This window comes from Leiobunum rupestre, chromosome 8, assembly GCF_980474605.1.
Source record: "Leiobunum rupestre chromosome 8, qqLeiRupe1.1.hap1, whole genome shotgun sequence".
Lineage (NCBI taxonomy): Eukaryota > Metazoa > Arthropoda > Arachnida > Opiliones > Sclerosomatidae > Leiobunum > Leiobunum rupestre.
Genome location: NC_143391.1, coordinates 4485564 through 4607459, shown reverse-complemented (window position 1 = coordinate 4607459; position 121896 = coordinate 4485564). Strand labels below are relative to the sequence as shown.

The 121896-nt window shown below is 37.3% G+C and overlaps 16 protein-coding genes and 1 pseudogene across 30 annotated transcripts; 5 read left to right on the top strand and 12 right to left on the bottom strand.

Moving 5' to 3' along the window:
* Window positions 1-12511: 12511 nt before the first annotated feature.
* LOC149932065 (ubiquitin carboxyl-terminal hydrolase 2 pseudogene) lies at window positions 12512-15983 on the bottom strand (annotated as a pseudogene). Of its 3 annotated transcripts, none has more exons than XR_016472759.1 (2): window positions 15729-15983; window positions 12512-14646 (listed from the first exon to the last, which is right to left on the bottom strand). The product of XR_016472759.1 is annotated as a ubiquitin carboxyl-terminal hydrolase 2 pseudogene, transcript variant X1 (transcript). The 3 variants fall into 3 exon arrangements; XR_016472761.1 differs by lacking the exon at window positions 15729-15983 and adding an exon at window positions 15655-15676; XR_016472760.1 differs by lacking the exon at window positions 15729-15983 and adding an exon at window positions 14737-15169.
* Window positions 15984-17718: 1735 nt separating this feature from the next.
* On the top strand, window positions 17719-20635 carry LOC149932064 (uncharacterized). The gene is made up of 6 exons (XM_090155147.1): window positions 17719-17760; window positions 19633-19895; window positions 19953-20133; window positions 20189-20318; window positions 20380-20476; window positions 20538-20635. The coding sequence occupies exons 1-6, from the start codon at window positions 17747-17749 to the stop codon at window positions 20558-20560; spliced, it is 708 nt and encodes a 235-aa protein (XP_090011273.1). The 5' UTR covers window positions 17719-17746; the 3' UTR covers window positions 20561-20635.
* LOC149932063 (uncharacterized) lies at window positions 20195-23328 on the bottom strand. Of its 2 annotated transcripts, none has more exons than XM_090155146.1 (11): window positions 23046-23328; window positions 22821-22949; window positions 22622-22717; window positions 22427-22554; window positions 22189-22300; window positions 21972-22108; window positions 21760-21906; window positions 21557-21703; window positions 21209-21504; window positions 20940-21151; window positions 20195-20870 (listed from the first exon to the last, which is right to left on the bottom strand). In XM_090155146.1, the coding sequence occupies exons 1-11, from the start codon at window positions 23077-23079 to the stop codon at window positions 20668-20670; spliced, it is 1641 nt and encodes a 546-aa protein (XP_090011272.1). In that variant the 5' UTR covers window positions 23080-23328; the 3' UTR covers window positions 20195-20667. The 2 variants fall into 2 exon arrangements, with proteins under 2 accessions (XP_090011272.1, XP_090011271.1); XM_090155145.1 differs by having other exon boundaries at window positions 22189-22369; window positions 23046-23320.
* A 61-nt stretch (window positions 23329-23389) lies between these two features.
* On the bottom strand, window positions 23390-24295 carry TfIIA-S (general transcription factor IIA subunit 2). Its single transcript, XM_090155148.1, has 4 exons — window positions 24087-24295; window positions 23864-23968; window positions 23622-23751; window positions 23390-23561 (listed from the first exon to the last, which is right to left on the bottom strand). Exons 1-4 carry the CDS (start codon window positions 24156-24158, stop codon window positions 23533-23535), a joined length of 336 nt encoding a protein of 111 aa, XP_090011274.1. The 5' UTR covers window positions 24159-24295; the 3' UTR covers window positions 23390-23532.
* Window positions 24296-25609: 1314 nt separating this feature from the next.
* Window positions 25610-26095, top strand: Ccdc56 (Coiled-coil domain containing 56). Its single transcript, XM_090155737.1, has 2 exons — window positions 25610-25877; window positions 25955-26095. The coding sequence occupies exons 1-2, from the start codon at window positions 25688-25690 to the stop codon at window positions 26020-26022; spliced, it is 258 nt and encodes an 85-aa protein (XP_090011863.1). The 5' UTR covers window positions 25610-25687; the 3' UTR covers window positions 26023-26095.
* Window positions 26091-29788, bottom strand: LOC149932060 (sterol O-acyltransferase 1-like). Its single transcript, XM_090155736.1, has 14 exons — window positions 29593-29788; window positions 29413-29534; window positions 29278-29340; window positions 29098-29205; window positions 28857-29008; window positions 28665-28792; window positions 28532-28607; window positions 28185-28287; window positions 27941-28126; window positions 27442-27529; window positions 27267-27365; window positions 26941-27073; window positions 26378-26517; window positions 26091-26227 (listed from the first exon to the last, which is right to left on the bottom strand). The coding sequence occupies exons 1-14, from the start codon at window positions 29647-29649 to the stop codon at window positions 26144-26146; spliced, it is 1539 nt and encodes a 512-aa protein (XP_090011862.1). The 5' UTR covers window positions 29650-29788; the 3' UTR covers window positions 26091-26143.
* Window positions 29789-30011: 223 nt separating this feature from the next.
* On the bottom strand, window positions 30012-33693 carry AGBE (1,4-alpha-glucan-branching enzyme). Its single transcript, XM_090155437.1, has 14 exons — window positions 33437-33693; window positions 33120-33289; window positions 32939-33054; window positions 32738-32866; window positions 32528-32672; window positions 32370-32460; window positions 32083-32292; window positions 31763-32006; window positions 31487-31696; window positions 31258-31429; window positions 31006-31190; window positions 30806-30936; window positions 30620-30737; window positions 30012-30547 (listed from the first exon to the last, which is right to left on the bottom strand). Exons 1-14 carry the CDS (start codon window positions 33532-33534, stop codon window positions 30500-30502), a joined length of 2067 nt encoding a protein of 688 aa, XP_090011563.1. The 5' UTR covers window positions 33535-33693; the 3' UTR covers window positions 30012-30499.
* Window positions 33694-36966: 3273 nt separating this feature from the next.
* LOC149932058 (sulfotransferase 1E1-like) lies at window positions 36967-38586 on the bottom strand. 5 transcript variants are annotated; one of them, XM_090156756.1, is made up of 6 exons: window positions 38398-38586; window positions 38047-38300; window positions 37768-37979; window positions 37491-37712; window positions 37249-37432; window positions 36967-37188 (listed from the first exon to the last, which is right to left on the bottom strand). In XM_090156756.1, the coding sequence occupies exons 1-6, from the start codon at window positions 38472-38474 to the stop codon at window positions 37061-37063; spliced, it is 1077 nt and encodes a 358-aa protein (XP_090012882.1). In that variant the 5' UTR covers window positions 38475-38586; the 3' UTR covers window positions 36967-37060. The 5 variants fall into 5 exon arrangements, with proteins under 5 accessions (XP_090012882.1, XP_090012883.1, XP_090012884.1 ...); XM_090156757.1 differs by having other exon boundaries at window positions 38047-38273; XM_090156758.1 differs by having other exon boundaries at window positions 38405-38474.
* Window positions 38587-38603: 17 nt separating this feature from the next.
* Dph3 (Diphthamide biosynthesis 3) lies at window positions 38604-43253 on the top strand. The gene is made up of 3 exons (XM_090156760.1): window positions 38604-38742; window positions 43009-43083; window positions 43148-43253. The coding sequence occupies exons 1-3, from the start codon at window positions 38635-38637 to the stop codon at window positions 43220-43222; spliced, it is 258 nt and encodes an 85-aa protein (XP_090012886.1). The 5' UTR covers window positions 38604-38634; the 3' UTR covers window positions 43223-43253.
* form3 (FH2 domain-containing protein formin 3) lies at window positions 43251-78388 on the bottom strand. 2 transcript variants are annotated; one of them, XM_090156753.1, is made up of 16 exons: window positions 77457-78388; window positions 77129-77310; window positions 61284-61399; window positions 60141-60300; window positions 53085-53272; window positions 51412-52424; window positions 51249-51351; window positions 50201-50286; window positions 50008-50108; window positions 48843-48913; window positions 48649-48756; window positions 48057-48127; window positions 47835-47958; window positions 47511-47675; window positions 47324-47423; window positions 43251-47231 (listed from the first exon to the last, which is right to left on the bottom strand). In XM_090156753.1, the coding sequence occupies exons 1-16, from the start codon at window positions 77834-77836 to the stop codon at window positions 43903-43905; spliced, it is 6297 nt and encodes a 2098-aa protein (XP_090012879.1). In that variant the 5' UTR covers window positions 77837-78388; the 3' UTR covers window positions 43251-43902. The 2 variants fall into 2 exon arrangements, with proteins under 2 accessions (XP_090012879.1, XP_090012880.1); XM_090156754.1 differs by having other exon boundaries at window positions 77129-77351; window positions 77457-77530.
* A 1100-nt stretch (window positions 78389-79488) lies between these two features.
* On the bottom strand, window positions 79489-81592 carry alpha-PheRS (phenylalanine--tRNA ligase alpha subunit). Of its 2 annotated transcripts, none has more exons than XM_090155142.1 (8): window positions 81406-81592; window positions 81158-81295; window positions 80872-81095; window positions 80592-80813; window positions 80322-80522; window positions 79980-80260; window positions 79712-79904; window positions 79489-79640 (listed from the first exon to the last, which is right to left on the bottom strand). In XM_090155142.1, exons 1-8 carry the CDS (start codon window positions 81541-81543, stop codon window positions 79535-79537), a joined length of 1503 nt encoding a protein of 500 aa, XP_090011268.1. In that variant the 5' UTR covers window positions 81544-81592; the 3' UTR covers window positions 79489-79534. The 2 variants fall into 2 exon arrangements, with proteins under 2 accessions (XP_090011268.1, XP_090011270.1); XM_090155144.1 differs by having other exon boundaries at window positions 81158-81336; window positions 81406-81528.
* A 1374-nt stretch (window positions 81593-82966) lies between these two features.
* Alg11 (ALG11 alpha-1,2-mannosyltransferase) lies at window positions 82967-84920 on the bottom strand. Of its 2 annotated transcripts, none has more exons than XM_090156421.1 (4): window positions 84824-84920; window positions 84401-84637; window positions 83381-84330; window positions 82967-83314 (listed from the first exon to the last, which is right to left on the bottom strand). In XM_090156421.1, exons 1-4 carry the CDS (start codon window positions 84832-84834, stop codon window positions 83046-83048), a joined length of 1467 nt encoding a protein of 488 aa, XP_090012547.1. In that variant the 5' UTR covers window positions 84835-84920; the 3' UTR covers window positions 82967-83045. The 2 variants fall into 2 exon arrangements, with proteins under 2 accessions (XP_090012547.1, XP_090012548.1); XM_090156422.1 differs by having other exon boundaries at window positions 84401-84692; window positions 84824-84865.
* A 1168-nt stretch (window positions 84921-86088) lies between these two features.
* On the bottom strand, window positions 86089-89520 carry SH3PX1 (sorting nexin 33-like protein SH3PX1). Of its 2 annotated transcripts, none has more exons than XM_090156543.1 (13): window positions 89406-89520; window positions 89028-89114; window positions 88722-88961; window positions 88527-88654; window positions 88059-88149; window positions 87874-87999; window positions 87691-87805; window positions 87386-87620; window positions 87200-87303; window positions 87060-87137; window positions 86927-87003; window positions 86562-86861; window positions 86089-86499 (listed from the first exon to the last, which is right to left on the bottom strand). In XM_090156543.1, exons 1-13 carry the CDS (start codon window positions 89421-89423, stop codon window positions 86443-86445), a joined length of 1656 nt encoding a protein of 551 aa, XP_090012669.1. In that variant the 5' UTR covers window positions 89424-89520; the 3' UTR covers window positions 86089-86442. The 2 variants fall into 2 exon arrangements, with proteins under 2 accessions (XP_090012669.1, XP_090012668.1); XM_090156542.1 differs by lacking the exon at window positions 89406-89520 and adding an exon at window positions 89186-89389.
* A 62-nt stretch (window positions 89521-89582) lies between these two features.
* On the bottom strand, window positions 89583-94543 carry Hsp110 (heat shock protein 70Cb). Its single transcript, XM_090156771.1, has 12 exons — window positions 94284-94543; window positions 93865-94063; window positions 93682-93804; window positions 93383-93610; window positions 93065-93309; window positions 92922-92998; window positions 92458-92850; window positions 91722-92257; window positions 91550-91657; window positions 90675-90836; window positions 90498-90617; window positions 89583-90423 (listed from the first exon to the last, which is right to left on the bottom strand). Exons 1-12 carry the CDS (start codon window positions 94388-94390, stop codon window positions 90238-90240), a joined length of 2484 nt encoding a protein of 827 aa, XP_090012897.1. The 5' UTR covers window positions 94391-94543; the 3' UTR covers window positions 89583-90237.
* Window positions 94544-94991: 448 nt separating this feature from the next.
* LOC149932051 (uncharacterized) lies at window positions 94992-98069 on the top strand. The gene is made up of 3 exons (XM_090156775.1): window positions 94992-95771; window positions 95976-97331; window positions 97391-98069. Exons 2-3 carry the CDS (start codon window positions 96105-96107, stop codon window positions 97688-97690), a joined length of 1527 nt encoding a protein of 508 aa, XP_090012901.1. The 5' UTR covers window positions 94992-95771; window positions 95976-96104; the 3' UTR covers window positions 97691-98069.
* Window positions 98070-98146: 77 nt separating this feature from the next.
* CysRS-m (cysteine--tRNA ligase-like protein, mitochondrial) lies at window positions 98147-101698 on the bottom strand. 3 transcript variants are annotated; one of them, XM_090156772.1, is made up of 11 exons: window positions 101660-101698; window positions 100430-100617; window positions 100201-100369; window positions 99959-100136; window positions 99691-99904; window positions 99497-99630; window positions 99311-99442; window positions 99103-99241; window positions 98819-99044; window positions 98336-98512; window positions 98147-98226 (listed from the first exon to the last, which is right to left on the bottom strand). In XM_090156772.1, the coding sequence occupies exons 2-11, from the start codon at window positions 100594-100596 to the stop codon at window positions 98182-98184; spliced, it is 1581 nt and encodes a 526-aa protein (XP_090012898.1). In that variant the 5' UTR covers window positions 100597-100617; window positions 101660-101698; the 3' UTR covers window positions 98147-98181. The 3 variants fall into 3 exon arrangements, with proteins under 3 accessions (XP_090012898.1, XP_090012899.1, XP_090012900.1); XM_090156773.1 differs by lacking the exon at window positions 101660-101698 and having other exon boundaries at window positions 100201-100376; window positions 100430-100560; XM_090156774.1 differs by lacking the exons at window positions 100201-100369; window positions 101660-101698 and having other exon boundaries at window positions 100430-100530.
* A 2087-nt stretch (window positions 101699-103785) lies between these two features.
* On the top strand, window positions 103786-105831 carry LOC149932049 (zinc finger MYM-type protein 1-like). The gene is made up of 3 exons (XM_090157080.1): window positions 103786-104682; window positions 104745-104823; window positions 104891-105831. Exons 1-3 carry the CDS (start codon window positions 103786-103788, stop codon window positions 105829-105831), a joined length of 1917 nt encoding a protein of 638 aa, XP_090013206.1.
* The last annotated feature ends 16065 nt before the right edge of the window (window positions 105832-121896 follow it).

Genomic DNA, 121896 nt, shown 5'->3' with positions numbered 1-121896 from the left:
TGGCAGCAATGTTCGGCAGGGGGACAAAACAGTCGGGGAGCATTTTATGGAAAGAAGTATTAATAAAGTGGTTTTTAACGAGTAGCTAACGACGTCTGGAAATTGTGTACAGTCAAATCTACAGGCTGGTACACCGATTAAACGTAGTGACCACCCCCTCGGTATTTAACAAGTAGACCACCCTTATTTCCGAGCCTAGTCGAGGCGTAAGATGGACGCGTTATAGCTTGTTTTTAAAGCCGCGTATTTTTATCGCTAGAGGCGCTTATCTCGTTGGGTTTGACGTCAATTCTACGTCACTGTAAACACATCTAACAGGTAAATATTATGGAAGGTAATTATAAACTTATGTTTATACTTGGCGCGTTACATTAGCGTACAAAGCGATGCGGGAAACCAGGAGACGAAGCCGCGGGGTTGATAGATCAGCTCGGGGCGCTCATCAGAATACGCGAGTTAATTTGAGTTTCCCCGCTCGGGGATGAGCGAGTGCCGAGGGTGTTATCTCTTCGGCGAGATCCTTAATTAGTTGACTTCGGGGGTTCCTGCAGGACGCGGCGAGCAACAATGATGAAGAGCCGATAAGCGGGCTTCACTCCATCTGCCAAGAAAGGGAAAAATTCTTTTCGAAAGTCTCGAGTGTCGGGTTACCCGTGGGTCCTTCCAAACTCATCCGTCTTTCAGATCTTTGTCGCAAATCGCTCGGGAAATGTCGCCGCCCGATTCTCGAAAGCGCGCTCAGATCAAACGCAATTTTGACATTATATCCCATACTCTCAGAATGTGATACATAATCTATAAGAAAATATGTTATAAAAATCCGCATTTACGCCCAATTTTACATAATTTAATTATGAGTGAAGCGAAATCTACTACTACACTAGAAATCCTTTTTATCCGTATGTTTGTGAGTGTAAGCTAGGAGCAACAAACACAGCACTACACGCAAGGAGAACGCAACCCGTCAAAAATCGTTCATTTTCACGAGTACAATTTTCATTGGTTAGACGCTTTAGCGCCTGCATCCGTCGGAAGGGGAAAATTCGGAAATTGCCTCCCCCCGCCCGTAAAACGTTCAGCGAAAAGGCTCGTCCAATGAAATTTGTACGCCACACTGCCTTAGCGTGTTTAAAGGCTAGCCGCGTTCTCCTTGTGTTTGTTGCTCCTAGATGAAAGGTACACCGTATCGTTTGAATTTGAGTAACTTCCCGCGCTAGTCTCTAGAATTTGATTGGTCGGATTTGCTATCCCGAGGACTGTACACTTGAAATTCGGGTCGAATTTTTCAATTGATACTGTGGCCCTTTAAATTAGCCAGGCCCATTAAGCCAATTTTTTTGAATGGACGCTCGCCGTCATGACGTTTTTTCCCTAGTTAAAAACCTAAAACCAACTCATACTTTAATACTAGGGTCATACTGGGGGTTATTATTGCTTTGGGTTGCGAGATCATTTTTGAGCTATGAAAATTTGGAACCTATGTTACGTTTAGACACACGTGACCCAATAGGCGTTCAATAGACGTCAGAGACATCTGGTGTGTTTTCCGTCGCAGTACGAGTCATCTAGAACAATTAAAAGCAGAACGGTTGGGGTCTAGCTGAAAAGGGTAAACGCTATCAGTGCCATTAGCACGTGACAGAATTGAAAAGGCGAACGCGGAAAAGTATTAAATTAAACAGATATACTTCGTCTTGGGTTGGCGGGATGAAAAAACAGGGGAGTTTATCGTTTTCAACAATCTCTAGCTGTTTCTCAAAGGCATCAACGTGGTGACGGGTGTCCGCGAGTCGGGACGTTTTCGGAGTCGACGAGCGCTGAGAGAAGAGACGTCAGCGCTCTTTCGATTCCGGGGATCATGATGGGCCGAGGCAGGCGCCTCGTTTGACGTTCGCCGATCTTCGCGTCCGATAATAAAGCCTATTAAAGAAGCCGACTAATGAAACTAAATATAACCAATCAACTCTCGGAGTAAATCAGCGCGAGTACAATAGCGTTTAGAGTTTTCCCCCGAGTTCCCACACCAAACACTGGTAACTAGATATCGATATTGTAAGTTCACGGAGGCTGGCTGCTTACCAATTTACAATCGTGTGAAATTGTTTCGCTTCATTACACTTTTTGAAAAGAATACAAGGACGGTCTTTATGACTCACCTAAAGACTTAACTTACCATGTTCCCGTCTATTTAAAGCTAATTGGTACGACCAGAAGAAAATAGGGGAAGTACGTATCTGTAGCTTTGAGCCATAGAAGTCGTCGTGTGACCCACGAAAATGCCTTTTTACGCATAATAAACCAAACTGAAAAAGTAGTTCCACTTTTGTTTTGATTCAACTCGGCTATAAACGACGAAAGCAAATACGCCTTAGCTCAATTAGCAGAGAATGAGAAGGACATTATGTTACAATTGTTCTATTTAAGAAAAATTGATTTTTTAAACGATGTATTCATCCGCGATTTCCCGCCAAACCGTTTTGGCGCGAAAATTCGTGAAAAGTGACGCCTTTCCAAAGCTGACTAGAAGCGTACTTCCCCCTATTTTCTTCTGGTACGACGCGTATAGGGAGTACAACCCTAGCGAAGAAGGGCAGTTTAGAAAGTAGTTGGAAATCCTGCATGGATATATTTACCAACGATAGAAATTATAATTTATACTACTTTCTAGACTGTCGTGCCAAGAAAGGGTGTTATAATTATCTCTTGCTAGGGAGATAAATTTTTATAAATAATTACGGGGGGGGGGGGTACAGAGGTACAATCTCTTCAAATTTGAAACGAACGCCAAAATGGTAGTAAAATATGTGAGATGAAAGCTATTCGTAAGTCCGGAACTGATTCGGAGTGAGCTATGACATCAACAAAACGTCCCGGACGGTTTAGAACTTGTTGTACGAATAGTCTGGAATTTTATCCTAAAATCCTGTAGTGACTGGTCTAAGAAACGAGAGCGCTTGATGGTACCCAGTTCCGTATTTTCGCCTAGGCCAACGTAGGCGGAGTAGACTGTCATATATTGATCAATAGACAAATATCCCTACGCTCCGCAGTGCCGTATTTCAGCGTAGGCCAACCGAGGCCATGGACTAGGGGCCCATTATTGGAAGGGGCCCTCCGGTGACCGTAATTACTGCATTCGAAGGCATAAATCTATAATATCAATCGTAATTTATATTGGAAAAATTCCTAGCTAAAAGATTTTGTTTTGAAATAACCCAAATTTCTGCCTGGCAGTGTACGGACGCAGTCTTAAATCGCAATGTTGCATAATTATCGCATATTTAGTGAACCATTGTTAAGAGCTTTTATTAAGTAATATAACCGTAGAGCTCAGACCAGGAGCGGATCCAGGCCATCAAGTAAGGAGGGGCGATCATGGGCATTCAAAAGTCGTCTGCTATTTCTTCACAAATTTAGTTGGCAGGTATTAAAGTAGATGGCGCTATCGTTTCTAAGCTCGAAGCCTATGTGGAGCGTGAAAATGTGACGTGGAGCTCTCATTTTCGTTTGCTTAAACGAAGTACTTTCTACAACTAGAAAGTCTAGTATACTCTAGTCTCTATAAAATTATTTCAATAACTTCAAAAATGGTTATGTTTTTTCAAGTATTCTAAGGGGGGGCGATCGCCCCCATCGCCCCCCGTATGGATCCGCCCCTGGCTCAGACTTCTACGTTGAATCAGGGAAATTCAGGCACAGCCTAGTTCCAGGGATAAGAGTAAATGCAGCGCGTGAAAAGGGGGCCCAGAGTGCTTATCTGCCTATGGGCCCAGGATCTCTATGTCCGGCCCAGATGGTACCTGCTCTCGAGCAGCTACTGCTTGAACCGAGCTTGAACAGTTCCGAAAGGTCCAAGAACTGGTTCCCGCGAGCGAATAGTTTGCGCGAGAACTCATCGAACAGTTCCGGACTGGCGAATAGTTTTCACCTATTATTTTTGATTTTTTTTTACGTTGAAGGGGGAGCTAAATCAATATTCAAACTGTACCCCCCTAATTAAAAACGTTCCTACGCGCCTGCTGATAGCTATGAGAGGAGTTACGCAAATTAAAAACAAATTGGTGGATCTTAAAAATTAATTTTTTGTGTGAAAATACGCCGTCATGTTAGGTTATAAAAGCAGGTAAATAAATACTCTTTTTAGAAACGTTTACTGGGCGCCGCCATTATCGTACAGACAACCAACGAGCCAGCCATCTACCGCAGAAATTTCATCCCCCCAAAACCGGTTTTTTCCTCACCCTCCCCGTAGACTGTAAGGTAATGGCGGTCGATTGGGAAGGCGCGTTTAAGAGTCTATATCTCACAATGTAAAAACAATTTTAAAATCCGTGAATTGTGCACGGACGTGACTAGTTTAGCGGCAGTTCCCAGCTTTCATTCCTTAAAAATCCTCTAGCAACTCAAAGTAATTTTTCAACCAAAAGGCCTTAGTAACCTAATTTAACCTAACCTTAACGTAAATGCTAGTTTTACATATACACAGGAAAAGAAACAGGATGATTTAATCAGCGGCAACAGGAATGCATACCTCTACTTGGAATGTTTATCGCGGCAGATTTTCGTCTCGATGTGGCTGACGGTTTTTTTGACGTCACTATGTTAACTTAACAAACAACTACAGGAGAGGGGAGCGCGCGAAAAGGGGTTTTTTTCTCCCGTAGGCGGGGTCAAAGCTGTCAGAGGGGCGCCCGCAGAAAGTTTTCAAAGGGGGGGGAGGGGCAATCTTCATACTTACAATTGTTAGTCAAAACGGGGAAGGAACTTCATAGTGCATTTATAGCTCATAAAAGGGGGGGGGGGAATTGCCCCGTTTCCCCCCCCCCCATGATTCCAAGTAGAGATATGGATTCCTGATGGCAATAAAACTGGGAGTGGGAACGGTTGCTACGTTTAGTCAGTGTGTCAGAATTTATTGCCCGGTGTACCTAGTAACAGAGACCATACCACCAGAGGTCTATCATCATAGTGCCCTACGCCAGCGTCCCACAGCCCAGACAGGTGACAAATCCAGCATGGGCAGTAGAACCCTACTACTGATGGTCGCACCTTAGACGCAAGCCACGCAACCCAGCAGAAGGTGCAGCAATGGGTGGACCAATCCCCACTTCGCGCAAGCAGTGGGAGTAAGAGTGGATGCTGTAGCAACTCCAGCCGACACCCTACCTACGTAGGTAACGAGTCATACCATTTGGAGAGAGCTCCTAAAGGGGAACGACGAGCACACAGCAGCCCAAGTAACCCGGCACAGCTGGCACCGGAGATCCCGGTGGACTGCAAAAGGCCGGGAAACAGGACCGCCGTGCCCTCATACGGAGGTCCGCCGCCCCACAGCAGGCTACCCAATCCGCCGAGGTGGCCAGTTTGCACGGACCCTCTCCGTTAGCCCGAGCCGAAGCTCAGTATCCAGCCCAAACCTGACCGAAGTCGGAGGTGGAGATAGGACCATTTGATCGGAACTAACATCTCCCAGTGCGCCACCAGTTATTGCACACTCCGACACCTTTAGGGCCGCTACGTTTAGTCAAATATAATATGATATAGAACTCCATACCCTAGATTGGATAATATTTCGCAAACGTCCGCCATTATCGGTGCGGAGAAACAGCGCTGCCAGGCAAAAAAAATGCCCATCCGGCCAAAAAGATAGCAGTGTTTTCAGATTCGTATTATTTTGTTTGAAAGTAAATTGATATTTGGCGGCGTAGTAACGATTATGACTGCATACGTAAAATCAAAAGTTTATGAAATCTACCTTAGAAGTAAGTATCCATCTGGTCTAACGATGTAAATTTTTAAAAATTACTCTACGTAGGGATATTTATTTATAAACTTTATTTTCCAGACAGTGGCGTAGTGAGGTTATTTGGCGCCCATTGCCAAACTCCAAAATTTGCGCCTCCCCCCCACCCCACCATAAAATTCCTTGTTTTTAAACGAAACCTAAAAATTATCAATAACCAAATAAATATTAATTTAATTGATATATTAAAAAAATTTCAAGTTTCCAATATCCGATTTAATACTTTAGGCGCCTCTTTGGCGCCCCCCTGACCGTCGGCGCCCGGGGCGTATGCCCCCCACACTACGCCTCTGTTTCCAGATACAATAGTTTTAGTAAGTTAGTACGTTATGTATTTAGCTCCGCACTATTTTTTGTTCCAAAAGTCTTTTGAACAATCTGCAGGAGCCTGTGAAGGCACATGTTTCAAACCACATGTAACATAATTTCTCATAAATATTCCTCTGTATAACATTTCCATATAAAAGAAATTCACTGAGACCTTGTACCACACGGAAAATACAATAAGGGGACCCAAATATGCCAAACTTCTTATAATCCTTGCGGTATTGACAGTGGCGTAGCTAGCATGGGTGACACCCGGGGCGGATATCATGACGTGCTACTTACTAGTCTCTAGTTGGTGTAAGTTTTATTTTTTTCACGGTGGGTGTGACCGCCAAATCACGCCCAAACGGGTGACACGTGGGGCGGACCGCCCCCCCCCCTAGCTACGCCACTAGGTATTGAAAAGGTTACCATGGAAACTAAATGAGGTGGCATGAGCTGGACTACAGATTTTTAAAGTTAGTATTATTCATTAACTTCCGTTGACCATCAGTAAAGTTGATGACGCGTTTTTCGCCACGGAGCTGGAAGTGACGTAATTTACGTCATATCCCGTGAAAAATTTTCATAAAAGACAATGCTTTTACCTTTGTTCAAACGAATAACATTACTACATTTGCAGTATTGTGATATATTATATACATGTATACAAACAGATGCCGAAGTTAAAGGGCAATAAAAGTGGCGCGGGGAAAACTACGAGGCACAAACAGCACCGTGACCATGAAGCCTTTGGCGTTGTATAGAAGCGCCACGGGCGGACTTTCTTTGAACTAGATCATGCCACATTTCCCCCCTTTTGCCAGTGTCACGGTGTGGCTTAAGCATATTGTGCTACTTATAATAAACATTCAGAGTGCCCTATATGTGAGCAGTTCATTGCAATTTATAGTGAAGTTATATATAAGTTCAACTGCTCCCAAATAGGGCACTCTGATGTTTATTAGTTTAACTGATATCGGCAGATTTCCGAGTAAACCCGGAGTTCCTACACAGTACTGATGAGCCCCAAAAGGGCGAAACCGGTCTACTGATAACAATCTGATCAATTTTATATATTTTGATCAAATTGACCAAAATTCATCAAAATATCATAAAATTCATTTCATTTGTAAATTTTGATCTATTTTTTTTGGTTTTGAAATTTTCAATTTTTTTGAAATTTTTCACAAGAAGTGCTCAGATTCCCATGTTATTTTCAATGGGAAAATATACATACTGTGTCGTCAAAAACATTTTCGGTTGCCATGGCAAAACTAATGCCCATTGCAATTTTTCCCTTGGTGAAATTTCATGTTACCATAAGGTCTACATACCCACCTAGTTTCAACAAAATCGGTGATAATCACCTCGGGTAGTCTCCTCGTTATATTTGCCCTTTCAAAAATCCGTCAAAATACAAACAAACCTTGAAAAACAGACAAGCCAAAAAGCTTATTTGTACTCGAGAGAAGGTTACGAGTTTTATACCAAAGTCACAGATGGGCCGATATTTTGTTCATAGGGAGTTTGGGACACGTACTATTTTCAAGGTAATTTTCAATCATCGCACGCGTGCTGGCGTGGAACGTCTATCTCCTCAGGGAAGGAACGCGGTTCGAGAAAGAATGCTATTATGGCATCTTCGGAGAACATAAACACCAGGAATAGAAACTAACGTGCGAAAGCTACGATCATAAGTGTGAAGTCATTAGGCCTAATACGAGATCTTTAGCCTTGGACTCGTCAACTCCTTTCCATAACATCTTGTCAGGCCCGTAGCCAGCGAGGGGGCCTGAAGGGGCCCGGCCCCCTCACACATAATTGGTGCCCCCTCAAAAAATCTGAGAGTGCCTCATCGTGCTCCCTCAAAAATTATCTGTGCCCACTTAAAAATATAACTGTGCCCCTAGAAAAATATCAAAGTAAGTAAACAAAATCAATAAAAAATATCTTATCCACATATTATATATAGTTAAGTTCAACTGTTAAAAACGCTCGGTTAAAAACTATATTATTTACTTTAGTGCATTTGGCTTTACTACATTAGTATCACTTGAAGTTGAAAGTTTTAGCTGTAGCAGTAATAATAATATAGCACGTAATCAAATACAAATATTGATTGGACTTTAAGGTTAATTTGCGTAGTACTGTAGTCCATATGCTATTGTACGGTGTCGCCGTTTATTCAGCTTTAACCATATTTTAGTCCGGCTATCGACTCGCATGAGATTAATCAAGTCATTAAAGTCCAGGTATGGATAAATTTGTGGTAAAAACACAAAGAAATAAAGAACGAACTAAAGAAATTGGCATTAAACTTCGATTTACGTTTTATATAAATTTAATTTATATCTATTTAAACCAATGTCAAACGCCAGTGTGGCTAGTGTTTCCCTTTAAGCTCTTTTTAAAGTAGTCTTAGTCTCATAGGTCTTTGGAAACAAATTGATTCCTAAGGGTGCCCCTTAGGAATTTCCCAAGCCCCCTCAACTGAAAAATCCTGGCTACGGGCCTGCATCTTGTAGAGGTTAACGGTAATAGTAAGTGTAGGGAGCTGTTGGCCCGCGTGGCATGAAGGGCTTCCCACCACCCTCCTACGCAATTTAGCCCGGTCACCTGAATTAAAGGCAATAAAAGTCGCTAGATGACTTGGGCCTAGGGTGGTGTATTGGGTATTAGCATTAGTTTATAATATTGTTACATAAGTCACTTATGTAACAATATTATACACTTGTGACGCGTCCGCTTGCTAACGCGTCACACGTAGCCTTTGACAGCGCCTCGCTAGAGGGAGAATTTCTTCTTATGATGACGTCCCTCCGTTACTAACTCTCAGTAAAATATTCCCCAAAGTGACAAACTTATGGAACAATATTATAGACTTATGGTCTATACCAGGAATCCATAACGCTACTTGGAATGAATAACGGCTTCGATTCCCCGCCGTTGTGGCGGAACATAGTAGGCGGAGCTTATAATCCTTTGTTTGTCACTGAATTTGACGTCATTTAAGGCGGTATAAGCGTTTTTAGCCCCTCCCACAATGTTCCGCCACAAAATACCACAGGGGATATGGGGAGATACTCATTCCAAGTAGCGTTATGGATTCCTGTCTATACTCATAGTGAGCCCGTACAGGGAGCCGTACCGAGGCGTAAAACCGACGCGTTATAATTTAAGTTGCGTATTTTTATCGCTAGGTGCGCTTATCTTTAGGGGTGGATATTAAAACAATAGACAAATTAATATTAACGAATAATTTTCCTGACCGAACCTTTTTTCGACACTGACCGTCTAGCCCAGCTCCAACGTGGACTTATACCCGAATAATCTTTGCTAATTGACATAATTATTGCGTTATGTTATTTATGCTATCAGCAATTTTTTCGACTAGCTGACACACTTTTGTAATCCAATTATAGTATTATGTGACGAAGAGGGTAACATATACGCAAGATGAAGTTGCTATTCCAATATTTCTCTATTTTTTCGGTTTCATCCTGTGGAATAAACCAAACGTATTAGTTTGCTTTTTCTGCTTATAAACGTGTGCGCGCATTTCTTCGACTTCAGCTTTACGCGTAGCTAATTCCTTCGGTACCAGCCCATTTCCATTTTCTGACCTTAATGACCGATTTCTTTCTCCCAGCGATAGCGAGAACTGGAGGGTGACACCCTGAATTCCACCCGCGAAATCCAAAACTACCCTCTTCTGCTCGACTAAAAACAGGAAACAATTACGATCACGAAGCGGCACATTTTCCGCACTGATCTAATGTTTCGGCGGCCGACGAAAACTTCAATTAGTTACGCGTCTCTTCCAAATTAGACTTACGGAGTAGGGTCTGTTATACGCCTAAAACGACTGGGAAAAATCTTTAGTTATATTTCGGTTGGCTGTGTCGCCACCTAATTACCGAATTATCGATAGTATGTCCCTAGCCTTAGCGTGAAATTTTGGGCTCCGCCGGGATCTAATAAAATCGAAAATTTTAATAAAACATAAATATACGTTAAATTTAATTTAAATAACAGCTTTAATGAGATTAATGACAACTCACTGTCTCAGTCTTTTGTACACGAGTGGCTAAAACACCGAACGTTATCGAACAATTTTTTAGGTATTTATCGTTTTTTGCAGTAAAAGCAGGCTACACGACATTACTATTTGGACAATGATGTTTGAACATTACTATTTGCCGGGAGTAGTGGCTCACTCCTGTAATCCCAGGCGTCCGGGAGGCAGAGTTTGTGGATGGTCGTGTGAGGACGACTACCAATTCCCCAACGGGTGGTCGGAATACTTCCGCCACGGGTGTCCCCACCCCTGTCCCCACGTATACCCCCGTTGGCGTGGCCGTTACACATATCTCGCCTGATTAATCAGATGGTGTTTCGCCGGGCTCGCGGTCTTCTCAGACTCAATCAGCCCTTTCTTCCTTGAATAAAAAAAAAACATTACTATTTGGCAGAAAAGTGGAATGTGCGTATATTTTTTTTATAGAATTTCTAATACTACAAAATAATAAGACTAATACTACCAAATAACAAGACTAATACTATCAAATAACAAGACTAATACTATCAAATAACAAGACTAATACTACAAAATAATAAGACTAATACTACCAAATTACAAGACTAATACTACCAAATAACAAGACTAATACTACAAAATAATAAGACTAATACTATCAAATAACAAGACTAATACTACAAAATAATAAGACTAATACTACCAAATAACAAGACTAATACTATCAAATAACAAGACTAATACTACAAAATAATAAGACTAATACTACCAAATTACAAGACTAAGACTACAAAATAACAAGACTAATACTAAAAAATATACGAAAGATAATACCAGATGTACGATTAATAAAATGAAACACAAACACAATACAAATAAAAACATTTTATCGACTCGAGCCCGGGCCCTGTATACCACTATTGCTACGCTACTGATAACGTCTAACTTGCCTGATCACATAGCTGTAAAATATTATTTGCTATTTCTCCAATCCCCACAGATTTAGTTTGAAAATACTAAGACAGAAGGCGCTGTATTTTCAAATTTAATTTTTCTGCCACTCATAGAGGTGACGCAAACTTTTAAGGAGGGTTGTAAGTTATAAAAAGTCATGCGACTTCTCTTTATGGCTACAGATTTAAGGAAAAACGAAATGTTTTGATAAAGTGGGATACCTGACGAGACAAAACTTATTTTAGCCTTGACTAAACAATTCATTTTAAATTGGTTATAATGGTGATAAACAAGCGGTTATATTTTTCGAAATCAATTGAGTACTTTTCCGAACTTGAAACCTAATGCCCAATGACATAAGAATTAATGTCAATAATTCCGCGAAACCTTTTCCTTGAAACCATCAATAGAAAGATTTTTCCTCATTGTCAAAACTCCTGTTTTCTCCTTCTACGGGAAACTCCTACTCTACGGTAAATTACTACTAAAACCTGCCAAAAGACCTCCATATGTGCTACTATTCGCTACGCCCCCTTTAATTCGCCATTGAAATCTAAATAAGTAGCGGCTGAAGCAGACGCTATTAGTTTTTCTTATCGTAAATTTGACTTTATAAATAATGATACTTGCATTTTAATATATTTTTGGCATCGTTTGCTTATAATATAAATAATGATACTTGCATTTTAATATATTTTTGGCATCGTTTGCTTATAATATAAATAATGATACTTGCATTTTAATATATTTTTGGCATCGTTTTTTCAACAAAAAAAAACCGTTCTTATGACTTTTTATTTTGTCTGTAGCAGACGCTAGATCATAGGCTCTACCTCGGAGAAGCTAGAACCGTGACGCCACCTAGACTAGTTTCGGTCGCGAATTGACTCTTACGAAGCGTCATAGGTGAAGCAGACGACATTCTAACAAGATTACCATGCATTATTTAATGGAATTTACTTCACAACAAAAATGTATGGTAACTCTTATTTTTCAGTGATATCTCACCAAATAATTAAAATTAACGACTTAATTTTCGTTTGTTCGAGAATAGTATCTGTTCCAAAATTGTTCCTCGCGAGCTTCTAGAACCCATCGCTTGGTATCAATAGGAAAAGTCTATTAGTGACTGTAATCCCCCTATTGAGATTAAAATATGAAATTTCTCGATAATTATTCGATAAGAGAGTTACTAATTCCATTACGTAAAGGGTATACGCCCATTAATTATACCTCAGACGAATATAAATATCCCACCTTTTGTCAATTAATCCCAACGGTAATCCTTTGCCTTTTAAACTGACAATCGAATAACAATAACCGATAACAATCTCTTATCGAATAGCCGAACACCCCGAAAAAACTCGCAAAATAAATTTAATAAAAACGAGTTGTGAAAATTTTAACAACGAACGAAATTTATTATTGCAGCCTTTTGTAAATTTTTCTCATTTTATGGAAATAGAGGGAGAATTAAACAAAACCTCAAATTTGGTTCCAAAAAATAATATCATACATAACGAGTAAAGAGATCATATTTAAATATTAACGACAAAAACTTAACGACTGGAATGAATTTTTTTTTCGTTTTAAAACTAAATAAAAAACCGTAATAACATAAAACAATGCCATTTCTTTTCAAACTCTTTGCCGTCAACTAATCAAATTTTCACCTGAATAATAGAATTTAGAAACGTCTACGATAATATTATGACATAAATGGCCTGTATATGGCTTATGGTAATAAAAATAATATAATCTCCCCAATTTATCCACAAATCCAATTTTTATCCTAGTAAATTTAATATTTTAAATAACACAACTAAAATAATAATAATAATAATAATAACGGTTAAATCCCACAAAAGATAGAGATGGTAAGAAAATGTGTTGACTGGTGTTTGTAGTATTTAGAAGAATGTCCTAGGGAAGAATGTTCATAATTTTGAGCTGCTGGGCAAAGACAGTTCGTAGAAGAGTATATAAGCGTGGGAAGATGGGATTTCGGACCTGTCCATCGAGTGAACGGCGGCGTCGTTGAACTCGTACCAGACGCCGCTGTAAGGATGGCGACACTTGGCCGTGTAATGTCCGGCACCCACGTATCCGGTATGGTCAACGACCGCGTACAAGTCGTAAAGGGGAGTGTCCGAGGAGCGGGAAACGGTCCCCCTGGAGCAGTAGCGAGACAAATCCAGGTCGGTGGCGGGGTAATCGATCGAAGTGTTGATCTTGCTGCCCAGGAGGCCGTGCGAGGAGAACCTCTTCAAGTGGAGAACGAGGACTTTGGGGAACCTCTGAATGGAGAACCTCTTGGAGCATTTCCTCTTGGTGTTGCACCGAACGCACCGAGGCCTCTCGGCTCCGTCCAGGAACTCCTCCTCCATGAAGACGTCGAGGCAATGGTAGATATTGGGTTCTCGACGGTCCGAGGGGAGGGGCAACGACAGGTCCCAAAAAGGGTCGAAGGTGACCGAGCTGTGACCGCAAACGGTACACGTCAGCGTACTCCGCAGTTGGCCCACGAAGAGATCGACGATGACGCTGTTCTCGAAAGCCAAATAACCTTTCCAAGCTGTCTCGGCTTGACTAGTTTCCGTGAAGACTGGGAATCCCGCGTCGCTATCCCGACGTGGTCGACCGCCGTTGGAAGAGGTGGTTGAGGCGACCGCCCCGCGGGAGGCGGCGTTGGCCCGGTTCACTTCGTCGTGCACCCCGAGAAGCAGATAACGCAAAAACTCCTGGGCGTCCTGTTGTACCGAGCCGTCGAAACGGGGCGAAAATCGACGAATTTGTTTCCGAAACTCCATGGAGTTGATGGCGCTTTTCGAAGCGTTGTCCCACAGGCTTTTGATCAAGGCTGCCAGGCTGTCGGTCAGTCCGGCGTGGCGGCCGTTGTTGCGGTCGCTCAAGAAAGTCTCCCCGAAGAAATATTCGGTCAGCAGGCGGGCGTGGCTCAGACACTGAATGGTGCAGTTGATGAAACAGAAATTGCCGAAATTGAGAAGACCCCTAGAGGTCGACGAAATGCGAGCGCAGCCCCCGCCCGACGAATAGTTCGACCTGCCACCTTTGGCCTCTAGACTGACCGGCCGCCAATATTCGTCGGAACCGGATCGACTCGATCGATAATGGGTGAGTAAAGAGTACTTGGACGAGCCCCCGGAGCCGCTGCTGTCGTAGGAACCGCTGGAGTAAGAGTCGAAAAAAGGGCCGTTATCGTCGTCCAAGTAGCTGCCATTACCGGCCCTCTTGGTGACTAGTTTGTAAGAGCCACCGCTGTCGCTGCTTCCCAGACTGGAGGACCTTTCCGGTTGGTGGTACCTTCCGGCGTTCTCCGAGGTGAACGTCATCGGCGCTGGAGGAGAAGAGTCCCTGCCATTGTAACGCTCGAAGTTATGGTACTTGAGTAATTTCGGGTAGAGATTCTGAGAATTGTCCGAATTGCCATTGCCCGAATTCAAGTCGTAACGATTTATGGAGTTCTTGGAGTGGATTTTCCTCCGTGTCGAAAACATTTTTTCGCGTCAGTGCGAGGAAAAACCTTAAACGACAGAAACATACAGTGGCTTTTAGAAATGACACTTCCCATATCACGATAGGTCGTGACGATTCGGTAAATAAAATAGCGTACGTAGTTTAAACGCTAAAACACATGTTCGGGCGAAAAAAGGTACAGTCTTTGAGCCCGTTATAAACAAACCGAAAGCCACGCGTCTAAAGGGCACGCCGCACGCGCACGCTAAACACGTTATCTACACCGAAAACTCCTCGAACGGTGACGAAATGTTTTACGATTCCGAATCGCGCGTCAGACTACAATCGTCTATAAAACTGTTTCCCACTTAACCGGTGACTTTGAAAACGTACGTGTCTAATAACATTTTTACTTCTTCGTTTTCCCTGAAGATCCGTAATTACGGACGAAGGTCCGCAACTTCTACCTGACTCTCCCGAGATACCGTTTCTATTTCTCCTTCTACGCTTACAATGTCGAAAAATATAAGCCTATTCTAGGCCTATACGGGCTATTTGCGGCATCTAGAGGGATTTACAAATATTGAGCACTGGCTTTTAAATATCAAATATTATTTCGAAAATACGAATCTGACTTTGAAATTTTGAAGTTACATTTTTACTATGATTTTTAGATTTTAGAAGAGATTTTCTGATTTCTAATTTGATTTGAAGATTTGTAAAGTCTTAATTCTATAGTGTACGGGATTTCGTCGTACGTTCCTCCCCCTCGAAGCAGACCGTGGCATTGATTTTTTCTAAATGAAACGGGAATGAACTAAAAAGAGCATTTTATTAGTAGGCCTAGTTCAACGGCTTTTCATTTACGAGTGCGAAGAAGAGTTTCACAAATCGTTCCGCAACAGTGATAACCTAAACCTAAATATATGACCTTGTACCGCTTAGCTTTGGAATTACCCAAAAATTCTTCTAGATTACGTCTGCCCCGAAGGTCTGCCGACAGTGCCGACGGGAAAAAGTAAACAGCGCGTTAGTTCTGTACTTCTGTTGGAACCGGGGCCTAGGCTTAGTACACCAACCCTACCGGCTTCGATTTACAGTCTCGTAAACGACAAAAGACATCCGAAATAACTCAAATATTTCACTCACCACCATTTGAATTTCAGACGCTGTTTGTCGGTGCGTTTTCTACTTGGTTTTAACATAAACAATACACGTGATAAAATATCGAACAATCGCGCACAGCCGTCCTTCGGAGCTCCGACGAAGGCTCTCGGTCTCCGAGATTAAAAATTTACTCTCCCTTCATTCCTTTCTCCCTCCCCTCTCGGAATAATTCGGTAATACAAGAATTATGGCGTCATAAGACTGGATGCGCATGATAAATCGAAAGTACCGCGAATTTTGAAGTTCATTTGACGTAATTTGCCGAAATGATTAAATTTGTATTTAGATTGGTACGTATTTTTTTAAAATTACGCAGACCGTCTCTGTAAATCCAAATGAAATTTTTTACGCCGAATGATAATACACTTTAAATAAGAACCCATTTAGCACCTTAAGAACCTTGAACCAAGGCAATGCTTATTCGCGACCGAAAACTATCGCTACGCCCCTTTGGTTCGTCATTAAAACACAGATAGGTAGCGGCTAAAGCAGACGCAATTAGCCTTTTCAGTTTACATAGAACCACTAGTGGCAAATGCAAGAAGCTCATAAACTGCTGGATTTTCGTCTGCTAAGCAGACGCTTTATTGAAAAATCGTCTGCTTAGCAGACGATAATCCAGCAGTTCATGGGCTTCTCGCATTTGCCACAAGGTGGCTCTATGTAAACTGAAAAGGCTAATTAGTATTTCTTCATCTTTACTCGTAAATTTTACTTTATAAATAATGATACTTGCATTTTGACATAATTTTTGCACAGTTTGCTTATATTTTGATAAGTTTATTTAAGAAAAAACGTACTTATGACTTTTTAATTTTTCTGTAGCAGACACTAGATAATAGGCTCTCTACCTCGGAGAAGCTAGCGCCGTTGCGCCACCTAGACTCGTTTCAGTCGCGAACACCAAACGCTAGATCATAGACGCTATTTCGGTGGTGCATGACGCCTCAGCGACACCTAGACTCGTTTTGGTGGCGAATACTTTTCAGAATGACCGCACCTTAAAATCTTCGTGTAGTCCCATCTGGAAATTATGAAACTAGAAAATTAGGGCATATTAGTATAGCCAAGAACGTATATATGTATAAGAACGTTGAACAAAAGGCATCGCTTGGGCCATGATTTAATAGGTTTCAGAATAACTCCGCCCTAAAATCCGAGTGCAGCGCGCACTTGAACTAGAAACGGTTTTAACCTTTAGTGCGCGCCGCACGCGGTTTTTTTGGCGGAGTTATTCTGTAACCGATTGAATCTTGGCACCAGGCGCCAATTTGAACGTTCAACGTTCTTATAAATATAAACGTTCTTGGTATAGCATATAGTTTACAAAACGGAGTCTAAGCCCGGTTTTATAGACCTCGTCAGAAAAGGTCGCGTCTTTAAAGATTTATTAAAAATAATGAAGAACATTTTTAAGAGCATCCACCGACTAGATGGCGCCACTAAGTACTAGGAAGGGTTATAAAACATCTTCAAGGACATTGCCAAGAAGTAATATTTCTGAGATGCAGGGACTGCATGTCACTGTTTATTGACGACTTGTTGAAATAATGGAAACCTTTCACCTGTATGGTATGCAAAAACACGACGTTCTGTTTACGGGTGAAAAGTTTTCATTACTACAACAAGCACTATATAAACAGTAACTTGCTGGCCCTGTCTCACGGAAATATTACTTCTTGGCGATTTCCTTGAAGAGGTTTTATTTAAGAGCCTATTGGGCAATGAATTAGATAGCCTTATATTTCGAAAAAGATAGGCCTATATTTTGAAATAGGTAGCCCTTTATTTTGAAAGAGATAGGCCTATATATCTGAAAAGGTAGGCTAATATTTCTAAGAATTTAGGCTTATATTTCTAAGAAGGTAGTTCTATATTTTCATTTAATTTGGTCCTGAATGGCTTGCCATAAAAAAATATATACCAGGCGTATCGAGGATTTAAAACTGGGTCATTCCATGAAACAATATTGTCGATTTGCAACCTCCCGATGGTGGTACATGCCGAATTTAGCGTAACTATTCAATGTTCTTTTTTATTAAATATAAACATGGCGTGATGGTAGGGAGTCATGCTGTAAAACAATTTTAAGGCGCAATCGTGACAAAGAGTATAAAAACTACGTAACCTAGAGATATAATGACGGTCGAAAGCAGTAAAGGAAGTTGTAGCAACCGGGGGGGAAGTCACTCAGGGAATTTGCACTTCAAATTTCGGTACCGCAGCGCCAATACGGCAGTTTTAAGTGGCAATCATTTTGATTTAGTTCAACATTCTTGAAAATTCCTTAAGGAATTGGTTACCTTTAGGACTTGGCAACGTTAGAGAACAAACGCCTTATTCTTCACTTTTTGAAAATAAACACCGAAACAACGAATCCACAAATTCTAACTAAAAAAATCACGAAACAGTAACCAATTACTGTCACTTTTTTGAATTGACAGATATTAGACAATTAAATATCCAAAATGCCAAATTTAGCACCTCCGCAACACCGTAACTGCCATTTTTCTCCGGTTTTATTATTTATTGTACTAAATACTGCCGTAGTGGCGCTGCGGTACCGAAATTTGAAGTGCAAATTCACTGAGTGCCTTCCCCCCCGGTTGCTACAACTTCCTTTACTGCTTTCGACCGTCATTATATCTCTAGGTTACGTAGTTTTTATACTCTTTGATCGTGATGCCATCGAGATAATTGTTTTATAACAAAATACTCCTTACTATCTCTTTAATATAAATAAAATGATTGTACGGCGGAATTCTACAAAATTATTTAAAATAAATATTTTTATTGAACTGAGACCATATGTAACATAATTACTCATAAGTATGCCACTAGCTCTATTTCTTCACTAACGGTTTGTTTCACAGATATTGCGTCATCTGTACCCTACGTAATATTTGATGTCATATTTGACGTCATCGAATCTCAAATGCCGATTATGCCGTCGAACAATTAGCTCTACGTCTGATAAACCGACGGCCATTTTTTTAAAAACAAACCGGTTTGAACAACCAAGGCTTAGGAGCTAAAATGAACTACAATATAGTGTTAAGTTCTGTTAATGTAATTAATTTGCAAATTAATAAAGTTCTCGGAGACTTACGTTCTAAAATAAATTTGCATTGTCAAATAAAAAGGTTTATTGGAAAAAATAGTTGAAATTCAGGTTGAGCTTTTCTGGCACATCTATAAAGTTGGAGACTTTGCAGATTCTTTTGAGCCTAGGCTAGGCCTAACTCTTCTAGGCTTGATATGGGTTTCAATAACGCTGGTGGAAATTGGAATATCCCACTTCGACGACTTGTTCCATTTTCGGAAAGCTATCACATATTGGTCATTTTCCCCAACCTTTTATTTTTCTAAATTACTCATAATTTAACTTCATCCGCACAAACCGAGCGAGTTTATAAATTTCAATATAGCTCCATTGGGCTGACTAAAATTCCGCCGCAAAAAATTCATTCTCAATTTAGAGGTTTTCCATTGGCTTAAATACATATGTTAGTAGCCAATAGTGTCACTCCCAAAATTACTAGGATGAATAAAAAGGTTAAATCTAACGTAGTCCACCATTTTACTGGTTCGTGGTGAAACAAACCGTTAGTGAAGATTTTTGAATGGAATAAAGGTACAGTGGCATACTTATGAGTAATTATGTTACATATGCTGAAACTATTTAACAAACCAACATCTCAGACCACTGACCCCAACGAAGAACGCGAATCACGACGATATGGATTTGGTCCGGCCCTTCTGCGTCGCTTTTTTAATTTCTGGCCTGCCCCTTAGTCTGCATTTCCCGCGCTAACTTTTAAAAAAAATTACGATTTAGATGGAGCCTACCCAATCTTAAAGTTATTAGTACCAAAACTTATTTTAGGATGAATTTGGGAAAAGAATCTAAAGACAGACGGAGATCTAGCATTTTAAATAGGAGGAGGAGCACCAATCAATCAGGCAGAAGTTTGAGAACAGGCGCTGTATTTGATTTTAACACAGGCCTTGGCACAAATCTCTTGAATGTTAACGATGGCCAGGAAAGGTTAATAAGTGTAAAGGGATACTGTTTTAAACACGCCTCAATCGAAGTCGCGGAAAAGTTTTCTAAGCAGAAAAATTTAAATTATCAGCTTGTGATTCGGGGTAAGGTGTTATGTTGAAAATACCTGCCCAACTGCTCTCATTGATTCAATTTTGCAGGAGATGAAGCCTGTAATGATTTTATAGATGCGTTAAAACAAAATTCCAGCCAAGATGAAGAGCTTAAACCAGAAAAACGATACGGCAAACTAGAGGCTTATACTAAAAGACTAAAAGATGAAAGAGAGAAATGGGATAAACTGCTTAACATTGAAAAATCCATATATCAACAACAAAAAAAGTAACTTAAATCATAAACTTGTTTTTTTTAAATTTTCAATGAAATTTTTTAATAGCCTCCTGGCACCTGACAAAAACAATTTTACCGAGGCAATATCAAATGAAGTAGAAGGATCGACATTTAATTTTAAACCTAAAGAACTAAATGAAACTATATTAGCTCAAATTACGGATGCAGAAAGTTTGGTACATTAACAAGTAAAAGTGTTTTCAGGTATTCAGACATCTAAATATCTTTTTTTTGCAGTCAAGCTTTTTGAAGCAGAGGTTAAAGCATATGGTAACTGCAAGAGACATGTTGAGGAAGAAGAATAATGAAAAATTAAGAGAATTACATTGCATAGGTAATACAGGATTAATACATTACATTATTAAAAGCTATTAACAATATCCACGTACTTTCAGCTTTTGCAAATGATGATTTGTAGCGTGTTATTTCGAAATGAATTGCTTTTAAATATGAATTTTGATTTTAACCATATAAATGTATATAGTTATATTTCTTACACTGATATACAAAATATTAACTTGTTTATTAATTAAAAAAATTATCTAAACATTTTAAATTAAAAATAGAAACGGTAAAATTTCTTTTTGGATCATCATTGGAATTAATCCAAATAGCATTTTGCAGTTTTCCTCTTTTAGTTCTCTTTTCTAGCCACAATTTCTTTGCCTCCTCTTTTTTATTGATTTTAATCAATAGCAGAATGTAGTTGTAAAATGAATCTATATTTTCTTGATATTTAAGATATTAAGTAAAAAAAGCTTCTGCATGGTCAAAGAGATAAACCAAACTCAACTTACCAGGCCAAGAAATCAGAGAGACTTGCAACAAATGCAAGGCATCAAAATTCAATCCTTGTTGGATTCTAAGAACAGCCAAATTAGAATATGCTTGCGATAATATTTGAAATAAAGCACTCAGGTCCTCTTGGCAAGATGATCCTTGGACTTTAATTTTCTTGGATAATATAATATTGTCTTCAGTTTTCAACAAACTCATGGCATTTTTAATTCTAAAAATAAAGGTGCCACATGAGCTAAAAATTTAATTTACACGCAACACACATTACTTTATCAAAATGTCTACCCCATCTTCATTCAGGCCCAACTTAATTAAAATCAAGGATTTTATTAAACCAGCGCAAATTCCTTGAAATGCATTCTCTGGGTCTTCTAAATAATTTGAATTTCCTCGCAGAAAAGACCTTAGTAAGCCAGGTCTAGATTCTTGCTTAGTTTCTGGGAATTTTCCGTTTATAATATCACAAATTTTTAAAGCCTCTGACAATAAATCTGCGTGGTAATAAACATACGCAGTTTCCAATTTAATTCTTGCAACACTTGGACATTTTATCAAATTCCAATTCTGAAATACAAAATGCTAAGATAATATTTTCTTGTAATAAATATTAATTTACTTTTGTTGTGAAATTCGAATGAAGCTTTTGGTAATATTTGGCAGACTGATCATAGAGTTTCAATTGTAATAAACGCAACGCCAGAATGTACTGAGCTTCCATTAAGGATACAGCAATATCATTATTTTCACACTTATTTTTTGAAGCCTAAAATTGTGAAATTGACTATAATTGAAATTGGTTTTATCTTTTTAAGTCAATACTTTTAATAAGAGCTTCAATGTTGATATTTCAGCTTCGTTTCTCGCTAAAGTACGGTACTGTAAGGAAATATTGTATAATGAAAGTATATTTTGGTTATTTTCCTCAAATGAACGTTGGAACCATAGAATTGCTAATGTTGGTTTTTCCTGCAATATATTTTGATGGATTTCAGTACATTGTTTTCAGTTGTCTAAAATACACACTTTCTGACCCATTTGGCTAAACTGCATCCAATAACGTTGTAATACTCGCTCCTTAAACTATTATTTATGTGATTGATATCTTGGACACTTTTTGTAAGTAAAGTCGTGGCTTCTTCGTAACTTTTTTTGTCGTACAGTAATTTACCTGACAGTATCGGTTTAAAAAGGATAAAAAACTACTTGTGGGAGTTGTATATTGAAAGGTACTTAAGAAAAGAACAATACCTTTTAAAAGCGTTACAGTAATCTTTTCAGAAAATTCCAGCCGAGGTAAAAAAGTGTCAATGATTGATATTTTTTCTAGCGCCTTATCAAAATGGCCCTGAGATCCTAAAATCTGTGCTTGTAGTGAGTAATAAAAAGTACCATTTGATGTCAATTTAAAGATGCACGCTGAATCTAAGCACTGGTAATGTTAAACTTTTAGATAAGTATTTCTCAACTGAAATTAAAATTTTCTTACTAAACACAGATTTCCAATTAGTGACAAAATTTGAAACGATTCTTTTGGTTGATTTTCTAAATGAAATATGTAGGCACAGTTGCCGCAGAGAATTGCGAATTTTGAGCATAGACCATTCCTTACAAACCCTAATTATAAGCAAATTAAAAAGAATTACCAATATTGCTATTTCTAATGAACCACGTAAATACTAACATTCACGTTTTTGCAATACTGAATTAACAAGTGATACGAGACAATGATAAGGTTCATTTACAATGGAAAAACTGCTATGAAACATAGTCTGAAAAACTGTTAAATACCAACATAACTAGGCGGAAAATAAAATTAGTTGCTGAGTCCTAGTTTCTGATCGTATTCTCCACAATCTATAAGTGTGTAAGAAAATAAATACCTCTTTTGAGAAACTTTGCTACATAGCTAAAAAGTATTGTTTGAAATTTTCTTTCTGCAATTATTTGAATTGACCATTTATATAAATCATCCAACTCATTTTCAATCCTTTCTAATGTAATGGGTAAAACTACGGAGCACAAAAAAAGTATGAAAAAAATATAAAATATTTATTGGTTAAGGCCGTAATGAAACTCGATATATTTTCTATACTAAATAAATTTACCGAGGCTCAATATAAGTTTATCCTCCACGTCCATTTATGAATAAAACTATACCGAAGTACGCGCCTACAATTTGGGACGCAAACTGAAACGCTGCTGCCATCTGGCAGGACTTTTTTTTTCTCTAGAGTTTGGGAAGGGGCTATGGCCAAAAGCCATACAGCCCACGGGCCCAATTGGTTAACATTAATAGTCAATAATTTGAGGGGGTATTTTCAGTTATAAAAGTTTTAAGTTTTTTTTTAAACAATTAAACTTACAATTAACTCCAAAGTTAAAGGTTATAATGCACCACTGAAGAAAAAGCTTTTTCTTCCATGAATGCATGTAGGAATAAAAAGACGAATTTAAATGATTACTTTCATTAAAGAAACAATTTACAAAATTTTGGTTCGCTTAAAAATGGAATTCGATCTGAATAACATTAAGGGGAAAGTCATATTTTTCACATAAATACAATAAAAAATACAAAATGACTTCAGACAGAAATTAATCTTTGTCGTCTTTGGGATTTGAGCCTAAAATTATAATTTAATTAGATCAATTTTGAGATCAACATATCAATGACTGAATCATACCTTTTCCATCACAAGCTACAATTTTCATTTTATCTACTTTAACCAATTCATGAACTTCTCTAAAATCAACATCACGAAGAACAAATGTCCAAACATTATCACAGAATCTATACGTATTCAAGTGTCCAGCCTAATAAATGAAAGTAAACTTATTAACATCTACCAAATGCAGATAAATCTAAAGTTTGTTAAGTTAAAATTCTGTAACAACATTAAAACTGAAAATTTGTATCTATACATACCTTAAATGTTAACCTAGTTTTTACTTTGTTAGCCAAAGCATTGTTAATGGATTTATCAAACTGAAGAAGAACTTTCAACGCAAGTTGCGGACTTATTTGGGATCCCTTCGAAAACAATGAAAACCTCGGTCAATTAAATTTATCACAGTTCAAAACTTCACTGATGGGCCCATGATGGGCCTAAACCTTGTACCTAAAAATTAAAAATGGCCAAAAAACTTACCAAAACTAATTCATCCAAACTTTCTTGCAATGTATGACCAAGGGTGGTGTTTCTATATAGTTGATAACTCATAATTTAACCTCTATACTTCAATAAAATATGATAAAACTATGCTCAAAATTAAAGATCGCCGATTCCGGCCGATCCGTTTCAGTAACAGCAGACGACACTTCGTAAGATGCCGTTAAAAGCTTCTCCCATAGAGATAGAAAATAAATAGAAGCTTAAGCCAGGGGGAAAAAGAGCTTCTTTCTGTTATGGATATTTCCCCAATTCTCCCCCTCCCAGAGTCCCCGTGCCATGCGTTATAGGGAAGAAGTACGTAGCGCCACTAAACCGTTCTGGAGGAACTAGAAATAGGCATGAGAAACTAACTACAGCTTTTGAAAGCCAAACTTTTTAGGCTCTTAGGAAGTTTCTTCAACTTGTAATAGGCTTTATTATCGTAAATAAAGTAAAAAAAATTGAATTTTGAAATATTACTTTTTTTTTACATACAATTTTGAATGAATTATAATAATTTAATGATAGTAATCATGTAAATTTAAATAAATCTGAAAATAGTTGAAGCTTTTGAAGTTACAAATTGGATTTTCCCTTGAGATTCAACAAAACCGGGAGAAAAGTATACAATTTTAAGGGTTTGGTCAGTTCGGAGACACTCGAGATTAATAATATACATCTAGCACCTACTGTTGCACGGAAACATTAAAACTCCCAAAAACATCTTCGGACGTCCAATATGAAATGTTCTATGGTCTCGACACTGTCGAGTTAGAAGTGTCATCCCCAGATAAAGAATATACAGAAGAAAATAGTTGCCCTAATAATTAGTATTCCGTGATTAATGTTATTTGTACTCAGTATGGATGGATTTTGAATCTACTGAAATGGACGAGATTGAAGATGATTCATCTTTAAAAAACTCTTCATGAAATGAGAAAACGAAAGCTTTTATTGAATTTAGACAAAAGATTTGGTCCAACTTCAATAGAACTGTTTAAATTTTAACACCAAACTGGATTGAAGAATAAAAACAGCAATACCCTCAGTTACTACGAAGCTTTGCCCTGACAGTTCATTGTTATTCTCCGAAAGCATACGATTTCTTGAGAAAACACCTTTGTTGGAAAGTCGCCATGGGATACTTGTAAATATAAGATTAGGAAAAATTAGCAGATACACAACGATAGTCAAAAGAAGCGGTTCGAAGAAAACTTACCACAATAATCCTTTTCCAAGAACAATTTTGTATGAATTGCCAATCTATCATAAATATATTATTACAATTGATAGTTGTATTTAATCTTGAAAATTAGAGGTAAATTTACGTTTTTTCTCTCGAAATATCGACGTTGTTTACATTCTGGTTGCCGTAAAGGGAGTTAAGTTTCATAGATGACCGTTTGTGGCGCCACGTATTTTCTTCCCTATAACGCATCGCTCGCGAAGGGGGATAGCAAAGCGGAACAAACCCTCAGTTTTCATTGGGCCTCTACTTATTTTATATCTCTATTTCTTCTCCTATAGAAATTACAGAGCCATCTAGGATCTGTGACCTATTGCGTCAGATTTTTACTACAGTTACTTCAGTAGCCGACATGGCGGCTTCCGATGATCGCATGCAAAAATTAGCATCTGAGAGCGATTTCAAAAAATTAGATCCAGCGCATCTCCATTATATGAAGAAAATAGAAAAGCTCAACTCCAAAAGAGTGCAAGACTTAAAGAAAACGAAATTCAGAAATGGATTAACTGGAGTTCTTCTTGGAGCTGCTGTCCTAGGAATCTGTATCCTTTTGGAAATAAGGCGCGATTTTCATTGCGTTTCAGTTTATAATTGCAAATTTCTTTAATTACTAACGTAGATGGATATTCCATTCTTGCAATAAAACAAGAAAAGTTCTTAGACGAATTAGATGATCCACCTAAATAAAATTCGGAGATAAGAGGATAGCATCATCCTCATGTACATATTTGTAGTTAATAAAATAATTGTGTTTATTAAATGAGTCATATTCAAATTAATTGAAATATAATGTTTGATACGTCTTTTATTAATTATTGACTATAAAAAAGGGTATATGTAAAACTTTACAAGTCCAAGAACGTGGCATGTTGAAATATCCATTTTGAAATCCCTGAAAGATCTCAAAGTCAGTTTTCAAAGCATTCGCAACTACTTCGTACTAAAAGTCAAAAATATTGTATGGAACTATTGGGGAAAGGAGGCTAGACAGCTTAAATTGTACAAAAACTGGAAAACCCTCCCAAAAAATGAGTTAACCTACCATGTTGGGACAATTCTTTCTGGAATACCATTCCATACTGTACAGAACGATTAAAATTCCCCATCCCTGGAATAGACTTAACCAGAGGAAAATATTCCATACGGACGACGTTTTTCTTCGAGTCAGGAACACCACAATTACTATGAAGTACACAAGATTTTTTTGTAAATACATAAGCATTATAATAACGTAAGTATGACGATAATCGATGTCTGTTAATGGAAGTAGGTAATCGAAAGTTTTGGAACAGCAAACTCGTAATCTTGGTTGTTCAGATTTAATAATTTACCATTATTTTTTCAAATTAAGCCTTGTTTTTACTTTTGTAAACTTTTAATTTTTAAATAGGCTTTAGCATTTCCTTCAGAAAGGCTTACTTGACAGTCCCGATGACTATTATCACTTTTAGAGAATTGTTTTCAGTCTGTTGTGATTTATATTGCTATTGGCGAAACAGACTATCATTAAAAACAAATGCGCTGTGGACTGGGATGTGTCATACTTTTTACTTGTAAAATTGATCAGCACTAAACCGACAACTTTAGTCACAAAACAATCCTCACCTCCAAAGAACAGGAACATAAAGAATAGAACTGGGTACAAATATTTCAATGTAAGCACCAAAATGTACTCGTGGATGATGGCGGAGAACAAAAAGACGCCCACCATGGCTGGTGTCTGCCGATAGCCCAACAACTGAGCCAAATAAAATGAATTATTAGTCATATCATGAATTTATTCATATGGCTGAATATGAATTATTAGTCATATCATGAATTTATTCATATGGTTGAATATGAATTATTAGTCATATCATGAATTTATTCATATGATTGAATATGAATAAATTCATGGTCATATTAAAGCCTCTTTTTATAAACCAATTTACCACATAAAGATCGCGGTAAATGTAGGAGTAAAGCCAGTCGTGGATCACCATGTTCCAGGTTCTGTAGTACTTTGCAAATGTGGTACAATTCCACCAATCCTGGTTATAAATTTGAAATTTATTTATTCCGGAACACTGGCTTGATTTTACTAATGATCAGGGTCAATAGACTTACCTTATAGAAAAGGCGGTCAGCGAAAGTCAACATCTCGGCGTAAGCATTCATCCAACAGTGTAACAGACCGTAAAACCCCGCGAACATACTTTCAAGACAAAATTTCACATATATTCAAAAGTTTATTTAATTATAATAGCGTTGTCCATTTGACTCTCCGAATTCGTCCCTGGACGAATTGATCTCACTCTGATTGAGAGATAAATATTTCGAGGATGAGAACGCTTTATTCCCGAATTGAAAAGGAATACGCAAAAAAAAATGATTCGAGCCCGTTGGAACACACAAAAATTGCTCCAAGCACGTTGGAATACGTAAAACATGATATGTTGATCTGTCAAAATCGGCAGATAGGTTTCCAGCGATATCAGAACGCTCGAGAGCAATAAATGGAAAACGAATTTATAAATCGAAGCAGATCTGAGCACGCAAATGGAACATGAAATTTTTATCGGAGCTCAAGAACAGTCAAATGGAAAAAGCTTTAAATTTAACCAACCTCAAGGCTCCGACCACGATGGCTCCAGACATGGTTAAAATGAAACTGGTTGGCGAGAAAGGTTCTTGACCGACATTATGAAATATTTCGACAACGAACCTCCGAAAGCAAATGAAAGTCAAAGTAATTGTGGAAAGGACTTGGATGAAACACCAAGCGACATATTCCCAACGAATTTTCTTTGTTCTGCAAAAGAGACAATCGTTTATCGCTTGTTATTATAATAAAACAGAAATCGTCTCACCGAGGATATTCGTCACGATAAACAATAGTTGGTACAAAGAGGAAATAAAGAAATTTATTGAACTCTGGACACGGGCATTGTTTATTATTCTTGTTGTCATCATCTGGAGAGTAAAAAATATGTCTATAAATTCTAGTTTCTACAGAATAGGCTCTTTTTGCTGCAGGAGTTGAGATTATTATATCAGCAATTGAGCTTAAAGGGAATATAACTTCCAATACATTCTTTACGGAAGACTCCATCAATTTTAGGAATTACTTTCTCGATGCCATACGGCATTGAAACCGTCTCGGGGCGTCAAAATTACTAAAAGCTGTATTCCCGCAAAACTCTTGATCAAAACGTACCTTTGTGAGGCTTGAATTTTAACACTCTAGGAACATTTTCTCGAACAAAAGCGTACACTTTCATAGCAATCCTTGTCTTTTAATATAAAACATTTAATTCTTTGTTTCGTTGGGTTTATAAAAAAACTCTTACTTGTTCGACAACGATGAAGAATGAGACAACAGGGCTTAAATCGGACTGCAACACTTTCAAAGCAGGCAGGTACGTTAACAACGAGAAGTACGTAATTAAAAGAATAGCGAAAAAATGATCGAAAAAGCCTAGAATTTACGATATAACCAATTATTACGAGACGAAAATTTGGGAAATGTTTAACGAGTTTACTTATTTTAGGTGATGGCATCCTTTGAATAGCCCAACAACGAAATAATGGGAAAAATATCATTATCGACGACAATTTCATAAACAACCAGATCGAGACCCAAATTCCAGCATCTTTTACAATCCATATTAAAAATTCGATATCTTCGTCGTATCTGAAAACATTATATAGCAGTTACCACACTACGTTCCTGTTGGCCATGTGATAGTTGTTACTTTGAATTTGGCGCTTTTTTCATATTACCTTTTGCTATCGGCAATGTAAAGTAAGGTTGCGTATGCCAGTAGAAGAATAAATAAAGCGGTGCAAATGTTATACGCGGAATCTATATGAGGAATGTTCCACAAATCTCTAATAAATAATATTATCTTATCAAAATTTAATAGTTTAAATTAAATTGCGGATATAGTAAAATATATTTACGTTAAAACGGAGTTTTGCGCAACGAAAACCTTAACTGGAAGTTCTTGTTTGAGTTTTGTACTCCTTTAAAATGAAAAAATAATTAGTTTGGACGGATATTTTTTGGAATAACAGGAAAAATCGGAATATACGTACTGAGTTCTAGGTTCAGAAATTGCGATTTTATCTTTAGGAACTTGGGAATTCGCTGTCAAAACGGACTTGAACGACGCGTCTAAAATCTTCTCCAAGTCGTTTAAAATATCTTTTTTCGATTCCTAAAATTTTGTCAAAGTTAAATTAATGTGTTAAAATTATATCATATATTTGGTTTACCAAAAGCTTTCGGCTGACATTGCTAAAAAGAGCCGCATTTTTTTCAGGAGTGTTCATTTTCTCTCTAACAGTGAGGATGAATCCAATTTATAACTGATAAACTCATCGGCGTTTACTCTTCAAAAAAACTCATCGGCTTTTAGACTCTTCAAAAAAGTATTAAATATTATAATTTTCGGGTATCAATTAGCTTGATTCGAATTAATGCTTGTAAAATTGTGTGCTAAACAAATGCTAAATTTTATTTACCAATCCATTGCTTAAGGAACTTTTGGGGGAAAATTTGACGCCCATTTGTAGACCAATTAAATTAAAGGGATAAGTTCTTATCACACTTAACCAGCTTATCTATCAAGGCCACAATATGATAAAAATATTCATCAATGAGGGATACTGAAAAATGAAGAAATTCCACAGAAAACGTTTCATAAATTTTATTATAAGAAAAACAAAAATGAAACAACTATAGCAACACTTTAATACATTTTCCTATATAAATTTTTAAGTAATATCGAACGTCTCTCAAAAGTTTTAGCTACCAGGTTTCACTGAGAACTGATTTTTTTAGGAAATGGAGGGGATTCTCAAAATTTCTCCAAAAATAAAAATATTTCTTGTCATTATTTACGTAAGTTTCAATTAAGGAATGTTAAATTAAAAATATTTTGTGTTAGAACTATGTATAAAGTAAATTAAAGGTAAAAGAAATGAACAAAAACGAGCCTTGGGCAAGATGTATTTGGCACCAGTAAAAACACAATAAGCTACAGGCTTTTTAAAAAAGCAAGATAAATCTATCTAGCGCTGTATTATTAATATGCCTTTTATTTTTTCCCTCATGATTTTATGGCACATTTAGTTATACAGGAGAGGGCATGTCTATGAGGAACGTTATAAACTTTTGTACTTATTCAGCGGGCGCTAAAACAAATGCCATTCTAGATGGAAGATAGACCTAAAAAGAAAATATATATCATATAAGAATTTTAACTAATTTAAGAAAAATGATTTTAGTAAAGAAACCTACCATCATCGAGTTGTGTCTACCAGCGTAAGGTTCGGGAAAAGTGAAAAACTCTGTATTTTTATCTATTCGTTTATGGCCACCAAATTCTTCACTATCAGAATTTAAAACTATTTTATATCTTAAAATTATTATTAAGGAATATATTTAAAAAGTCGAAACTACCAGTATATTCAATTAAAAGGATACTTTCCAGCATTTTGAACACCTATTTTGTAGTCAGGAAAACTCTTATTTGGATGAAAATTAAAGGCAAAAACCAAATTGGACCTCTCAAACACAATAACTTTGTCATCTTCGTGTTTCCAGCTTACGTAACCCTATACACAAAGGGTTATTGTAAATTGAACGAGTTTCTTAAGATAAACCTTTATGTATATAAAACTTACTTGAGGCGCAGCTAACCAGCCATATTTTTCTTCTAGATGGTTCATGGCTCCGTCAAAGTTGTTAAGAAACTTGTATTTGAGCAGATCATCTTTGATAAGACTCCATTGTCTCCTAGCATAGTGATAACTTTCGTTGTTACCAATTCGGGGGAAATCTAACCACTCAGGGTGGCCAAATTCGTTCCCTTTTTAATAAAAAAATGTATTAAATTTATGAATTACAATTTTTGAAATCAAATTAGTTGAATTTACCAATAAAATTGAGCCAGGCTTCACCACCCAAGCCGCAAGTTAATAGACGAATTATTTTGTGCAGAGAAATGCCCCTGTCAATAATGGCTGAAGGGTCAGAGAGTAACGACATATGTGTGTACATTTCTTTATCCATTAACCAAAATGCTAAGGTTTTATCTCCTACTAAAGCCTTTAAAAAATGCAAAATATGAAAACCAAATATTTATAATGATATCTCCAGGCATACTTGATCGTGGGACTCAGCATATGCAACCGTTTTTTCCATCCACCTTCTATTTGTCAATGTGTGAATGACATTGCCAATGTTCCAATCTTCGTCCCTACTTTCCTTAAGCAGCTCAATCCACTTATCAGGAAGTGCCATGCCTAATCGATAATCAAACCCTCCTCCTCCTTCATTCACTGGACGGCATAAAGCGGGCATCCCAGACACATCCTGCATCATTATAATTACAATTAACGCTTTTCATAATAAGAGTTCTAGATATTACAAACATCATACCTCTGCTATCGTGGTAATTTCAGGGTAAAGTTCGTGGAGCATATGATTGGCCAACATTAGATAGGCCAAAGATTCAATGTCTGTGTTGAAACCAAAATATTCATTGTAATCTCCACTGAATCCATGGCCGATACCATGAGTGAAATAAAGCATGGAAGTAACTCCGTCGAAACGAAACCCATCGAAACCATAAATGTCAATGTACCAACACAAATTTGATAACAAAAACCTTAAAACTTCGTACCTAAAAGAATAATTTGAAAAAAAAAATGTAGAAGTAGCTAAGAATGTTTTAAATATAACTAGGTTAAAATAATTACTGAGTAAAATCAAAGAGTCTACTGTCCCACAAGGAATGTTCTCCACGACCACCATCGTGAAAGAAGCAAGAATTTGTTCCATCAAACTGATTCAAACCATCGAGAACGTTTTTAGAGGCGTGACTGTGGACCACGTCTAGCAATACATAAAGTCCATTTGCATGGGCTGTGTCAATTAACTCTTTCAGCTCTTCTGGAGTTCCGAAACGACTAAAATTAATCCCGAATATCAGCTAAATTAGGCAATTCTGAGGCAAAAGATAGTAACTGAAGTAAAAGATTGAAACCTAGAGGCTGCAAAAAAACTGGTAACTTGATAGCCAAAACTTCCGTAATAGGCGTGTTCCATAATGGCCATGATTTGCAAAGTGTTGTACCCTGTAAGAGTAATAATTGTATTACGCTATTTTTTACATTCAACAAGAGCTTTTTTCAATTAAATTACCCTGCCTAACAATTCTTGGTATGACATTTTTGGCAAAGTCAGAATATGATGCAACTTTATATTCTTCAGAAGCAATACCAACATGACATTCGTAAATTCTTAAACTTTTTGGCCTGGCTGGTCGGTTGTGCCTGAACTTGTACCTCTAAGAATCACAACAATATATTAAACCAATAGTTATGTTCTTAAGTAATAAAGTAAAGAAATTACTTCATTGTCTGGTGGGTTCCAAAAAACTTGTTCATAAGCTACTCTTGCCTTTTCATCAGGTTTAACTACATAATTTGCCCAAGGACTTAGCCGGTCAATAATATCACCATCGTGCGTTAATACTCCAAGCTAAAATGCATTTAAAAAATACATTCAATTGCTTAAAATTTAGATGCAATTTGAATACAGGGAGGTGAAAACCTTAATTTTGCTGCCGTGAGGAATTGCGCATGAACCATCTTGATTTGGTGGAATATTTATTTCCCATTTCCCATACTCTAATTTCTTAAAAGGATGTGTCCTTTGTTCCCAGTTATCTGGAAGACAATCATAAGTTTCAATTACGAGAAAGGGTAGAAGGTGATAAATTGTCTGAGCTTACTAAAATCTCCTTTCAAATATAACCCTAAAGCACCGGGTGCCCATTCATGGCCGTATATACTATTGTCTTCGCGACAATGAATACCAAATGTTCGGTAACTACGACCAAATTTGTCTAAACCACCTTCGTTGGAGTTAATTTTATCCAGGAGCTGCTTAAAACTGCGATACCTTTAATAGAAAACAGCTTGTTGAAATATCAAAGACGCGCATTTTATCATTGGATTTGAAGGTTAAATTTTTCCAAGGCTAAATGTCACATCACCCAGCTTTGGTAAAATGGATTCATAAGCCTATGTTCTAATATTTAATATTTACCTGGATTTTATTTCTAATTCGTGACTTTGTAAATAAGGGTCGATCTTAAACAGTCTGTCGATGTCGGGAACTTCGTAGCTAGAATTACCGGGTGCCATGCTTAAAACTTTTTACCTAATAAAAAAATTTCACGACGGGACAGCCGCTGGACTATCGCGACAGTTTAATTTCCACGACTAGCACACGGGACAATCTGTTGGTTACACAATCTGAAGCGCCAATCAAAAACTCGCGAAAACAAGGGAGGAGAGGTCCGAGGAAGGTCTAGATAAAGCAGAGTTGCCAGATGTATAATCTCAATCGTCTTGAACTTTCTACGATAACACTTACTAGACCGACCGACCGACCGGTGGTACGATATGGCGGAATCGTATGCAAAAAGTTAGATCCTACAATAAAAAAAATTCGTGTAAAAAATTATGTTAATCTCCCCGTGGAACAAGAGTAAAACACTTTCTTTGTGATATGTTCCGCTTTAAATATTATTTTTTAATGGCTTAACCGATTTGTTTTTACGCCTGCAATGCTTTTTTTTTGGTTTACGATCCAAATCGGAGCTTGGTATCTGGCAACTTTGAGATGGAGGCTCTCCTTCGATCAAGGTCGTAATCAAGGTTCGCTTTTCTTAGATTTTTAATGATTGAAAATTATCATTTTTTTCTTACGTCTACTCGAAAAGATACTAGAATGCTACTCGATTTATCAAGAAAAGAAATTATTTGTTACATCGTTTAATAGAATGGAACTTAGTCAACACAGTACATAATGAACTATCATTTGATGTGTTTCTGGTTTTACTTTCAGTTCCTACTTCAGTGCTCCTTCGATGCATTTCTAAAATATAAAGCAGTTTTAGATTTCGAATTTTTAGTTAAGCATAGAAATATATATATTTGAAGTGGAACTATTGGTTTCTTTGAAGTATAGTAGTAGTCCTACTTCATTCTTTTTCAAAATGCTAAAAGGCTACTCGCTACTATTTAATTACAATTTGGCAGAGCTTTTAATTTTACCCCTCCTGAAGTTTCAGTTATTTTTTACACACTCTAATAACTATTTCTCAGAACCACTATTCAATGTCGTTCCTTTTTAATGACATTTATCTGGATCATCTCTACCGTTCAAACGCAGTCCCGTCATTTTAAACGAGTTAAGGGGGATTTTGCGACATTTCGGCACTCGCCTAACTATTTAGTGTGGCAACCTATCAATCTCCTTCCTTTTTCATAATACCAAATACTTATCTGTCTCCACTCTGTCAGCTCAAAAAATCGCGTAAACTTAAATTAATTAGGTGGGGATTTTGCGCCCCTTTTTTTTCTAACCCCTCCATGCTAAAGTACCATGTTGGCCACAGTACCATTGCCATAAATAAATGCCATTTTTTGGCTTTGAAATATGAATGACTGTACCTTCCTTCCGGGTTCGGACGCGCTGTCGATGACTCACCAGGTATCTCGAAAATTTCGGTTTGAGACAAAAATAATGTAAACTAACGCGTTTCGCTACCCTATTTCTAAAACCAGGTATGTAAAACAATTCAGTTTGGGTAATTTTCATTTAAATTTAAAAACGTACGACGATTCATGCAGTGGCGTAGCCAGGGGGGGCACAGGGGGCACATGCCCCCCCTCGAAACGTATGGTCGTACGTACAAATATTTTTATTTTTTTCCTTTTTTCCAATGGTGTGCCCCCCCCCCCCCTGAAACAAAATCGTGGCTACGCTACTGGATTCATGACGTATGAAATTTTCTCTTGATCACGATACCCATTGGGGCCCTCGTGGTCCATAAATTTTGGCCTTTGATTTCTCACAACCACTGAGGCAAGGAAGATCTTTATTGACTGAGGTGACAAATATCAACGATACGTCCATTAATGGGGTATGAAAAACTCTCTCAGACGTGATACCCGTTTGGGCCTTCGGGGGCCCGTAACTTTGAGCCCTTGATTTATCAGCGACAACTGAGGCCACAAATATAAACGATACGTCCAATAATGGGTGATTAAATTTTATCTCGATCGCGATACCCATTGGGGCCCTTAAATTTGTGAAATTAATTACATTTGGCTGATGTGAAACTACTACTATTACGGCTGGACTGACTTGTTAAAAATAAATTACGAATGAAAACATACTGCAACATTTTCCAACTTTTTTTGGTCGGCTGACGACATGGCTTTTGAACCCTGTAAAAAAATCGCAATACAAATAATAAGAGAAATGGCTCAAACTTTTGAAAGGCGTGAAAAACCTGCGTTTTGAGATACATTTAAAACTCTGTCAGGAACGTTATTTACCATCGCTTTTGTCTTTGCACCCATACATGTTTGCATTTTGCTGAAAACAGATTTATCCTTACACGCAGCTTGTCTAAATTTCTCGTCATTGTCCCCTCCTTTGGGTACAGTGTTTTTTCGACATTCCATGAAGGAACGTTTTATCTAAAAATACGAAATATCATCATGTTTTTCAACTGAAACTCTATAATAAACTTAATTACCATCGATGGCAAATTCTTTAAACAACTCATAATTTTTGTTCTGCCTTTTCCATTACTGGCTGAAACATTTCACAAATAAACCAATACTGCAATATTTGGTGTCTAAGGTCTCCGGCCCGAAAGGGTTGCCAGTGAACTATCCACTCCGGCTTAAACCACCCGGATTTACACGGATAAAGTCACTTCAAAATTCCGGATGTTTTTCAAACCTCAAAACAGTAGACCGTTTTCTCCCTTTTGGAGCTCCTCAGTCTGGTTAAGGATTTCTGCCCTTACTCGGGATTTGGAGTATATTAAATGTTATAAGAAAACTAGATAAATCCTAGTAAAGCCAGAATTCCTTCTCAGGACTGATGAGCAACTAAAGGGCGAAGTCTGTCTACCTTTGGATTTTTACAGAGAAATCGTCTATTAGGATATGAAAACAGTAGTTCGTGATATGATGTCACAGACTGTTTTGGTTGCTGATATATAAATATTAAAGAGCAAACTAGTTTGTTTAGATATTTCAATAATATGTTGAGATTAATGTCAAATGATATACTTATAACCATATTTATCCACTGGTCTAAAGATTTTATAAAAAATCCGGATTTTTTCCAACCCTGCTGGCTGACAACAAAAACAAAATACTGCAATATTTGAATTATCAACACTTACAACACATAACTTCTTCGATTCCCTTTCCATTGGTAGTTTCTAAATAAAGCCACAGGAAAATAAAAGCGAACAAAAAATTGAAGAAAATCTTCATTATTCCAAAATATTAAATGGTACAATATTTTGAAACCGTTTCGGTGCAAAGACTTTTGTAAAATAGTGACATTCTTTTTATAAAAAGCCACATACAGTTGTAATAGGTCAGAAAGTATATAATTTAACTTACAATAAAATGAAATTGTTAAAGTATAATAGGTACATCCGATAACACTTTAAGGAATCAGCTGCTTAAAAATATTAAAGCTTATAATTTTAGAGACGATCATGGTCTACACTTATTGGATATTTCACTAATTAGATATAATTATCTAAAAAACAATAGTAATTTTATTTGAACTAGAGACATTCAGCGTAGCTGAATAAACAATGGCTTAGTTTTGTATTTTAACATTGCAACATTATTTTTTCAAATCTTTATCAGAATAAATGAATTTAATTCCCGATGGCAGTAGTTTCCCTTCGATCCAATGATCCATATTAGAGTTCATCTCAGGACTAAAATAGTTTGTCCAGTCTCCAACAATTCCTACAATAATAATAAAATAAACTGAAAATAAACAAATTGTCCTACAGAGAATTTAGCTACCTTTTCTCATAAAAGGTTCTGCATTCTTTTTTCGTATCCCGAGATCTTCCCAATACTCATAGTTAACGCTACTATTTAAAGCCATTTTGCTAAAATGGCAATGACTAGCTATACTGGTTACATCTTCTTGTGATAAATGATAGCCCAAAAAGTTGGCAATTTTTGAAATTGAACCTGGTAAATCCTAAAGCAAAAACATATAATTAAATTTGCCAAAGAACTAAAATAATTATAAAATTTACCTTGTGTAGATCCTCATACATAACAATTAGAATATTCTCTTTCATTCTACGATCCCAAAATTGAAGAAAATGCTTGTCCAAGGGACCATAGGGGATTTTTTCATTCAAAAAGGAATTGAAAAAATCCTCAAATGTGCCAGAATAATTCGTTGCCGTTAAACTTGAAACGAAGTAATAGAATGATACTAAAGTATCTTTCGGATTCCTCATTACGTAGATAATCTGAAGAGTTACTATTTTAGAGTTGTGAATATTTTAGAAATTATGTTGATCTAACTTTGGGTGTCTTGCTTTCAATTTCCAAAGGTAAAAGGCTATATGGAAGGTGGCTCTTTATTAATCTTGGAGGCTCCATGCTTCGAACATGTTTTAGACCAGGATAAATAAACTCCAAATAAGGAAATCTAGTTTCTATTCCAATTTGCTTCGCTTTCTCAAAATCCAAGTTGGTAGTAATTAGATATACAATCTCTTGAACCCATGTTGTACCTAAAAAAAATAGCTAAAATATAAATCTACCATAATTTTCATAAATGTATATATTATGTTGCTTTACCAGTTTTAGGAAATGACACAACATAAACGTCATTTTCATTGACTTGAAAGTTTTCTATTTCTTTAATTTCTTTTATCACAAAATCGGGTAATATAAACTCTTTAAAACGATAAAACATATTGGGCTTAGCATAATGCTGGTCTAATTTAAGCAATTCACAGTCCTTAAATGTAGTTTCAAGCTGATTTTGCCTCCTTCTTTTCAAATACAATGCAGTTGCTAAGGTACTACCAAATAATACAGTGGAAAATAACCTTTTAAAACGTTTCACCGTTTTGAAATTTTGATTTGAGTGACATTGACGATACGAAAGGCTAATATAAGTTAACTTATTTAATAAGTTATATTTACCACAAACCTGCATATCTACAATTTCTACAAAACCGAGCAGACGGTAGTTCATCAATTAATGTAGCAGACGCTGGCATAGCCAACTTTGATAGTTATTTTGTGCCGCTTCCATAGAAATGTTTGGCAGTTTATCTTTGGGATTCAAAATGGCTTCTTAGTTTTTTAGGAAGGCAAGTTCTTCGTGTTTCTCGGCCTTGTAATCGATTTTAATGAGTGAGTAATCTTTAAATTTCCATCATGTCTGTTTATCACGACGAAGTCGAAATAGAAGATTTTGAATATGACGAGGAAACGGAAACTTATACCTATCCTTGCCCTTGTGGAGACAAATTTGTGATAACAAAAGTGAGTATTGGTCTAGGCCTTGTCATCAGGCATGTTGTACACTTTCAGTCGTCATGGAAATATTGCGCAATATGTTTTAACACAGTGGCGTATGGCACGCCATCCTGGTCAAAATTAAGTTGAAATATAGGGTGATGGTTTGGAAATATTGGGTGATGGTTTGGAAATATAGGGTGATTGTTTGTAAATATAAGGCGATCTTTTGGAAATATAGGGTGATCCTTTTTGAATATATAGGGTTATCTTTAGGAAATATAGGGTGATCTTTTGAAAATATAAGGTGCTCTTTTGAAAATATAGGGTGATCTTTTGAAAATATAAGGTGATGTTTTGGAAATATAAGGTGATCTTTTGGAAATATAGGGTGATGGTTTGGAAATATAGGGTGATGTTTTGGAAATATAGGGTGATCTTTTGAAAATATAAGGTGCTCTTTTGAAAATATAGGGAGATCTTTTGAAAATATAGGGTGATCTTTTGAAAATATAGGGTGATGGTTTGGAAATATAGGGTGATGGTTTGGAAATATAGGGCGATGGTTTGGAAATATAGGGCGATGGTTTGGAAATATAGGGTGATGTTTTGGAAATATAAGGTGAGACAATATTACAGCATTGATTTAAATGAGGAAATCTGAGCTTCCGGGTTCCCACTGACGTCACCATCCCCGGCATCGGCTGCTTATGCAAAGTGATTTTAAAATAGCGACGCTATCGCCATCTCTCGATTTTGCTTTAAAACTATTATTTGCAGTGCTACCGCTCACTTATCATGAAATCGGGGAATGCGACCCTCCTGGTGTTTCGAGAAAAGATAGGTCTATAATGGACGAGGGTCTATTTTTCCTAAAGATAACCCTATATATTCAAAAAGGATCACCCTATATTTCCAAAAGATCGCCTTATATTTACAAACAATCACCCTATATTTCCAAACCATCACCCTATATTTACAAACAATCACCCTATATTTACAAACAATCACCCTATATTTCCAAACCATCACCCTATATTTCCAAAAGATCGCCTTATATTTCCAAACCATCATCCTATATTTCCAAAAGATCACCTTATATTTCCAAAACATCACCCTATATTTCCAACCATCACCCTATATTTCAACTTAATTTTGACCAGGATGGCGTGCCATAGTGGCGACATCTATTGAAAAAGTACGAGTCGATCCGTTTACACAAAGTTCATTATCGTTATTTTGCCCCCCCCCCCCCCTCAGCAAGTACTTACAAACACCCGATACGCGCCAGACTGAAAATCGTAAGGACGTAAGCCTAAAATAAGTTTTATACTATTTGTGGTAAAAAAATTGATAATCTACCAGTTATTTTTCTATTTATAATTTATTAAATACTAATTAGAAATAAAAGGTAACGTTCTGAGTATCGATACTAGATGACGCCACGCGAGAGAGGAACGTACAAAGCTTTGGATAAATCAAGGATCCTAAATAACCTTATTTATGATCCTTGGATAAATATAGCCTACAGGAGTGGGGAATGGTTTGGGAGTCCGGTTTCATAATTGACTGCCATGGCACTGGAGTTCCGCTCAAAAAGAGGGGCCTAAGCGTCATCTCTGTGCAGCGGAGAGTAGAGACTATTACATTCTTATTTTTTAGCTTTTCTGATGCAACGGTACTTCCAACCTATTCCCATGTGTAATATAATTACTTATAAGTATGCCACTAGCTCTATTTCTTCACGAATGGTTTGTTCACAGATATTGCGTCATCCGTACCCTACGTAATATTTGACGTCATCGAATCTCAAATGCAGATTATACCGTCGTACAATTAGCTCTACACTTATAAATCGACGGCCATTATTTTAGTAAACAAATCTCTTTGAACAACCAAGGCTTAGGAGCTAAAATGAACAACAATATAGTGTCTTGGATTAATAATATTAATAATATTATTAATCCAAGATAGTGTCAAGTGCTGTTAATGCAAGTTTTTTCAAATTAATTAAGTTTTCCAAATGAAATTTGCATTGTCAAATAAAAAAAACAGGTTTATTGAAAAAAATTGTTGAAATTCAGGTTGAGCTTTTCTAGGGTATCTTTTGAGCTTTGGCCTAACTTTTCTAGGCTTGGTATTTGTTTTAATAACGCTGGTGGAATATTCCACTTCGGCGACTTGTTCCATTTTCGGAAAAGCACTGAACCGAACCGAACCGTATTGGTCATTTACCCCAACCTTTCTTTTTCTAAATTACTCATTATTTAACTTCATCCGCACAAACCGAGCGAGTTTATGAATTTCAATAAAGCTACATTGGGCCAAGGGGCTGACTAAAATTCCGACACCAAAAATTAGAGGTTTTCCATTGGCTTAAATACATATATCAAAAGTCAAAATTTAGGCTAGAGATTCCAACAGTAGACCGGTTTCGCCCTTTTGGGGCTCATCAGTACTGTGTAGGAACTCTGGCAATCCTCGGAAATCTGCCGATATCAGTAAAACCATATGTAACATAATTACTCATAAGTGTGCCAAAAAGAGCGTCTTCTCAATGAGACCTTGTTCACAGGATATGACGTAATTGACGTCACTTTCCAATCGATGACGGCTTTTTCGTCATCAAAACCAGGTCTGGCGGAGAGGGAAGGGAGTTAAACCGGTTTTGGGCGTAGTTCGTTCGTGATTTCTTTGGTGGCTGTGAAACAAGGTCTCATTGAAATTTTTAATACATAGATGTTATATAGAGGCATACTTATGAGTAATTATGTTACATATGGTAAAACTAATAAACATTCAGAGTGCCCTATATGTGAGCAGTCCATTGCAACTTATAGTGAAATTCTTCACCAATTAAAGGGAATATAACCTCAGGTATTTAGTGTGGAACACCAACGTTTACAGTTCTGGCCACTCTTGCCTTTGGCTTTGAAAGGGTTTGGCGCCACTGTACAAGGAAATTTTAAAAATTGAAGGGGTCTTCCGTAAAGATGGCTTTGCGGGTTATATTCCCTTTAATGCATGGCGGTCGCTATTCAGCAGACATCTTTTACGCTCGGGCTTCCGTTGAATTCCAACGTTAAGACATGTATATCATAAGTCAAAATTTCGTGAAGATTTTTGTATGGAATAAAGGTACATGTAATTATGTTACATATGCTATTCCCTATAGTCGCTTCAGTAAAACCCATTCGGTGAATCGCTAGGAACTATTAGTTCATAGAGTCTGGATGTGCAAGCTGCTATTTATATGGTCCTTGTAAAACGGCAAAAACTCCGCGAATGTGAACGTTGACGGGATAATTCGTGTTAGGCCTAACGAATAATTTTGGCGTCGAGATAAAATTGTTCGCCGAGATTTTTGCGTTGACGCTCTAATAGACCCATAACAAAAGAGGGGCCGCAGACGAGGCTTAAGTGAGACCTGTGGACGGAACATCCTGTTTGTGACGTTTTGAACCACGTGACCGCCATTGAAATATACAGGCGGAAGTAAGGAAACGGATGTTCCGTCCAAATGCAGAGTTGCCAGGTAAAAGTGTTAATTTTCGGCCCCCCAACTTTCAACATGGGTCTATTCGTGTCGCTTTTGCATTTAAAAAAATTAAAATTAAGGAAAATATTACGTTAACAAAGTGAATTACGAACCTAGTGGACTTGAGTATGGATTGTAGTTGGCTTTTGTGGCTAGCCAGTGAATCTGGTAACCGACCAACCAAAAACATTTCATACAGCAAAACACTTTTCGCCGCGTAGGGGGGTGGGGTGGGGTGGGGGGGAGTAAAAAATATAGTCTCATTAATAAATGACAATTCCTATTTCCTTTATATCTACACGATCAAGCTAGAGGACCTTCCAGGTAGACTCGTTCATCATGCAGGGGGGGGGGGGTAAGGGGGGCAATGCCCCTCCCTAGAATTTTGCTGTAAGGGGCAACTAATGTTATTGCCCCCTCCAACTTTTTCGTCGGTTGAAATCTTCAAAAGGCTCAAATTATCATTTTAAAATCATAAAAAACTTATAGAACCTCAACTGTGTTTAAATTAGTCTTTTCCCGCCAATTTACATAGTAGTAAAATGTACACGTGCATTCGGAGAAGCTACACTCCATTAAAAATTAAAAACCATTCTCCAGACCCCTTTTGGTTTTTCTTTGCCCCCTCCAACTTCTAGAACGTTCCTACGCCCTGTCGTTCATTCTCAGTAACATAAATACGTTCTTTACGTAACCAATTCTTTTGTGTCTGTAAAGTAATTTGAGTAATGCTGAAAAGCCACTTTCCTTTTCAGGAAGATTTAGAAAATGGGGAAGATGTTGCAACTTGTCCCAGTTGTTCCTTGATAATTAAAGTTATATATAATGAGGTAAGCTCATAATTTTCCGTAATTATAAATATCAACTGTGATTAATTTTTTTTTTAAATAATAGGAAGATTTTATAAAGAACGAAGATGTTTTGTCTGGAAGTAAAGAAACAAGTTCTGTTGTAACAATACCTAAATAATTTTATTGCCATATTAATAAATGTTAATATTAAAAACGTTTCATTTGGTTAGTTTTTTCACAGACTATATTAGAAATAGGCAACGCCTAAGATTGGCCCTGTATTTTGTTATAAAAATTGCATCTTGTTTTATTGTAAATCGAAAATATAAATTGCGCCTATATGGGAAATATGTATAGGCTTGACGTATTACACAAAAACAAAAGTTTAAAAAAAAGTCCGATAAATGTAAAAATCAAAAAGAAAACATTAAAACATATGAACATATGTTAGTAAAACTTTTAAAAACTATTAAAAAACGCTATATTTTGGCCCATTTTACACAAATATATATATATATATATATTTATTTAAAAAATTGGTCCCTTCAGTCAGGTAAGGTAATAACAACGTTACAAAATTGAAGTTGTAACAAGAAAAAGATTATTCAATGGCAAAAATTAAAATTGCGAATTTTTAAAAGAGAGAGGGGGGGGGGGGATATTCAGATTCAGAGAGGGTCGATTAGAGTAAACACACTCAATTTTTATGGCACAAATTGGGTTAAAATGCCCATTTCATGAAATAAAAATTCTACAATAAACCCGTTTGCGTGTTATTTGAAAACAAGCGCTTTCTAAAGAAGCCACGAATTTTGGTTCGTTTGAAACGAGCCTACGGTTACGCGTCCTCAAAGACAATTAAAAGCCGCCAACGCGCGGACTAATATTGGTGGATCTGGTTTTGGATGGATGATTGGTGATATTCATGGCTCGAACTCGTACTTTTTGAATTTCGTCCAAAGGCTTGTTGGGCGAAAGTTTGGCTGCCGAAGCGGAAGTGGCCCTCATGAATCCGAAGCCGGCCCCTCTACCATTGGCGTTATTGTTGGAGGAGGGGGTTTGCGTGGGCGCCATTTTAGCGGTGCCGAGGCTGTCGTTTCGCCTGACTGCGGGGTTGTTCAGAGGTCGGAGGGGTAATTTATTATTGGTATCGGCGGGGATATTTTTCCTAACCCTACTCGCCGAGTTATTTACGACTCCGTTGCCGCCGCTTTTCGGGCTGTTTTCCCTAGTTGGTAATCGGGAAATCGTCCTTGGAATGGGGGCGGAGCGAGAGCCCGCCGTAACTGATTTGGAGACGACGTTGAGATTGTTCGTCCTATTTTTGGCGACGGTCTCTTCGCCGTTCAAGTTGTTGGAGCCCCCGAAACCGTTCAATTTGACACCGGCGTCTCGGGATGGCGTCTCCCTCGGCTTGATGGATGATCGCGTCTTGTCGTTAACCCTCGTTTTCGGTTTAGGCCCTTCGTTACTTCCCGCGGACAAACTACTTTTAGAGCTTCTCAAACTGCTACGCGAAGCGGCCGACCCGCTGGATGCCGCGCGTCTCAGCGCGTTGCGTTCTTGTTGCTGTTGCCGATTTTTGGCCGAAGGCGAAGTAGAACGCGAATCGATTCTTTCCGGGATCGAAGATTTCCTGGCTCGAATGTTCCTGGTTATTGGCTCGGGAAATCCGTCCGAGTTCTCGTTTCCAGAACCCACGTTGTCGACGGTAGCGTTTTGGGGCGTTCGATTCGCCAAGTTCATTTTGCTCTGAACGGATTGAAGTTCTTTGGTTAAGGCGCTAGCCATCAGGGGTCGCCTTCTGGCAGACACCGGGCTCGGAATCATGGTAGTCGGTCTGCCGCGTACCACGCTGACGGACGCCCTGGCTGGTGACGCGCGAACGATTGTGGGAGTTTCGTCGACCGAATGACGTTTCCGGCTATTTCTGGCGTCAAAGCTAACGCCCTCCATGGGCTCTTCTTGGTCGTAAACAAGTCCGCCGTTTCGCGTACTCTGGGTGTCGTCCTCGTCTCTCGAGCGTTTCTTGAGACTGGGGGAAGACGCCGCGATTTTACCGCGGAAACTGTTTCTGCTCATAATGGGATCGACTAAAACCTTCGGAGCCAATTCGGCCTTGGGAATATCAGTCGTGTTGGGCGAATCGGTGGAATCACTGAGAACGGGGTCTAAGGGCATAGTTTCGTTGACCAAATTGTCCTCCGTGTCGTAATCCACTAAGATCTTGTCTTTGGTATCGGGGATATTTTTGACTGCCGATGTTTCTTGACCTTTGGTCGCCGATTTCAGATTTTCCGTCAAGGAATGAAGACGCTTGGCCAGTTTCGCCCTCAAGGAGGTTTTCTTCTTTATCTCGCCATCGGGTTGTTTCGCGCTTTCCGCCACATTCTCGGCGTTTTTGATGGACTTCCTCCTGCCGTCCGTTCGAGTATCTTTGACGGATTCGTCCGTCGATTTTTCATTCGTCATATCCGAAGCCTCTTCGCTGGAGTCCTCGGTGTTGGATACGTTCTTTCGGTTTCGCAGTCTGGTTGTTTTTCTGATGATGGAGAATCTATCGAAAGGCCCACCCTCCTCGCGTTTGTTATCCGTCACCGGAACGACCTTGGGCGGAGTCGGTGAAGGGCTGACGGGATTTTCGTCGTTGGATTTCAAATATTTATTGTACCTTAGCGAGCGATGGACCGATCTATCTATTTCGTGGACGGGAACCGGCGGATCACTCTCTTCGCAATAATCTTTGGAATTTCTCCTCTTGGGGGATCTGGAGGACCCATCCGTCTCCATCGCCACGCTCAAATTGGACACCTTCTCTTCGCTCATTTTGTCACGTTGATCCAAAGAAGAGGAATTTTTGTCCGTGACTGGCTTACAATCTGGTCTCGGTTTATTCTTCTCCGTGGCTTCAACTTCTTCCGTGAGTAGCTGCAAGTGATGGTTGGTGGCCTCGTCCGTGCTCCTCTCTTGCGACGAGCTTCCCACGCCGTTCGAATGGAAGGACGCGTCGCTGGCGTTGGATTTGGCGTCCAAGGAACTGACGCCGTTGCGTCGATTACGGGATCGTCTTCGCGAGTCTTCGTCCACCGATTCCGTGCTGTTGGCCACGTTCAAAGTGCTCTTCCTCCACCTGGATTTGTCTTTGATGACGGGAGTGGAAGACGTAGGCTGAGAAGAAGTTTCGGACAAGTTGCCCTCGAAGCTTTTCTGTTTGACGAGCGATATGTCCGATTCGGGTTTCGTGGGCTCCACGTTATTGACGTCCGATTCGTCCTGGCCAGAATTGGCCGTCACCCCCGGCTGATGATTATCGTTTACGGTGGTTGAATTGTTCCTGGATCGAATGAGGGATTCGTTCACTTCGTTGATGGGAGACGAATCGAACCCGTCCCGATTTCGATCGAGATAACGTCGCGAATTTCTCAACTCGCGCGAGACGCGTCGGCTCTGGTTTTCGTCCCTTTCGTTCTCGTTGAGCCACTCTTCAATTTGACGTCTCCATTGTTTGGGTTTACCCGGAACCGCCGACGAATCCGAGGTTTCCGTATTCGCGTTGTTCTTCTCCGCGTTAGTCGGCATCTTGTGGATTTCTTGATAGACGCACGGCGACGCCGACCGCTCCCTTTCGTACAGGCCCTCGTTACCCAACATCAGTTGATCGGGCGTTCTCCTTCGTCTGTTATTGCTGGACCGTCGCAACAGGGATCTCTCCAGAGAACCACCGTCCGCGCTGCTACTCCACGACCTCCGATCCCTGCCACCCGTATTTAGCTCCTGCATTTCGGCAGTTTGCTTCAAATAGTCGATCAGATTGTCGTCGTGGTCCTCGGAAGAGACGCGACTTCGGCGTTTCCTCAAACTGCCGTTAGGCGTCACGTCTGGCGATTCGAAATTGTCGACGTCGGCGTTGGCGGTGATGGAACCGATTCTGCGACGCACGACTCGCGGCGAATTGAAACTTCCGCTCAAAGAGGGTTCGTCTTCGGACGGAACGCTACTGTTCAAACTATTCATGCGAGACAGTTCGGGTCCGCTGTCCAAGGTGGTCTTCTTCACCTTTCGCACCCTGAAGCTGCCCCCCGCGCCGTCGCCTTGCAGCCTTTGAGGAAAACCGCTTCGAATGTCACCCAACAGCGCGTCGATAATATGGGTCTCGCTTTCGCTTCCAGAAACGGATGCGGGTCGTTCTGAAAAAGAAAATACTACAGTTTGTAACGAGAACAACCTCGAATCCAAAGCAGCGGTGAACTAGAGGTGTGTGGGGGGGGGGGGGGCTAACCTCCGGATCTTTTCCTAACGAGGGGCGAGAATCTGGGATCTTCCCTCTGTCTTCGCCTCTCTTCGGCTTTCATCTCTTGCTGGCGCCTTCGTTCGTTCTCCTGCGGTTTGGAAAAAACCCACCACGAATTATAGACCTATTTGGTACGCGTAGGCGTAATTGTAACGGTTATCGTTCGTAATATTACTTCGAGCGCTTGTCGAAATTTTTGGCAAAATCCGTGAAAAACACGAAAACTCTCTTCCAGTTTGAAAGTGGAGGCGTCTTCGCACAGAAACTCGGCCAAGTCGCGCCTTTCCTTCTCCAGAACGTTCAACTCCTTTTCGGTATCGATCAGTTGCGACTCGGCCATCTTTGCGTTCCATTCCAACGAAGATAAGACAACAAAATAGAGGTAAAAAGCGGTAAGATGCAAAGACTTAATTTAGCTACTCGAGATAAGGTTGATTGATGTGCTTAAAGAGTAGCGATTGTGTTTAAAGAGCGGGGGAGAGGAAGAAGGAGCTCTAACCTTCAGGAATTCACTCATTTGTAGTTGAATATCTTTGGAGCAAGCGTCGTTGACTTGCTTGGAAATCTTCGACACCCTCTGATTCAGACTAGTGAAATCCGATTTCAGATTCTCGATCGACAACCTTTTTAGGTCAAAGGAAAACCGAGAAAGAAAAATGATATCATAAACACATGGCCACATATGGAAAATCCCCGTCAAATCAAACAATTAATGCATTACTTGGACGCTTCTTCTAAACTCGGAAGTTCCTCCCAGAATTTGAGCAACTGCGGATATTTCATTTCCGCTTGCTAAAAGTTGTCGGGAAAGAAATTATTTAGATAATATTTATAACTCGATTCCCACAATAGGCCCTTCAATAAAACTGATTCAGCCAAGCACTAGGAAGTATAAGAACATAAAGTTACTCTTTACAGTCATGGTCCTTGCTTTTTACTATTAAAGAGGATCTAGAAATAAGGACTGGTTTTCAAAATAACCTAGCTAAAGCGGGAATCGACGCGAAAAAATGTGTTAGGCCTAACAATTTTTTTTTGCGTCGATGCGCGCCAATTTTTTTTATAATAGTAATTATCGAGCCAAATTGATTTGGTTTAAGTTAAGAAATATTTGGCTAGGCAATCTAATTTGGTAACCGACCAACTGAAAATATTTTTTGCCAAGAGCGAGGTTTTATTGAAAGGTCTACTACTATACACTTTTAACAATCTAACTTACATTGCCAAGTAAATTTGGCGCATCGTAATATAAGAAACTTAATTATGAGTTAAAACTAAGTGTGAATATATTAACGCAAGAAAGTATATCTTACCCAAGCGACGTAATGAATGAGATTGATTCCCGGTTTGTTGGCCCTTATGTCTGTTAATTTGAGCAGTGACATCATCTTGAAACCAGCCGCGTTACCCGCGTATCCACCCTAAATAGTTTTCGATTGGAAATGTCAATCATTATAGGGCCTTTCCAAAATTTACTCTGAAAAATACCCGGCCTATAAAAACTCACCGAATTCAGAAAGTTCCCAGCGACTAAAACCAAGTACATAATTTCGCGTAGTGACTCGCAAGCGCGGATTTCTATAACGATACAAATATTCAAAACCAAGTACATAATTTCGCGTAGTGACTCGCAAGCGCGGATTTCTATAACGATACAAATATTCATTCATTTTTGTATCACAAAGCACTATCATATTTAGCTTCTGAATGCGTTTAACCAAAAGTATATCATACGTTTCTAATGAGATAAGTATACATCTCTCTTTACTGCTAAAGTTTTTTTTTTCAAATTTGGAAATAAAAAATACTGTTCTTTTTATAAAATAACCTTGGCCATATTGTTGAAATGTTTCCTCTCCCACTAAAGAGCTTATGAACTCATTCTTAGGTATTGGCTGAACTATTCCAGGGCAACATTTCAACAAGTTGGGCAAGCGTAAAGACATTTTATAAAATCAACTATTAAGTTATAACACAAGTAAACATAATAAAAATTAGTATGACGCTTCTTATTGTTTCAATAGTAATTTTCTTATCGAACCGTTTTCCACACTAACACTCTCGCCCAACACCAACTATAATAATATTAATAATAATCAGCTTGGAACCACCTTAGGCCAAAGTCATCGATCGACTTTTAAAGCCATTAATTCAGGTGGCCAGGTTAAATTGCATATTAGGGTGGTGACAAGATCTTCATGTCACGCGAGCCAACAGCTCCCTACACTCACTAATACCGTTAACGTCAACAAGTATTCATGTAAGGATAAACCGAAGAATTCAGAGGAAAACCCATTTTACCAGTGGAGAGAAAACTTGCCAACTATACGCCGAAAGAGTTGTTTCGAGTTTTCACCCAGTGCCACAAGCTGGGATCAAACTCTTTTCCTCTTGCTGCGAGGATAAAGTTATAACCACTTCATAATTAGATACTATAAATCCGTGCTGAACTAATTCGTGATTGAGTGACAACTCACAATTTTTCAGTTTTGCTATAATTTTTGCTAATCGTCATACTTACGTTACTTATGGGGTTAACTAAAATTAGTTTCCAAAACAATTACTGATAAGTAAATAGCCCTACGGCGTAGTTTAAAATGTATACTTATGTACATTATTTACATATTATACACTTTCGTTTTACCGAAATAAAAACCAGAATAACAGCGCACCATTGACAGCCGCCATGATGGATTCAATAGCGGGTTCCAAGAACGCCATATTGGAAGAAAACTCTTCCTTCAGTAACATGGCTTCGATACGAAGCTTGTACCTGAAGCGGAAAATGAAATCGAAACCCCCAATTAAGTAAACAAAATGTATGCAAATCCGGGTAATTAAATACGCGCTATTATAAAAGCTCACTGAGATAATTGGACCAGTTGCAATATAAACTTTTCGGCATTTCCTAATCGGTACCTCTCTCCGTCGTACCCTCGCAGCAACTCCACCTACACGAAAAAGCCAAAATGACCAAATCAGTAATTCTTAACGTAATTATTTCGGTGCTACGCCAGATAAGCCTATTACGAAAAGTTTCGAGTTACGATCGTATATATCTCTAATGCCATTTGCGGATATCACTACCGAAGAATGGACTATGTTGAGTCGCTTTTAGCTCCGACAGTAAACTCCCTCCTCCTAAAAAAAACGAATCAACCCCGTATCTCATTGGTTCCTTCAAACTGACGTCTTCCCGAGCGATTGAAGGGGACGTTGGTGACGTATTTCATTTCCTCACACTCGTTCGACCACGATGACCGCGGATTGTCTCAAAACAGTCATTCTCCCTAGGTAGCGTTAAATTCATTCTTGGGGGTAATCACTTGGCCGCAGTCCCGTAACTAACGAGATTGGAAGCGCGGAAGGTCGTAAGAATGGGAAAACGTGTTTCAAAGACGTTGAAACAATTCGAAGAACGTGAGCGCCCGCGAAGGACCAATTTTCTATATGATATAGCGACCGATTTAATGATTAAGGCTAGATCCGCCACAGCGCGGCGGCTCGCGGGAAAAAAAATCTAATAAACACTGGTATCATTTTAAAAAACTGCCCATATTTCAGTGAGTCATAGTGAGAGGATAAAGTAAAGATTCGAGTGTGGGTAGAATTTATTCGGAGGCGCCGCGCGTGGGAATTTGACGAGGGAAGAGCGAAAAGTGAGCGAGAGGAGAGCCGCCAATGAAAGATGGAAAAGTTTGTTTTTGTAGGCGCTTATCTTAATAGATTGAAACCCCCCTCGCCCTCCGACCGCAACGCAAGATGCCTTCCATCAATATATTCGGGAGTTGGCGCTTTTATACCAAATTGTATACAACGAGTCTGACCTTAATTTCTAATTAGCGACCCCGTTTCGCGATAAATTAACGCTGACTCTCGCAGTTACGAATGAAATAAAACGCGAATAGCTTACTTCGTCGGCTTCCGGCAAGACGTTGAGGAGTCCGCGCAGTTTTTCCGCTCCGATTTCGTCGTGTAAGCCTTTGCGAAGTATTTCGATTATTTCGTCGTTCGTGCTGAAGAAGAGGATAGGATATGAGTTGGAGGTTTTGGGTTGTTCGATAACGCGCGCCTACCTTCGGAATTGCTTGAGGAAAATGTTGACGTTCAAACTTCGTTTCCCGTCCAAGAGATTCACCTCGACGTAGTCTTTCTTCTTGCGATCCAAACTGTCCGTTTTGCTCTCCTTTCGCGGAAGACGCGGAGAAGCTTGGCCGCTACCCGGAGGACCTCCGGTCACTTGACAGAACAGGCCTTCCATGGCGTCGAAATCCAAGTCGTTGGGGCTGCCGTCGTGAGCCTTGGCCACCAGCGACCAGATGTTGTTCTTACCCAGCACGCTCTGAACGGGGATTTTATTCCAATTGAGCGTTTTCATTTTGTTCTTAGGTCGAGGCGTCTCTTGTTGAGGTAGCAGAATGGTCGGTTGGGCCACCCGCGAGTGGCGAGGCAAAGAATTGAACGTTTCCGAACCCGACGTGAAACCGTCGGACATGGAGGAAGCCATGATCGTATGGCCCATGTTGTTGGGTATGTTTAGGAGGTTGGGAGGTAAGGGAGGTGGCGGAGGCCCGGCCATCATGGGTGGCGGTGGCGGGGGAGGGGGGAAATTGGACACGGGGGGCGGAGGCGGGGGCGGTATATTACAGGGAGGGGGTGGAGGCGGCGGCGGAGGTGGCGCGGCCGACATTTGGCTCGGTTGACTAGGTGAAGAAGTAAAATCGGGTTGAATTTCGCGGATGGCGGCACTCAGCGGGTTGCGCGAGGCCATCGAAGCCGCGGTGGACGGCGTCGTTAATTGACTAATGTCACCCGAGTTGAGGCGCACCACGGTCCTCCTCCTTTGACGGCCATCAGCGTCGGACGATTTGTGGCAAGAACATTGGCAAGGCTGTTGCGATCGCAGTTTGGCGGTTGACGAGCGCAAGAGGAGCTTCTTGGAGTCTTCTTTGGATTCTAAAAGCGTGGCTCGGTGAACCAGGGTCTCGGCCGTATCCCAAACGACGTCCGCCAAGGCCTTCGAACCATCGACTCGTAACAGATGCTGCAGAATGCTTAAGAAAGGGATCTCTCTCGGCGTGGTCGCGACCTACGAATCAGGAAGACGAATCTTTGATTTGCGGTTGCGAGCGAACGCTAAGTGACTCCTTGTCTCGGGGTGTATATTCACTTAGCAGAAAAGAAAACATCGAGAGCGAGCTCGGCTCTTAAGGAAATTGACGTCATCTGGATGTATACCAACGCGTGGCAAGATGGCACGTACGCGGAATGCCTTCTCTTATTATTTTTAGGAAATAAAAGTTGGTCGTAGTTGGGACGGGAGCGCCGTATGAGGTCCCAACAATTGGAGGAGCAGCCGTTTATGGCAACCCCGCTTAATTAAAACGAGAAACCCGTACCCAAAGCGGGAATCGAACCAATACATAAACATTAAAAGCTCGAACGATTTCCCTTTCCCGCTGCTATTCTCGCCTTCCCCGAATGACGAATTCCGGGGTTCCGTCGCGTTTCAACCGACACCGCAATCCTTCGGGCTAGTTTACACTAGGTGAGCGCGAGCTTCGACGCAAAATATCTCAGCTAGGCCTAATGCAATTTTTTCGCGTCGCGGCGTTTATAGCTTTAGTGAAAACAGCCTTAGGACCTATTTGGGGGGTAAAGTTTGCCGCGTGTACATTCCTTCGTCGTCAATGATTAACTACCAGGTAATTCTAGACGCGCGTATAAAAAGAAACGATTTATACGATACCTGTCTCAATATGGCGTAAAAGACGTCCAAGTGCGAATTCAAATCGACGCCGTCGGGTCCCGTTAACTGGGCCTCATCCGTGTACCTTTGCTCTTCGAAAACGTCCAACTGGACACTCAAGTCGGTGTCCGAGGAGTTGTTCTGAAGTTCGCGTCGTAACTGGCCTACTAGGTCCAGAAATTTCAAACCTGTCGTATAAAGGGAAAAGGTTAAACGCGAGATTTGTATTAGATTCATTAAATTAATTAATTCGAATCCACCTTTCATATTTCTGATTTGTTTTTTTTTTGGTTTGTGACGAATTAAAGGTACCTATCCTTTCAGGTACGAGAACCTGGGATAAATAAAGAATTCCCTCGCTGAACAGCGTGCGCAAAAAGGGGGCAAACGGTCGTGATTCCGAATTAAACAAAGAGATTATCAACCGTTGACGCGTAACAAGCGCAATCATTAAGAAAAAGCAACGACTATATAGGCTTAACACTTCGACTCTCGGAGGGATATATTCTAGAATTCCATAGATTAGACTCTACACAGACGGTCACAAATATATACCCAGCAAAATAATAAATTATATATAGTAGCTATGTGAGCCGCACTAAAAATATTTGCCACAATATTTCCGATAGCGACGTTGATTCTATAAAAAGTCTTCAAGGAAAACCGTCGTAACCTACACCGCTGCTTCGTAATATTCGAAATTTAATATATCCCCCAATTTTTTGATTTTCGGGGAAGGGGAATTTGTTAAAACTACGCCTAGATATTTTTTTCCGCCAAGGGCTAGCTATTACTTTCGGTAGCAAGGTAACGCGTTTACGATACAGACTCTACCCGACTATCCGCCTTTCGTCGAAGAGACAGTTGGTATTCAAAACCGGAAATGGAGGGAGGTAACGTGTAAGCTGGAATTTTGACAATATATCGATGTACCGGTATTTAAAAAAAATATATAGGTATATTGAATTAAGAACCAGGTTTTCGGGCTCGTGAACGGGTATATCTTTCCATCAATGGAGGAATATCATGAAAAACAGGAGAGATTGACATCTAACCTTACGGGCAAAAGAATTTTACTTAAAAATCAGATTCGCTTTTACACGTATTAATCGAGATTTGGTTTTCACTTGATTCGCCCGCCTACGCTATTAGGCAGTTTAAATAACGAGAGTTCGAACGTAAACGTGTAGGTTTTTATTATGCTTTGTGGAAGTTTACACGTTCGCGTTTAAAAACTCTCTTTTTATCATTGAATGAATTTTACGGATAAAATCTTTGAAAGGTAGTTTTCTATTGAAAGGTTTGTTGAATTAAGTTTCATTGACATTTAGCGGGGGAAGGCAGGGGGGCATAATTTATTAATTATAGCCGTTCAAACTAATCAAACATTTCACTTTTCGTTTTGAAATTGTTGCGAGTATTATAATAGTAAAAATTTGGGCGTAACTTGATAAGCAATTTGTCTTTATAATTACATACCCGAAAGGAAAAATATTTATCGATTTGTGATATTTTATTTTAAATGAACTATATTTAATACGAGTTTGAAAATTTTAATCGTGTAAACTTCTATATTACTATCTACCAAACTTTGTCGATTTTTAATTAAAATAAATTTAATTTTATACGAGTTTTAAATTTTTAATCGTGTAAACTTCTATATTACTATCTACCAAAGTTTGCCTATTTTTAAATTGAATTATATAATGCCAGAAGTTCATAATATATATATTGCGATAGAAGTATCCTTCCATTAAACTGAAACCTGAACCTTCGCAGGTTCGACGCGGATTCCTTTGGGCTCAAAATTTACTTCGCTTATGTAAAATTACAGAGCGTCAGGGCCGGACTTAGAGATCCTGGGCCCATAGGCAGATAAGGAGTCTGGGCCCCCTTTTCACGCGCTGCATTTACTCTTATCCCTGGAACTAGGCTGTGCCTGAATTTCCCTGATTCAGCGTAGAAGTCTGAGCTCTACGGATATTATTTAATAAAAGCTCTTAACAATCGCCGACTAAATATGCGATAATTACGCAACATTGCGATTTAAGGCTGCGTCCGTAAACTGCCAGGCAGAATTTTTGGTAATTTTAAAACAAAATCTTCTACCTACTAATTTCTGCAATATAAATTACGATTGATATTATAGATTTATGCCTTCGAATACAGTAATTACGGTCACCGGAGGGCCCCTAGGCCATGGCCTAGGTTAGCCTAGGCTGAAATACGGCACTGCAGAGCGTAGGGATATTTGCCTATTGATAAACCATATTTCAACGATGAAATGCTATTAAAAATCAATATATGACAGTCTTATACTCACAAGAAGAGTACCCGAGGTGTTTATTGCCGATTTTGTTCAAAGTCGGGCGTGATATGTAGACCTATATATGAGATATGAAATTTCCCAAAAGGAGACGTTGCACTACCCATTCGATTTGACATGGCAACCTAAATATTTTTGACCACTTAAAACAAAAATAAGATTTTTTCCTTATTTTACCCAAAAACTGTTACAATTTACCCAAACTTGATGAAATTTACGTAAATGTGGTCCAAATGATCCATTTCGTGATTTTCAAATTAAAAAAAAATCGTATGCTTTTTTAAATCAAGATTTTTGGTTTTAAGTGGTCAAAAACATTTACGGTTGCCATGGCAAATCGAATGGGTAGTGCAACGTCTCCTTTTGGGAAATTTCATATCTCATATAGGTCTACATTACGCCCGACTTTCAACGAAATCGGTGATAAACAGCTCGGGTACTCTCCTTGTCAGTTGCAGGCTAAAGTGTTCATTGCATTTTGACTTCTTTTTATAATAATTCAAAGACCACTTAACCGATTGTGATGTAATTTTCTGAACTTGCTACACTCTAAAAAAGATCATGCTTATACTGTGAAAATATGGACGCTGACATTCAAAATTGAAAAAAAGCGTTCAAAAGCCCTTTCTCTCCAATTGCTTTTTTTAATCCATTCAACCCTACCAAAGCATTCAAATTCGAACAAAAAAAAACAAGTTTGGCCATCGAGATGTGAAAATATACAATGCGCGCGCATACAATGAAATAAAATGTTTGCTCTTTTCCTCTCGAATCTTTAATTATTTATAGCTAAAATTTCGTGCAACCAACATTTTAAGAAAGGCAAAATATCTAGTACATTTGGCGTAAAGATTCTAGCACGAATTTTCGGTAAATCGGCGGCGGGAGTACCAAAATATCAATTTTTTTTAAGCGATTAAAGCTTATTGGGGGGTGCCAAAGTTTCACTCGCCCCGGGCGCAATTTTGGCTAGCTACGGCCCTGCCCAACGCCACTACCATTGGACTACCATCGGACATCCAATTTATGAATGACTCGATCGGGTCATATTTAATTAGATATAATTATCTCATTAGAATGACTACAGGCTATCAGCCTATCAAGGACCTGTTTTAATAGTCATTTATGAATTGGATGTCCGAGGCCTGGAGTAGTCCAATGGTATATAGCGGTAACCCAAAGATTGTAAGTTTGATTCCGAGTTGATTTTTCTCAGTCACTCTTTTTTTTTGTTATCATGCGCAGAAGTATTCTTTTGTTTAAAAGAAACTTCTATAATTAAAAAGATAGGTAGACGAATCTCCAATAATACCAATAAACACGTATTATGAAGCTAGATGTTTCAATCATTAGAAATATAGAGATAAATATATACGTCTGATAATACATTTATTCTAATAAGTATAAAGTAAATGACATATGCTATATGTATATGTTTATCTTTCTTAGAAAATGCTTGTACCTAAGCTATCGGAATTTCAAGTTGAATCACATGTGGTACTACTTTATCTTAAGGACCGTTTATCGGTTAAACGACTAATAGCATTCCGAGATAAAGTATAGTACCACCAAAAGTAATTGAACCTAAGTTATCAGACTGCTATACTCCCCATGTTGGAGGCGTTTTCCTTACGAAGTTACATTTGGACCTCGAATTTGAAATTTTGCACGCTCCTAGGCCGAAAAAAAAGGTTTTTGTTTTTATGAAACCATTTTTTATACATAGAAATACCTATACCCACAATTCCCAAGTGCCATTTATCGCGTCAAAAGACGGGGATGGAAATTACCTTTTATTTGACTCGATTTTCTCATCATTTTCATAAGGAAAACGCTTTCCGATTCTGAGCGCTATTTCCATAATCTCGAATCATTTACTTCTGGTACCACGCAATAACAATATAGCTTCTATAACGAACAATACAATATCGACTATTTCATCCCACTTGGGAGGTTTACTAGTAACAAAATAAATATTGCGTCTAAATTTAACTATTTCGATAAAATCAAATAACATTTAATTGTTAATTCAAAAATTTGGAAAGAATAAAATTAATTTAAAAAATAAATTACGTATCCTCTCATATATTAATTAGGATAATTAGCGGAAAATGTCGTAACGCAAATCTAATCGAAATGACGTGGCCGTTTCATTTGACCCGTAAATAGGCGTTTACCGATTCCGCGTAGCGCAATGGTGAAAACAAAATTAAACTAATTCGAATTCAGGTTTTAGTAGCTCAAAGTGGAGGAAGCCAGCGAATTAGAGAGTTTCGGAATGGGGAGCTTCGGGGGTCGCTCCTTTCCACGGACTGTATAATCGCGACGAATTAAATTCAATTAATCTAAAAGTAAAAGTACTTGTTTTTTTCGTTCTCTCGGCGTACCCTACCCTTTAATTACCGGCCTAATTACGTCACGAGAAGACAAAACGTTCTAGCGCCCGAATGTTGACTACCGTTCCCAGTTGTCCTTCTTCTGGGAGCTGCTGGGGTGCCGAAATACATCTTGGGTGGGCTGGCGATCCGCGAAACCATATACTCTTTTTGCCGATAAACTATTAATAAAGAGTATAAGAACATATCCCCGATGGCTCCGTTCGATTTCGTTTCTCGATTTCCAAATCCAGACGTGCCTCGCGGTTTTGCCAGCTTTTCTCCAAATTATATCTCTCCGCAGTTGGTTCCAGCAAGAATCTGTTAAGGTTCATAGAGAATATCTCGACAGCAACCCGTTTGCCTGGTGATCCCCGAGAAAAAAGACACGCCCCTCAGCCTTTCTCGGTGTAATCGTTCCTCCTTTCTCCCGGTAAGGGGGAAACAATCCGGTACGATCGCGGGCTCTTTCTCTATGTAGGCGGGGATTTGGTGCTGGGATTCGCGAGAACAGGGGCTACAGTCGCGACTACGTATTATCTGATAACCTCAACACATTCTTGGTTCCAATGAATTAGCCATCTCCCAAAAAAGCGGTTGTACCCAAACGCGCGGGACCACCTATTTAGAAACGGGGTAGTTAAGAGAAATATTTTAAGGTAATTAACTATATTAATTATCGGTGATTATTTATCCAAGTGCGCAAAACTGAAGACAATTTCGTGTTTGTCATTTTAATTCATTTTAGAGTAATTCAGGTGGCCAAGTTAAAAGTCTTTCGCAAATGTGTTCTCACGATTGGAGGGCTGGGGGAGGGTTGGAATTTTTGGAGGGAGGTTCAACTATACAGTGCCAAAAGGTGGAACTTTTACAACGAGATTTGGTCATTGGGTAACCGCTCTCCACCAATCCGTTTTACTTAAACTCAAATATTTGTACAAGGATATTTGTCATATCGATTTCGGAAGATATCATTTAAGATACGAAGATATTAGTACTAACACCAGTAACGTAATGCGCGTAAGTATGTAACAAAACGATTACGTAATTGGATATTTCGGAACCGGAAACTCGCCAAAACGTGTTCAGGTCTCAAATTAGAAAATAACTACCTTCAGAAAGTAAACGAGGGCTTTTATCAAATACTCAGCTAAGCTAATACCCAAGACACCACCATAGCGACTTGTAAAGTAAATTACCAGTGGCCGGTAGAAGGGTGGTGGCAAGCCCTTCATGCTACGCGAGCCAACAGCTTCATACACTTACTATTATCGTTAACTTCAGCAATTTTTTATGGAAAACGGAAACCGAAGAACTCCTTTAATCAGTTAGGATAGAACTTACAAAATTCCGAGTTTTCACCCATAGCAGTGCCACAAGCTGGGATCAAACCAGGGTCCTCTTGCTGCGAGGTGAGAGTGCTAATCACTTCGCCACCCCACTTACAGTCAAATTCGTGTTCCTGATTCGTTAATTAAACATTATTTGGCTATATAACCGCTATTTTTAACTTTAGGATAGGACTTGGCTGCTCACTAAAATAGGCTGATAGCGGAGATTTATCGGACATCAGCGGCGGCGATCGGAAAATATTTATGTGGGGGCCCGGGCCATTATTTTTTCATCCAAAAATGAATATACTTAAAACTGAAGCAAGAAAATGTACAGCTCTAAATTTCTATATATTTTTAAAAATGTTCTTTATAATATCTCATCCGGCATGGATTAAATTGATAATAAAAGTTAAGTCGATATCTTTAGAAAAATATCTGTGTACATGGCTAGATAATTAAGCCCTTCTTGGCCACATACTTAACGAAGGTATTTTAGGTAAAATAGGGTACACGACGGGGCGATTTTCTGTTTGGACGAATCTATCGAAATCTATTTTACGGTTATATCATCTTAATGCTACTCGCATCTGCAATCTCAAAATAGCTTCTGTCAAAAGACTGAATTCGGACCCAAATAAAGGCAGTGATATTATAAATTTTACCCTGGTTGCTATTTTCCCTCAATTTAATTTCTGTGGGGGCTCTGCCCTCGTTTGGATTTCCCTGTGGGGGCTCGAGCCCCAGAGCCCCCACGGGATCGCCGTCACTATCGGACATCGGTACCTGGTAGTTCTAAAGACTAATAACACATAAACTTATGATCATTGATGAAATATTCCATCGATAAATAAATTCGCGTCATACTTATGGTTTTATGTTACTTATGGTAGTAATAGAATACTTATGGCTACTTTTTTCAGATTTCCGGAATTTTTCCATTTATACATTTTGTTTTAAAAAGGTATAAAAAGTAAGGTTTATCTTGGAATGATAACGGAAGGTAAAAAGAATTGGTACAAACCGATGAATTCGTTCCTGATGCGGGATCTTTCTTTGGGTGACGGTGCTGAGATGATGATGCAGTTGACGAAGGCGACCAGGGCAGTTTGATATTCAACGTTCTTGGCCTGACGAACCTCGTCCACCACCAACTCGAAACGATATTTTTTCTCCTGTGATTCCTGGAAAAGCGACAAACACCGCAAATATAGTCTTCATCGAGATGCCACAAAAACCAATGCTAATTCCGTAAATAATAATAATTATCAGCTAAGCTAATACCCAAGGCACCACCAAAGGCCTAAGTCAACTAGCGACTTGTAAAGTCAATTACCGGTGGCCGGGTTAGAATGCGTATAGAGTAGTGGCAAGCCCATCATGCCACGCGAGCCAAAAGCTCTCTACATATTACCGTTAACCTCAGTGAGTAGTATATTATTGTCCTGGCGCATATTGAACCTTGATTGCGCAATAGCTCGGTGGAAATTTTTGTTAATTATCATTCTTATCGTTTTATGTTACTTAAGTTACTTCTAACATGTAAGAATAAAGAACGTTAAGACCAAGGATATATCTAACATTTTATACAAAAAAAAATATATAAATCTTGAAATAACTTTAAAAATTCCAAAATCTGCGCGAAGATTTGCCCTAATTTCCTAAAATCTGAAAATCAATCTAAATAACCGGAAATTAGCCCGAAAATCTTACTTCAAAATCTCAAAAACAGTTTCGTATTTCGGAAATCACCTTCAAGATTTAAAATCCCGTACACATAAAATGGTAAATATGAGCACGAAAACCTTACTTCAAAATCTCAAAATCAGTGTCGTATTTTCGAAATCACCTTCTGAACAAAATTCGCCGAAGTAATTCCTCAACTAAGACGCGTCATTACGTAACGATCCAGACCGTCCAGACGCGGCTCTAACTGAAACGGACATTCGAGTTGAAGAGTACCATCCGATAAATGGTGGCCATTGATACCCAATTTGGCGTTCGTTCAACTTTGACGTCGGCTCGGCAACACCCACAAGCCTACTATCCATCGCGTGTCTCCGCGTGATCGTAGGATAGCCAAAGACAACGTTTTTTTAACCCACTCCCGGAGACGCGGCTAAGCCTTTGACAGTAGCGGAAGCCTGAGTAAATCAAAGTGACGAACCTTGTAGTGTTCCAAAGCTTGCAATGCCCTCTTGTATCCTTCTTTGCTGTAGACGCAGAGAGCGGACAACAGCTCAAAAACTTGCTTCTTAACAGTCACGTTGGTCGTGTTTAACGCTTTGAACGGTAAATGGACAAAATCGAATTTAGAGAAAATTATTTCGTTATATATCCTATAAAGACTTTAAAATACGTTTCAAAGCTATAATTGAAAAAAAAAAACCGGGCCCCAACGTGGAAATGTAACTTGGAAAACGCCAATCGAACTAATTCCCAAGTTATTTCACTCCGATTTCTCGGCTTTACGTGAATCACGAAACGTGAAAATTCAATTAAAAGTATCGATAATTTACTCGGAACGGGAGGCCCCACGCGCGCTAAGGGATAATTCGGTACGAAAGACGCGAAACTGCAATTTGAATCCACGTGTATTACGACCGTTACCCGTAAGGAAATGTGGGGGAAGTGGGAAAAAGATTGAAAGAAATTACAGTAAAAATTACTCGGAAAACGTCTATGACAAAATTCCTCCGTCATCGAAGAAGTATATGTGGCCCTTCTAATGAAAATATCAGGCTCGCTCGGGGTCCTCACTTTTCCCGAGAAACGTAAAAAGCTCTTCCCCCCCCCCCCTAGCTTAAAATTACGGCCCCCGCATTTTCATTTCCCGCCTTCTTAGAGCCCAGCCTACCCCACTGCCCCCCCCCCCCTCTTCAGCCTTAATCTCAACTTACATAAGCAGAAAACCCTTTTTTCGTTCATCCTACTAACATTCTACAAACCATTAAAACGCTCTTGGTAAAGAACTAGAAAATTGGCTCGCGTTAGTATTTCCTAAATTGTTGAATTTTTGAATAAAAAAGTCGTTAACCGGTTGAAAATGAGCCTAAATTTGAGAGTGTGTGGTGGAGGGAGAGAATTATAAACTGCCTTAAAGAGAAAAAAACCTCCCAAATCACGCGTGAAATTCTAAATAACAATTCCAACGAAATTTACCTTAAAAACACGAGCAAATATTTCGTACAATAAAATTAAAAAGAGATGAAAATCATCTTGGGTGTTCGCGCGTCTTTTGGGGAAATTCGGTAGGCCTTGGCTAACTAATCAACGAACTTGTACAAAAATTTTACTCGACATTGCCGCTCGGGGAGATTCTCTTTGCCGACCAAAAATGTCGTAGCCAGAAATAATAAGTTAACAGAATTTTGGTGACGCCCAATTTTTAGCCGCTGAGGGTACCGAAAAGGGTACCCTCCTATTTTCTCACCCGTCGAGTTCTACACAGTTTAATTTATTCCGTCAATCGTACGCGCGGGGCGAACGAGTGTGAAAGGGGAGGCTTAGGAAGTTGACGAATAGCTTATAGGTATATCTAGTTGTAATTATAAGGTAGGGAACGCGACGAAAGCGAAATGACAAAACTGATATTTTTTGGTGAAAAGTTTCTCGATGGTAATTTCTGTCGTTTTCCGCCTCAATCTCATCGGGAACCTCGTCGCGTGTATCGGGATAAAGAGCGCGTACCCTTTCCGTCGCCTTACACTAAATCGTTACTTAACCTCGCGAATCAACAGCCTAGAGCGTTAACAATTTCTTTTTTCTAATTAAAATGGAAAAACGTATATTGATATATCGTGGGAGTTTTTTTTTAAACTTTTTTCTGAACTTAAGTCGTGTTCAAACAACGTCTTCGCGGTTAGGCCTTTGCAAATGTAATAAAATAAGTGAAAGGCTCAGATGGGAACGGAGTATCACTAAAAACATTGTAGGTATCGCTTGAGAGAGTTTCAAACCTACGAAAACACCCAAATCTAGAAGAGTTTTGCTTCGTAACTTTGGACAAAAACTTCCTTTTGTCGATTATTTGGGAAACTATTGAGAAATACGGCTTGTATTTTTAGAAGACTACTGGACTTTGAATATGAATGTATTTATTCTGGATTAAGAAGGTGGGCAAAGTGGGCAATTGCCCCCGGGCGCCATCCAAATAGGGGCGTCGAAGTAATCTTGTTATATCCATACCAAATCACGAAATCCAAAATATTTGGTTTGACTTGGGACTTAAACGGGCTGTCGCGTTTTGCAACCCCCTTATGTTCTGAGTTCATTTTTGGACACTCATTGAGGTATTACTTAATTCGTTGCTCCCAATCCCCTCATGCTTCTACACCATCCCTGTACACAGAAAATGCCACCCCGGCACCCCTACTGGACAACGAACCGTCTGCCATGATCTTATATGCAAATAGGCACTAAAGGGCGCCAGTCAATTACCTGAGTTTGAGAAGTATAAGTTCATGTGGCCAGTGTTTCATATTTTCATAGTTCTTAGTTAGTTCTATACGTTCTTGGTATGTATAAATACATAATGCCTTTGAGTTTTTTGTATAGCATAGCAGGCAAACAAATATTTGTTTGAATCTGCCAGGTTGACCATGTTCTTAAAACTTTAGTTATAAGTTACGTCACAAGATACGTACTTTGAATTCAAGCTGGTTATCAAAATCACCAAGTTGCTTTACATAAGTAAGTCGTTCGAATTGGTCCAATTTAAATCTGGTATTACTTAAAAACAGCAACCTACATTCTACAAACTACAATAACGACTCTAATTGGACCGAAAACTTTTAATTTGTCAATGTAAATTAACATACGAACTTGATTTAGAAATCGGTAAATTGGGACTTGGCAGCATGACGTCACGCCGTACCTTCGTCTATGGCCGCCATGCTGGTATACTTTTTTTACCAATTGGAAAAAACATTGGTGACGTGTTATCTACGTCATGCTGCCAAGCCCCATTGCGAGGTGGTTGTTACACAGTACACATCGGATTTTAGCAGAAACGAATGCAGGGCTGTTTTCCAAATTAAAACTACTGAAATTATTTTAAATTATAATTGAAATATTACAATTTCATGACATTTGAATAATGTTTTTAAACATTAGTCGATTTTAATTTTTTTTATCAGTCTACGTGTTTCGCTTGAAGGAAAAAAATCTCAATATCAAAATAAGAAATATCTATAAAAAGAAAATGAAAAATTCGGAGGAAAATGGGTTAAACTGAAATACGTTACGTAGAAATGGAAATTGAATATAAATTTAAATTATCACCCCGAAACCAACAGAAAAGGAGATTAACTCGAAATGATGAATAATCAATTGCCAGTTTTTTTTTTTCAGAATTGAGTTCAAATGAATGATTTGACTACATATCAGTCTTTGGTTAAAGCTTTATTGGTGATTGCCAAAGATTACCTAATTTGAATAAAAAACCTCGCAATTTACCCTCAAATTTAATCATTTACAAGTAGCAAAGAATATCCATTGGCCACCAAGAACAGGAAGAAGAACATTATGGTTCGCGGATGTCGGATTGAAGTTCCGGCAAAGAAAATCATAGGAACCGGATATTAGCAACCCAATACTACCCCGCCTTTAGAGACGAGAGACCAGCAGTTTACACTAGAAAGAGCCTTAGTTCCAACTAGGAACAACAAACATTATAGCAGTGGCGTAGCCAGGGGGGGGGCACAGGGGGCACACGCCCCCCCCCCCCGAAACGTATGGTCGTACGTACAAATATTTTTATTTTTTTACTTTTTTTTCAATGGTGTGCCCCCCCCCCGAAACCAAATCCTGGCTACGCTACTGCATTATAGCATAGCACCCCACAGCACAAGGAGAACGCAACCCGTCAGAAGTCGTGCATTTTCTTGTGTAAATTTTTCATTGGTTAGACGCTTTAGCGCCTGCTGCCGTCAGAAGGGGAAAATTTGGAAATTGTCTTCCCCCTGCCCGTAAAACGTTCAACTTAAAGGTTCGTCCAATGAAGTTTGTACACAACCATGGACACTGTATCTCGACACAACACTGCGTTAGCGTGTTTAAAGGCGAGCTGCGTTCTCCTTGTGTTTGTTGCTCCTAGGTTCCACTATACCCGTGTTGGAAATTCTTACAAAATCCTTCGCGGCAAAAAGCTGGGTGCGCCACTTGGACCAGTTATTCACGTTGTTTTTATCAAATTAGAAAAATTCATTTAACCGAGCAACGAATTACGAGTCGGGGTCAAGATTAGTTAGAAGCCCCCCCCCCACGTCGTAATTGTATAAGGGCATAGTTTAACCTTAAACGGTTATAGCGACAATTAGCGTTAATCGCGCGCCGATCAATTTAGATTTAATGGTTTTTACTACTATCCATTATCCGCCAGCTAGAAGCGAACCCATAGAGAATAACGAAGGACCCGAAAGCGAAAACAATTATCCAAATAACGATATTTTTATTGTAATATTATCCTCTATGGCCCTACCCGCGCCTATCTACGTCTATTAAGAAATGATCATAATCTCATATAGAGCCAGTTTGAAACGAAATATTTGAAGTATTTATAGAGATTCGAAGACGCACTTCGTGATTCCTTTTCCTAAAGAGCTCCTGAAGCGCCTTTAGCCACGGTTACACGACAGCCCGAACCCACTAACTAACTAACTAGTTCTTAACTGTCTTCTGTCGTCGTGGCAGCAAAACAGGCTACAAGTTCTAAAACGATTCCCGAGCGCTGGTTTGAGAAGAGATTCAGTGGGTACTTGCTTTTATCATAAACCAGGATACACGAAGAACGAAAAGTAATTGGACGAAACTAAAAATCTTCATTCGTTTCTGTCGAAATTTTAAAATTGTGCAAGTGGACAGTGAATTTCATTTTCTGTATGGTAACTCAAATAACCACACGTAGACAACGTGTTAGTTTACACCAATGGCATTTCGTATATCGTAATCCAAAACAAATTTACACAAATAATCGATTTATTTAAACGTTTCCGATCCAATTAAGAGTCGTTATTTTAGTGATCTGCATCTAAGACATTTAATTGAGTCATCGAAACAAAGGTAGTTTTAGGAAGACGGCCAACTTGTAGGATTATTCCCATAGATATTTGTTTACCTGCACTTGATGAGGCTAATGGTAATAGTTAGTTTAGGGAGCTGTTGGCTCACGTGGCATGAAGGGCTTGCCACCACCCTCCCATGCAACCCTCCCATGCAACCCGCGGCCACCTAAATTTAAAGTCGCTTGATGACTTGGGCTAATTATGATGACTAGCTAATTATTACTACTAAAAATGTTTTCACGATTAATTTAGTCTAGATGGCGGCCACGACTCAAAGGCAGCTAGAAATGATGGAGAAAAGATAAATTACACTAGACTTCAACTAGAGATGACGTCACGTGAAACCAGGGCCTACGTTATTTACAGCACTATGTAGTTAATCTCACTAATTAACTAATTACAATATTTTGAGATAGTGTAAAATCGATAAAATACGAAAATTCATTAAAATTCAAGTTAAATAAAATATAAACGGCTTCATTAATCATTATATTATTTTTTAGATTGTGCAAAATTGATAAAAGATGGAAATTCATAAAAATAAAGTAAAATAAATACCTGTTTCTATTTAATACTTTTTATTTATATAAAATATTAAAATCCGTTAAAATAAAACTTATTAAAACCTTAGTAACAAGTCCTAAGTAACATAATACCTAAGTGTGACCCTTCTAATGCTAATTGCATTTCGCCAATGACCACAAAAATCATTACGTACGTCTCTAGGAATTGTGAAATAAACGCGAATTGTTAATAGTCTATAGAACTACCTGTTTCCTGTTCCGAAAAATCAGACTACAACGTATGTAATTTTGTGGCATATATATATATATATATATATATATATATATATATATATATATTATGTTACTTATGGTAATATGGAAACTACATTTCTCGAGGTCAAAATTTTTTTTCATCTAAATTTGTGATTATTAATCGTCATTAAACACAAATATTTGATAAAATTATCATTAAAGGGAATATAACCTGCGAAGCAATCTTTATGAAAGACCCCTTACATTTTTTAAATTTCCCGGTACAGTGGCGCCAAACATTTTAAGAGCGGCCAGAGCGGCAAAAGTTGGTGCTCCGCACCAAATCCCTGAGGTTATATTCTCTTTAAAACGAAAACTGCAAAACTACTTATGAATTAATTTTCGCATAAACTGTGTAGAAAATAATTACCCGATTTATGTATAAACTGTGAAACGCAAAATATATATCCTATCAGCGCCATCTCTCAACGGGTTTCAATAACAAGTTTTTATGAAATAAAAACAAACACATTTAACGTTAATAATGTTATAATACACCAAATAGAGGTCGATTCTTATTCAACAAACGCCGTCCTTATTTTGACGTTCTCAAAGTTTATGACCATAATAAGAAATATACAAGTAACAAAAAGAAACACAGTTATCAAAATTCTCAAAGAAACAGAGGGGGAAGATACGGGGGGGGGGGAGGGGTATTACGTTCAAATAAAAAGAAAAGTGAAAGTGATTTCAAGTTTTAGGAAAGACAAAAAGCAATTGTTTCGAATCGTTTGTAGATTTGACTCTCCGATAAAAAAGGGTTTAAACGTTTTAATTCATTTCTGTAACGTTATGTGGCCCTAAAACCCTAAAAGAAATGTTTCGAGGGGGCATTCTTAAGCAACTCGAAGCTTAAGTGATAGTTTGGCTAAAGGCTATACTGGCATATTTAAATTGGGGTTTTAAGTCTCAGCTAACGCCTCTTGTATTTCTTATTTCTTGGTAAAAAAAAAGAACTTTATAACGCAATAATTCAAAGTTGGTGGAGGGGGGGGGGGTTGAAATGTGACTAATCTATAGGGTTACGGAGTGGATAAAATTGTCGACATTATTTTTCAAAGGGAAGGCCGCTTAGAAAAGATTCGGGTGACAATAAACGTTTCAAGATTGATTTTTCAATTTCTTATTTATTTAATTATCAACGAATTAAAGTGCAGAAAGAGAGAGTGAGTATAATAGCTAGCTTCGGGGATAAAAGAGTCTTGACACAATTTTTCGGAATATTTCTCTCCTTAAATACTAGTTCACAACGCCGTGAAAAACACGAATTTTCACCTTGTAATACTTGTGAATTTCATTTTTGAAGATTTCACAGCATTTGTGATTTACCGTATACGGTAAATATTAGACAACTTCAAAACGTCTAGGGATAAATTTGTTGCTGATTGTGGACGTAGCTTTGCTATGTCGCATCTACACTCAGCTTCAAGTTTTTGAACGAGTGGTTCATTCTTAAATAAATCCTGTTCAGCGTTTTGCCTAAAAGTAGTAATACAGAGAGCCAGAACATACTTGTAAAAGCATGATATTTCAAAGCGCGTGCTTTGAAATCGCGAGCAACTTCAAAATACAGTTTGGCCATTATTATATGGAAGAAGTTGGTAGTTTGGGGTAAAAGGTGTTCTTTTTTCGTCCCTAAGCGAGCGAATAGTTTTTGCCTAATATAATGTGGTTTCTTTTCGCCTGTTCTCGGACTAAAAGTGTACTCTTTTTACCCTAAAACGTTTTATTCGCCTGTTCCGGGGATGAGAATTACTCAGCCCCATAAACTATTTGCCTGTTCCGGAGTATTAGGGCTACTCTTTTTACTCCTCCTGAAAAGGAGGTGTAAAGGAGTAAATCGGATTTTGGTCGTCTGCTAACCAGAACCAGAATTTATCTGCTGAAAATGCCATCCATTTTGGAAGAACGTTTTTACTCCAACTCAAACTATTTGCCAGCACAGATACGGAGAAAAATGACGTCATAGCCTTACTCTTCTTACCCTACTCCAAAATCCCGGAACAAGCGAAAAGAAACCACCTAATTTCGAATGAAAGAGAGAATATGCGCGTTCGCTATCAATACCGTTGTAGCCTTACAAAAAAAACTAACATAAACACGTGCCTATTTTATTCAGTGGCTCACGCATGCGCGTAGGGGAGGAAAGAAAAAGAGAGCGTCATTTATTGAAGCGCCTATATTAACTCGGATAAATGTTTCGACAACATAACCACTAATAATGTGATAACAATAATGCATTCAAGTACCTTAAGAATATACGACAAGATTAGCTCACCACCTTCGCCTAATTCGTACCATACTTTATAGCGAAATTTCGTCTGCTTTTTAATCGCAAAACATATACATAGATGTGAGGGGTTCGACATCGCAAAATTTTACGTACGGGATTTTGAATCTCAAAGTTATTTCAGAAATCAGAAATTTATTTTGAGATTTCAGAGCACAATTTTCGTGTTGCTTTCGGGTTTTTTAGGATGATTTTGAGATTTTGGAACTGATTTTCGCCCACATTTCGGGATTTTGAAGTTGATTTCCAGATTTCCAAATTCATTTGTCTCTAGAGTGTCCGGGAATTATAAGAATGTCGGACCCCTCACGTAGATGGAAATTGTCTGCGTGAAAGTATGTAACTAAAAGTTCAACGAAATATGCGAGGAGGGGTTATCCACCTAATTCTGGCGGAACCCCAACTAATTTGATTCTTGACATAAACAAAGATGACCACGAATTCTCGGAACCCCTATAGTTGTGACCCTTCCACTGAACCCCAGGGTTCCGCGGTACACCTTTTAGGAACCGCTGGGTTAGAATCTCCCCAGTATCACGTTCATAGGTACCTCGGTATTAGGATTTCCAATTTAAATTAATACAAACTAATAGCGTTTTAAATTTGATTGCTCTCGAACGCTTTAGATCGCTCTGATCAACATTTTATGTTCCATTAGCGTGCTCGGATCTGCTCCGATGAAATTTCGAGTGTTCCATTTCCCGCTCTCGGGTGCTCTGAGATCGCCCAAAACCGATCTGCCGATTTCGACAGATCACCAGATCGAGATCGAGATCGGAGCAAATTTTTGCGTGTTCCTTTTAGTTTTTTTGGCAAAATGGCAGACCAAGATGCGAAAATTCCATTTACAAGCGGACGAAAAACAACAAAGCGCGGGAATATGTTCATGGAATGTTGCATTTATGGTTTTACTTGAGCTATCAAATGGAAAACGCTATTAAAGAACCGAAAACGGATTCCCCCCCCCCCTCGCGAGCTCGAGTGAACAGTCCGTAAGTTACGAAGTTGTTGTAACTCAACTTTCAAATTTTAGCAGAAACGAATGCAGACTTTTACAAAAACGGAAGTTCAGAGAGGATTTCAAATTTCAAGAGCAATGAGTATTACGAAATATTGTAGGTCACCCACGATATTTTTAAGGTAGGGGCTTAGCAATTTACCCTAAACTTACGAATAACTTAAACACGTCAAAACGCCAATAGCGCAATGTTAAAATATAGTGTTGAATTTGAATTGGTTATATAGGACCGGATCGACTAGCTACAGGAAATCGGGTCAGAAAAATTGCACCAAAATATTCGAACGTTAGTGAGGCCCTTTAAGAAATGTATTAAAATATTGTCAAGTAGAATTTAAGCAACGTATCACGTACGCGTTTGAGCTTCAACCTTTTAAAAATTTTCGCAATATTTTTTGAATTGTTAGTTCAAACATGACCCGAAATTTATTGACGTAACTTTGCATATACATGATTATTATATTTAATAATTTATTGATTTATTAACTTATTTACGAGACAAGCTTATATATATTAATAATAATCACAAACAATAATAACAATGCACCACCATAGGCCGAAGTCATCTAGCGACTTTTATTGCGTTTAATTAAGGCTTACTTTTCGTAGGAGGGTGGTAGAAAGCCCATTATACCACGCGAGCCAACAGCTCCATACACTAACTATTAACGTTAACCTCCACAAGTTTTTATGGGAAGCGGGAAACCGAAGAATTCGGAGTAAAACCCCTTTAAGTGGGGAAAACTCAACGCGGAAGGAATTGTTCCGAGTTTTCACCCAGTTAATCGCTTTATACGTGTACCTTCGAATATCGAATACATGTAGATATTCGTTTTTCCTGATCCAATAGTCGAATATTCGAAAATGACGGTAAAAAGTATTAACAAAAACAGTTCTTCGAACTGAAAAAACAGTTTAGAGTTCGTTATAGGTGCAACCTTAAAGGGACATATATTATTTTTATTGTTGATTAATATGTCAAACTCATTGAAAGTATTCAAAAATATTCCTGTGAACAACAGAATGACGTCATTCAGCTTTCAAATCATAGTCCACTGCTCCTCCAATTTTTAACACCAAATCTTTGATCCAATTTTGCCCACAAAGGTATCCATATTTATATTTATTTTCTTCCCTACACATTTAACATTAAAATTTAAAAATTTAATATTAATATAATGTATTATTTATTTATTTATTACAGTAATCTGCAACAAAAATAAAATAATAATAATAATAATACATTTTAAAATTTAATGTTAAATGTGTAGGGAAGAAAATAAATATAAATATGGATACCTTTGTGGGCAAAATTGGATCAAAAATTTTGTGTTAAAAATTCGGAGGAACAGTGGACGGTGATTTTAGATGCTTATAATAAATACTATAGAACCAATACTATAGAATAAATACTATAGAATAAATACTATAGAACCAATACTATGGAACCAATAGTATAGAATAAATACTATAGAATAAATACTATAGAACCAATACTATAGCATAAATACTATAGCATAAATACTATAGCATAAATACTATAGCATAAATACTATATCATAAATACTATAGCATAAATACTATAGAATAAATACTATAGAACCAATACTATAGAATAAATACTATAGAACCAATACTATAGAATAAATACTACATAATAAATACTACATAATGAATACTTTATAATAAATACTATATAATAAATAATGTATAATAAAGCGGTCCAAAGAGGAAACGCCGCCTCTGTTTTGAGCACCTTTCGGCCGGGTGCTTCTTTGGAAGACTGCCTTTTCAATTTGACTTACATTTTTCGGTTTTGTTTTATTTCTTTTTTTCTATTTGTAACTTTAGAAAAGTAATAATTTTTGTCGTATTTATTAAACCTTACAGAATATATAAATACTATATAATAAATAATATACAATAAATATTATATAATAAATATTATACAATAAATATTACATAATAAATATTATACAATAAATCTATATTATACATATTATACAATAAATATTACATAATAAATATTATACAATAAATCTATATTATACATATTATACAATAAATCTATATTATAAATATTATACAATAAATCTATATTATAAATATTATACAATAAATCTATATTATAAATATTATACAATAAATCTATATTATAAATATTATACAATAAATATATATTATAAATATTATACAATAAATCTATATTATAAATATTATACAATAAATCTATATTATAAATATTATACAATAAATCTATATTATAAATATTATACAATAAATCTATATTATAAATATTTTACAATAAATCTATATTATAAATATTTTACAATAAATCTATATTATAAATATTATACAATAAATCTATATAATAAATATTATACAATAAATCTATATTATAAATATTAAAAAATAAATATATATTATAAATATTATACAATAAATCTATATAATAAATATAATACAATAAATCTATATAATACATATTATACAATAAATCTATATAATAAATATTATACAATAAATTATGTATAATATGTATATATATAGACTATGTGGAAAAAGGCTCGGTATTTCTCGTATTATGAAATCTTTCCTTCCGAATATAACGAACAAAAGAAATTTAGATAAAAATGAAAAACAGTGAATTTACGGCTGATAGAGCATTGCTTTTCTTTACATAATCTTTGGATAAAACGGAAAACGTTCTTCCTCATTGACAAGAAACGCCATTGATAAAGATAATTTTAAGGTTCACCTATGCGCGTATATAATTCTAAACATTGGATGTTCCAGCTGGTAATACAGTCAAAGTAAGGAGGGAGGTCATCCGATGGTTGTACTTCGGTGTCAGCTAACCACCGCCTTTTAAAGGACGCGTATACTATCAATTTTCGTAGACTGCCGTTTTTGAAGTCGAAAAAACTTGGGAAGGAAAATTAATACTATATAGCAAAAAAAATGTCTAGTTTTATAGAAAGAACGGGCTTCAGTCTTAAAAAGGGTATTTAACCCAATTCGACTGGTTTTTCGATCGCAAGGTTTTTTGTTTTAAGTCATTTGAAGGAACCCTCTTGAACGAGCGGGAAACGTGGACGTCGATTTCTGAGCGTCGTCGGCAGATTGAAATTACAAACCGCACTCGATAATTTATTATGTTGAAAAAACCGTTCAGTTGGGTCGGCTATTTCATAGAAAATATGTAAAAGGAATAGCAAGTTAGGTTGGCTATTCCATAGAAAATATACAAAAGAAAAAACAGCTTTAGCTCAGACAACGTGCTTTAAAGGGAGTATAAACTATCATATTAATAGTGGATCAACGAATTTCAAATAATTTATTTTAAAAAAGCAGTTTAGTTTGGTCGGCTATTCCATTGAAGATTTGTAAGAGGAATAGCAACTCTAGCTCAGACAACGTGCTTTAAAGGGAGTTTAAACTATCATATTTATAGAGGATTAACAAATTTCATATAAATTATTATTAAAAAAACTCCAGTTCAGTTAGGTCGGCTATTTCTCAGAAAATATGCAAGAGGAATAGAAACTATAGCGCTTTAAAGGGAGTATAAACGACCATATGTATATCAACGAATTTCACACCATTTATTATTTAAAAAAAGCAGTTCAGTTAGGTCGGCTATTCGATAGAAGATATGCAAGAGGAATAGAAACTTTAGCTCAGACAACGTGCTTTAAAGGGAGTTTAAGCTATCATATTTATAGTGTATCAACAAATTTCACATAAATTATTATTTTAAAAAGCAGTTCAGTTAGGTCGGCTATTCGATAGAAGATATGCAAGAGGAATAGAAACTTTAGCTCAGACAACGTGCTTTAAAGGGAGTTTAAGCTATCATATTTATAGTGTATCAACAAATTTCACATAAATTATTATTTTAAAAAGCAGTTCAGTTAGGTCGGCTATTCAATAAAAGATATGCAAGAAGAATAGCAACTCTAGCTCAGACAACGTGCTTTAAAGGGAGTATAAATTATCATAAAAATTTAACACTTCTGCCACTAGTTTAAACGGAAGCTAGAGATGATTGGCGCTAGTTTCGTTTAAAAACCAGTTCTAGCACGTGTTAGCAGATGATTTTTTGATTTAATTCATACTCCCTTTAAAATGTATATCTGTGTTTTAAAGCTAAGGTTTTAATCAATTTTGCGCGTGAAAATATGTTTCAATAATCGAAGGCTTGAGTCATATTACCGGCTTTAAGTTCCCCGAGACGTTAAATCGGTGAAGGGTTTTCAATGGGAATTCTAGGGAGTATAAAAATTGACGGTAATTCAACGACATTCGTGTTTTTGATGATGGCATTTCTAGGGCTAGAAACTAGCAAAATTCTGACACAAGATTATGGAGCCATTGTAAAAATTCAAAATAAGTCGTGACATCGAGATAATCTTACGTATTTTAACTAATTGAAGACCATTTTAGATCTGGTACCAACCCATAAAAGCAAACAAGCGGGTTTTCTCCAAGCCATATAAAAATGTTGCCACCGCAGAGACATCAATACGTTAAAAAAGACAGAAAGGCCTATAATTACGAAAGACTAAGTCGTCGGTGGGGGGACCACTTTGTTCAAACATTCGAGACTCTAGTTTTTAAGGAACTACAAGATAATAGTTATTCGTGGCCATAAATTAAAAACGTTCGCCCTACACGCTAATGTATTAAGAAGGAAACAAAATAATTACTGAGGTGTCTCGCTCTACGTTTTTAATAACACGTTTCGAACTAAGAACTTCGAGAAGTAGATGATCAAACAACATTTTTTTAACTTCTAATTTTCGTATATTATTATACTCTTATATATCTCAGTCGAAAATCTCGGTATTATTGTCGGCTCCGACCTCGGGTAAGAACTTTTTGCGTCCTAAGTATAATAGTAGGTAGCTCCTTTTCTCCTCCTAATGACTTTGTTTCGACGATAAAAAAAATGTTTTACGGACACATAGACGAGTGAAATTTCAGAAAGTATAATATTCATCCGAGCAGCTCCGTTATACGCTGCAAAGAAGCGTGTGACGAATGTCAAAAGCGGAGATATATCCAAGGCTTAATCTAGAATTTAAATTACAGGGGGGCCAACAAATTACCAGTACACCCTGGAGGACAAAGTGGATATACGGCGGTAATTTGGGGGAACCGAATAAAATAGTAATAAAACAATCGTACACTTTCACCAGGCGACGAGTCTAAGAACGCGAAAATCCACTCTGAAATTCCCCCTTTTTACGTTCCAGTCAGACTTCTCGTCTAATTCTTAAAATATTCAAAACAAGCTAATTGTCACTTTAACAACGGTAATAAAATGGTCGACGCGCGCAAAAAAAAAACACTACACCTACATTTAATGAGTTTGTGTGGGCCACGGAAAAGAACCAGAAGAATTAATGATTGGAATACATTTTGTTCATCCAATTACTTTTATTTTCGCGTCGTGGTTATCATTGTTTAGGTTTCTAAAAGTTTGGCGTTTTCAAAAAAATAAACAGTACCCTTCAAAAATGTTACGCGGCGAATATTAGTAATTAGAGTGAATTGGTGTTATTAAAAGGACCTTCCAGTTTTTTAGGGTCATATAACTCTCGACGGAAACGTTGGAAAAACACGAATAAACCGTGTTTTCCAGGGTCGTCCCTCCATCGCCGTAAACAAGCGGAAATGATACGTACAAATTAGTCTAAAACTGGGAAATTATGTTAAACCGCGAAACTCATTAACACCCTCGTATATTTGGTAGTTTTGTTTCAAGAAAAAAAATTACTCCAGTGGCTTACTTCAACAGTGAAATAGATAAGTTACTATAGGTGGTTTTATTTGCCTGTTCTGGGTTTTTAGAGCAGGTTCAAAAGTGTAGCCCTATGACGTCATTTTACTCCAATTCTATCTTGACGAAAAAACGAGTTGGAGTAAGAAGGGAGTAGTTAGAGGTTAAAGGTTATATATTTGTTTTGTTTTTAAGATGGCGACCGGTGGTGAGATCATCAATCTAGGACTCATTTTTCTTATTTATTTAATAATAATAATAATCAGCTAGGTTAATACCCATGACACCACCTTAGGTCTAAGTCATCGAGCAACTTTTAAAGTCATTAAAAAGCATTTAACAATTGGATATTCGTTATTAAAAGCTTGCCACATGTGAAGATGTTCAAAACCCGTTATGTTTTCGTGAAACGAAATTAAAGCAGACGAATTTTCTATAAGCTAAATTACTCCCTCTACACCTCCTTTCGAGGAGGTGTAAAAAGTGTAAAGTTTGAGCTCTGGAACAAGCGAACAAAATTCGGGACAAGGTAAATCTTACCCCGAGAACAGGGGAATAAAACGTTTTAGGGTAAAAAGTTTGCACTTTTTGTCCTGGGACAGGCGAAAAAAAACCACCTTGTACAGTGTCTAGCTGATGTCTCTTCAGAACCCAACACCTATCTAGGACTAGGGTGATTATAGGCTTCGTGCGTAGTTTAAATTTTGGTTTAAATTGAATGTATGAAAGCTGTGTGCTCGTTCAAAATTATCTCCGCGCAACAGCTGAAAGTTCAACCGGAAAACCGAAATTCAAAGGCCGTCTGTTATTTCTTCACATATTTAGTTGACCGATTTTAAGGCAGATTGGCTGGCGCTATATTTCCTAAGCTCGAAGCCTATAAGCTGATTATTAATCTATGTGTAAACAATTAGTCCGTTAGTTCATGAGAAATCGTTTTTGCGCATGGATTTAACAATGCGACTGTGGGTAAGTCAACATAATTGGATTTTACCCCGAATTAGGTCTTAAAAATAAGAGAGAGGTAGAAGACTCACCGGCGGCCAATTTCAAGGTATATTCCCCGTTTTCCACGATGTGGTCTAATCCTATTCTGGAATCCATGACTGCGCGGACACAGTGGACGCATTCCAACTGCACTAGAGCGTCGGAGAAACGACCGTATCCTCTCTCGCACAACTTGGGCAAAGAATCCAAGAGTACCGTCAGCCCTCCATGTCTGTGTGGATGAACGGAGAAGGACGAGAATGACTAGGCTGACTAAAAAAGCGCGACTTACAGATAGATAGATAGAGAGAGAGAGAGAGAGAGAGAGAGAGACGGGGAAAAGGGGAATGGTGTGTTGTTGATACGAATAGAACGTACCGCAGGAAGGCGGCGATCCAGCCACCCTCGCGATCTTCTGGCTCTCCCCTGGAGGCCGCGAGTTTCCTTCGTAGGTCGTTGTAGGTTCTGACGGATGGTACTCGAAGAGCTCGCACAAACTCTTCAGCTTCGACGTCGGCCGAGCGCCGCTGTCCGCTTCTTCCGTGGAGGGGTGAGACTTTTTCCTCGTCGTTTCGCGTCGAATAACTTTCCCCTTCGCGTCGACTTTCGCTGGCACCGCCGTGGGTCCAACTGTTGAAACAGGCTCTCCTTATAAGGTCGGCCCAGTGTTTGGAATTGTGTGGGACGGGCGCGCTGCTGCTGCTGCTCGCGGACAACGACAACGACGACTCTTTGCCTCCTTCAGGCGCCAGAACCATATTAATAAGTCCTCTCTTTTTCCCAATTTGTAGCCTTGGCCCACCTTCGCGCTCTTCCGTAATATCTCTCGTCGGAAGAAAGCCCGCGCTTTTTTCCAAGTTCGTCTTCGAGATCCCCCCACACGCACCCGCAACCCCGGATTGCCACTGTCCGTCGTGGACCAACGATGACGAATCGTTATTATTACGGAAAATTGAGGGAATTAAAACGACTTGTTCTCCGCGCGAACACTCATTAACCAATTAGTTTGTTTTTAGAGAGACGTTCGCGGCGGGCTCGCGGGGATTTCTAAACGGCGTCTGTCGTACACACGACTGAATACGACTTTACTAAAGGCTCTTCAAGCTCTAAAAGGGGTTCTTTGAATTTTAACAAACTCATTCGGGCCGGAATTTCGCGCTAGTTTCTTAATTCGGCGTAATAGAAAACCGCTACAACCATTTTGATACGCGGTGACTATACTACATTTCGCGCCCGTACCAAAAGACGACTGGCGTATTTTTAAACGCGAGAGCCCTTCGCAACTTTTCAATAGGCCTAGAATAATGCCAATCTCTCCCGAACTAGTAATAAGTTGACTTGTCGGATGAGTTTTGAAGAGAGAGAAAAAGAAGGAAAGTTCCCTCCCAACTCCTCCTCGCCGCTTATAGGCGTACAACGAGGAACCACATGTGGAAATATCTTGGTTCTCTCTCCCTGCTTTCCAAAACACGGGGAAAAAAGAACAGATAAGGGCAGATTAGGAACTATTTTTTTTTGTATGTGTGTATATATACGAAAACATTTAAGCCAGAATTCGTCTAGGAAAAATGTAAGGCGCGATGAAATATTTGGGTCGACGCGTTTTTTTTTTGACGTGTGGTTCGAAAAGTAAAAGTTTAATATTCAAAATAAATGCGTTATTGCCCTAAAACAACGGCGAAAGTAAAACGATTTTTACCAGCCGATAAAATATGGGGAGCGTTAAAGACTTTATTTGCTTAATATGGAAAATAAATGTACGAGTAAGAATGATAAAAGGGAAAACAAATATTTGAAAACTCGTTTGGCGAGTTTTTTTTCTTAGGAGGAAGTTCTCTTCGTATGCCAAAATCATTTCGAAATTTGACAGAGGCAACGATTTGCCATTTATTGTCATTTAAAATTCGTAACCTCTACACCCCCTCCAAAACGAAAATTATCGCTTCCAGATTTATCCTTTTTAGTTTTAAAAATCAAAGATGTTAAATCTTTGTATGAAGCGCTCTTTATAACACTACTATGTTCAGAGGTTTTCGGGAAAAAGTGACTACTACCATACCACCATCTATTGACCGATTAATTATTTGTCTTTCGCAAATGCACTATTGCCATCTATTTTTCAGTCGCATCAGAAAAAACATGGGGGCTCCCCCTTACTTATTCCGGTATTTCACAGAGGCACTATCGCCATCTGTGAGCACACTTTATCTGGTTATGGTGAAATTATTGCGGAATGTCCGGAATCCAGACCAGAGATATAAGAAATGTATAGACCTTTATATACGTTTCCTATATCTATGATCCAGAGTTCCAGAGACACTGCATTTTTTTATATGAAATATTACTTCAGTTTTTAAACAATAATTTTTTTTAAATATATTGTAACTTTTCAAAGAAAGGATTCTACAAATTAATATTGCAATAACATTTTAATAATAAAATCTTTGAAATATAAATTATTTATTTAGCCTGCAAATAGGATTATCATAAACCATTTGCAAATTAACTTTGGGTCCCACTAAATCCCTTATATTATCAATTCCATATTTAATCATTGTCGGTCTGAAAAAAAAAAGTAAATGGTGTTCATAAAACAAATGATATTAAGAAAATAGGAATGACATGTTATTTACCTTTCTAAAGAAAGTCCCCAAGCAATTACAGATACTCCGTTTGGAAGGCCCATGGGCAAAAGCATTTCAGGTCGGAAAACACCAGAATTTCCAACTTCTACCCACTTTCTCAAACCAGAATGGTAGCTAAATATTTCCATACTAGGTTCCGTATACGGATTATAGGCAGGTTTGAATCTGATCTGTTCAATTCCTTGAATAGTAATTTTCGAAATTGAAGTTTTTATCACAAAAATGTAAGATTTATTGGGCAAAATATCTTTCATACCCATTTTCTCAAAAAACTGTTGTAACACGCCCATAAGATCTCCCAAAGTAAGTCCTATATCCGCAACGACACCTTCAATTTGATGAAATTCCGCCAAATGGGTTGCGTCTAAGCTTTCATTACGAAAAACTCTGTCGATACTGAAGTACTTAACGGGCTTGAATATTTTGGTTTCTTGATATTCCTGCCCTAATTTATAAAGCATTCGAGCACTGACAGCGGTTGTATGGGTCCTCAAAACATTCTTCATAGCCTCCTCAATTTTCCACTCGCACTTATAGCTTGAAAAGGTAAAAAAAATTTGAAATTATTGGCTAAATATTCAATTCTCATCCCATTTACCCCTGAGATCCAAAGCCACCAACTGAATGAACCATTTTGACCCTTTCTAAATAATCATTTGGGAATTCTCTGGCATTGGCTGGATCTAATAAGAAAAAAGTATCTTGCGCATCCCGAGCTGGATGTTGTTGTGGTTGAAAAAGGGCATCAAAATTCCAGAAAGAACTTTCAATATAATTATTGGTGGGCATTTCACTGAAACTATAATACCAAAAGTTTAGTTTAGGAACAAAACAACTGCCACAACAAAAACCTTTTAAGAAAACAAACCCCATTTCTAAGAAAATTCGCCTAAATTCCTCTCTAACTTTGAGTAGTGGATGCAAATGCCCACAGTCTGGAGGAACACCCAAGGCTTTGAAATTATAACTTTTAAATTGTTGGTTTTTCCAAGAACCACTGGCAATCATCTCCGGAGTTAGATCAGTTTCTGGCTTGGAAATTGAAGTGGAAAAAGAGGGTCCTTTACTTATTTGAAAACTTTTGATGGTTCTAAAGGGAATAATAAAACTTAAGACAATGGAAACAAGAATTCCACGATTTATATTACGTCTCTTGCAAGAGTTTCCTCTTTTTGAGGTCTTGCTTTTGACTTTCCAATAAGCCAGTTGATCCGGAAGAGTCTTTTAATAAAGCCTTAAGACTCTCTTGAACCTCATCAACTATGCTGTCTACCTTACGAAGTACTATTGGTGGAGTACTGGATTTATCTAACCGAATCCATCCAGAAGACATAGCCTTATTAAAACCCACTTTTGCATTTGGAACTATTTGCTAAATAAACAGGAAATTACATTGACCAAATGAAAACTGCACAATAAAAAGAGCTTCCAAACCATTAGTTCCTTTTGAGAGATGCCTGATGTTGGAACTGCGTTATAAACAGCGGCTTCATGGCTACCCTTTTCAGCAATTTCCCGGCCTTCTCCAGTTAATTCCCAACGTTTCACATTAATTTGTTCGGCTTCAACGACCTAGCAAAGGAGGCGTTTGTTTTCAATTTGATCCCCAACCCCTACGTTCTCATTTTCAGGTTTCAACAGCTAGCCAAGGCTTAAAAACAATTCAGAATCAGTAATCATACATCACCAAGAGCTTGGATACTCTTTAGCGCTCCAACTACTTTTTGATGATCCTCTCCTAATTCTTCGGCAAGCGATACCGAATTTACACTTTCATTAGTTTTACTTAAAATGTTCAACAGAGAATCTACTAAAGCCATTTTGACAGCTGCTGAAAACGTGCCGAGGTGCCGATTTCAACGTAGTACAGCGTTGCCAGTTCCGGAAACTCAAATTATCGTACCACAGCTAAAAAGTTATCGATCTCCGAAAAAATTATCGTTTGCCTGAAAACTGGCGGTAGATTTAAATTGTGTGAAATAGTGACGTTAAGCTTAGTTTTAAAAATCGCAGTTACTTTTGGTTTTCAGTCCATTAAAAAAACAAGTTGGCAAGCCAAAATATACCTCTCCTCGGAAGAGTTTTTAATTTTCTTGAAGCGTAGCTGTATCCGTGGTTCTGCGGTAAAACGCTCACCTGTCGTTCAAGAGGGCTCGGGTTCAAATCCAGGCCGATTAAAAAATTATACTACACCCAAGGACAAAAAGAGGGCGCTTTTGGAAAAACCTTTTCCCTGATTCTAAGAAACTGCGTATGCAGTGATTACCCTTTGCCCCGAAAATGCGAACGCGTTCGCAGGCCTGACAGACAGACCCACAGACAGACACGGTGGTTGTATAACCCCTCCTAGGGTACAAACAAAGAGTATAAAAACTACGTAACCTAGAGATATAATGACGGTCGAAAGCAGTAAAGGAAGTTGTAGCAACCGGGGGGGAAGGCACTCAGTGAATTTGCACTTCAAATTTCGGTACCGCAGCGCCACTACGGCAGTATTTAGTACAATAAATAATAAAACCGGAGAAAAATGGCAGTTACGGTGTTGCGGAGGTGCTAAATTTGGCATTTTGGATATTTAATTGTCTAATATCTGTCAATTCAAAAAAGTGACAGTAATTGGTTACTGTTTCGTGATTTTTTTAGTTAGAATTTGTGGATTCGTTGTTTCGGTGTTTATTTTCAAAAAGTGAAGAATAACGTTGCCAAGTCTTAAAGGTAACCAATTCCTTAAGGAATTTTCAAGAATGTTGAACTAAATCAAAATGATTGCCACTTAAAACTGCCGTATTGGCGCTGCGGTACCGAAATTTGAAGTGCAAATTCACTGAGTGACTTCCCCCCCGGTTGCTACAACTTCCTTTACTGCTTTCGACCGTCATTATATCTCTAGGTTACGTAGTTTTTATACTCTTTGGTACAAAGTCCCCTCGGAGAGGTAATTATCGTATATTATCGTACGTGTGAGCTGAATTATCGAAAAATGCGTACTATATAGGGGTACGCCTTATCGTACATCCCAAAAATTATCATACTTCTGGTAACGCTGACGTAGTATGAGGGGGGGGGTCGGAATAAAGGTTTACAAGTTTTTTGTGTATATATCGGGGGGGGGGGGGGAACTTCACAACAGGCGCGTAATTAAAAAACAACCTAAAGAAAAATAATTTTTTTTTTTACTCTACAGGGGAAAAAAGTGGGAGTTGCACAAATTTAAAATAAATATGAAATTTAAAACTTGAGACATAACTTTTAAATGATTTACTTCATAATAATTTTACATATATTAAAACATAAATATTCCTAAATTTAACTAATGAAGAAATCACAAAATCTTTTCGATAAATAAGAGAAATTTTTTAGAAAATTCTCCATCGGAAAATTTTTTAACAGATTGCCTTGCATTCTGTTTTACAGCCAAACATTTATCCAGAGACATTTGCCTTATACGATGAAGGGTATTGGTGTAGGAATCTACATCATCGGCTAAGTAACCCGTTTCTTTGCCCTTGTAATTGACCACAATGTCAAGCTTTGGACCTCCAGAATTATGTGCGAGTGTAAGTACTCCAGCAGCCATCATTTCAACAACACCTATAAAATAAAACACATGGTTTAAAATAACTGACTTTAGTGGGAGGAAATATAATGAAAATATACCAATTCCAAAATGCTCATTCCACATGGAATGAATTCCAACACTAGCTTGGGCCATTTCCTCTTTAAGCTCTTCAAATGGAATGTTAAGTTTAAACACAACATTTTCTTGTACGTTCAGTTCTTGGCACAGCTTCTTTAGAGAGTGAACGCGGTTGTCATCTTCCTCTGTTCGGCAACTTCCAATTAGAACCAAGAAGCTATTCTTCTTTATGTCTTCGGACCCACTCGATAAGAACTTGGCAAATGCTTGAATTTGAAGGGGATGATTCTTTTCCGGTCTGAACTGTGCCACGGAAATTACCTTCCAGTCTTTCTTAGTTTTTTTCTTTTCAGTTTCGTCATTTAATGGAATGGTGGAAAATTCCTCTATCCCACATGGAGGATATATGAGGTGCAATTTGCTAGATCCATCTAATTTCCACAATTTAAGGATGTGGTTTTTAGTCCAAGTTGAATTAACTGATACGATATCAGCAGACTTCCCAGCAAGACCATAAAGTAAGGCAAATATGTGATAATATATTAATTTTCCTCGAGTCAACAGTGGGCTTCTCGTGATGAAACTACGGTTGTTGTGAGTAGAGACTTTACTGGAAACTTTTTCCAACATGTCTGTGCTAATCGTTGGATAATGAACATAGCATCCAACTTTGCAACCACCCAAGATTTTGAACAAAGGTAAAGTGAACGCATATCCCATACTGTCAATATAGACATCAGGAACAAATTTAACTAAGGCTTCCAATCCCAAGACTAGTGATCCTAAACTTTGACCCAAAAGGGTGAAAAGTGGGTATATGTCTGCTTCTACCCATCTACGCCTTTTGAGAAAAACAAATTGAATTGGCTGAGTGATGTTGATATTAAATCTGGATTTGGCTCTAGATAATATCTCGTTAGGCGATAACTGTATGTCTCCAGTGTAGACCACGCAAAGGATATCAGGATATCTGACAATTATATTTCATGGAAAACAAGTTAATAACAAGTTTAAGTAAAACTGGTGATTCTGCTGCGTACTTTTCTTGCAAGGTCTTAATGGCCATCCACAAAACGCGTTCTCCTCCACCACAGGCATTACAATAAGGATGAAAAAAAGCGACGCTAAAGAGAAATTTATCACCAATGAACACTTCATTTTGTTGCTTTTTAAGAACTTTCTGTAGAAAAATCCTGGCCAGAAATAAAATGAAAAAGAAAGACAGGCACGCGTATGCCGCAAATTGTGTCACCAGTCCAATCATATTGCAAAGGAATCTGAAAAGAAGATCGATCAAGTCGGATAAACAAATTTAAGATTGACGGGCCAAGGCTACAAAATGAAAAATAATGTAATAAAATAATTATTTTTAAATAAATTTACAATAAATGTACAACATCCACAATGTAAATATTCTACCGAGAAAATTTGTCACATTTTTTAATTAAATTAACAATACTCACTCTATAAGCATTTTACTGATAAAACGTATCACATCTCAGCTTAAAATTCTATGTTTGACTCACAGAAAATATCTCTGGTATGTATGAATCAGCGTTGTCGCTTGCTAGATCGTGAAAATGAAATGTCCCAAACTATCGATTTCAGAAATAAATTATCGTACGCTTAAATATTGGCGGTAACTTTGAATTTTCGCGGAATATTAACGAAAACACTAATCAACGTAATAAACCTGTTTCCTCCTCAAAATGTTTGTCTTTTTTTGCTTCTTAGTAGGGATGCACCTATATCAAAGATAATTTAAACTCGTACCCTATATTCGAAATCACTCTCTCGCGCGTTGCCGATAGCGTTTACCCATTTCCCGCTGGAACTCAAAAAAAAATCGCTCCATGGTTTGCGCCTTACCGCAACCGATGGAGCCCGATTTTTCTGAGGTCACGTGCCGGAAAAGGGTAAACGCTTCGTAACAAAACCCCTCAATGGGAAAGCTCTCAGAATTCGAATCTAGGGTACGAGTTTAAAGGGAATATAACCTCAGGTATTTGGTGTGGAACACCAACGTTTGCAGCTCTGGCCGCTCTTGCCTTTGGCTTTAAAACTGTTTGGTGCCACTGTACAAGGAAAATTAGAAAATTGAAGGGGTGTTCCGTAAAGATTGCTTTGCGGGTTATATTCCCTTTAAATTATCTTTGCCTATATGGATACAGCCGATATACCGGCGCTATTATTGGACGATTTTAACAAAGTTATCTATCATAACAGTAGTGCATATGATAAAATCATTGAAAAAGAGGGCTCAGTCATACCATTTTATTATAATTTTTCGTGATACATATTTTCTATTACAAATCGAATATCGTTTTTTTAATTATAACTCCATGTCTAAAAAAGGTATGATCTCGCTTCTGAAGTCTGGCGTACGTGACATGGCCAATTAAATAAAATATTATCATTAGTTAGTTAATCGAGAATTTTCTTATTTTTAAATTTTTTCTTCTAGAAAAATAGGCCGATGTATCGGTGCATCCCTTCTTCTTAGTGTTTCATATATTTGTGCCTCTATTCCACAGTAATTCTTGTAAATTCTCGTATAGGCATTAAACTTGGTCCTAGTTATAAATTTATGATAATTGAAAAAAATTAAGATAATAAAAATAATTTAAATAAACTGTTTTGTTTAACTTAATGCGTGAATAGTCAGTAACTTCTCCCATATGCTTAGGCAATTTATTTATTGAAGCATTTTCTATTTCTCCTTTGTATATTTTATTTGTTAGTAAAGCAAAATATCTTTCACAATTTCAGTATCATTAATCAAAAATATACCGTTGGAAAAGCCAATAAATTTTCTCAATACACAGAGCTTAACAATTTTTTGATTAAAATTAGAAATCAATACACTTTAAAAGAGAAAAATTCTTTCAAGAATAAATAGGAAATATTTGTTATAGATTTTTTGAAAAAGAATAATACATTTTATCTATTTAAAAATAAAGGAATGCTGTAGTGTATTATTTTAGGAAGACGTATTATGTGTAGCATAACACGATGAAATATAATTTGTCTTTCATAATTTGTATAAATTCTATATAGACTAAATTTTCATAATGATGAGTTACTAATCCGTGGTAACAGAATCGTATTTAGCGAGAGCATCCTGTAGTTCACTGGCAATCTTAAAAAGTAATTTTTTTTATAAATTTTGTGAGTGATAAGAATGAAGTTGTTTCAAAATACCTTATTATAAAAATTAATTTGTCCCGTTAGGAAAACTTGCATAATGTATTTAAAGTCCCGCACTTGCTCATGTTGAAAGTGCGACATTTCCGCCAAAGTTGCGTAAGATACCACTTCCGTTCTTTGAGAAACAGCAGCAACTACCGATTCATTCGATACTTTTCCTTCCTCTCCTAATTTTTTATATTCTCTTTTTTTACTCAAGGCACCCTTATGGACGTGCAAAATATCTGGCCACGAGGCCAACATTCCTTTGTATTCGTGCATCATATCACACAAATGATCATAATCATTCTTAGGCTAAAAGCACATTAAAACAAATTTTGGACTTTTATTAAATATAATTTTCTGGTATGCATTTATACCTGTTCTTCGTAAAGTTTTCCTATTTTATCATATGTTTCTCCTGTACTTTTTACAGCTTCTTTTAATTCGGAATAATCTGAAATGTCAATTTCAATGTTAAAAAAGGAAAATGAAAAATAATCAGTATCATACGTTCTTTTTCCTCCAAATCAAAAGCAGCTCCTAAATCTTTAATAGCAAAAGCTACTTTTTCAAATTCTCTTTTATAAGCTATAAAATTAAATTAAAATTTATTTTTTTAAGCAAAAAATACAAATTTATGTTCTTCTTACGGCCTTGAAACTTTTTGGTCTGATCCAAACAAAGGGCATGAAGAGCTTTTACGCTTTCATCCATTTTAAGGGTGAATTTTCCAAAATTATCAGTTTGCCTCTCTCTAATAAAAAATAACGAATAGAAATAAAATTACGTGCAGAAATTTAAACTTAACAATTCTCAACTAATGGTCATCTCTTTACACAGTGCCGAGGTCCAAAGGCGCTTGTGGTGCTTTTATTGCGTGACAAAACGAGGCTCCCTGCAGTTCGTCTTTCTCTGCCCTACGTTTCCCCGCTTTCCACCTTTTTTCATCGTTGCACGTCAAGAAATGCATCCAAACATCACTTTTGGACAAAACCGGATGATTACATATTCTCGTCACCCACGATTGTAATTGAGTCATACGCCGAGTTATAAAATCTTCCTGGTAACGGCCTGTCATAAAAAGGTAAACGTATAGTTAGGTATTTAAAACCTTGAAAAAAATATTAAAAAGGAAAAATACCAGTGACTTGTTTCTCAGGTAATGGAGGAACTGGTATTAATGTAAATTTAGACTCTAAACGTTCGTGTAACCAATCAAAATGTTTGTACCTTCGACTTGTTTGGATGTTGTTGAACTAACACACATTAGGTAATATTAATTATTCAAAATTTACGTGAAATTTGTGCAATAAAGTTATATTACCGATGGTGTTATTTGATATGCAATATAGCTTTTAAGGCCTTTTAATTTAGATTCCTTTTTAGGAGACGCTATTTGACAAGTATAAGGATTACTACTTGGCTCCCAGATTATTTCTGAGCCAGTATCCTATTTCAAAAATCAATCGTCACATATTTAAGAACCAACCACCTGAATTTTTAATTTACCAGTATAGTAACAAAGCACTCAGAGGGTACGTTAATTTTTGTATTTCCTAAAATAAATGACTCTCCTCCAGATTTCACAAAAGTTGAAAACCTAGAAAAAAAATTCATTACTTTTCTATTGATATATGACAAAAAAGGTACTTAACAATGAGACCGCAAAAAATTATTTTATAAAGATACAATATTATAAACTAAGCCTGACTATTTAAAGTTTTTAAACCCAAATAATTAAAAGCATATTTAAGCATTTTTGATGCAAAACTGCAACCTAGGTAGAGATACTTTCGTGCGCTTCTGAAGGCTATTGTATTTTATACTAAAAATTGTGCAAATTGCAACCAAAATATAATTGTCTCAGACAAGTATACTATTTGACTTTCGTTTCAAATATCAAGGCATTTTTACTTAAATTAATGCAATTAATTGGACAAGGGTATTTAGTGCTCGCTCAGTTAAAAAGTAAAATACCTATTAAAATTTCTCCTAACAGGTGCCTTTCCTAAAGTGTCACTTTTGAAACCCTCATTTTTCATTGTTGTCGTATGCATGTCCGATACTTCCGCACCTCGGTAAGGTGCCACAGCACTCTGAGTGTCCTAAAGAAGTGGTTCAAAGTTTGTAATTAGTTAAGTAATTAATGAATAATTAAACAGAACTTCATACATGTCCACTATATGTAGAATCATTGTCGTCATCGTCCCAATCATCATCCCAGTCATTTCCTGCATCGTAGTTGGACGACGTTTGTCTTTGTGTTTCCGCTACGTAAGCATCTGGTAAAGGAGGTGGAGGCATCGATGGGGGAGGAGGGGATGTTGGGGTGTAAGGTTCCACATAACCAGCGGGAAAAAGTCCCACTTCTCCCCGACTGTTCACACCTTCCCACCATCCTTCTCCAACATCCTAAAATTTTAAATTTATCTGAATTAAATTGTATGAATGGTACAATAACAATCATAATAAACCAACCTGTCGTGTTACTCTTAATATTTCATTAGTGAATATACTTAATTCCCCTGAAGTTGGTTGCGCCTCAAAATCATACAAAACTTTAACCTGAAAATTGTTTTAAAATATTCACTTTAAATATTCAACGTAAAGAGCCACAATCACCCTAAGGACCCCACTTGATTATTTGTCATGCTCATAAATAAAATGCATTAAGCCTTGGACTATTCTTCTTTTTCAGTAAACTAGTATTAAGATAATGATGTTATAATTAGCAACGTTGCTAATTTATATTAGCAAAAATAAAAAGATAATTATTCGTATTTAACACAGGCTTAACACTAATTATGAAAATCCAAAACGCCTCTTCCCGTCTTCCGGGGGGAAAAGAACATTTACCTGAAATGTATCCGCCATTAGGTGAACAACATATTTAGCCAATGACGTTTTTGTCACATGTTCAGCAATAAACGTCCAACTTCGGGATTAACTTCTATTAAAAAGTTGGTAGTGGGGTAGCGTGACCGGTCTTTAAATCCCTAATTTTCGCCCCATTTCGCAATAATTAAAGATAAATTAAATGTCAACAATTTATTGTGAAAAGAAAATACGAAATAATTATTCCAAGGCGACAAAATAAATTAAAAGTTAAAAAAAATTAGAGCAATCAAATTTGTTAATTTATTTTGTTTAACTATTATCTTCTCCTTTAAACCAAAAATATCTTCCTTCAAAAGATATTTTACACAAATTTTCATTTTCTGTGTGGACTAAAAATTTTATCACGAAATTTTGACATTTTTTCTTTCAAAAATTAAATAAACGTGTAAAAACAAAACAAAAAATGCGCTTTGTAAGCACTGTTATGGTTACTCGTGTTTCCTAACATTGAAAAGAAAGTGCAGTCATTTTTTAGTAACTGTCTAGGTAGTCTTGAACTCAACAATACGCTGCTCTTTGATTTATATAATTTTCAACTTTGTCTTGACGGAATGCATTTGGTTAATGCTTTAATAACTGGACCTTTTTATACAATACCCATATAGGTTTTAGTTTTACACAGATTCTGAATTTTTTTGGTTATTAGGAATAATGTTAAGCATTTTTTATGTTAAACGCGAATAATTTTGCCATCCACTTTCAACTGTGTTTAGTTTGTAATTTTTTCTTTACCAATCACGAACTAAGTTAAAAAGCTTCGAAGACGGCAAAAAACTTAAGATTAAAACTTTTAATCAGTTTCCATCGTCTCTTGGGACTGACTTTGCGATTGACTTTCATTGTTCTTTGAAGGAGACTCATTGGTCTTATTTCCATCCTCACCACTACCTGCATCCGCTGTACCATTATTATCCGGAGGTAATTCTACTTTTGGTTTAGGTTTATTCAAAACCGATTTCACTGTTGATTCGAATAACTGGTAAAAAAGGCAAAATTGAGAAAATTAATAATAAGTTATAATAAAAAAAAATTCAAAATTCATTTATTTACCTCTTTCTCTTGTCGGATTTGGGACACCAAGACGGGAGGATTGTGATGTAAATTGCAGGAATTTAAAGCACCAACTTGCTTATCAAACCATTCTTGTTTCTCATCTAAGGCTTTACGAACCTATAAAAGAGAAATAACATTATTTCAGCCCATAATTGGAAAAATTTATAGGTGTACCTTTCCCATTTCAGGTTCCTCAATATGAATGTATTGTTCATCTTTTGAATTATATAATTGAACCGCTTTCCTAACTAACTGCAAAGAACGTCCAAATTCTTCAATTGCTAGTGGCCTTTCTTCAGATTCTCTCATTCTATCAACAATAGGTTGCCCAATTTTCTAAACAAAAGAGTAATTTTGGTGACAGGATCTAACTAATACGACACGATATCAGTTACCAATATTGAAATTTTACCAATTCATTAGAACTATCAAAAGGTTGATAATCAAGAGAAAAAACTGTATTGGTATTGGGCTGCGCGAGTACTCGATCATCATAGAGTACCCGACAAGTTCTTAGGTTGGGTACCCCAAATCGTAACTCTATTAAGAGAAATGCAATACTCGTTGATTGAGTGTCGAAAATTTACATACTCTGGTATTAGAATAAGCCGCCTTGCTGAATTCGTATAAATTTAGTAGTTTAAATGTTTTAATCCAGTTAATCAGTCAACTTATCTATGAATTGTTAAGTTATGAATTATCATATATCAAGTTTCAGTTATGAATAATCAAGTATACCATTATGGATAATTAAAAAAAATTACCCGAAAAAAAAAACTTGAGAGAGTACCCAAACGTTTTTCTCAACTACTCTAGTACTTGATTACCCGACTCAATACTCGTCGAAAAAAATTCAGATACTCGGTACCAGACTAGATTGGCTAAAACCACTACTCGCACAGCCCTATATTGGTATCAATTTGCCATAGCAGTAAGAAAACCAGTATAATTTAAACTCAAAATTGGGATCAGTATCACAAATCAGTTAAATTACAATATTAGCCATCATGTCTAAATTTCAATTCAAGTGTTAATTTTTCTCAACCCACTTTTAATTGAGAATGTTTTTCAAGGTAGACACTCTTAGATTGATCTTCTCCTTCATCATAGAGCCAATTTTCGGTGTCATTTAAGAGATTCATAAATGCTTCCTTATCCTTAAAATTGGAAATTAAACAATTAGCTCAATACTGATAATTTGTTTCATTTTAGGATACCTACAGCTTCCGAAACATATTTCTCAAGAGAATCACTCAGTTTATCTCTCATTTCGTATACATATTCTTCAACAGCGTTTTTGGCATCTGCCTTTTCCTTTTCCATACGATCTTGTTGAATCATATTTGCCTCAGCTTGAACAAAATTGTTCAGCTCGGTTTGGGAAAGCTGAGGCAAATCAGCTTCAATTGGCAACTTGATAGACTTCGTTTTAATTTTGTTTTTCTTTTGAGATGATTGGCTTTGGTCCTTATCCATTTCTTCATCGGCATTGTTGATTTCCCCATTCGGTTTCACATCGTCTTCCTTCGATTTTTTGGGTGAAGTCTGGTTTTTATTGTTGGGCTCAGTACCAGCTTGTTCCTGATCATCCATCGGTTCACTTCCTTGACTTTCATTTTGCTCGCTAGCTGTAACCTTTTCGTAAAGTGTAGCAGAGCTAACACCAAATATTCCATGAATATTGATGTGAACTTTGACCTCCACTTTAGAACTTTCACCCTCCGCAGTAGGAGTAACCTTTTGAACTAGGTAACTACCTGTAATTAAAATAAATTATCTTTTTCATTGCCCATTAAGTAAATTTTTCAAATATTATAATCACTACACATGGTATTAGATTTATTTCTTAGCAAATTAGATTATCCCTTAATAACCACGGAATGTCAGGATTCTACTCATTAGCAGCCAAAAATTCTTAACTATTTTAATTTAAGGTCTTTTAAATAAAAATACAAACCTAAGTGGTTGTTAAGAGGAAATGGAATGTTTGCATTATCCGAGTATTTTCCTTGAACAGTGAATGGTTCTGTTCTCATGAAAGTTAACTTCTTGTAAAATGGTATTTTGTGATATCTGGGGAAAACTTCCATTTCTCCATTTTCAGCTTTGTCTGCATTCCAAAGCAACTTGATGGGGTACGGTTGGATGTCGCTGATTTCGAAATCCCTAACTTTGAAAGCCGGAGAAAGCATGGCGCATTGCAAAGCACACCCGCGTGCTACGGCTTCGTCCAAGTTAAGAGTTGTACTTGGCTCTTTGCCAAAAACAGTCTGAATGAGTCGCTTTATGGCTGGAATCCGCGTTGATCCGCCGACTAATTCCACAGCTTCTATCTCCTCAAGTTTAAGCTCTAAAAAATATGATTATTTACGACTCTCAAGTACCAATATGAGATAAGATCAAATTTCTTTAAGATCTTACTAGCTTCTGTTAATATCTTCCTCATGGTATGTTCAACTTTTGATAGAAGGTTCTCGCACATTTTCTCAAAATCATCTCTAAATAAATGAGAAAGAAAAAGTTAAGAACCAAAGCCAACTAAATTTCTAAACAATTATTATTACCGGCACAATCTTCCAGCCACATCTTTATCTTCCATGAAGCACTCAATATTTAAGGGCAGTTTATTAGTGTTAGCACTCATTTGTTTTTTCAGTTTTTCAGACTCTGTCAATAATCTTATGACAGCCCGGCGATTATTCATCACATCAAGATTATACCTAGCACGGAAATCATCCGCAAAGTAACGAACTATAGCATTGTCAAAATCCCTTCCTCCAACATTGGCCTCCCAAACTGTTGCTAAAATCTGAAAATTAAAAAAGGTAATAATTTAAGCTCTGTAAAGGAAGTAATTTATAATACAATGTTGAATATAATACTTTTAATTTTCCTTTTGTGAAAGCGCAAGCAGTTATTTGCAAAGAAGAATGGCCCATATCCATGAAAACTATATTGCGTGGCTTCTCCTCAGGCAAATCTTGTTTATAAAAACCGTAAGACAGTGCAACTGCCGTTGGCTCGTTCATGAGCCTTAATACATCAAGTCCGGCAATTTGGGCTGATTCGAGTAAAGCTCTTCTCTCAGCATCAGTGAAGAAAGTTGGTACCTAAAATATATTGAATGGATAATTAGCTTTAGGCTTCAATTATGAAATTAAAATATTACTAAAATACCCACAGATATAACACAGTCAGTAACTTTAATTTTTAAATTAGATTCAGCTATTTCTTTTAACTTAGTCAGCAGCATAGCAGTGATCTGCTGTACGGAAAATGTTGTGTCTTCATTTAAATACCTTACCTGTAAAAAAGAAGTCTTAAGCATGCGGAACTTAAAACAAAGTTAAAAAATATTACATACTTTAATTCCTATGTTATCCCCGGGTAGTTCACAAACAGTGAAAGGTAAATAGGTTACTTCTTGCTGTACAGCTGGATCTCTGAACTTCCGACCAATTAACCGTTTGAATCCATATACTGTATTTTTCAAATTAGTAACTTGTTTGTTTTTTGCAGAAACACCCAAATCACGGGATCTGTCTCCAAAAGCTACATATGAACTGGAAAAAGTTAGTTTTAATTTTCAGTATTACAGATCTATCATGGTTCTAGCAAGCAAGAGGGAAGTTCCTAAAATGAATAAAACTATTTCCCTAATGTTCAGTAATAGGATATTTTTTTGATGCAGTCAAGAGACTAGAATCTTCTATTGGGGCCATTTGGATTGGGGTGGTGGTAGATAATGCCGAAGCCGCGTTTTCAAGCCTTGGCAATACTTACGGAGTAACTCTTTGACTGTATTCGTTCGCTAATGTTTCGATTCCTCCGGCTCTAGCAACCGCTATAAAACAATTTTCGTTACCAAAATCGAAACCGATAACGGACATTTTTCCTTTCTAATTATTATAGTACACGATAAAACAGTAAAATAGAATTTGGTTTCTAATGAACGACCACCACACAATAAAGGAACACCGAGTCACCGACAGACAACAGACAATCTCTCGGACCGCTAACGTGCTCGGGAAAGAAAGAGAAATTTCTAGAAAGTTCTTTAGCATAACACGCGCGTTTCATCATCACTTATTCTGAATTCTTATTGGTTAATATCCAATACCCCTCATTGATTGGTGATTAGTGGTCTGTCGTGTTGTTTCTTTTGACCATGCGCGGTTTTTTCAAATTTTTGTTTGCCTTTTTCTGGGTTTCCTTATAATTTAATGTGATTTCATTGCTTAACTAATAATTATAGAAAAAATTAATAGCTTAGATTTTCTCATTAAAGCAATGTATAAAATAATTTCCACCGCAACATGTAACGAGTGTAGAAAAACACTTAGACGTTTCTTTAGTAAATAGATAAAGTGGGGGGGCGAGCCGGGCCGTCGCCCATTGCCGCTAAAAAATTTACCACACTCAGTTTCGCCCATGCATTTCGACCGGGGCCGCGAGACCTCTAAGCATGGCCCTGCGCAAGGATGATCACCCTTGTATTGTGCGTGATGACAGCAGCACCTTAACCAGGATTTGATTTCAGGGTGGGCACGCAATGGAAACAAATAAAAAAAAATAAAAAATTGTACATACAACCATACGGTCCAGGGTGGGCACGGCCCGACCGCCCCCCCCGCCCTGGTTACGGCCCTGGATGACAGTTCAAACTCTTAATTTCTCCGTTTAAACAAGCTATTCCACCTATTTGATTAAATTGTGTAATTTATATTTTCTAGTCAGGCCCGGTGTTACGGTGTGCGGGGCCCTAGGCAGTAAGAGGTGAGATTAGGTGGTTTTTTTTGCTTGTCCGGGGACAAAAAGTGTAAACTTTTTACCCTAAAACGTTTTATTCGCCTGTTCTCGGGGTAAGATTTACCCTGTCCCGAATTTTGTTCGCTTGTTCCGGAGTATTAGGGTTACACTTTTTACTCCTCCTCGAAAGGAGGTGTAGAGGGAGTAATCTAGTTTTGTCGTCTGCTTAAATTTCGTTTCACGAAAATATGATGGGGAAACTTTTTATAAATAACCTTTAACCTTTAAATACTCCCTTTCTACTCCAACTCGTTTTTTTCGTCAAGACAGAATTGTAGTAAAATGACGTCATATAGCTACACTTTTTAACCTGCTCAAAAAACCCAGAACAGGCGAAAAAAAACCACCTATTGTAGCCCAAAAGGTTTGACACTGAAAGCGGGGCCCCCGGAAAGCACTGTGATGCGCGGGGCCCTAGGCGGTCGCCTCGCTCCCCTTGCCCTAACGCCGGCCCTGTTTCAAGTAAATATAATTGACGGATTTTGAAATGACGTTTTAGCGCGCGACACTACAGTTACATGTCTTGGGCACACAGCCTTCTTTGCGAGCTTTTTTGACCATAACATGTAGAGGTATTTTCACGCGCAAAATGATTTTTAAAAGCCGTCAATTTGATTGTGAAGTTAATTTAGAGCTTGACAATCTTGTTTCTCTTGTCGCGGACAGCACGTCACAGCAGACGAAAGAACAAAATATTGACCCTTTGGTGTAAAATGTTTTTGAGACTCCACGAAATGAACTTTATAACTTACTGCGAAACTACGTAATAGTTATGTACTTAATTTAGTTGGTAAAATGTCTGTTAAAGTTGGATTGGGTCATAGTGAAAATGATTTAGAAATTCAGGGGGAAATAGACTTTGACTTCTTCGATAGTAGGCCCAGAAGCCCCAGATTGCTTCTGGAGGCTAAACAAGAGGGGCCAGAGTTTAAGAACTTTTCTCAAAATGAGCTTAAAGAAGAAATACAAGACCAAAGAGGTTCTCAGTTGGTCAACTCTTTACCATCTACATCCAAGACTGCCCATAAAACTGATTCGTACCCAAAAAAGAAAAGTCTAAAGCAAAATAGACATACCCACGAACAACCAAGTTTATTGCAAAAAGATTCCTCAAAGTTTGGAGAAAATTTGAAACACTCACGTAAAATTATCAAAACAAATGTTGTAATTCCGAGACTAGAAAGTGAAAATGAACACATTTCTTCAGAAAAGAAGTCAAGTGTTAAAGTATTAACAGAGCAACGCAGCATGTCCAATGACAGTATATTTATGGATATTAGCAAAGCAGATGAAGCTAGTAGTAGCGGAGGCACAAGCTCTCAGTCGTCTAGCATTTCCATGTCAGATTTAGATGAAGAATCTTCTATAAGCGAAGATTCTATAGAGGGTCTAACTGATTCCGAATCAATAACTGATGTTACTCCCTTACATTCGCCTTATTTTTGCGATAGTCCTAGACCACAATCAACTTGCGGCAAGTTAATAGAAAAACCAAAACAAAGATCTAAAATGCTGCTAACTAAATCTCTAGATAAAGAAATGGATTACTCGGAAGATAGCGCTTCAAATCCTGAGAGCTTTTCCCGAAAAAAGAAAGACAATGTACGATTTGAAGATGAAAATCATATAGAAACTACCTCAACCGATCAATCTAACGGACCAATTGATTTGAATGTTCTGGTGGCAGCTATAAAGAAACTAGAAGTGCAACAGAATCAGTTTTTAAATGTATCCAAATCCAGAAATTGCTCTACTCCGCCAATTGGGGCACACTCTCGTCCCCTTTTACATAGAGCTACTGCCAATAAAACCCGGAAAAATATGTCATTCTCGAATGACGAAGTTAGAAGAATAGACCAGGAAAACCAACGATTATTAAAGAAGATCGTAACTCAACAGACTCGACAAAAATCAAAGCCAGGATTTGCCTCAAATTCTACTCTTCCATCGAGAGGTTTGTACACACCCTCATCTCAAGTTAACCGTAGACGGAGGCAGAGACAAATAGAAATAGAAAATGTGGTACGTATTTCACGCATACCATAGCTGCCCTGATCATTAACTAATACCAATTTTTACAGGCAATACTAAATAGAATCCAAGCGGCAAAGCCTTCTTTGGAACTTACAAGATCGCACTTATTAAGAGATTACAATAGATTGGTGACAGGATCACCTAGTTTCGGTTGTGTCTCTTCATCGCGACCCTCAAGTTCCAGTCAAAGCATATCTGCTAGAAATCCCGGAAGACACTTTTCTAGATCTTTCAGTTTAAGTAGCCTGCCAACCTCTGCAGAATCTCATAGTTCGCTTGGTCTCTTAAAGGGGAGGAAAAAATTGGATTCAGCGCCTGCCGAGAGCAGACAAAGAAACTCTCAATAACATTATCAAGAATTAGGCAATTTATCAGTGCAGTATTATTAGTGTTAAACACATATGCAGTTATTTAAGATACTTCGAAGATCCAAGATCTTAGAGGGACTAATTTAGTTTTTAGTTCGTAGGGTTTTATAGTTAGGTATTAACTTGACAAATCTTACGCCTTGTGACTGAATTGTTGAAAACGCAATAGCGATACAGAATTAGTATAGGATTTATCATTTTCCTAATGCTTTCCCCTTGACACTTTTAATTGGCATTTTTAATGTAATATTTTTTCATTTATAAGAACTATCTTGTGAGGTGAATAAGCAATTTAAACCGCTCCCTCCATTTTTTTTTCAATAATTCTGGCTATTAATTACTGTTAACTACTATGGTGCTAAATTTGTCTCAATACAAATTATTTTCTGGTTGTAAATGGAGTTCTGTCTTTTTAGTAATAAGATAAATAAAGTGACTGAAGCATTTAGCTAAATTTATTTTTTCATCATCTACTCTTTTACATAGATCCAAGTTGATTGTCCTTTGCTTCTATCCTATAATTAGAAAATGATATTTCTAATTTAATATTTTGCTACTTTACAATAAGAAAACTCATATTTCACTAATTTATAATAAGAAAATATTAAAAAGATAATTTTTTACCTTAATTTGTATTCCACTTCTCAATAGATCGTTTCTAATCTCATCGCACTGTTTAAGCAATGTCTTAGAGTTCTCTTTTTCACTTTCAGACATAGAATTTAATGCACTTTCTCTAACATTGCTTCTAAATTTGACCAAAAAATCCAAAATATTTGATAACTGCACCTCCTTATCTGTCTAATAAAATATAATTAAAATAAGAGATTTAACACTAAATAAAACAGCCATTCCTGCAATCAAACCGAGGGGCACTTCAAACAGTTAATTATACATAAAATTTTGACCAATAAGCATAATAATCAAAAACGGTTTTGTTAACATTCACATTTAAGCTAACCAAACGGTATTCAATCAAATTTATTTATATGTAATATCACTGCATATAAAATTCTTAATTATATAATATCAAATTAATAAAGACAACATTGTTTTCGCACCTGGGATGCTAACCACAATCTGCCCCGATAGAAAAATTATATTTACTTCATTGGTTTCATCTTGAATATTTATCCCCAAATCTTGAAAGAATTCCTTAATATAAGAAGCGTAGATGGCAACTAGCGGTATATTTCTAGCTGTCATTGTGGGTGTCGTGTCTTGAAGTACTTTTTGTAAATCTGCCATTTTTTCAAATACTATATCCATAGCTTTTGGCGTATTAAAATTTGCTTTAAAGCTTTCAGTGACTATAGTTTTGGCTTCATTTAGCCTATAATTAACAAAGTGTTTGTAAAAACCACCATAACAACTATTTGGGTGATTATTACCGGGAAAAAAACAGCTCCTCATCAATGGTTCCTCCAATTAAATAACCTTTTATGTAAGAATCACAGTCATCTAAAAAGTTCTTTATTTTATTAATGTTCATTTTTGGAGCCTTTAATGTTTCTGGTGATAGCTCAATATCTAAAACCAATTCATTAACTTTAGTATAACCAATATTCGCAAGTTACAGAGCAAATTATGGTTCTTAACTGTTTCTATATGGTTTCATTAGACATAACATTCTAAAATCATTCGCAGAGTTCTCTTTTAAGAAATCTTTGGCAGATAAGGTATTTCCCAATGATTTGGACATTTTTGTGTCATTTGCCAAATTTAAATGACCTAAAAATTCAATAAAATATAATATTTATCTAGTTCAGAAAATAATAGCTTAACCTGTATGAATCCAGTAATTTGCCCACTGGTGGTTTTTGTGATAAGCCACTGATTGACATTCTTCATTTTCGTGATGAGGAAACATTAAGTCAATGCCTCCTGAGTGGATATCAAGATTTTCTCCAAAAATGTGACTATAAAAGTTTAATAAAGTAAGTCGACAAGCACAAGTTCACAAAGTCAACAGTTAATACCTTGCCATTGCGGAACATTCAATATGCCATCCCGGTCTACCCTTTCCCCAAGGAGATTCCCAAAATGGCTCATCTTTCTTCGCCGCTTTCCATAAGGCAAAATCTTTGGTTGATTTTTTATTTGGGTCCATCATTTCATTTAGTTCCAGACATTCGTGCTGTTCAAAAAACCTCCCGTATGATCCAAATTGTTTAGTATCAAAATAAACACTTCCTATAAATAAAATGAATTAACCACAATAAATTCCATTCATTCATTAAATCTTACCAGTAGGTGTTAAATAACTTAAGTTACTATTCATAATGTTTTGAATAAAGCTAATTATTTGCGGAATATGTTCAGTGACTCTAGTCACACTACTTGGTGGCTTTACACTAAATGATTTCATATCATGTTGAAATTCTTCTTCATACTTCTTTGCAATTTGCTTAAAGCTTGACTGGCTCTGAAAATCATAGACATTAATTCCAAGCTATTCTTTGAGCAATAAAGTGACAAATTATACACACTTTCAGGGCTTTATTTATTATTTTATCATCTATATCCGTTACTCCCATAACCATTACAACATTTAGGTTAAAAAACTTTTCCATTATTCTTCTTATGATGTCAAATCTTACGTAGCAGCTGATATGACCCATATGGGTTTCATCATAAACTGTTGGACCACAAGTGTACCTTTGCACTACTTAATGTTAGAAATCGACATAAACAAGGAAACATAATAATGGATCTCACCATTTGATCACATTCTCATTTAACAAAATTAAAGGAGCTACGGAGTGAGTGATGGAATTGTAAATATTAATTTTGGTTTTTACGCCATTCGGCTCTTTCCATTTGAAATTCGTGCTCTGTTGTCTGCTTGTAAAATATAAATACGTCCAAGGCTTAAGTTTTAACATCACGTTTTCTTGTCAGGGAAGCTATATTTCAAGGATCCTTGGTTAATTAGTCCATGATTATACCATTGAGTTGAGAATAATTTAGAGCTAAGAACCCATAGATATAGGAAACGTTTATAAAGGTCTAGATAAAATATTTCAAAGGAAGTGAATACGGAGGTGACAGCTAGCAGAAACGCGTAATTTCTGCTATTCCTCCAAGATTTCTGCAGGCTATCCTTATAAGGCGCTATCTATCGGTAAGAAAGCTCGTGCTATCGTCGCGAGAGCCATTGTCTCCTGCTTAAAAATAATACTAAAAGTCACCAACAGATGGTGTCTAAAGACTACGGCCTGCGGAAAGGTCAAGCACTTACGAGGAGACTACCCGAGGTGAAAATCACCGATTTTGTTGAAACTAAGTGGGTATGTAGACCTTATGATAATGGTAACATGAAATTTCACCAAGGGAAAAGTTGCAATGGGCATTATTTTCTCCATGGCAACCGAAAATGTTTTTGACAACACAGTCTGTATATTGTCCCATTGAAAATAACAAGGGATCAATTTTTACATATTTTGATCAAATTGACCAAAATTCATCAAAATATTATAAATTTCATTTCATTTGTCAATTTTGATCTAGTTGTTTTTGGTTTTGAAATTTGAAATTTTTTTAAAATTTTTCACAGGGGGGTACCCTTAGAAGTGCTCAGATTCCCATGTTATTTTCAATGAGAAAATATACATACTGTGTTGTCAAAAACATTTTCGGTTGCCATGGCAAAACTAATGCCCATTGCAATTTTTCCCTTGGTGAAATTTCATGTTACCATAAGGTCTACATACCCACCTAGTTTCAACCAAATCGGTGATTATCACCTCGGGTAGTCTCCTCGTAAGTACTAAAATGCTAAGAGAGCTCGCGCTCTTGGTCATGTGCCTTCCTCGTTGTCTGCTAGGTGTCAATTCCGTATTTTATGTTAGGCTTAGACGCCCCGAAATTTATCTAGACCTTTATATACATTTCCTATATCTATGTAAGAACCCGAGATCGGAATTTTTCCATAGGCTTTAAGCTTACCATTAATGGCAACGGGACTGAAAATCAAGGAACTTTATCAAAGTACGCCGGGCGTCTTCTGTTGACAATATTAAACAGCCTTTGACAGAGCATAATGTCTCGTGGACTTGCATGCGCGCGCAGTCTGGCGCGAGACGAGAATGCATTGTTGAAGGTCGCAGTTTTGCGTCCGCTTGCTAATGCAACAGTAGCGCTGGCCCTAGGGCGGTGCGAATGGTGCGACCGCACCGGGCGCCGTCATAGGTGGGGGCGCCGAAACGGGATCGGGACGACGGGACCAATAACTTTTGACCGAAACGCCTGACCTCGCGCTGCCGCCTAAAAATATCATTGTGCACCCTAAAAAAATATCTAAGTAAGTAAACAAAATCAATAAAATATATGCTATTAATATATTAAATTTAGTCACGCCCAACTATACAAACTATATTATTTCCATTCGTGTATTTTGCTTTACTATATTAGTTCACTTCCACGTTCCACGTGCACGAAGTAATCTCGTTTCGCTTTCATTGGGAAATTAATCGGAATATAATATCAAATTCTCGATAGAACAGAACCAACGACGTGGTAAAGAAGAACAGACCGGAGATCGTGGTTTTTGAAGCAACGTATTTGTTGTGAAATTAGATAAAATTGTCAATTTCGACCGTAGCTTAAGGCCCATTTTCATGCTCGCTGGCAGCGGATAAAAATAATCAAAATTCGCTTCCGACACTCGCAAGCGTGAAAATAAAGCTAAAATATCTGTTTGAAATAGATCGACGCGGAAAGTGAACAAGTGTGTAGCGGAAGCGGATTTTGTCGATTTTTAACCGCTACCAGCGAGCATGAAAATGGGGCTTTAGACCAGGGGGTAGAAACGTACGCGAAATGCGTTGTCTCATGCGATTCCCTAGTGGGAGAGGTGGGGGTGGAACAGCGAGCATGAAAATGGGGCTTTAGACCAGGGGGTAGAAACGTACGCGAAATGCGTTGTCTCATGCGATTCCCTAGTGGGAGAGGTGGGGGTGGAAGTCTGAAAAGTTTCAGCAGGTTCGTCTGCTTCGATATATGGACCTCGTGTCCTCGTTCGGGCCTCTGGCTAAAAATAGATCACGCTTATTGTCAAAAGAAACAACCCGAATCTATAAAGCCGAATGGTTAGTATTACAATTTTAATTATCATCGATGTAGTCATAAATTGTTTGTTTTAAATATAATTTCAAGGGTAAACTTTAAAAAACGCTTCAAAATTAATATCTTTGCCCAATGAAGAGATTGAATCTCCTGATTTACCTTTTGTAAAAATAAGTTTTAAATGCTTAATTTCAAATGTTTTTCTATATTTTTATTCTTTTTAAACAGCTTTGCTTAGAAAAAAATTAAGGCTAGAGGTCGGCGGAACGAATAAATTAACCGGCAAAATTTCGATTAACCATAAAAAGTTTGGTTAACTGTTTTTTATGAACACTTTATACGAATAAACAACGATTTAACATACAAAAATAATCGATTTTTTCGTATATTTTTTGGATAATTTGCGGTTATGAGTAAAAATAATTAATTGGATAATTTCTTATTCAAACGCCGATCTCTAATCAAGGTAAATCCAATAAAAAATGATGACAAATGAAGCATTCCATTAGGCCTACTTGTCCATATTTACAATTGAAGGCACCAACGTTATTAATAAACTTCGCTACAATTTCAATTTAACCCAACTTATGATTAAAGATGATTGTGATAGTTCTTACAACTTTTGAATTGGCAAGATTTTCCCATATTTAGTTTACACCTTGGTAAAATAAAATTCCAATCATTAAAAAAAAGAAAATTTACGCTGAAACACCTCGGGCCTCGTCCTCCAGTCCCGATTTTTACGAGATTTAAAACTGAACCGAACTGAATTTTTCAGACTAAACCTACTCGCTATTACATTGCCTCCCGCAACTAGTTAATCGTGAGGTTAGACGGGAGCCCGTAGGAATCTCGCCGCATTTCCAATCTACGAAATGGTCGGTTGTTGACTCTGGAACTAGAGATGAAATAATTATTCGTGGACCTGTAAGTAACGAAATAACCAACGACAAATATCCAAAAAAAATGATGGACGTCATTTTTCAAATGCGCATTTTCAAAGAGTAATGCCAAATGGAGAAACTTATAAAAGAAGATGGCTTGTTTACTCTATATCTGCTGATAAAGTATATTGTTTTTGCTGCTGTTTATTCATAAGAAATTCCCACTCTAATTTGGGTAAAGAAGGATTTGACGACTGGAGACACTTATCAGTGCGTCTCAAAACTCACGAAACTTCCTCAGATCACCAGCGCGCCATACAGAGTTGGATAGAAGCGTCGATTCGATTGAAGAACTTCAGTGGAATAGACAAGCATTTGCAAAAACAAATTGAAGACGAAAAATCACGATGGGTTGCTATCCTCGAACGAATGATGTCCATAGCATTATTTTTAGCCGGCAATAATTTGTCGTTCAGAGGAAGCTCTGGATCTGAAACACTATATACTCCTAATAATGGTAACTTCTTGGGTTTAGTGCAACTGCTAGGAAAATTTGACCCTGTAATGATGGAGCACCTTCGCCGTATTGTTAATAAAGAGACCAATGTCCACTATTTTGGCAAACGCATTCAAAACGAGTTAATCGGTTTGCTTGGAAGTGAAGTTCGAAATAAGATTTTGACTATGTTAAAGTCATCTAAGTACTTCTCCATAATACTAGATTGCACCCCTGATGTCAGTCACATCGAACAACTATCTTTAACGTTGCGTTTTGTTGACACTAATGAAGATGAAGTCCAAGTGCGTGAGTGTTTTGTTGCTTACAAGCCGGTAAGTGACTCTTCGGGAGCTGGTCTCACTGGCCTCTTTCTTGATGAAATTGTGCAAGAGTTTGATTTAGATATGAATGATTGTCGAGGCCAAGGATATGACAATGGATCCAATATGGTAGGAGTAAACAAAGGTGTCCAAAGCAGAATTCTGAACCAATATCCCTGTGGGTGTCATAGCTTGAATTTGGTAATAGCAGATGCCGCCAAAACATCAGTTAAATCGGTTTCTTTGTTCGGATTTCTTCAAAGACTGTTTGTTATATTCTCGGGCTCAACAAAGTGATGGGAAGTGATATCCAAGCACGTAGAAGGTCTATCGCTGAAAAAGGTTTGTGAAACTCGTTGGGAGAGTAGAGTTTCTAGCCTCGCCGTAGTTCGTTATCACTACTCTTCAGATCGTGACGCCCTTCTGGATCTTCATGAAGAAACGAACGACTCAGTTGCAGCATCAGAGGCCTTGTCCCTGATTCAGAACATGGAGCAATTTGAATTCATAGTTACAATGGTGGCTAGGTATGATGTATTATTTCAAGTAAACATTGTAAGTAAGGCTATGCAGTCTGAAAATATGGATTTAACAAACGCTTCACAATTGCTAAAGAACTGCTCGGAATTTGTGAAAAAGTACCGGGTTTATCAGCCTGCTTTGGTAACAGCTAGGGAAATTGCTTCTCAGGCTGGGATAGATCCTATTTTTAAGCTAGTCCGATCCCGAAGAAAGAAGAGATTATTTGAGTACGAGACCGTAGATGAGACACCAACAGATCCAGAAGAACTGTTTAAGATGAACGTATTTTACCCTATGATCGATATGATTGAGAATGCATTGGTCACTCGATTCACACAACTCTCCAAATTTAATGAGACATGGTCCTTTTTATATAACATCAAAAACCTTCCAGAAAAGTCCAAATTGGAAAAATCCTGCGCGGATTTAGAGATAAGTTTAACCGATGGAGAAAAATGTGACATATCTGGTTGTGAATTGGTTAATGAACTTTTAAGCCTGAATCCATGGTTTAAAGAGCTTGACTCAGCAGCACCAAAAAACGTTCTTCAACTTATTAAACAAAATGGTTGGCAAGATATATTTCCGAATGTGTGGACAGCAATTCGAATTTTGCTCACAATTCCTGTAACTGTTGCTAAAGGAGAAAGAAGTTTCAGTAAATTAAAACTAATCAAAACTTATTTACGTTCAACCATGTGTCAGGATAGACTGTCAGATCTTGCAATTTTGTCCATAGAAAATGGTATTGCCCAGGACTTGTGTTATTCTGACTTAATTAAAAAATTTGCAAGCGCAAAAGCTAAGTTGCAAATAATAAAGATATAAAAATTTAAAGAAAAGGCCTAGATTATCTAGGCCTTTTCTTTAAATTTATATTTTTATTTTTTCAGATTTAACTGAATTTACGATGTGAATTTAACGTATGCGTGCCGTGCGCGTTGTCTGCGGCATATTAGTTTAAATAAACAAATATTGTTCCATTTCAGTGTTAAACTTATTGTTCCTTATCCATACTACAACTATACTAATTTTTTCGAGGTTTGATTTATTAATATATGTTATCTATCTTCAGTCTCTATCTACAGCTAAATCACGAATATACGACCGCATATGGGGGGGCGCCACAAAGAGATCTCGCACCACCAGAAAAACTTGCTGGGGCCGCCACTGTGCAACACACGTAGCCTATGAGCATATGTAACATGATTACTCATAAGTATGCCACTGTACCTTTATTCCATTCAAAAATCTTCACTAACGGTTTGTTTCACCACGAACCAGAAAAAAGGTGGACTACGTTTATTCATCCTAGTAATTTTGGGAGTCACACTATTGGCTACTAACATATTTATTTAAGCCAATGGAAAACCTCTAAATTGAGAAGGAATTTTTTGCGTCTGAATTTTAGTCAGCCCAATGTAGCTTTATTGAAATTTATAAACTCGCTCGGTTTGTGCGGATGAAGTTAAATAATGAGTAATTTAGAAAAATTAAAGGTTAGGGAAAATGATCAATAAGTGATCGCTTTCCGAAAATGGAAAAAGTCGTCGAAGTCGAATATTCCACCACCGTTATTAAAACCCATATTTAGCCTAGAAGAGTTAGGCCTAGGCTCAAAAGAATCTGCAAAGATTCCAACCTTGTAGATGCGCCAGAAAAGCTCAACCTGAATTTCAACTATTTTTTCCAACAAATCTGCTTCTTTTATTTAACAATGCAAATTTATTTTAGAACGTGAGTCTCCGAGAACTTCCTTAATTTGCAAATTAATTACAATAACAGAACTTGACACTATATTATAATTCATTTTAGCTCCTAAGCCTTGGTTGTTCAAACCGGTTTGTTTACTAAAATAATGGCCGTCGGTTTATCAGACGTACAGAGCTAATTGGGCGACGGAATTATCGGCATTTGAAATTTGATGACGTCAAATATTACGTAGGGTACAGATGACGCAATATCTGTGAAACAAACCGTTAGTGAAGAAATAGAGCTAGTGGCATACTTATAAGTAATTATGTTACATATGCTATGAGGCTATGACCAAGGGGGTCTCGATCAAGAAGATGTTTGACAAAATTTCTGTACGAGGCTACGTTCAGTGAAGCTCAACGGTCTCAACGCTGACAACTTTTTTTCACTGAACGGTTTTTGTAATTTCCGGTTTTGACGTCAAGTTGGCAACGTTAGCTCAACAAACTCAACGATTGAAAGAGCAGGTTTCTTCGTTGTTAAACGGAATCGTGACGTCACAGCACACGGGAAGGCTAGCTGCGGACGGAACCGCAGACGATATTTTATAAAAATTAAAACAATCCTAAAAAGCGTTCAGCAAAAGTCTCAACGGAATCAACGCAAACGTAAGACCGTTAAGCTTCTCTGAACGTAGCCCGAATTAAAATTGATGACGTCACCCAGATGAGCCGCCGTTGATTTTCAATACGATCTCATCTGGCTGACGTCACGATCTACGTCACGATTTTACCTAGCCACTTTAACTTTCGTTCCACCCGTTTAATTAAGCAACTTTACAACTCCCTTGCGCTCCCTATTCTTGATTATTGTTCGCCCATTTGGACCCCTCATTTCACTACAGACCTATCTGCCCTACAAAAGTCTCAGAATCGCGTAACAAAACTTGTGACTAAATTGCAAAATTTGCCTGCCCCTTCTCGTTTAAAATCCCTTGGTATTCAGCCTGTTGACTTGCGTCATAAAATCAATAACCTTTGTCTGTTACATAAATTCTTTTACAATAATTTAGATCTCAAATCAATTCCCGTACTCGTGGCCATTCTTTAAAATTGTGTAAACGGAGCGCCGCCTCTTAACTACTACTCGACTAAATTATTTTTCCCATAGTGTCATTACCGATTGGAATGCTTTGCCATCAAATATTGTTACACAATCTAATTATCACAAATTCCGCTATTTATTATCTGAACATTTATCTGCCTGGTCATGATCTCATAACTAATTTTTTTTCTCGTTTGTTCATTGTTTTCTTAATGTTGGCTTTGCTTTAAAATTTTCTATTAATTATTTGTATATATCTCATTATTATTACCATATGTAACATAATTACTCAAAAGTATGTCACTGTACCTTTATTCTGGCTCTCTTAAATCCTGATTGCAAAGCCTCCTCGTGGCGAGAGCCGGGCAACGTATGGCTAATAACCTGCGACTGATTTGCACAGGTACACTGATCCTATCCAGTGGTTTGATGGGGTCACTGGAGCTCTTGAGGGGCTCCACACCCGGCGTTCAGAGTCGCTGGGCTCTTGGGGGCGGTCCACACCCGGTTTGCTGGGTCACTGGAGTCCTTCGGGCTCTCTCAGCTGAGTGGAGTACGGACTGGCAGAACAGTAGGGTAGTGCGGCCTCTTCGTGAGGCTAAACCCTTTCCCGGCTCTAGTGCTATACTTAACATGAAACTCTCGCGCAAGGACGATACCCTTCTCTCGCGACTAGGTTGTGGTCGCCTTCCTACAAACGCGACCCTACACCTGTTCAACCTCAGTTTGACGGCCGCTTGCACTCACTGCGGAGCTATATCGACGATACGTACCACATCTTATTCACCTGCCCCTATCACACTGGGCGTCGACCAGCGCTGGTTTCAGCGCTCCAGAAGCGCAATCTTCCGAACACTCTCGTGGGGGTTCTTAAAGCAGTACATGGAGGCAGTAGCCCCCCGGACTGTGAAATCCGAGGGGCAGCGCCCCCTCAGTTTTTCAGTTAGAGTTACTAATAGGTAATTTGTTTTGCCAAAAAAACTTGTAAGTCATGTTTAAAGAAAACGTATGTTTCAAAAACCATTGCATAGAGTTCGAAAATTTTAAAAGCAAGAAAATTAATTTCTCTTTGAATATCCCGCCGAACCCTCTTCAAGGTTTTTTAACGTCAACATACATAATTTCCCATTTTACATATAGTAGACAATTAGGCTGTGTCCGTGAAACTGTAGGAAATAGAAAAAAACAAGTTAGCCCAGGCCGTAATATTAGTTCCACATCAGTGTATTCAAGTGGGCAAACCCATACACCCTTAGTAGACACAGATAGGCAAACTAATACAAAAGCTGTTGAGGCTACGTGATTTCTTATCGTTTGATATATAAATTGCCATCCTAAGTTAAAGAGTGGATGCCGCCCACCCTCAGGATACGCGGGTGGGCAAACCAATACAAAAGCTGTTGAGGCCATGTGATTTCCTATCATTTGATATATAATTTACCATCCTATGTTAAAGAGTGGCTACCGCCCACCCTCAGGATACCCGGGTGGGCAAACCAAATTAACCAATACAAAAGCTGTTGAGGCCATGTGATTTCCTGTCGTTAGATAAACGGAAAGTATCAAAGGTGAAATAGGTAAGCAAAACACGACGAACATAATTCTTTTAAGTTATTGAAATTAGTGGAAATATGATTTAAAGAAATTCTTAAACTGGGATTCTAATGGGTTTATTTTAGGAAATTTATATCAAACATTTGGGTAGTTTAGGCACCAAAGGTTATGTAAATTCGCAAATTCATTAAAAAATACCCATGAATTTCTTAACTTGTTGTTTTCGATCACTCTCCCTTTAAGGGGGTTGGTCCATAGAAATCCCGCGTAACTGGAAAATGGTTACTATAAGCAGAACCCTTTTTCTCATTTATCTTTTAGTGAAACCAAAAGTGAATATGACTTCATACAAAAAGTCTCGCTCTCGCCATCGGCTAAGAAACGCGTTATTTCTATGGCTCCCCCTCGTAGGCGGATGAATACTATTTTCCCGCCAAAGTTGAAGCCAACTTTCGGAGGTACATACGACCTTATAGGGGTTCCAATGAATTGTTATTTTAATCATTCATTTTTATTTATTATGTAAATAATTATTAGTTCAATTTGTATTTAAGAATAACAATTTGATCTCGTAATGCAATATTGGGCCAAGGCTTGACTGATCTTGTAAGCCTATTTCCTTACCTTTAACAACTGATCCTAGCCAAAAGGACGACAGCGCAAGAGACAATAGCCTACAGGGAAGGATTGTTACTGGGAAACTCGTATAACGTACACGATTGGAGTTAACGAGTTGAAGTCTAGGGGTATGCTTAAACTATTCATAGGGATAAAAGGACGGACTGCCAAATTGTCATTAGAATGGTTACTTTTAATTATTAACACAAATTAGATTTCACTCTACCAAATACTCTGCAGAGACTAACTGATGCATGACATACATCTTATAACAAACACAACACAGAAACAATTCCGAGGGAATTGACAACAGTTTTAAAGTCTTAGTTACGAAAATAAACACGCGTCATACCATTGCTGTTTCGGCTCGGCACCCAGTTTGCGGTTTCGGAACGGTGACCGCTAGTTTTATGCTGCACAGACACACACACGCGCACACCGGGGTTTCTGCTGCCCTAACGGGACTTACGCCTTTCTAACTTAAACCGCCAGGTTAGCTTGATTCATCACGACTTATAGTCGCCGTTAGCTTAGGGATGCTTCCGACTTCGCGTCAGTGGCCAAAGTTACCCAAAGGTCGGGTCTGCTCCAGGAGTAGCGGAGAGGGTGACCCTTGTTCTGGTTCGAGTCCCCAGAGCGGTTCTCCAGTTAGTTCTGTCAAAATACGCCAAAATCTTTGGTTTTGATGGTCTTGGGTTCCCGCGCTTTTGGGCTCTGCCCAATCACTAGTTCTGTTCCTGAACGGTCATCACTGAGGACATCCAATCGTCGAGCGTGGGAGCGAAAGTCTTTTAATTCAAACCCCCGAAAATAGTTATTAGTTGAAGGGACGCTCGTTTAACATGAAGGGGGTTACCGCCCAGCCAAACACAATCACTGTGAAACTTTTACTTTTCGCACTTAGGCGTTAAACGTTTCCATCTGAGTCACTTTATGACCCCAAAGCGAGGAAAGCTCGCTTTCTATTCATTTCCTTAAAATTGTATCAATACAAACTCTCAGAATTTAAGTCATAAAAACGTCACGCAGAAATAACAAAAATATAAAATAACATGACATATTGGCAGTCCTTGTTTCTTATTTCAGAGAAATCCCAAATGGGGAGATGGGGGTGAAAAGATAGTGCGGCATTACAAAGACAAGAGGGCATTCCTTTATTCCAAACGCATCGTTATATGGAACGAGAAAAGCTACTGGGGCAAAGCAGCCCGTGGCCACTAAAGCCACTATGGACCCCATGGAAGATAGGGAAGCTCGGCTAAGAACAGCTGGTTCACGCGATCCCACAAAACCCAAGACGACCCGGGCCAAGGGGCAGAGAGAGAACGCCCGAGGGGAAGTTACAAAACTTAAAGAACGATACAATTAAACCGAAACTAGAAAGCCCAAGAATGCTAAAATTAACAGGCTAACGTAAGCCTAAAATATGGCCGTTACAATCTGACTTTTCAGTTGCGCTTTTTACACTGTGTCGATTGTGGTTTTAATACAACTGCTAAGTGGACTGCAGTTTTCTTTCGCGGCATTTTAAATTTTCCAATTCGTATCTTAATTAACCAAATCTTAATTAAACTCACGCCAAACAGTTACAACCTCTCAATTTTCGCTTTAATTATTAAAACACCGGGACCGGGTTGACCTTCTGGCTGTACTACTTTTCTTTAAAAATCACGTGGTTAATCGATTCGAGTTCTTATTGGATAATAAAAATTATGCGCTGTCTGCTATTATTTATGCTTAAGAAATACCATGACAAGCATGGCCAATGATACGAAATCAAGAGAGAGCGAGACTTTTTGTACGAAATCATATACACTTTGGTGAAACTGTGTACACACAGTTCCACTAAAAGATAATAATCCTTCTGATAATAGATATTAATGTTGGTTTTTGTTTTGTTTTTTTCTATCAAAGCATTGTTTTGACACTTTAATTTCATACGTGTTAAATTTTATTTTTAACAAATTAAAAATTATTACTTTTTTTTCTTTGTGAAATTGTGTTGTGTTCCACTAATTATTACGGCATACATATTCCAATTCCATTTCTATAAGTTCAAAACAAGCAAATGATGGTGGTAACCAGCCAGTTTAAAGGCAGTCAATTTGGTAGAGGCGCCAGCAATAAGCTGGGGTAGGCCCAGACCTACCTAACATTTTGATAGGGGCCTTGAAATTGTAAACTAGGGCCTCCTAATTTTAATAAAAAAAGCCTATATTTTTGTAATTGGTTTAAAAATTTCAAATTAATCTATTCACATTTTATTTGGTTTATTTATAGGATAGAAATTTAAGCTTGGTGCTTACCCGTAAAAAATCCTGGGGCCGCTACAGAGGTGAAGGTGATATCATCAGGGGCGTCTTAAAGATTTTGGGGGCCCTTTCAGTTTTTGAATTACTTGAGAAAGAGGTAAAACCAAAAAAAATTGTCAGGCATTTTTAACTTAATTATAATTCAAACCTGATTTATATATATGAATTATATTAAATCCACATGTCTTCAAACAATACTACAGTAGCATAAAGACTTGATGTTAACAGTATACTAGAAGGGGAAAGGAGCTGTAGATTAGTTTGCGCTGCGTGATTGAAGAGCTGGCCACATTCCTCCTATGCATTATAACCCAGTCATTGGTTAAAAGGCTTTATGATTAAGTCGCAATATTGATTTAAGCCAGTAGTGGTATTTATGCAGTATCGTGCATGGTTAAAGACCACTTTTCCCCAATCTCATATTTAACCAAAAATTACAAAAACAATAACAATAAAAAATTTGCATATTTTTCTTTATTACTTCTTTTATAAAAATTTACATTACATTTGTGTTTAAAAACTATGAAACAGATATTGACTATTTTCCAGATAAAAGTATCATGACAAACTGAGAATTCATTTGTAAAAATATTAGATGTTGGGCATTATTATTTTGCGCGCATAAAAGTGACATCTGTACTTTCACAGGTTCTCCCTACTTTTTTACTAGATCAGGTCTAATTTCACTATTAAAGTTAATTCTTGAAATACAAGGAACTCCTTAAATGCTATTAAAAAACGATTTTGGTCTAGCATCTTATCAAATAAATTGATTTAAAATTTTTTTTAGTAACATTCTTATCATTTCAATCCTTTTTTATTAAAACATTTGGTAAAATTTATGATTACTATATTTTCATTTGTAGTAAAATTTTTGTATTTTTACAAAATTCTGCATGCATGTTAAATGCCACATTCCGATAGATACAATTTTTGTGGTTATTGAATACTTAATTTGACAAAAAAACCCTTGATTTTCAACTTATTTGAAAGGCTCCAAACTAGTTCACTAAAATAGGATCGACTTTTGAAAAACAATTGACGGATTTTGAAATGACGTTTTAGCGCGCGACACTACAGGTACATGTCTTGGGCACACAGCCTTCTTTGCGTGCTTTTTTGACCATAACATGTAGAGGTATTTTCACGCGCAAAATGAATTTTAAAAGCCGTCAATTTTAGCCATCTATTTATGATTGGAGGTGGGAAAATACAGAGTTAAAGTATTTATCGCCAAGTTAACTTAATGTTTAAATGAAAGTTAGTGTACTGTTTATAATTTCCCAGAGTATCAGGGGAAAAGGTTCATAGAATGAATGAGACCAAGGCAACAAATTTGATAGGCACCAATAATTCACTTACAGGGCTTCCATCAAAATCTTACAAATAAAGAGGGTAAAAAAATGACAGTCATTCCAACAGAGAACCAATAAAAGGTTCTAAAATGACCACTACAGCGATATCTTCAAAGTGATTTGACTATTATAAAAGAGGAATTATTGTTTTTGGACAAGTTATAGGCCTAGCCACAAGCCTAAGAATTTATACAGTGCATTTAAAAATTAATGCTTTCTTCTACCGAATCACTTACTAGATAAGATTTAACAAATAATAAATTAAACATTTCTTACCTTTATAAATAAGTAAATACATTTAAGATCTCAATATAAAAAACCCAGAGCCCTAAATAATAACCCAGCGTAATCACACACAATACTAGCAAGGATTGATACGCAGTAGCTTTACGTCGTTCAAGTTTTGGAAAAACCTTATTTACAATAGCTGAAAACTATTCGTGAGTTCTGAACCGTTAAGACATGGCCGCCTCCATGCGCTCGTTCCGCGTGCGCTCCCTCTCGCGCCAGTAGAGCAGAGCGCACGCGGAGCAAGCACGTGCAGGGGGCCGTGGTTAAGAGAACGGCCCAGGACTGAGCTGTGACGTCACGAAAAAGTTCTAGATAGTTCAGAACGTTTGTACGAATAGTTGTCATTCAAATTAGGATCGTCCGATTTGACGTACGCAGCCCGATGTGCAGACGAATTTTAGAGATTTTAACCTTGAGTTCCGGCCAGTACTTGCTCTTGAGCAGGTACCGTTAAAACGGTTCCGAACGGTTCAACAAGAGGTTCTTGTCTGCGAATAGTTTGCATTTGGGCAGTTCTAGAATTTGTTTTTGCCGAATAGTGCGCATGGGGACTGGTTGAACGGTTCAGAACTCACGAATAGTTTTCAACTATTTATGAACGCGTTAAACGCGGTGGCTTCCAAGCAGATTGACCTAGGCTTAATGTTTTCAAAGCGCACCAACGAAAGAAATGGAGCTAACTACTTCCAAATCGCTCAAAATATTCCACATTAGTAGAGTAGGACTAAATATGAACATGTAAATCCAAGATGGCCGCCAAGATGGCCACCAAAACAACCCCCCCATCCCCCCAAAATATTTTCAAAAACAAAAATTTTTGTCCTTGGAAAAATTGAAAAAAATATTTTAATTTAAATCTCAAATTTCACCTTGAAGATGATCTTTGACCTCGACGCCTGACACCTGTCCACAACCACTAAGCCTCGGTCTATCACCCCAACAAGTTTGGTCACGATCGGACAAGGTCGAACCGAGATATCGGCGGTAATATGTAACCCCACCAAATACTTATCTTAATTTACTTTTGGTGTCATTTTTTTCGTTTTTTCGTTTTTTCGCCGTTTAAAATGCTAATTAGTTAATTGCGAGATGGGGAAACCTTCGCTTTATACCCTTGGCGGTTTTGGCCCCACCCAAAATACTTTAAAGAGTTAATAAACGTGTCTAAACTTGCAATAATAACTATTTCTATAAATAATAATTGTTTTTACATTTAAAAGTCAAAGGATATGTGTAAGCGTAAGACGTCTCAAAAATCGAGCTCTTTAAAGGTTAAAAAAATGAAGTTATTTATGGGGAAACCAGAAATTAAATGCAAATCGCCTACCGAGAATCCTTGTTATTATAATGAGCCATGTCGCAAACACGCTTTTAATTTCTTTGATAATTTAAACTTTAGTGTTAAATGCTGGATTTGTCAAGAACAATGTCTTGACAAGACAATTTTTAAACAACACTTAATGGATCACTTATCGAGTAGTTATAAAAATCAAATTCGTATTGATGTTTGCGATTGTCTTCATTCAAAGAAACCAGAATATACAACCAAAGAAGAAATATTAGACGATCAAATTATTGATTATTAGAACGAGTTTAACGTAAAACATCAAGAATGGTTAAACGAGTTTGTTAATGGTACTGGAACTCCAAAGAAAATTCAACGTAAAAAAAAGACAACTGGTATTAAGTCCGAAGAAACTTTAAATTCAACAATGAAATCAAATATTGTATTTCCACCGGACTTTGTCATGCCATCTGATGAGCAGATGGAAGCTATTATTTTTTTTTCAAGAATATTGTAAAAATAATCAAATTTTAACTCTTAATCAAGTTGAAACACCCATTGAGGTTTTGGAAAATCTTGAACAAACTTGTCAAATGATTGAAAATATGTAAATAAAGCTGATTTTCTAATATATTGTGATTATTTTTCCTACGTAAAAATATATATTTTAACTCTTTCATGTTAAGGTTTAGCGTGGTAGATCGGTTGCGTTGCAGGACGTTATTCAAACAGTCTCAAGTTCAAATCACAATCCTTTCGATCTATCACGCTAAATCTTTTATTAGTATAAAACGAGATGTCGCCCAACTGAAACTGTCATTATAAAGATGTCAAGTTTCGTAGTATTTCTACCTTCGAACGCATCACCCGATATTTACCCGGAAAATACACCTTCTAGCTTTAAAGTTCAATTAGCAAAACCTTTAAATTTTAATAATGAAAATGGTCTTGCGCATTAGCAGAAATAATTCTTCCTGAAACTTATTCGAATATAACAAATGAGTATTCGCATTTCCAAGTAGGGCACGTGTCAGATGTTATTTCACCCGAAGAAAATCAATGGGATTATATTAAAATTGAAATTCCACCAAAACGTTACGAGGGTGATCTAGATCGAAATAAGAATAATATTCCAACATCTCTTCAAAATAATATACTCAACGAGTTTGCTAAAACTATTGAGGCCAATCAAGTACTTAAAGGAAAAATACATATGAATACGGTAAAAGTTGACGAAAACGAAGACAGTTCAAAATTAAAAATACAGTTACAAAAAGATGTGCAAGTAAGAATACCTCAAGCATCGCCCCTAGCATCTGTTCTGGAATTTCGAGAAAATGATTTTGTCGACAGTGATTACCTTTCTAATTATCCTCTCTCGAATCACGCTAAAACTATTTCTTTAACTTACGCAACAAATTTTATCGAAGTACGAATTAAAAAAGCGTTAGTTGTGAATAAATATCAACAAAAATATTTACCACGACAAATTCCCGTGGAAGAAATACAATCACAACCCAGGAGAAAAAAACAGAAAATTAACAAGAAACCGAAACTAAAACCAGAAGTGAAACAAGAGGAAAAACCAAAACTTGAACCAAAAACAAATTTAGAAGAAAAGCCAAATTTTAAACTAGAAGAAAATATAAACAACATTTTACCAACAGAACCTTTAATTCTAAATATTAATGAAGACGTCAACCAACCAAAAGTTTTAAATCCTTCCGAAGAAAATAATCTACCAAGTTCTCTCCCAATACCCATTAATCCACCATCTCAGCCTGTTATTAAACAAATACAATGGAATAATTACGCGATTGTTTTTGAAGCGGGCAGATATGAGGGAGAAAGACAATATAATAATGAAATTCAACCGTTCACATTACACTTAATTATACGTGATTTATTAGAACGATGTAAACCAAGACAGTTTGATGGATTAAAAACCGCAATATCTTCCGATGATGAAGATAATTTATATTTTAATTTAGAAATACCGGTAGGAATGGAAATTAAATTTCAAAATCCATTAGCAGATCTTTTTAAAATTCCACCAGACACTTATTTTACGGGTATTCAAAAATTTGGACCGTTAAATAATTTAAATAATATTACTTTTAATTCGCGTACTAATTTTATCGACATACGTATTGAGACTACAAAAATACCGCAATTTGAGCAGGAAGATTGGGCTTTCTATTCCGTATCAATCATACAACCTTTTTTATTTGAAGGTCAGAGAGATGATTTTGGAAATATTATCCCATTATCTTTGCATAGGCAATTAAAAAACGAGATTCAACAGGCGACTAACTTCCCCCCTTTAAATCGGTACGAAATTAGTTACGCAATAGAAGAAATAAATCGAGGTCATTACTTAAGAATTTCATTCCCTAAAGATCTACAAATTGCCTTCACTGGGAGATTAGCAAATATTTTTAATATAAACGCGCCAGAATTTCAAAATGGTGTAATTAGCAGTCAAAATCCTTTAAAAGTTTATGAGGAAAAATTTATGTCAGATGAGGAATCTGTTATAGATTTTAGGTACAATAAAAATATTCCAATCGAACACCCCAACTGGGAAAATGACAGTTATACGTTTGAACGAAACTATTACGAGGCTGATAAAGATTTAAGCGGGAATTTTAAACCGTTATCTGTTCATTTCAAAATTTTGAATGAACTTCAAAAATATTTTGATTCGCATATCTCACTTAAGGTTGGATTTTTTATTTTCAAAGAAAATGGAAATTATTATTTTCAAATTGAGTTAATGAGTGGGCTGGAAATTAAAATATTCGGTCCTCTAGCAGACCTCTTACAAATTGAGTACAAAGTAGATTATATATCCTCAGTTTATAAAAGCAAACCATTAGACCCTCTTCAAATTAGATTAGAATTAGATAATACGGCTAATTTTATAATTTTTCGAAACGATTTAAACAGAGTTGAGAATAGTCGACGACAAAAACGTGATATTGATTTCCACAATTACGAACATGGTAAAAATAATAAACTAAATATTGTAGACAAATTCCATTGTCGAATTCCAACTGGTGTGTACCACACTATTGATGATATTTTATTAGCAATGAAACAATCATTGCCACATCAGAGTTGGGCTAAATTCGAGTTTAATTTTAATTCAGATTCGACAGTTTCAGTTAAAGGTTTGGGTGGAAACAGTTTTTTAACCTTTCCAATAGATAACCCCAAACTCGGGCGAATGTTAGGTTTTTCAAACAATCAAATTGAAAGGCCTCTTTTTAACGAAATAGGTATGTACCCCGCAGATCTCAACCACGGAATATCCGGAATTTATGTCTATACAAATATTATACAACCTATAATAACAGGACACACTAATACCCCCCTGCTGAGAATTATCAAATTAAACGAAAATAAAAATCGAGCACAGGTTGAAAGATTTCATTTTTTAGACCATTTTCCAGTTCTCTACGATCAAATACAGACTATAGAAATTTCTTTAAGGTCGGATTACGGTGAACTCCTGCCATATAAAACAGGCAAGACTATTATTAAATTAATATTTAAAAGACTGGATGCTTAGTCTAAAGTACACTTAAAACAAGCTCATCATGGAAAGATATTATCATCATTATGTTCAAACAGGACGCGGATATAACATCTTTCGAGGAAGCCAATATCAGACTGGTCGTGGATTTGGCGCAATTTTTAAAAGTTTAGCAAGATTCGTAACACCTCTTTTTCGACCCGTAGCTAAATCACTCGGTATTCAAGGGTTGGTTATGGGGAAGAGAATTATGGACGATGTTGCTGCAGGTCAAAATTTTAAGGAGTCGTTAAAAAAAAATAGTAAAATTGCTGGAACAAATCTTTTAAATAGTCTCGGTGATACCATATTAAATACACAGAAAGGGTCTGGAGCTCGAAGAGTAAAGAAGCGCAAATCAAAATTACGCAATAAGCAAAGAAAACGCAAGAGAACAAAAACCGATTTTCTTGACTAAAGCATTATGCCTCAATTTGAATCTATGTGTTCGGAGTTGGAGCTTTTTAACGAACCCCTGATTAATGGTAATATTGAGGGGAATAAATTTGTAGACTATTTCCCTATAGCTCCCTTATCTAATGCTACACAGATTGATTTTTCTATCCCCGGGGGAGATTATTATATTGACATGTCAAACTTGATGCTTAAAATTCGAATTCGTGTTAAAAAAGAACAAAACGGGATTTTAATAGATATACCAGCAGCCGAAAAAAAAGTATCATTATGTAATCTTCCATTGCATTCTATTTTTGGCCAAATAGACGTGTTTATGAATGAGACTTTAGTACAATCTAGCAACAACTGCTACCCATATTTAGCATATTTAGCAACAGTTTTAAATTTTGATAAAGGCGCCAAACAATCTTACAAAACCGCCGAGGGCTATTACGAAGACGGGTTTTGCGACCCAACGCTAGCGTTTAACGATGCTAATAAAGATATGAAAAATAATGGAATTTTAAAAAGAAGTAAAGATATTGCTGGATCGAAACTTTGTGAATATATGGGAAGACTTCATGTAGATTCTTGTAAAATAGACAAATTTCTTTTAAACAAAGTGAATTTAAGAATTCGACTCTTGAAAAATTCCGATGAATTTATAATTATTTCACAAGAAGATGTTAATATCAAATATAGATTGATTATCGAAGAAGCGGTTCTTACTGCTAAACATATTCTCGTAAATCCAGATCTCCAGCTGGCACATAATGCTATATTGCACAAACAGAGGGCTTTGTACGATCTAACACAAACTGTTGTTAAAACTCTGACAATTTCAGCAGGCGCGAGCGATTTCGTGAAGTCAAATATTTTTTTAGGTAAAATTCCAAATCGTGTAATAATCGGAATGGTAAACAATTCAGCTTACAATGGATCTAGTAGAGAAAATCCCTTTCAATTTAACCATAATAATCTCTCGTTCTTACAACTTTCATTAGACGACCAGAATATACCAGAAACTGCTCTAACTCCAGATTTTAATAAAAACCTTTACACTAGGTCGTATTATTCACTATTCTCGGCAATGGATTTAATTGGAAATAACTCTGGTAATTGTATTGATTACGAAAATTATAAAAACGGTAATACATTATTCGCGTTTGATTTAACTTACGATTCCTCGGCAAACTCTAACAACCTCTCAATTCAACGAAATGGTAGTTTACGTATGGTAATGAAGTTTTCTTCCCCCTTAACTAATATTCAAAACATAATTATTATTGGAGAATACGAAAACCGATTTGTCATTAACCAAGAGCGTCAAGTTACGTATATTACGGAATAAAATCAATCAACGAGGGCAAAGATTGGTTAGTTGTTTCGCGAAATCGTAGTGGTAAAGATGTCTCGAACTCACAGTCTCTCACCTAAACAAGAAGTAACGGTGCTAGGTTATGTAAATCCATCCATCAAAATTTACCGACTAGACACTTGCGCCGAATTTGAACTGAATTTGGAAGCCTGGCAATCTCTATTCACATTCGAAAAGGAAATAACTGATTTTTTTGAAGACCAAGTTGCTAGTTTTCACACCTGGCTTCCTCTTGAAGGTTCAAAGATAAAAATCGACTGTTTCAAGGGACAAAAGGAAAAACTCGTGGATGTACGCGCTTGTGCCAGAGGAAAAAACCATTTGTATCATCTTTTTTATTCAACAAATTATGGTTTTAATCTCAACCAAGCAGGGTGGAAAAGATTAAAACATTGTAAACATACAATCGATCAGGAAATTAATTTAATTTTGTCGACAAAAAATATTATGCGTGACATAATTGTACATGAGCTCACGGATAAAATGTTTGAAATTACCGAAAATTGTGAGAATCCGCATTGTAAATCTTCGATTGCTCACGATGTCTCTTGTAAACTAGGATTTAGCACAAATTTTGAAGACCGAGTGGAAAATATGATATTAATAGCTATCCCCCAATTAAACTACGATCATATTGTTGTAAGATTCCAAAAGGAATTTGGTCTTGATCCCTTAATAGTAGAAAGTCAATTATATTTTGATATTGTACAAAATGTTTCAAACTTAAAATGCGATTTAATTTATTAAAATAAAACTTTTACTATAATCTGTTTTTATTATTTCTATTCACACATTTAAAGATGGTGTTGTCAAAAACAGACAAACAATTAAGTAAAGTTTATTACGATGTTGAAAACCCATACAGTTATTCTGACAGTGTTACTTTAAGAAAAAAATTTCCCAAAATTTCGGAAAAAGAAATTAAAAATTTTCTCAGTAAACAACCAACCTACACACAACACAAAGCTAGGAGGTTAAATTTTAAACGTAACAAATTATATGTAACGACGATTGATGAGACATTTATGGCCGATTTATTAGACCTCCCTATTTTACAAACTTTTAATAAAAAGTACCGCTATATGTTATTAGTTCAGGATATTTTAAGTAAATTCATTTTTATTCATCCAATAAAAAATAAAACCTCGAGCGAGATTGTGAAGGCCTTTAGAGAGATTTTCAAAAAACGGGTACCCCTTAATTTATGTACCGACGCAGGGACAGAATTTCGAAACGCCCCATTTCGCGCTCTCTTAAAACGTTATAACATCCACCATTACCTCACGTACTCCGAGAAAAAAGCTTCTATGGTCGAGAGACTCGTTCGC

What these genes read in the sequence shown, in the direction of transcription:
- Dph3 (XM_090156760.1), top strand. Translation starts at nt 38,635, where the DNA reads ATGTCTGTTTATCACGACGAAGTCGAAATAGAAGATTTTGAATATGAC. An exon ending in ACAAATTTGTGATAACAAAA is followed by an intron (nt 38,743 to 43,008) that starts GTGAGTATTGGT and finishes TTTCCTTTTCAG; the next exon opens with GAAGATTTAGAAAATGGGGA. An exon ending in TTAAAGTTATATATAATGAG is followed by an intron (nt 43,084 to 43,147) that starts GTAAGCTCATAA and finishes TTTAAATAATAG; the next exon opens with GAAGATTTTATAAAGAACGA.
- LOC149932051 (XM_090156775.1), top strand. Translation starts at nt 96,105, where the DNA reads ATGTCTGTTAAAGTTGGATTGGGTCATAGTGAAAATGATTTAGAAATT. An exon ending in AAATAGAAATAGAAAATGTG is followed by an intron (nt 97,332 to 97,390) that starts GTACGTATTTCA and finishes CAATTTTTACAG; the next exon opens with GCAATACTAAATAGAATCCA.
- CysRS-m (XM_090156772.1), bottom strand. Translation starts at nt 100,596, where the DNA reads ATGTTAAAACTTAAGCCTTGGACGTATTTATATTTTACAAGCAGACAA. An exon ending in AAGTTATTTAACACCTACTG is followed by an intron (nt 99,905 to 99,958) that starts GTAAGATTTAAT and finishes TTTTATTTATAG; the next exon opens with GAAGTGTTTATTTTGATACT. An exon ending in GAGGAGCTGTTTTTTTCCCG is followed by an intron (nt 99,045 to 99,102) that starts GTAATAATCACC and finishes TGTTAATTATAG; the next exon opens with GCTAAATGAAGCCAAAACTA.
- LOC149932063 (XM_090155145.1), bottom strand. Translation starts at nt 23,079, where the DNA reads ATGGACGTGGAGGATAAACTTATATTGAGCCTCG. An exon ending in TAAACTTATATTGAGCCTCG is followed by an intron (nt 22,950 to 23,045) that starts GTAAATTTATTT and finishes TGTGCTCCGTAG; the next exon opens with TTTTACCCATTACATTAGAA. An exon ending in TACTGTAACGCTTTTAAAAG is followed by an intron (nt 22,109 to 22,188) that starts GTATTGTTCTTT and finishes CGATACTGTCAG; the next exon opens with GTAAATTACTGTACGACAAA.
- SH3PX1 (XM_090156542.1), bottom strand. Translation starts at nt 89,206, where the DNA reads ATGAGCATGACAAATAATCAA. An exon ending in TGATTTGGAGGAAAAAGAAC is followed by an intron (nt 87,004 to 87,059) that starts GTATGATACTGA and finishes TTGACATTTCAG; the next exon opens with ATTATTCCGAATTAAAAGAA. An exon ending in AAATTAATTTTTATAATAAG is followed by an intron (nt 86,500 to 86,561) that starts GTATTTTGAAAC and finishes TTACTTTTTAAG; the next exon opens with ATTGCCAGTGAACTACAGGA.
- LOC149932064 (XM_090155147.1), top strand. An exon ending in ATATATCAACAACAAAAAAA is followed by an intron (nt 20,134 to 20,188) that starts GTAACTTAAATC and finishes ATTTTTTAATAG; the next exon opens with CCTCCTGGCACCTGACAAAA. An exon ending in AAGAGAATTACATTGCATAG is followed by an intron (nt 20,477 to 20,537) that starts GTAATACAGGAT and finishes ACGTACTTTCAG; the next exon opens with CTTTTGCAAATGATGATTTG.
- LOC149932060 (XM_090155736.1), bottom strand. Translation starts at nt 29,649, where the DNA reads ATGAACACTCCTGAAAAAAATGCGGCTCTTTTTAGCAATGTCAGCCGA. An exon ending in GCGCAAAACTCCGTTTTAAC is followed by an intron (nt 29,206 to 29,277) that starts GTAAATATATTT and finishes ATTATTTATTAG; the next exon opens with AGATTTGTGGAACATTCCTC. An exon ending in AAAATTCAAGCCTCACAAAG is followed by an intron (nt 28,288 to 28,531) that starts GTACGTTTTGAT and finishes TTTACTCTCCAG; the next exon opens with ATGATGACAACAAGAATAAT.
- AGBE (XM_090155437.1), bottom strand. Translation starts at nt 33,534, where the DNA reads ATGGCACCCGGTAATTCTAGCTACGAAGTTCCCGACATCGACAGACTG. An exon ending in ATATTTGAAAGGAGATTTTA is followed by an intron (nt 33,055 to 33,119) that starts GTAAGCTCAGAC and finishes ATTGTCTTCCAG; the next exon opens with ATAACTGGGAACAAAGGACA. An exon ending in CTCACGGCAGCAAAATTAAG is followed by an intron (nt 32,867 to 32,938) that starts GTTTTCACCTCC and finishes AATGCATTTTAG; the next exon opens with CTTGGAGTATTAACGCACGA.
- TfIIA-S (XM_090155148.1), bottom strand. Translation starts at nt 24,158, where the DNA reads ATGAGTTATCAACTATATAGAAACACCACCCTTGGTCATACATTGCAA. An exon ending in GTTTGGATGAATTAGTTTTG is followed by an intron (nt 23,969 to 24,086) that starts GTAAGTTTTTTG and finishes TTGTTTTCGAAG; the next exon opens with GGATCCCAAATAAGTCCGCA. An exon ending in TGTAGCTTGTGATGGAAAAG is followed by an intron (nt 23,562 to 23,621) that starts GTATGATTCAGT and finishes TTATAATTTTAG; the next exon opens with GCTCAAATCCCAAAGACGAC.
- LOC149932058 (XM_090156755.1), bottom strand. Translation starts at nt 38,449, where the DNA reads ATGAACTACCGTCTGCTCGGTTTTGTAGAAATTGTAGATATGCAGGTT. An exon ending in TGTGTCATTTCCTAAAACTG is followed by an intron (nt 37,980 to 38,046) that starts GTAAAGCAACAT and finishes TATTTTTTTTAG; the next exon opens with GTACAACATGGGTTCAAGAG. An exon ending in TTGAAAGCAAGACACCCAAA is followed by an intron (nt 37,713 to 37,767) that starts GTTAGATCAACA and finishes GTAACTCTTCAG; the next exon opens with ATTATCTACGTAATGAGGAA.
- form3 (XM_090156753.1), bottom strand. Translation starts at nt 77,836, where the DNA reads ATGGTTCTGGCGCCTGAAGGAGGCAAAGAGTCGTCGTTGTCGTTGTCC. An exon ending in AAGCTTTGGAACACTACAAG is followed by an intron (nt 60,301 to 61,283) that starts GTTCGTCACTTT and finishes TCGCTTTTCCAG; the next exon opens with GAATCACAGGAGAAAAAATA. An exon ending in AGTTTAGAAGAAGCGTCCAA is followed by an intron (nt 47,959 to 48,056) that starts GTAATGCATTAA and finishes TGACCTAAAAAG; the next exon opens with GTTGTCGATCGAGAATCTGA.
- alpha-PheRS (XM_090155142.1), bottom strand. Translation starts at nt 81,543, where the DNA reads ATGGCTTTAGTAGATTCTCTGTTGAACATTTTAAGTAAAACTAATGAA. An exon ending in TCTCTCAAAAGGAACTAATG is followed by an intron (nt 81,096 to 81,157) that starts GTTTGGAAGCTC and finishes CTGTTTATTTAG; the next exon opens with CAAATAGTTCCAAATGCAAA. An exon ending in GGTGGCTTTGGATCTCAGGG is followed by an intron (nt 80,261 to 80,321) that starts GTAAATGGGATG and finishes TACCTTTTCAAG; the next exon opens with CTATAAGTGCGAGTGGAAAA.
- Alg11 (XM_090156421.1), bottom strand. An exon ending in ATTAAGACCTTGCAAGAAAA is followed by an intron (nt 84,331 to 84,400) that starts GTACGCAGCAGA and finishes TATAATTGTCAG; the next exon opens with ATATCCTGATATCCTTTGCG. An exon ending in GAATGAGCATTTTGGAATTG is followed by an intron (nt 83,315 to 83,380) that starts GTATATTTTCAT and finishes TTTATTTTATAG; the next exon opens with GTGTTGTTGAAATGATGGCT.
- Hsp110 (XM_090156771.1), bottom strand. Translation starts at nt 94,390, where the DNA reads ATGTCCGTTATCGGTTTCGATTTTGGTAACGAAAATTGTTTTATAGCG. An exon ending in TACAGTCAAAGAGTTACTCC is followed by an intron (nt 94,064 to 94,283) that starts GTAAGTATTGCC and finishes AACTTTTTCCAG; the next exon opens with TTCATATGTAGCTTTTGGAG. An exon ending in TCCTCTTAACAACCACTTAG is followed by an intron (nt 92,258 to 92,457) that starts GTTTGTATTTTT and finishes TTTTAATTACAG; the next exon opens with GTAGTTACCTAGTTCAAAAG.
- LOC149932049 (XM_090157080.1), top strand. Translation starts at nt 103,786, where the DNA reads ATGCCAAATGGAGAAACTTATAAAAGAAGATGGCTTGTTTACTCTATA. An exon ending in GGTGTCATAGCTTGAATTTG is followed by an intron (nt 104,683 to 104,744) that starts GTAATAGCAGAT and finishes ATTTCTTCAAAG; the next exon opens with ACTGTTTGTTATATTCTCGG. An exon ending in AAGGTCTATCGCTGAAAAAG is followed by an intron (nt 104,824 to 104,890) that starts GTTTGTGAAACT and finishes ACTACTCTTCAG; the next exon opens with ATCGTGACGCCCTTCTGGAT.
- Ccdc56 (XM_090155737.1), top strand. Translation starts at nt 25,688, where the DNA reads ATGGCGGCTTCCGATGATCGCATGCAAAAATTAGCATCTGAGAGCGAT. An exon ending in AGCTGCTGTCCTAGGAATCT is followed by an intron (nt 25,878 to 25,954) that starts GTATCCTTTTGG and finishes TTACTAACGTAG; the next exon opens with ATGGATATTCCATTCTTGCA.